Source organism: Erinaceus europaeus, chromosome X, assembly GCF_950295315.1.
Source record: "Erinaceus europaeus chromosome X, mEriEur2.1, whole genome shotgun sequence".
In the NCBI taxonomy this organism is placed as follows: Eukaryota; Metazoa; Chordata; class Mammalia; order Eulipotyphla; family Erinaceidae; genus Erinaceus; species Erinaceus europaeus.
In genome coordinates this window covers 83652470-83796648 of record NC_080185.1, presented here as the reverse complement: position 1 = coordinate 83796648, position 144179 = coordinate 83652470, and the positions used below count along the sequence as shown (strand labels likewise).

General features: G+C 39.2%; 2 protein-coding genes and 1 long non-coding RNA gene across 6 annotated transcripts; 2 read left to right on the top strand and 1 right to left on the bottom strand.

The window, feature by feature from the left end:
* Window positions 1-12193: 12193 nt before the first annotated feature.
* UBQLN2 (ubiquilin 2) lies at window positions 12194-15314 on the top strand. The gene has a single exon (XM_060183354.1). The coding sequence runs from the start codon at window positions 12273-12275 to the stop codon at window positions 14148-14150; it is 1878 nt and encodes a 625-aa protein (XP_060039337.1). The 5' UTR covers window positions 12194-12272; the 3' UTR covers window positions 14151-15314.
* Window positions 15315-40950: 25636 nt separating this feature from the next.
* NBDY (negative regulator of P-body association) lies at window positions 40951-123813 on the top strand. Of its 4 annotated transcripts, none has more exons than XR_009547611.1 (3): window positions 40951-41296; window positions 43078-43210; window positions 123547-123813. XR_009547611.1 is itself a non-coding variant. In XM_060183353.1 (2 exons), exon 1 carries the CDS (start codon window positions 41061-41063, stop codon window positions 41265-41267), a length of 207 nt encoding a protein of 68 aa, XP_060039336.1. In that variant the 5' UTR covers window positions 40951-41060; the 3' UTR covers window positions 41268-41296; window positions 123547-123813. The 4 variants fall into 4 exon arrangements, 1 of the variants encoding a protein (XP_060039336.1); XR_009547613.1 differs by lacking the exon at window positions 123547-123813 and adding an exon at window positions 63979-64103; XR_009547612.1 differs by lacking the exon at window positions 123547-123813 and adding an exon at window positions 44249-44677.
* Window positions 46400-47009, bottom strand: LOC132535778 (uncharacterized). The gene is made up of 2 exons (XR_009547485.1): window positions 46851-47009; window positions 46400-46538 (listed from the first exon to the last, which is right to left on the bottom strand). It is a non-coding gene; the product is annotated as an uncharacterized LOC132535778 (long non-coding RNA).
* Window positions 123814-144179: the final 20366 nt, after the last annotated feature.

Below are 144179 nucleotides of genomic sequence, written 5' to 3'. Positions count from 1 at the left end.
TGGCTTAATTCTATTTGGTACCCTCTGGGCTTCTTGAACTTTTGTCTTTGATGTTGTCTAGACTAGAGAAGTTCTCAGCTATTATGTCCTGAAGAATTCTTTCTTCCCCTCCCTCTCTTTCTTCCTCTGGTAAGCCAATAATATCTACATTATAACTTTTTATATCACCCCATAGGTCTCTGTTGTTTTTTTCAGTATTTCAATCTCTTTTTGAGATCTCTTACTTCTATTTTAGTTGTCTCTAATTGCCCTCAATCTTGCTAATTCTGTCTTCAGCCTCATTGATTCTATTCTCTCTCCCCTCTACTGTTTTCTGGAGTTCATCTATTACCCTGTTCTGATTCTGTTTTAGCTTGTTTAGCTAATGGTGTTCTTAGCTCAGCTATTTCAGCTTTCAGCTCTCTAATAACCTTGAGATAATTAGGGTTTTCTTCTAGAGTCTCATTTGTTGTTTCTGCATTTCTGATGACAATTCTTTCAAACTCTTTACTCACTTCTATTTCATTAACTAGTGTTTGGATGTTGACCTCATTGTTTTGTGCTTTAACCTTTGGGGGGCTTTTAGCTGGACTCTTGTCCTAGTTCATTTCTCCAATATTTCTTCTTGTTTGTTTATCCATTTTATATAGTATGTTATGAGGTCCCTCTCAGTACTTTTCAAATTACTGATCACTCTTTCCTGGATTGACTTATATCTAAATAAGGTACTTAAAGAGTTCTCACTTGTGGAAATTGACAGTTGTTTCTATAGTATTTTAATCCCTGAGTTGTAACCCAGTGACCTAGAAGCCTCTTTTGTTCTTTTTCTTCCATGTAGGCTATGGGAGCCAGAGGTATTTTAAACTATACATAGGCTTCTTAGCTTAATCACTGACTCCTGTTCAAGAGATAAAGCAGTGTGAGACAGAGATAACCCAGTGTTTATGCAAAGAGACTCTCACAGCCACACCACTAAGCCATCGAAGTTTAGATCTCCTGAGTTTCCTGGTTAGTTCTCTGTCCTCTGGTGTCAGCATAGGGCCTCCCCCTCCACTGCTCCAGATTCTGAGAGATGTAGCAATGGAGACTCACAGTTGAATTTGGGGAGTCTCAAAGGAGTCCTCTCCTCCCTTCAGTCGTCTTTTTGAGACTGGAGGTTGTGCCTCAACTGGTAAACTGCCAGACTATAACCAGCCACATAGTATCTCCCTAAGCTCCTCTCTGTCCACAGGCCATACGTGCTTGCACTCACCAGTGATTTGGTGGGTTCCTGAAGTCGTTCTAGTCCTGTCTTGTTGTGGTCCCAGGTGGTCTCCGTTGGTATTCCTGAGGTAATTAAGTCAAGTGAAGCAGGAACTCCAGTAAGTCTGGGGAGAATCTGGGTTCCTCTTGCTCCAGGAAAAATCTCTAGAGAGACTTCTGGAAAGCCGACTCATGCCTCTGTATGGGCAATTGATATTGATAGCCCAAGGTCAGTTCTCGTCCTCCTCCTAATGCAATGTCTTGAATAGCTGCCACCATAGGTTTCTTGTTTCTCTGTATTTCATCTACTATAGTTCCCAGTGCTGTGTCAGAGGTTCTAGAAGTACCAAAACAATGGATATCAGCACCCTCAGAGAATTTTCCCTCTGCTCCACAAATCACAATGGCTTTTACTGAATGGTGTGTTCTAGCTTTGTGATGAGCCTCTTTTATTCCATGGAGTACAGCTAGATTCTCTGGGCTGAACATTACAGTCAGAGCCCAGAAAGGCAGTGCACAAGTAGCCAGTAAAGGAGATCAGGAGAATAGCCCGGCTCTGGGAAACCAGAAGCACATCTGAAGTGATGTCAATACACCAAACTGCTGGTAGGTCAGGAGCTGGGCTGTAGTCTGATAAACAGAATTTTATTGGTGCACCAGAATCAGATGCGATTTGCATCCCAAAGACCCAACCTTTCCACACACACCCCTGATTGATTTGCTATTTATCCATCTATTTATTTACTACAGTTGATTTTTCACAAATGCAGATGAAGCATGCAAGGAGAACTTTTTGTTAAGCACTTGAGCACACACTGAGATTGCTTTAGGGCTGGGTAATGTTTTACAGTCTAATATCATGTACATGACAACCAACAGGAAAGATAGTAAAAACTTTATATAACTTAAGTCTGTGCAAACATCAGGCAGAAATGAGAGATAGAAATAGATATTTGTAAATGTCTTCTGCATCAAATTTACCAACTCGACAATAAAAAGAAAGAAAGAAAGACTCACTGTAGACTATTGTGCACTTTTGCTTTCAGGTATATATTTTGCCCTAATTTATGGATACATATGCCCTATCTCATGGTACCTGGTCTATATCTAGGTTTTGGGACTTTGTTAGGAAATGAAACACCTGAAATTCCCTCACTCATTCCAAAGCTAACCTTTTCAAAGTAAGGATTACTAAAGATGAATAAGGGCAAGAGACTGGCATACTTTAACTATGACCCTTTAGTCACTATGAAATGTTGGTCATCATTTTTTCTTTGGCTAATTCTGCTTCTGTTTCTATTAGTGTCATCATGCCTGGTTCCCCTGCATTGCTTAATGCTGTGGTCTATTTACATAATCATTGTTTTATTTGAGACCCAACCTGCCTGCAGGGAATTTGTTTAATCCCCATTGGTTTAATCTCCACTGGTTTAATCCCCACAGGTGCCGGGAGACAAGGCCTTAGCTAAGACTCTCATATAGCTGGTGAGAGGACATTCCGATCATTGGAACTGAGATTACCATCTAGCTGTTTGGAAAGTTGCTCACCCACCTCCCTCCCCCACTACCTTAGCAGAACTTCCTCTTTGTTTGTGCTTAAATTGTGGCTGCAAAATAAAATTTTCAGAGCTTGATCAGACCTCCTGTCTTGCTCTCGTTCTTCGTGTCTCTTGTCCTCTCCATTCTCTCGCCCCCTACCCTAGGTTTCCGTTGATAACCCTGCAGGCCAGGGCACATGGGTTCTCGCACACAGGTTCTTTTTCCACTCCGCCCCCTTATCCTATATACTTCCTTTTCTACCCTACCACTTCCTTCCTAGAAAGTATAAATGCAGATTCTTTTCTCAATAAACAGTGAATTGCATTCCCACTCACCCATGAGTTCCCAGTTGTCTCTCTCCTGCCTGCGAAGCTACCCAGCATATTGGTGCCAGAACAAGAACCTAACCTGCCCATCACCCAGATACGCTGCTTGGCTACCTGTCCACCATGGACAGGTACCTTCCTGCCTATGAAGAGAGAAAAAAATAGTAGAACCCTCTACTATTTTTTCATGAGACAGTTTCTCTGTCTCTGGAACATTTTGCTCTGGGCCACACCTTTGTTCTTCATGACTGTGATCGTAGAGCTTGGGAGATGCGTGGAGATTTCACCTGGGACTTTCTGGACTCCCTCTCCTGTGTTTCCCACAGAGAACAATGACTCTAACTTTCGGGGCCTTCTTCAGTACCTTGGCAGTCCCCAAGAATGGAGACCTGTGGTTAGTTCTACCTTCCTGACTCAATTCTTTCTTCTATGGGAAGACATTTTTGGGAAAGCAGAAAGACCTAAAAAGACACCATAAAGTACCTAATGAAATAGTTTCTACTTAGACTTAAATATCTTCCTCACCTACCTCCTATTGTATATCCCTCAATCACTCCAAAGCTAAACTTGTCAGACAAAATAAGGACTACAAAAGCTAAGTAAGGGCAAGAGTCTGGCATACTTTAATGAGGACTCTTTGATCACTACTAGGCCACTCCATCACCTGGGGCCCTAGTTAGGGAGTCGTGGGATTCTCATACAGATATGATGGGCCTAGACCTCTAGTGGACCTCTGTCACCACTGTCACTGGTCATATCCATCAGAAACAACATAATGCACCCCTTTGTGGGACCCTATAGGACCTTGCCCTCATGTGGATAAACAAGGGTAGGGAATGTTCCATTCTCTGAAGGGAGACTGGATAACATATTATATCTATCACTGGAGGATGATGGGTCCTGAAATTGGTGCAGCCTGGAATATTCCTAGCCATGACCACAGAATGCCAGATCAGACCTACAGGGATGAAAAGGTTACATAGTCTCCTGTGCTGACTATGGGCCTCACATCAAACCTATAGGATTTACAGTTAAAATATTTATATACTTCTCCTATATTTGGGAGCTACACTCTTCCCTGATCCAGCGTTCTAGTCATTTTCTCCAACTATGGCTCCATCTCCCCAGACAATAACTTAGGTCACCACCTGCATGTTAGATGTCAAGCTCAGACAAAAACTGGTAAAGTCATGGGTCCCTTGGAATATACCTAAAACAGACCTACTAGCTTTTTCCAAAACAGAAATCCCAAATCTTCATCTACAATATTCTTGCCTTTAGGTTCATGATTAGTCAACAATTTGTTCTGCCTTATATCTTAACTCTTTTTCAGCCACCAGGGTCCAGACATTGTCATGATGCCAACTGGACTTCCCTGAGCAGATGACCCTACCAATATGTCCTGGTACCCCACCTCCCCAGACCCCTACACAACTAGGGAAAGAGAGAGACAGGCTGGGAGTATGAATCATCTGCCAACATCCATGTTCAGTGAGGAAACAATTATAGAATCCAGACCTCCCACCTTCAGTACCCCATAAAGATCCTGGGTCCATAATCCCAGAGGGACAAAGAATAGGAAAGCTTTCAAGGAAGGGACTTCTGGTGATGGGAATTATATGGAATTGAAGCCCTTTTATCTTATGGTCTTGTCAATCCTTCCATTTTATAAATAAATTAATTAAAAAATAAAACAAGGGAAGGACTGCAAAGAACTACTCAACTCTATTGAACAAGAGATGGAACTGTGAGGGACATTGACAGACACATTCATAACCAGTGCAAATGTATGCCAATGGCCAGGAATACTTGAGACATGGAATGAATCTGACCATCATAAGACATTCTTTCAATTTATTTGATAGTAATTGGTCTATTCATGTTTTCTAGTTCCCCTTAAGTCAGTCTTGAGTAGTTGTAAGCTCCCAGGAATTCATCCATCTCATCCAATTCATCCATCTCATCTAATTTTATGGTATATAATTGTTCATAATATCCTTGCATGACATTATGTTGCTGGAAAAGTCATGGTACAATGTTGTATAGAAAACAATGTGTCATAGGGCTGGAGTAGGTAGCATAATGGTTATGCAAAGAGACTCTTGTGCTTGAGGCTACAAGATCCCAGGTTCAATCCCCCACACCAACATAAGCCAGAGCTGAGCAGTGCTCTGGTTAAAAAAAAAAAAAAGAAAAAACATGTTATGATTTTTCTGACAACCTAATACTTTGTGTTTCTGCACTGTTTGGTGTGATCTGTCCCCTTTCATTTACTGTCTGGTTTATTAAGCTCTTCCCCATTTTTAATTGATTTTATAATGATCAATAAGACAATAGGATAAGAGGGGTATAATTTCACACAATTCCCACCACCAAAGCCCTGTATCCTATCCCCTTCACTGGAAGCTTTCCTGTTCTATATCCTTCTGGGAGTGTGTACACAGGAACATTATGGAGCACAGAAGGCAGAAGGTCTTGCTTCTCTTCTGGACATGGTCATTAGCAGGTCTATCCGTACTCCCAGATTATTTATATCATTCCCTAGTAGGGCAGAGGTTTAGGGAGGTGAGGTTCCAGGGCACATCTGTGAGGTCATCTATTCAGTGAAGTCAGATTGGCATCATGGTAGCATCTGCAACTTGGTGGCTGAAAAAGCATTAAGTTAAAGCAGAACAAATAATTTAATAACCAGGAATCTAAAGTTAAGACTGCAACTGATGGGATGTGGGGTCTCCATTTTGGGAAAAAGCTGGTAGGTCTATTTTAGGTATATTCCAAGGGGTCTATGACTACTAATTTTTGCCTGAGCCTGACAGCTAACATGCAGGTGGGCCAAAGGCACTGTTGGAAGAGATGTTATCAGAGTTGGAAATAGGACTAGAAAGCTGCATCAGGGAAGAGAGTAGCTCCCAATTATGGGAAAAATATATAAATATTGTTAACTGTAAACCCCATAGATTTGATTTGGGGCCCATATTCAGCACAGGATTCTGTGAAATCTCTAAATCACTGCAGGGCTAAACTCACATTCTGTGGTCATAACTAGGAACATTCTAGGCTGCACTCATTACAGAACCCGTCTTCCTTTTGTGGCAGAGTATGCTGACCCAACCTCCCTTCAGAGAGCAGAGAGTGGGGCAGTCCACACCAATGTTGATCCACATTGAGAGCAAGGTCCTGGAGAGGCCCATAAGAGGGTCCACTATGATGTTCCTGGTGGAGATGACCAGTAACAGTGGGGAGAAGTATCTCTTAGAGATCTAGGCCCATCATGTCGATGGAAATTCCATGGTCCCCCAACTAGGGCCCTGGATGATGGGGTGGCCTGCAGTAGTGGCCAAAAGAACCATCACTAAAGTATGCCAGTCCAGCTTTTTCAGTCCTTACCTTGTCTGACAAGGTTAGCCTTGGAGTGATCGATGGAATTGAAACAGGAAGTAGGTGAGGAGGGCATCTAGGTCTAAGTAGAAACTATTTTATTAAGTAGTTTATGGTACCTTATACAAAAAGTATCTTTTTTATGTATTTCTACTTGCTTGCTGAATTTATTGACTCACTGCAAACTATTGTGCACTTTTACATTAAGGTATATATTTCCCCTTAGCTTATGGATACACGTGCACATGTGTTCTGTCTTATGGGACCTGGTCTATATTTAAATTCTGTGGTTCTGTGGTTCTGTTAGGAAGTGCACTGCCTGATATGGAATTGAAGAGTCCTATGATCTAGGAAAGGTCTCACCAGAGTACTGGAGCTGAAGAGTTGACATCCCATTCCTGGCATCTCTGGACACAATCCAAAGTGAAATCTGTCTAGGTGGTATTGGTTTCATTGATTTGGTTGAGTTCCATTTTCATTTTTATCAATATGTCAAAGGATTTGGATTTTTCTTTATCCTTTGAAAGAACCAGCTCTTAGATTCATTGATGTTTTGACTTGTTTTTCGTTTTTAATGTAATTTTTTTTGCTCTAGTTTTTTTTTTTTTTATTATTTAACTCCTTCTCCTGGCTTTGGGTTTCTTTTGCTCTTCTTTGTCAATCTACTTGAGGCTTTTAATCAGGTTGTTTATTTGATTTGTTTGTTTGTTTACTGATGTATGGCTGATTTTCCTTTTCAGTACTGCCTTTGCTAAGTCCCAAATGTTCTTATTGGTCATATCATAATTTTCACTAATTCATAGGAACATTTTAGTTTCCTTTTTGACCCTAGTTATTAAATGGAAGGATTATTGAGTTTCCATATTTTGGGACTCTCTCAAAGTTTGTTTGGTGTTGGGCATCTCAATAAATCATGGTGTTAATTGTTATTTAAAAAACAGAATGAACATCTAATCTTTGATACTGGGGCCCAAAGTCTTAAATGGAGGAAGGAGGCTCTCTTCAATAAATTGTGCTAGGGAAACTGGGTTGAAACATGCAGAAGAATGAAACTGAACCACCTTATCTCACCAGAAACAAAAACCAACTCCAAATGGATCAAAGACCTCGATGTTAGACCAGAAACTATAAAATACTTAGAGGAAAACATTGGGGGAACACTTTCCCACCTAAACCTCAAGGACATCTCTGATGAACTGAACCCAATTGCAAGGAAGACTAAAGCAGAAACTAACCAATGGGACTACATCAAATTGAAAAACTTCTGCACAGACAAAGAAACTATCACACAAACAAAGAGACCCCTCACAGAATGGGAGATCTTCACATGCCATATATCAGACTAGAGACTAATAACCAAAATATACAAAGAGCTCAGCAAACTTAGAACCAAAAAAACAAATGACCCCATCCAAAAATGGGCAGAGGATATGAACAAAACATTCACTTCAGAGGAGATGCGAAAGGCTAACAAACACATGAAAAATTTCTCCAGGTCGCTGTCAGAGAAATGCAAATAAAGACAGCATTGAGATACCACCTCACTCCTGTGATAATGACATACATCAAAAAGGACAGCAGCAACAAATGCTGGAGAGGCTGTGGGAAGAGAGTGTGTCTGCACTGCTGGTGGGAATGTAAATTGGTTCAGCCTCTCTGGAGAGCAGTCTGGAGAACTCTCACAAGGCTAGACATGGACCTTCCATGTAATTCCTCTCCTGGGGATATACCCCAAGGATTCCATAATGCCCAACCAAAAAGATATGTGTACACCTATGTTCATAACAGCACAATTCATAATAGATAAAACCTGGAAGCAACCCAGGTGCCCAGCAACAGATGAGTGGCTGGGAAAGCTGGTGGTATATATACACAATGGAATACTATGCAGCTATTAAGAACAATGAACCCACCTTCTCTGATCCATCTTGGATGGAGCTAGAAGGAATTATGTTAAGTGAGATAAGTCAGAAAGATAAAGATGAGAATGGGATGATCCCACTCATCAACAGAAGTTGAGAAAGAAGAACAGAAAGGGAAACTAAAGGCAGGATTTGACTAAATCTAGAGTAGGGCACCAAAGTAAAAACCTCACCCTGTGGTGAGGGGGAGGGTGGACATTCAGCTTCCTGGGGGTGGCCGGGAAGGGGGGGCAGAGGTGGTTGGTGGGAGGGGACACAGTCTTTTGGTGGTGGGAATGGTGTCTATGTACACTCCTATTAAACTGTTGTAATATAAATCACTATTTAATTAATATGAGAGGGGAAATTAATTGTATGTCTAAACTTTTTAAAGCACAGACTGAGTCTTTTTAGTACATAGGCTGAGTCTTTGAAATGCTGAGTCTCAAAAGCCTAGACCAAGGAGAACAGAAGCAACCGGTGGCACAGCTATATACAGGATGTTGGGTATTATACAGCAAATCCTAACAAAGGGTCTTTTCAAATTTAACCCAATTACCAAATAATGTGATGATAACAATAACTATATATTGTCTTCTTGAACCCTAAGACAGCAGGAACCTCACATTTCCACTATAGAGCTTATATTTCCCCCAGTCCTGGAACCTTAGGGTGGCACCCACTTTCCTGCATGCTTCTCTAAATTCATATCAAATAATATTGTATCCATCGATCACAACCTAATCAACACAACAAGTGACACCCCAGCATGCTTCACTTCTGACTGTGTCCAGAGACTTCAGGTGTGGAATGACAACCCTTCAGCTTCATTACTCGGGTGAGACCTTTCCTTTCATAGTATTCTCTAATTCCATTCCAGGTGGTTCACTTCCTAACAAAGTCCCCAAACCTAGATATAGACCAGGTTCCCTGAGATAGAGCATATGTTCACATGTATCCATTAACTAGGGAAAATATATGCCTGAAAGCAAAATTACACAATAGTCTGCAGTGAATACCCCCCCCAACACTTCATCTGCACATCTTCCAGCCTTTAGGTCCATAATTGCTCAATAATTTGTTTGGCTTTGTATGTTAACTCTCTTTTCAGCCACCAGGTTCCAGATGCCAGCATGATGCCAACCAGACTTCACCTCCAATGTGTCTTGGAGCTCTGCTTTCCCAGAGACCCACCTTACCAGGGAAAGAGACAGGCAGACTGGGTGCATGGACCGACCAGTCAATGCCCATGTTCAGCGGGGAAGCAATTACAGAAGCCAGACCTTCCACCTTCTGCAACCCACAATAACCTTGGTTCCATACTCCAGAGGGATAAAGAATGGGAAAGCTATGAGGGGAGGGGGTGGGATATAGAGATCTGGTGGTGGGAATTGTGTGGAGTTGTACCCCTCCTATCCTACGGTCTTGTTAATGTCTCCTTTTTAAAATAAATAAATCAATAAATAAATTTTAAAAAGAACCCCTTTAGAAGTACTTGTAGTGAATGTTTGATAGTGATAGTTTCTTTCACCTGTTTTTTTTTTTTTTTTTGTCTAAAAAGACTCTACCCATTCTGATGAGAATCAGGTACATCCAACAAGCAAGTGACATAAAAAAATCTATAAATAATCATTATAACTCCACACAAATCATAATAATCACCGTGCAAAAAAGCCAAAGAACTAAACAGTTTTCTAAAGAGCTACACATTACCCATAGACAATGAAGAAATGCTTCACTTTCATTAGAGAGATACAAATTAAAAGTACACTGAGATTGCATTTTACACCTATGAGAATGGCCTACAACAACACACCAGGAAATGACAGGTGTTGGCTAAGTTTTGGAGAAAAAGGAATTCTGCTACAGTACTGGTGAGAATGCAAACTGATGTAGCCCTTTTGGAAGACAGTGTAGAGAGTCCTTATGTGTTATCCAAAGGACCCTCAAACACTAATTTGAATGGGCATATGACACATTATTCACAATAGAAAAGGAATGGTTACAGCCATGAATTTCCATGGATAGTTGACTGGCTAAAGAAATTATGGGGCATTTACTCTATGGAAAATAAGATGATATTGTGTCATTATCATTCTTAGTGAAAAGGTAAAAAGACTAAAAAAGATAAAACAACTCTGCACTGTGGTTTAACTCATAGGAATGTAGAGAACTGTGATACATGAACTTGCAAATAAATAAATAAATAAATAAACAAACTCCAAAAGCAAATTGTTTCTAAGAATTTTTGAGATCTATGGTGGATATAATTGGGAGGTGGGATAGTGGAGATACAGGATGTTGGTGGTGAGTGCATTGTGGTGCCTGTAATCTTGTAACTCACTATTAATTTTTAAAAATGGCACTTTGAACATTCAGATATTCTGGATACTGTTAAATGCTCACTGAGTACTAGCTGTGGGTATTTTTGTATGGTATATAACAGCTGTAGAAATTTATACATAAACTTGTAATTATCTGTTCTGTAACCCAAGTGTACATGTCAGTCCTACTTAATTTACAACTGTTAGGTAAATACGTCAATGTTTGCCAGCATTTTTATGTACTTGTCAATTTCTACATCTGATTTCACTTCAAATCATCTTTTAAATTTTAAAAAGTAATGCAAATAGTGCTTTAAGAAGTCATGAAAATCTAAACGTGTAATTATTCATTTCAATAGTCAGTGATAACCAATACTAACTGGTGGAGTTTAGTCTTCCTCATTTCCTTTTTACACAAATACACATAAACCTTTACTTTTTCATCAGTCATTTTCATAGATGGGGTATCTAAAATGAGGTGTTTCTTTTTTGAACTTTGTTTATTTTACTGACAATTTGCTGGGGTTCAAAGGTGGAAACATTTAAAAGTAGATCTACATTTTTAAATTGCTTTTTACCAACTTAATGTTTGAAAGGTATGAGAGTCCTTTTTGTTTGCTGTCACCATAAGGCTGATCATTACTTTGTGTGCTTTTCCAATGTGATAAGTCATAAATTCTTATTGTTTGAATTTATTTGTTTACTATTTACTTGATAAACGTTTTATATGACCATTGGCTATATGCACTTCTTTTGAAAAATGCTAGCTGCTAGCCAGCATTTCTCCCTTTCCCCTATGGGAGGTGTGTGTGTGTGTGGGGGGGGGTTGGTTAATCTTCCATTTTTGCTTTGTCACAGTCATTATTATTTTTCGGTTTTTACATAGCGTTGGTTTAATACAGGTTTCCTTTCGCTGCTTTATAGAAAGCAATCCATTACATATATATGTTTTTTTCTTTCTTTCATGATTTTTAGATGTGGTTTTCAAAAACTGGCTTCCTTTTCCTCTCTTCCTCCCTCCTACCCTCTCTTTTTTGTAGTCTTCTGTCTTTGTTTCTTTCCCTCTCAGTCTCTTTCCACTCCCACCCCTCCATCCCCCACTCCCCATACCCAATATAGAAGTTTTAAATTTTGACCTAGTCGAATCTATCATTGTGAGCTAGGCTTCGTCAGTAGAAGGGGGCGGGGATGCGATAACAGAGGTGGGGGAGGGGAAGGGGCGGAGAGGAGCAGGCGGAGCAGCTGCTCGAGTTGCTGGGAGTGCGCGGTGGGATCTCTTGGCGGCGGCGGCAGCGGCGGCGGCAGCGGCGGCGGCAGCGGCAGCGGCAGCGGCAGCGGCAGCGGCAGCGGCAGCGGCAGCGGCCTGGAGACCTGAACGCGGAGACCTCGGCCCGCGGCCTACACGCTTGAAACCTTTTTCTACCAAAGGATCCGAAACTGCAGTCTTCATCTCTGAGGTACTGTTTTCCGCGCTCCCCTCCTGGCCTGGCCCAGCCTGCCGCGGTAGCGCCGATTCCTTACTCCTTCCCTCGCTCTCTTGCCTGCCCGCGCCTTCCCTGTCTGCCTGCGTCACCGCGGCCGCCATGGCTGAGAATGGCGAGAGCAGCGGCCCCCCGCGCCCTTCCCGAGGCCCTGCAGCGGCCCAAGGCACTTCCTCTGCCCCAGCAGAGCCCAAAATCATCAAAGTTACTGTGAAGACCCCCAAAGAGAAAGAGGAATTCGCGGTGCCCGAGAATAGCTCAGTCCAGCAGTTTAAGGAAGCGATTTCAAAACGCTTCAAATCCCAAACCGATCAGCTAGTGCTGATTTTTGCCGGAAAAATCTTAAAAGATCAAGATACCTTGATCCAGCACGGCATCCATGATGGACTGACTGTTCACCTTGTCATCAAAAGCCAAAATCGACCTCAGGGCCAGACCACACAAGCTAGTAATGCCGCGGGAACGAATACTACCACAGCATCAACTCCCAGGAGTACCTCCACTCCTACTACCACCACAAATAGCAACCAATTTGGTGGGGGGAGCCTGGGAGGACTTTCAGGCCTTAGTAGCCTGGGTTTGAGCTCTACCAACTTCTCCGAGCTCCAAAACCAGATGCAGCAGCAGCTTTTGTCCAGCCCTGAGATGATGATACAAATCATGGAAAATCCCTTTGTTCAGAGCATGCTTTCGAATCCTGATTTGATGAGGCAGCTCATTATGGCCAATCCACAGATGCAGCAATTGATTCAGAGAAACCCAGAAATCAGTCATCTGCTCAACAACCCTGATATAATGAGACAGACCCTTGAAATCGCAAGAAATCCAGCCATGATGCAAGAGATGATGAGAAATCAAGATCTAGCTCTCAGTAATCTCGAAAGCATCCCTGGTGGCTACAATGCTTTAAGGCGCATGTATACTGACATTCAAGAGCCTATGCTGAACGCTGCTCAAGAGCAGTTCGGGGGTAATCCATTTGCATCGGTTGGGAGCAGTTCTTCCTCCGGGGAAGGTACCCAACCTTCACGCACAGAAAATCGAGATCCTCTACCCAATCCATGGGCGCCACCACCTACCACCCAGAGTTCAGCAGCCACTAGCACAACCACCAGCACTGGCAGTGGATCTGGTAATAGCTCTAGCAATGCTACCGGCAACACTGTGGCAGCTGCCAATTATGTTGCCAGCATCTTCAGTACCCCAGGAATGCAGAGCTTGCTGCAACAGATAACCGAAAACCCTCAGCTGATCCAGAATATGCTGTCTGCACCCTACATAAGAAGTATGATGCAGTCACTGAGCCAGAATCCAGATTTGGCTGCACAGATGATGTTGAATAGCCCCATGTTTACTGGGAATCCTCAGCTGCAGGAACAGATGCGTCCACAGCTCCCAACTTTCCTGCAGCAGATGCAGAATCCAGATACACTATCAGCTATGTCAAACCCAAGAGCTATGCAGGCTTTAATGCAGATCCAGCAGGGGCTACAGACACTAGCCACTGAAGCACCAGGTCTCATTCCAAGCTTCACTCCAGGTGTGGGGGTGGGGATGTTGGGAACTGCTATAGGCCCTGTAGGCCCTGTTACACCCATAGGTCCCATAGGCCCAATAGTCCCTTTTACCCCGATAGGCCCCATTGGGCCCATAGGACCCACTGGCCCTGCAGGTACCCCTGCCTCTACTGGCTCTAGTGGTTCCACTGGGCCCACAGTTTCTAGCTCTGCACCCAGTGAAACCATTAGTCCAACATCAGAATCTGGACCCAACCAGCAATTCATTCAGCAAATGGTGCAGGCTCTGGCTGGAGCAAGTCCTCCACAGCTGCTGAATCCAGAGGTTAGATTTCAGCAGCAGCTGGAACAGCTCAACGCAATGGGGTTCTTAAACCGTGAAGCAAACTTGCAGGCTCTAATAGCAACAGGAGGTGACATCAATGCAGCCATTGAGAGGCTGTTAGGCTCCCAACCAACCTAATTACATTTCTGTACCTTGGGGGAAAAGTATCTTATTTTTGATAATGGCTCTCAAATCTTTAAACACACATAATTGTGCTTTAGCTTCATTTTGATTCTCTTAAATCTGTCTAGTTATAAATCCCCTGTGATATATTTTAAGGTAGGGTGGAATCCATTCTTCCTCCTCTCCCTTTTTTTTCCCTCTCCCTATCTTACTCCTTTCTTCCCTTTTCTTTATCTTTCCTCCCCTTTATTTCTCTTCTCTCTCTGTTTTGAATGGTGGGAATCAATGCTGATTCACTCAAAGGTATTGCATGTACAATTCTCTTTATTCTGAATTTATTGTGATTTTTGGAAATTGGTATAAACTTCCACAGTTGAGTGAATAAGTTCTGTCTTACAGATGTCCAACTTATTTGCATTTTAAACATTAGCCTATTATAGTAATTTAATGTAGAATGAAAATATTAAAAAAACAGAAGCAAATTTGAAGCTCTAATTTGTGGTACAATATTGCTTATTGTGACTTTGGCATGTATTTTTGCTAGAAAAATGCTGTAAGATTTATACCATTCTTTGATCTTTTTTGCTATATTTGTATGCAGTACAGTAAGCACAACTGGATCTGTATAACTAGAAAATTACAACAGGATCTCTGAGCAGAATTATGTAACCAAAATGAGAAAGAATATAAGAAATATCTTGGGAACTACATGTTTCACAATTTTGTAGAATCTTACAGCATCTTTGATAAACTTATCAGTGAAAATGTTGGCTAGGTAAGTTCAGTTAAAATATAGTAGACTTGTTTATCCTGGTATCTCTAAGTACGCCTTTAATTGTATAAAAATCTTAAAGTGTGACATTGTGTCAACAATTGCAGATTGACTGTATATGACCTTAATCTTTGTGCAACCTGAAGGATCAGTGTAGTAATGCCAGGAAAGTGCTTTTTACCTACAACGTTCTTCTCAGCTTCTCCTGTAAAAAGCCCCTAGTATGTATGCATTTTCATTTGTAATTGGAAATGTAACTTTCACTGAAAGTGTCATGTGATGTTTGCATTACTTTTAACTGCTATGTATAAAGGAAATTGTATCTTTTGACTTCATCAGTTATTTCTCTTGTGCACAGGGAAAATGCATTAAAATCACTAAAAAAAATAAAAAGATTTAAAAAGTCATTTTTTTTCTTTTTTGTCTTCTGGGTCTAGGATTATGTTTAGATGGCTTGCCCTATCCCAGCATTATATTAATCTTAGTCCACATTTCTTTTATTTTAGTGGTTTTGTTTTTAAAAACAAACCTTTTGTCTTAACTGGTTTTATTTTGATGTATGGATTTTGAATTATTTTTCCCTGAAAAGTGGTGCCTAGCTATAAGTCAGGACAGAGCTCATTGTTTCCCATTCTTCAATTTGAAATGTCATACACATACACACACGCACAAACACACACACTCTCACACACACACTTTATTCTGTTGAAATTCTCTTAGTAACACTCAAAATTGCCTTCCAGTATACCAGCTTGTAGTTATCAAGTTATAAATATGACTATATCTTTTAGGACAAGTTGTGATTATCTTAAATTGGTAAAAGGGTGAGGACTACAGAATTACAGTGATTTCCAGAAAACTTTTTATATCCTTCAAGAAATGTAATTTAAGTCCTGTATAATTTGTGATAAATGATATTTTTAGTTAATATTGACATACAGGAAACAACATTGTGATTGGGAGCATCTAATCATAGCATTACTTAAGTGGTCACTTTTTCTATGCAAGCAAAGAATGTATTTTCATACATTGAATTTTAATTGGCCATTTAGGTCTATGGAGATGATATAATAGTTATGCAGAAAGTTTTGATCCTTGAGGCTCTGAGGTCTTAGGTTCAATCCCAAGCCTCACCAGAACTAGTAAAAAGAATATATTTAGTAAATGGGAAATTTAATGAAGTCTGTTAGAGATACTCAGTTGATTTTTCTGGTATTTTCCCGGTCAGCAATCATTTGGTAGTATAACGATATGCATTCCTTTTCACAATTCATTAGTTTCACTGCATGGGTGAAAACTTTCAGGATAGTGGTAAGTAATAGAAAAAGCAGTGGCATTTTCCTTTTGTTTCCCATTTTAACAAGAGTTTGGTGTAGCAGTTCTAAACTACATTTTTGAGAAAACATGTCTAAAGGAATTGGCCAAACACTTGCAAAATACTGTTACACAATTACAGTTTCTCTAAGAGAGTCACTATGTAAAAATGTTGATATGATACATATATATCATTAGATTCAAAGGAGGTCTTGAAACTTTACATCAGGCTCAACGTTACGCTGTTGACTGGCTACGGAAGCAGGACAAACGCTAGAAGAAGATTATGAAACATACATATGCATATGTATAATAGACATGTAAAAACTTTTTGAGGCATTGCCTACACGGAATACAGAACTTGATTTTTGTTTTAAACATACCTAATAACATTTGTCCTGTCAGTACTCTTAAGAACACCATGCACCATGTTAGGAAACATTTATATTTTATATTTTACTTCTGTATGTCTGTGGGTGTTGAGAAAATCACAAAGTCATAATAAATTTTAAGAATTTTTGTTTGTAACTTTTGTTTATTCTTTTATTATTTTAGATTATTTTTTATTTCTCAGCCAGAGCACTGTTCAGCTCTGACTTATGGTGGTGCAAGGGACTGAACCTGGGACTTTGGAACCTCAGACATGAGAGCTCCATAATCATTATGCTATCTATCCCGTCTATTATTTTAGATTCTTCCTCCACCTCTTATGACATAATTTTGCCTGTCATCTTGCAGGTTTACTTTTGGGTTTTATTTAATTACATGAATTCATAGATTTATTCATACTTTACAGTATATCCTGTCCAGCTATCTCCTCCCCCTTAAATAAGTGTGGGGCAATTCTTGTATGCTCCTATGATTTGTTTACTTAGTTGTCACCAATTTCCTAAGTTATAATGGACTACCACTGTGACCCAGCAGAATAAGTTAGTGAAAAGGTTGCCTAGTGCCAGGGCTTAACCCAGCAAAAGATGTTCACCACAGGATGGTTTTCAACATTTGCTTTTATGGTCTTTACTTCAGATATGTGGTGTTATATGTATAAGTTTCACTCAACTTTTTCTTCCTTTTTGGTCATTTCTGTTGATTTATGGAAGGAAAATGAATTAGGAACCTGTTCTAACTACTATCTTCCCAGAAGTTTGTTGGGAAGCTTAGGGAACTAGCTATTAAAAAAAAATAGCAATAGAAAGGAGAAACATGATCTGGCAAGTGAAAGCAACTTAATCAGATGGTATACATACTTTCATTTTGATGACACACACAAACTCTGAAAAGTCTACTCTAAATTTATTTATTTATTTATTATTGCCACCAAGGTAATCACTGGTGCTTCCTGTACAAGGAGTCCACCATTTCTGGCAGCCATTTTTCCTCCTCTGGCCCTCCCTTTCCCTCTTCCCTCATACTTCTCCCCCTCTTCCTTTCCCTTTCCCTTTTCTCCTCCCCTCTTCCTCTCTCTCACTCTCTCCCTATTCATTCTTTTGTTTGATAGGGCAGAACTGAGAGGGGAGAGAGGGTGAGATAACTACAACACCACTTCACTGCTTATGAAGGCACCCCCAGCAGTTGAGGACAGGGTGCTCGGAACTGGGTTCTTGTGCCTGCCAGCATCTCTCAATGAGGTACCTGGCCCTGTTAATCCAGTGTTTTAATCAGTTATTTTTTCTGACTATGGACAGCATTATCATTAAATACACATTAAAATATAGTTACAGTTGTACTGAGGTATCTAAACATGGTTTTTTTTTAACATATCTTTATTGGGGGATTAATGGCTTACAGTCAATATTAAAATGTGTTACTTTGTACATGCATACATGTACATTTCTCAGTTTTTCATGTAACAATTCAACCCCCTTTAGGTACTCCATCACATTCCAGGACTTGAACCCACCACACCCACCCCAGAGTCTTTTACTTTGGTGCAATATACCAACTCCAGTCCAAGTTCTGCTTTGTGTTTTCCCTTTTGTTCTTGTTTTTCAACTTCTATGAGTAAGATCATCCTATACTTATCCTCTTTCTGACTTATCTCACTTAACATGATTTATTCAAGCTCCAACCAAGATGAGGTGAAGAAAGTGAAATTGCCATTTTTAATATCTGAGTAGTATTCCATTGTGTGTATATTACAACTTACTCAGCCACTCATCTGTTGTTGGACACCTGGGTTACCTCCAGGTTTTGGCTATTACAAATTGTGCTGCTATGAACATAGGTGTACACAAATTTTTTGTATGGGTGTGTTTGGTTCCTTAGGGTATATCCACAGGAGAGGAATTGCAGGTCATAGGGTATGTCCATTTCTAGTCTTCTGAGAGTTCTCCAGATTGCTCTCCACAGGGGTTGGGCCAATTGACATTCCCACCAGTAGTGTAAGAGGGTTCCTCTGGCCACACAACCTCTCCAGCTGTTGTCGCTATCTTTTCTGATGTATGACATTCTCACAAGAATGAAGTGGTATCTCATTGTTGTCTTTATTAAGAGAAATGCAAATAAATTTCTTGGAGAATTTTTTAGTATGTTGGCCTTTGGATCTCTTCTTTCGTGAATATTCTGTTAATGTCCTCTCTCCATTTTTGGATGGGGTAATTTTATTTATTTATTATTATTATTATTATTTTAGTTTGGTTACTAGCCTCTCATCTGATGTATGGCACGTAAAGATCTCCCATTCTTTAAAGGGTCTCTTTGTTTGGGTGGTAGTTCCTTTTGCTGTGCAGAAACTTTTTAATTTGATGCAGTCCTATTTGTTTGTTTTTGTTTTAGTCTTCTTTGTATTGGATTCATTTCATTGAAGATGCCTTTAAATTTAGATGAAAAAGGTATTTGCCAATATTTTCCACTAAGTGGTAGTTTCTGGTCTAACATCCAAGCCCTTGATCCATTTGGAATTTACTTTTGTGTTTGGTGAAAAATAGTGGTGCAGTTTCATTCTTCTGCATGTTTCAGCCTAATTTTTCCAACACCATTTGCTGAAGAGACTCTCCTTTCCCCATACAGTAGTCTGGGTACCCTTTTCAAAGACTAGATGTCAATAGATGTGGGAACTTACTTCTGGGCTCTCAATTCTATTCCACTGGTCAGTGTGTCTATTTATGTTCCAGTACCAAGCAGTGTTGATTACAATGGCCCTGTAATACAATTTGAGACCTGGGAGTATGATTCCTCCAGCTCTGTTTTTTTTTTTTCCCTCAATTGACAACTCTAGGTCTTTTCTGTTTCCAGATAAACATTTGTAGCTTTTCTTCTATTCTCCTAAAAAATTGGATGGGACATTGATGGGGATTGCATTAAATTTGTGTATGGCTCTGGGTAATATATTCATTTGATGATGTTAATTCTTCCAGCCAGTGAACATGGAATACCTTTCCACTTTTTCATGACTTTTTCTATTTCATTGATTAGTGACTCATAATTGAGGTCTAATCTCTTAAAACAGCACTTTCAAAATATAAGCTCAACTTCATGACTCAATGTGTAAATTAACAAACATAAGTTGAAATTCAGAGATATTTTATAATTAATTATTAAGATATGGTTGATAAATATGAAATAAAGAAAAATCATCTGACATGCATATGTATTTTACAACATCATCTTTTCAGAATAAATTGATTTTTTTCTTTTTATTTTTAAAAAGGAAAATTTGACAAAGCCATAGGATAAGAGGGGTACAACTCCACACAATTCCCACCAACAGATCTCCATATCCCATCTCCTCCCCTGATAGCTTTCCTATTCTTTAACTCTCTGGGAGTATGGAACCAAGGTCATTATGGGATGCAGAAGGTTGAAGGTCTGGCTTCTGTAATTGCTTCCCCACTAAACATGGGCGTTGACTGGTCTGTCCATACTCCCAGTCTGCCTGCCTCTTTCCCTAGTAGGGTGGGTCTCTGGGAAAGCAGAGCTCCAGGACACGTTGGTGAGGTCATCTGTCCAAGGAAGCCTGGTTGGCATCTGGAACCCGGTGGCTGAAAAGAGAGTTAACATACAAAGCCAAAAAAATTGTTGAACAATCATGAACCTAAAGGCTGGAATAATGCAAATAGATTTTTATATTAGGATAACAGTCATAGCTAATGCCATGTATGAATATATATATATATATTTATATTTATGGTTATACATATATTTGTTTAATTTTGTAATACCCCTATTACCTTCCTCAGTTTACAGATAATCAAAAAGTGGTTCAATTAATTTTTTTAAGTCACACAGTTATTAAATAACAGCTTGAAAATTTGAACACATTTCTGAAATTCTAGAGTTTATACTTAACAAGTAAACTATTCTGTTCCCCCGAGTCAATTAAACTGTACTAGTCTGGCTATGTATCATAGACATTTTGTAGTACATTATGTAATATCTTGCTTTCTGAGTATTGTTCACGATATGTATTAGCTATTGTTAAATGAATACATCTCTGCTGCTATTTACCCTGGAGGTTACATAAAAATGTACATGTGAGAATCAATTCCAAATCAGTAACTGCAGTTTCCAACTTTGCCTGACTTAATATTTATGTCTATAATGACCTAATATGTATGGTATGCCTCCAAGTTGGCAAGCATACAGGTTTCTTGTACTTAAGCTGCTCTGAGTAATGTCTGCCATTTTTTGAGTTCCTTCTCAGAGACCTCAGAAGGTCATTGTGTACCCAGCTATGGCATTTAACATGTTATTCAAAATGAAATAGCATTTCCAACCTTTGGGTCCATGATTGCTCAACAATTTGTTTGGCTTTGTATGTTAACTCTCTTTTCAGACACCATGTTCCAGATGCCATCAGGATGCCAGCCAGGCTTCCCTGGACTGAAGACTCCACCAATGTGCCCTGGAGCTTCGCTTCCTCAGAGACCCACCCTACTAGGGAAAGAGAGAGGCAGACTGGGAGTATGGACCTACCAGTCAACGTCCATGTTCAGCGGGGAAGCAATTACAGAAGCCAGACCTTCCACCTTCTGCAACCCACAATGACCCTGGGTCCATGCTCCCAGAGGGATAAAGAATGGGAAAGCTATCAGGGGAGGGGATGGGATATGGAGATTGGGTGGTGGGAATTGTGTGGAGTTGTACCCCTCCTACCCTATGGTTTTGTTAATTTATCCTTTCCTAAATAAAAAAATAAATTAAAAAAATGGAATAGCATGAACTAGATGATGATGACAGGACAGTAGATGGTAATGCTTGAAATATTTTATGTCTATTTTATGAGAAAGGGAAAATGCCATAGCAGCACTCAGATCTGTCATATGGTGGTGCCAGGGATCAAACCTGGTGCCTCAGGCATGCAAGTGATATGCTCTAACATTGTTCTATCACCCCAGCCCTAAACAATTTAAATTGGCAGAGTCCAAGTATGTGTCAATGTGAACAAGATATTTTCAATCTTAGTTAAACCCCAATTAAGTTTTCTTTTTTCAAAATTGTTTTTCAATGACTAGCATGAAAACAGGATACTTTCCACATACCATTGAAAATGAAGAATTAAAAGGCTGAATAAATGTACTAAATGTCATTAGTGAGCTCTAAAGAGATTTTTCACATATATATATATATATATATATATATATATATATATATATAGCCTACAGGGTTATCACTGAGGCTCCGAATCCCCTGCTCCTGGAGGCTTTTTTTCCCCTTTTTGTTTATCATTGTTATTATTTTTATTGTTGCAACTGATGTTGTTGAATAGGACACAGAAATTGAGGGAGGAAGGAAAGACAGAGAGGGGGAGAGAAAGATAGACCTTGCAGACCTGCTTCACTCACCGCCTGTGAAGTGACCCCCTCTGCAAGTGGGGAGCTGGGGGCTCGAACCGGGATCCTTACACTGGTCCTTGCACTCTAAGGAGATTTTAATAGAGAGGCTGGGTAGTGGCACACATGGTTGAATGCCTGTATCATAATGTGTGAGGACTCAGGATCAAGCCTATGGTTCCCCCTGCAGGGAGGAATCTTCATGAGTGGTGAAGCATTCTCTAAAGGGAGGTTGGCCAACATATTCTACCTACTACCCTAGGAAGATGGGTCCTGAAATTAGTGCAGCCTGGAATGTTGCCGTGACCACAGAATGTGAGCTCAGACCTACAGGGATGAAGAGGTTACATAGGCTCCTGTGCTGAATATGGGCCCCAGATCAAATCGATGGGGTTTACAGTTAACAGTATTTATATACTTTCCCCATATTTGGGAGGTATTTTCTTCCCTGATCTAGCTTTCTAGTCCTTTTTCCAACTATGACACTATCTTTCCAGACAATACCTTGGGTCCACCTGCCTGTTAGCTGTCAGACTCAGGCAAGGACTAGTACAGTCATGGGCCTCTTGGAATATACCTAAAATAGACCTACTAGCTTTTTCCAAAACAGAAATCTCAAATATTCATCTGCAATATTCTTGCCTTTAGGTTCATGATTAGTCAACAATTTGTTCTGCTTTATATCTTAACTCTTTTTCAGTCACTGGATTCCAGATGCTACCATGATGCCAGCCTGTCTTCCCTGGGCAGACAACTCCACCTATATGTCTTGGAAGCCTGCCTACCCAGAGCCTTGTCCCAATAGAGAAAGAGAGAGAAAGACTGGGAGTATGGCTCGACTTTTCAGTGCCCATGTTCAGTGGAGAAGCAATTACAGAAGCCAGACTTTCCACCTTCTGAACCCCATAATGATCCTGGCTCTACACTTCCAGAGGGATAATGAATAGGAAAGTTTTCAGGGGAAGGGGGGTGGGTGGGTGGAATATGGAGTTCTGGTGGTGGGAATTGTGTGGAAAATGGGAGCCGGGTGTTGGCACACTTGGTTAAGTGCACACATTACATTGCGCAAGGACACAGATTTAAGCCCCTGGCCCCCACCTGCAGGGGGAAAGCTTCATGAGTGGTGAAGCAGGGCTTCCGGTGTCTCTATCTCTCACCCTCTCTATCACCCTTCCCTCTTAATTTGTGGCTGTCTCTATCTAATAAATAAATAAATAAATAATACACTTTTTTTAAAAAAAGGAATTGTGTGGAAATGTACACCCCTTATTCTCTGTCGATATTTCCATTTTATAAATAAAAATGGTACGCATATGCCTTTCTCATATTTGGGAGCTACTCTCTGCCCTGATCCAGCTTTCTAGTCCTATTTCCAACTCTGACATCATCTCCCCAGACAATACCTCTGGTCCACCTGCATGTTAGCTATTGTATTCAGGCAAAAATTAGGAAAATCATGGACTTCCTGGAATATACCTAAAATAGACCTATTTGCTTTTTCCAAAATGGAGATCCCAAACCTCATCTGGTATGTCTTTCCCTTTAGGTTTCTCACTATTAAACAATTTGTTCTGCTTTATATCTTAATGCGTTTTCAGTCACCAAGTTGCAGATGCTAACGTGATGTCAATTTTACTTCCCCGAACAGGGGACCTCACCAATGTACCCTAAAGCCCCACCTCTCCCGAGCTCTGCCCACTAGAGAAATATAGGGACAGGCTGGGAGTATGCATCGACCTGCCGATACCCATGTATAATGGAGAAGCAATTACAGAAGGCAGACCTTCCACCTTCTGCACCCCATAATGATCCTGGGTCCATGCTCCCAGCAGGATGAAGAATAGAAAAACTTTCAAGGAATGGGATGGGATGTGGAACTTTGGTGGTGGGAATTGTATATAATTGTACCCCACTTATCCTGTGGTCTTGTTGATATTTTTGTTATACATAAATTAATAAGTATTCTGAATATTGTTAAGGAAATTTATTAATAAGAAGTCACAATATAGAGTAAGAGATGAGTTTTTCAAACCCAGACTTAACTTGATAATAAGCATTTTAGATAAGTATACAAACTTTCATGATTCTAGCAGAACCAAGTTTTAGACTCATATGTTCCTTGATAAATATAAAATACTGTTGGGACCATGTGTAAGCCTGATAGAGCTTAGGGAGAACCACCTCCGTCCTTGGATGGAGGTCTGAGAAGATAACCTCTTGGTAAGTCTCTCTCAACCGAGGTGAGCATAAGGGGGGAAACTCAGACTTGGTTCTTTCTTTTTTGACTCTCAGGCCCACAGAAACCCTAGTACTTCCCTCCACTAACTGCAGGCCACATGGCCACAGATTCACTTATTCAAAGTCACATTCTGATCACAGAAGAACACACTTCATCACACACCTCAGACCCCAGACAAGAGAAATTCCAAACTATATGGCTTTTTGATATCCATCTTCTCTCTGTCTCACCCTATGGTTTAACCCCTATGCTTCTCTCAGATACCTTTGGATAATTAAGTTGCTTGCATCATGGAGAATAACTGTCTTGTATCTCATCAATTCCTGTCATACCAGCCCCCTACCTTAGGGGCATGCCGACCGTTAAGAAACCTGTAATTTCTGACATGTTTCAGTAATATTCCCTTCGTTTGCTTTTCTATTTAACTCATGTCCACTTTGCTAATAAACAGATTATATGGATTCTAGGCATGCTAAGAGTCCCCTGGTGTCTTTTACTTCATGTCACCCCTGTCATGAGCGAGAAAGAACCAGCCTTTCCCCTGGAGATCACCCCAAACCAGAGAGAGAGAGAGATACCGAAAAAATACGAACTTTCTCTGCAGGAAAATAAATAAATAATTCCAGGTCACTGATTGTCAGAGAAATGTAAATAAAGACAACATTAAGATACCACCTCACCCCTGTGAGAATAGCATATATCAAAAAGGACAGTAACAACAAATGCTGGAGAGGCTGTGAGGAGAAAGTAACCTTTCTGCACTGCTGGTGGGAATGTAAATTGGTCCAACCTCTGTGGAGAGCAGTCTGGAACACTCTCACAAGGCTAGACCTTCCACATGGCCCAGGAATTCCTCTCCTAGAGATATACCTCAAGGACTACATAACACCCAAACAAAAAGAGATGTGTACAGCCATGTTCATAGAAGTATGATTCGTAATAGCTAAAACCTGGAAGTAACCCAGGTGCCCAACGACAGATGAATGACTGAGAAAACTGTGGTATATATACACAATGGAATACTACACAGCAGCTATTAAGAACAATGAACCCACCTTCTCTGACCCATCTTGGACGAAGCTAGAAGGAATTATGTTAAGCAAGCTAAGTTAGAAAGATAAAGATGAATATGGGGTGATCCCACTCATAAACATAAGTTGAGAAACAATAACAGAAAGGGAAACTCAAAGCAGGATCTGACTAAATTTGTAGTAGGGCACCAAAGTAAAAATCCTGGGTTGAGGGTGAGGGTGGATGTTCAGCTTCATGGGGGGGGGAAGGGTGAGGGGAGGGGGGATGGGACACAGTCTTCTGGTGGTGGGAATGGTATTTATGTACACTCCTATTAATTTGTAGTTATATAAATCTATTTAAGTAACATGAGAGGGGAAAAACTGATTGAATGTCTCAAACTTTTTAAAACACAGACTGAGTCTTTTTAATACATGGGCTGAGTTGACTCTCTTAAAAGCATATGCCAGGGAGAACAGAAGCAACCGGTGGCATAGCTATACACAAATAATGTCAAAGGACATAAAATATGGTGATGGTGTGTGTGATACAGCAAATCCTAACAAAGGGATTTTTCAAAGTTAACCCAATTGCCAAATAATGTGATTATAGCAATAACTGTCGATTGTCTTCTTAAACCCTAAGACAGCACGATCCACCTGCTTCCTCTATAGAACCTATATTTCCCTAGTCCTGGAACCTCTGGGGTGGGGCTTACTTTCCTGCATGCTTCTCTCAAGTCATACCAAATGATATTACGTCCACTGATCCCAACCAAATCAATGCAACAAGTACCATCTCAGCATGCTTCACGTTAGATCCTGTCCAGAGACGTCAGGCATAGAATGCCAACCCTTCACCCTCATTACTCAGGTGAGACCTTTCCTTTCATGGTATTCTCTAATTCCATTAAAGGTGGTTCACTTCCTAACAAAGTCCCAAAACTTAGATATAGACCAGGTCCTGTAAGATACATCATATGTTCACATGTATCCATAAATTAGGGGAAAACATATACCTGAAAGCAAACATACACAATAGTCTGTAGTGAGTCAGTATCAAGTTCATAATGAAATAGTGTCTACTTAGGCTTAGATACCCTCCTCACCTACTTCCTATTACAGTTATCTCTCTCACTCTATAGCTAACCTTATCAAAGCAAGGACTGCAAAAGTTGAGTAAGGGCAAGAGACTGGCATACTTTAACGATGACTCTTTAGTCATTATCAGGCCACGTCATCAGCTGGGGCCCTATTTAGGGAGTTCTGAGATTCCCAAATAGAATTGATGGGCCTAGAACTCGAATAAATTCCTCTCTCCATTGTTACCGGTCATCTATATGAGGAACAACACAATAGACCCATTTGTGGGCCCTCAACTTGGATCAATAACAGTAGACAATGTTCCATCTTCCAAAGGGGGAATGGACAACATACTCTATGTGACACCTGAGGGAGATGGGTCGATATTGGGGCAGCATGGAATATTCCTACTCATGACCACAGAATGTGAGCTCAGATCTAGAGGGATGCAGAAGTCACACAGGCTCCTAAGCTAATTATGGGCCCCAGATCACATCAAATCAATGGAGTTTGCAGTCAATAATATTTATACCCCTTCCCCATATTAGGGAGCTACTCTCTTCCCTGATCCAGATTGCTTTTTCTTTTCCAGCCATTACATCATCTCCCCAGACAATAACTTGGATCCACTGGCATATCAGATTTCAGGCTCAGGGGCAAAACAAACAAACAAAAAAAAAAACCTAGTGTAGTCACAGGCCCTTTGGATTTTAACTAAAATATGCCTACTAGCTATCTAAAAAATGGAGGATCCCCCCAATACTTCATCTGCACTATTCCAGTCCTTAGGTCCATGATTGTTCAACAATTTGTTTGGCTTTGTATGCTACCTCTCTTTTCAGCCACCAGATTCCAGATGCCAGCATGATGCCAACCAGGCTTCCCTGGACAGACAACCCCACCAATGTGTCCTGGAGCTCTGCTTTCCCAGAGACCCACCCTACTAGGGAAAGAGACAGGCAGACTGGGAGTATGGACCGACCAGTCAACGGGCAAACAATTACAAAATGTAATTTTTGTAATTACAAAAATGTAATTTTTACAATGTTCAGCGGGCAAACAATTACAAAAACCAGACCTTCAACCTTCTGCATCCCATAATGACCTTGGGTCCATACTCCCAGAGGGTTAAAGAATAGGAAAGCTATCAGGGGAGGGGATGGGATATGGAGTTCTGGTGATGGGAATTGTGTGAAGGTGTACCCCTCTTATCCTATGGTTTTGTCAATGTTTCCTTTTTATAAATAAAATATTTTTTAAAAATCAGGAGTAAAAAAAAAAACAAAAAAGAAGAACAATGAACCCACCTTCCCTGACCCATCTTGGACGAAGCTAGAAGGAATTATGTTAAGTGAACTAAGTCAGAAAGATGAAGATGAGTATGGGATGATACCACTCATAAACAGAAGTTGAGAAAGAAGAACAGAAAGGAAAACTCAAAGCAGGATCTGACTGTTTGGAGTAGGACACTAAAGTAAAATTTTATGGGTGGAGGGTGAAAGTTCACTAGGGTTGGGGGAGGATGGGATGGGATACAGTCTTTTGGTGGTGGGAATGGTGTTTATGTACACTCTTATTAACTTGTAGTCATATATATCACTATTTAAGTAATATAAGAGGGGGAAAAAGATTGAATGTGTCAAACTTTTTAATGCACAGACCATAGGTGAGTCTGACTCTCTTTTAAGCTTAGAGCAAGACAGCAGAAGCAACTGGTGGGGTGGTGTTACTTTATAATATATATATATATATATATATATATATATATATATATATATATATATATATAGACACACACACACAAATAGCATCAGGGAGTCAGGCGGTAGTGCAGCAGGTTAAGCACAGGTAGCACAAAGCGCAAGGGCTGGCTTCAGGATTCCAGTTCGAGCCCTGGCTCCCCACCTTAAGGGGAGTTGCTTCACAGGCGGTGAAGCAGGTCTGAAGGTGTCTGTCTTTCTCTCCCCCCTCTATCTTCCCCTCCTTTCTCTATTTCTCTCTGTCCTGTCCAACAACAACGACATTAGTAATAACTACAACAATAAAACAACAAGGGTAACGAAAGGGAATAAATAAATAAATATTTAAAAATAAATAAATAAATAACATCAAAGGAGAAATTTTTTAGGTCGTGGATGATACAGCAAATCGTAACCCGTTTGCCAAATAATTTGATTATAGCAATAACTATCTATTGTCTTCTTAAACCCTAAGACAGCAGGAATCTTCTGCTTCCTCTACAAAGCCCAAATTTCCCTCAGTTCTGGAACCTCTAGGGTGGGGCTCACTTTCCTGCATGCTTCTCTCAGTTCATACCAACCAATACTGCATTTGCTGATCCCAACCTTTTCAAAACAATGACTACCACCTCAGCATGCTTCACTTCGGAATGTATCCAGAGATAGCAGGTGTCAAACCTTCAGCCTCATTACTCAGGTGAGATCTTTCTTTTCTCATAGGACTCCTTAATTCTTTTTTGGGTGGTCCACTTCCTAACAAAGCCTCAAGACCTAGATATAGACCAGGTGCCATGAGATAGGGCAGATGTACATATATATCTGTAAATTAGGGCAAAGGTGCACAATAGCTTGCAGTGAGTCAATAAATGAAGCAATCAAGTAGAAAGACCTAAAAAGACACCTAAAAGTACCTAATGAAATAGTTCCTACTTAGACCTAGATACCCACCTCACCTACTTCCTATTACACTTCCCTCAGTCACTCCAAAGCTAATCTTATCAAAGTAAGGACTACAAAAGTTGAATAAGGACAAGAGACTGGAATAATTTAATGATGACTCTTTAGTCACTATCAGGACACCCCATCAGCTGGGACTCTAGTCAGGAAGTCCTGGGATTCCCACACAAACACGATAAGCACTGACCTTGAACAGATCCCTCTCCCCACTATTACTGGTCATCTCCATCAGGAACAACATATTGGACCCCTTTGGGGGTCCCATTGTGACCTTGCCCTCAATATGGATCAACAATGGTAGAGAACGTTACAACTTTCGAAGAGGGGTTGGATAACATACTCTATCTACCACTTGAAGAAGATGGGTTCTGAAATTGGTGCAACTTAGAATGCTCCTGCTGATGACCACAGAATGCAAGTTCAGACCTATAGGGATGTAGAGGTTACATAGGCTCCTAAGCTGAATATGAGTCCCAGATCAAATCGATGGGTTTACAGTCAACAATATTTATACACTTTTCTCATATATGGGAGCTACTCTCTTCCCTGATGCAGTTTTCTAGCCCCTTTTATATCCATGATATCTTCTCTCCAGACAATAACCAGGGTCCACCTGCATATCAGATGTCAGGCTCAGACAAAACTAATAAAGTCATGGACCCTTTGGATTATACCTGAAATAGACCTAGTAGCTATTTCCAAAACAGAGACCCCAAATATTCATCTGCAATATTCCAGTGGGTTCATGATCAATCAACAATTTGTATAGCTTTATATGTCAATTCTTTTTCAGTACCAGGTTCCAGATGCTACCATGATGCCAACCGGACTTCCCTGGACAGATGATCCCACCAATGTGTCCTGAAGCTAAGATTCCCTAGAACCCCACCTCACTAGGGAAAGAGAGGCAGGCTGGGAGTATGGATTGACCTATCAACACCCATGTTCAGTGGGGAAGCAATTACAGAAGCCATACCTTCCACATCCTGCATCCCACTATGACCTTGGATCCATACTCCCAGAGGGTTAAAGAATAGGAAAGCTATCAAGGGAGGGGATGGGATATGGAGTTCTGGTGGTGGGAATTGTGTGGAGTTGTACCCATCTTATCCTATCGTTTTATCAGTGTTTCCTTTTTATAAAGAAGAAGGAGGAGGAGGAGGAGGAGAAGAAGAAGAAGGAGAAGAAGAGGAAGAAGAAGAAGAAGAAGAAGAAGAAGAAGAAGAAGAAGAAGAAGAAGAAGAAGAAGAAGAAGAAGAAGGAGAAGGAGAAGGAGAAGGAGAAGGAGAAGGAGAAGGAGAAGGAGAAGGAGAAGGAGAAGGAGAAGAAGAAGAAGAAGAATAAAAGAATAGGAAAGCTATCAGGGGAGGGAATGGGATACGGAGCTCTGTTGGTGGGAATTGTGTAGAATTGTACCCATCTTATCCTACGTTTTTTTGTCAATGTTTCCATTTTCTCAATAAATAAATTTAAAAAAAACAAAAAGAAAAAAGAAATTAGAAATTCCCAACACACACACACACACACACACACACAGAAAGAAACATAATAAAGTCTTCAGTAAACAAACTGAAGGATCAAGGGAAAAATGCAGTCAATAATGGAGCATGTTAAGAACACCCTGAACAAAATTCATATTAACTTGGAATGCTTAAGGAGTGTATTTCAGAAGCCTAGGAGGTAGCAAAGGGGATGTAAGTATGGACTCTCAGGTATGAACTCCCAAGTTTGATCCCCAACATTACATTTGAAAGACTGGTGTTCTGATTCTCACTCTCATAAGTAAATAAATAAATAAATCTAGAGGGAATCCCATCTTACTCTGCCACTTGAGGAAGACTGGTTCATAAATGAGTGCAGTCTAGAATGTTCCCAGTTGCTACCATGGACAGGGACTTGGAGTGTACATAGGCTCCTGTGCTAAATATGAATACTATGGTGATGCCCTAGGTCAGATTGTTGTGGTAAACTGATTATTTTATTTATATATTTTCTTCAGTTTTGGGAGGTAGTCTCTGCCCTAATCCAGCATTAGTTCTTTTCTCAAATATGACATCTTCCTAGACAATATTTTTAGTCATCCTTCTTGTTTGTTATCAAGCTCAAGCAAAGTTACTAAAGTCATTGGCCCCTAGGAATATACATGAAATAGACTTCCTAGCTTCTTTTCGACCTAAATCCCTATTCTCATCTGCTCTTTTCCTACTTTTTTGTTCCTGTTTATTAAACATTTTTGTCCTGCTTTATATCTTACTGACTTTCAGCTACCAAGTAGCAGATACTAATATGATTACATCCAGACCTCTCTGGGCAGATGACCTCACCATTGTGTCCTGGAACCTCACCACCCCAGAGCCCTACCCCACTAGGGAAAGATAGAAACAGGCTGAGATATGGGTATACCTGCCAACATCCATGTCCAGGAAGAAGCAATTATAGAAGCCAGAACTTCTGGGAGTAGGACTGTAGTACAGCATGTTAAGCACAGGTGGCGCAAAGCGCAAGGACCAGCATAAGGATCCTGGTTCGAGCCCCCAGCTCCCTACCTGCAGGGGAGTCGCTTCACAGGGAGTGAAGCAGGTCTGCAGGTGTCTATCTTTCTCTCTCCCTCTCTGTCTTCCTCTCCTCTCTCCATTTCACTCTGTCCTATCCAACAATGACAACAACAATAATAACTAAAAACAATAAAACAAGAAGGACAACAAAAGGGAATAAATAAATAAATAAGTATATAAAAGAAGCCAGAACTTCTACCTTCTGCATCACAAAAAAAGTTTGGAACAGACTCTCAGAGTGGGGGAAGTTGACTAGAGGGCTCTAAACCACAATTTCATCAGGACTCCAAGAGAGAAGAGAGAGGTATAGGTATGACTTAGAAAAAAAGATAGGCAGGAACATAGAAAAATGGGCAACTTGGAATGTTTCTGTTCTTGACTACAGAATGCAAGTTTGGACCTATAGGGATGCAGAGGTTACATGGGCTCCTATGCTGAATATGGGACTCAGATCAAACCGATGAGGTTAACAGTCAACAATATTTATACACTTTTCCCATATTTGGGAGCTACTCTCTTCCCTGATCCAGCTTTCTAGCCCACTTTCCAGCTATGATGTCATCTTCCCAGACAATAACTTGGATTCACTTACATATCAGATGTCAAGCTTAGGCAAAAACTAATAAAAGTCACGGGTTCTTTAAAATATACCTAAAATAGACCAACTAGCTATTTCCAAAACGGAGACTCCAAATCTTCATCTGCAATATTCCAGTCTTTAGGTTCATGATTAGTTAACAATTTGTATGGCTTTGTATGTTAGTTAGTTTTTTTTCAGCCAACAGGTTTCAGATGCTACCATGATGCCAACCGGACTTCCCTGGGCAGATGACCCCACCAATGTGTCCTGAAGCCTTGCTTCCCCAGAGCTCTGCCTCACTAGGGAAAGAGAGAGACAGGCTAGGAGTATGATCAGCCTGCCAATGCCCATGTCCAGCAGAGAAGCAATTAAAGAAGCCAGACCTTCCACCTTCTGCACCCTAAAATGACCCTGGGTCCATACTCCCAGAGGATTAAAGAATAGAAAAGCTTTCAAGGAAGGGGATGGGATACAAAGTTCTGGTGGTGGGAATTGTACCCCTCTTATCCTATGGTTTTTGTCAGTGTTTCCATTTTATAAGTAAAAATTAAGAAAAAAAGAAAAATGGGCAAAGAAATAAATATAGTTGTATTTGTAGAAATAATAGTCAACCCATATCTATGACCATAGGCGAACTACTGTAGTTTTTTAGTGGAGGTAATGGGGACACAAAACTCTGGTTGTGGGAACAGAGTGTAATTATACCCCTGTTTTCTTATGGTTTTATAAACCAATATTAAATAACTTAAAAGAAAGAGAGATGGGGGAATCAGGTGGTAGCGCAGCAGGTTAAGCGCAGATGGCGCAAAGCACAAGGACCACCATATGGATCCTGGTTCAAGCCCTCAAATCCCCACCTGCAGAGGAGTCTCTTCACAAGCGGTGAAGCAGGTCTGCAGGTGTCTCTCTTTCTCTCCCCCTCTCTGTCTTCCCCTCCTCTGTCCATTTCTCTCTGTCCTATCCAACAGCAGTGACATCAATAACAACAGCGATAATAACTACAACAATAAAACAACAAGGACAACAAGAGGGAATAAATAAATAAATATTTTTTAAAAAGGAAGGGAAATAGGGAAAGTAATTACAAACCAGAGAATGAATCTTCCTTCAATAAACCTTGTCAAGTTTTTTCATGAGAAGAAAGAAGGAGGAGGAGAAGGTGGAGGAGGAGGAATCAACAACCAGCATTACAACCTAATAGTCTAAATGCATCATGGACTTCCACATCATAGACATTCACATCTGTTGAGTTCCTCGCCATCCTCCACTCCTCTGACAGTCCCTAAGAAGTGCAATATTAGTTCAGACCTCAAAATATATGTGAACAGGAGTAAGTCAGCCATGGGTGTGTGTATGTGGAGGGTTGACACACACCCATGGCTGACTTACTCCTGTTCACACTAAGGGCTACCGTGCCCAGCTATTCACTTATGCATTACCAGTTTGTGTATCACTAGCTTCCACTGTGGTACATTTGTTCAAGGGAAGAATGTGAAACCATAGAAGAACAAATCAACAATCAAAGACCCTGCTACTGTCTGTGGGACATGATATTGATATGTTATTTCACTGAACTCTTCCAGCACACTTACTGACAGATAACACCTTCCAGCTCTCATTGTATGCCTACACTGTTATGTGTCCATGGCAAAACAAAAAAGAGCATGAACTGATATCCAGATAAAGAATTCATAGTGAGTGCTAACACATCTGCTTGCCTTGGAGATTCCTCAGCTCCTTCTCTATATATCTATCTCCAGTTATTATCATTGCACAAGTACTCACAATTGTCAGCTGTCCCTGAAAACCACCATTGCTTACCCTTGTACTTTGTTTTATTTTTTATGAGGAGTATAGTTTATGGCACAGACATAGGCAAAGCCTTTCATCTATGCTTGAAAGGAGTCTAGGACACATAAGAGGACTCCAATATTTCTTTATCTCATCAACTTTTCTCCCTTCTCAGAATATTTTGCCTTGTGCCTTATACCACACCCAATGAAAGTTTCATTTTAAGTTTTCCTTTACTGCACTTAATCCCTAAGTTTCACCTATAAGTGAGATCACTTGGTATTGGTCTTTCTCTTTCTGACTTGTCTCACTCAAAGTGATACATTCAAGTTCTGGCCAAGATTTTGCAAGGGGATGACATCATCATTGTAATAGCTGCATAATACTCCACTGAATATATTAACCATAATTTTCTTTTTTAATATTTTATTTATTAGATAGAGATGGAGAGAAATTGAGAGGAATGACGAAGATAGTGAGGAAGAAACAGAGACACCTGCAGCACTGCTTCACCACTTGCAAAGCTTTCTCTCTTCAGGTGGAGACCAGGGACTTGAACCTTGGTCCTTGTGCATTATAACATGTGTGTGCTCAACTATCTGCACTACCACCCGGCCCCTGTATCACAGCTTTTTTAGCCATTTATCTGTGTCTGGAAATCTGGGTTGATTCTAAGTCTGGGATATTACAAACAGTGCTTCTATAAATATAAGTGTCCATAGGTCTTTTCAGATAGGTGCTTTTGTTTTTACCAAATATATACTAAGAGGGATTGCTGGGTCATCAAGTAGATTTATTTCTAGTGTTCTAATGAATCTCCAGACTGTTTTCCACAGTGTTGGGCTAATTTTCATTCCCACCAGCAGAATACGAGAGTCTTTTTTCCCCACACAGCCTCTCCATTGGTTGGTGATTCTATATTTACTAGTGTACGACATCCTCACAGTAGTAAAGTGGTATCTCACTGTTATTATTATTTGCACTTTCCTAATTATCAATGACTTTGAATATTTTTTCATATGTCTGTTAGCTCTTTGAATTTCTTCTTGGAGAGGAAGAATCTGCCCATGTCTTTCCCCCCATTTTCCCCCTTCCTTCCTTCCTTCCTTCCTTCCCCCCTTCCTTCCCTCCTTTCTTTCTTCCTTCCTTCCTTCCTTCCTCTCTTTCTTTCTTTCTTTCTTTCTTTCTTTCTTTCTTTCTTTCTTTTCTTCTTTCTTTCTTTCTTTCTTTCTGCTATTAGATAGGGAAAAGAGAAACTGTGAAGGGGGGATAGAAAGGGAGAGAGATAGATAGACACCTACAGACTTGCTTCACCTCTCGTGAAATGGATACCTTGCAGGTGGGGAGCAGGGGCTTGAACCTAGATCCTTGAGTTGGTCCTTTGTACTTAGTACTATGTGCGCTTAACTGGGTGCTCCACACTAGCCCCCTCCCCCTCATTTTTCAATGGAGTTGTTTGTCTTTTTAGTTTTGAGTTTGGTGAGTTCTTTGTGTTTTGTATTGTTTGGTTATCAGGCTGCTGTTTGATTTATGTAAAGATTTTATCACACTCTGGGAGGAAGTTTCTCTCTTTTATGAAAGCAGTGATTTATTTTGATATGCAAAAGTATTTCAGTTTGGTGTAGTCCCACCAGTCTATTTTTGCTTTTGTTTTCCTTGCAACTGGATTTGAATCATCAGAAGAAAATTCTGTCTATGTTTTCTTCTAAGTAGTTAATGGTTTCTGGCTTAACATCTAAATTTTCGATCCATTTGAAATTTACTTTTCCATATGTTGAAATGTGGTGGTCTAGTTTCATTCTTATTCATGTTTCAACCCAATTATCCCAACACTATTTATTGAATAAGCTCTCCTTCTTTCATTGGATGTTTTAGGGTGTGTGTGTGTGTGTGTGTGCGCGCGCGCGCGTGTGTGTGTGTGTATGTAACCTGATATCATTTTTAAATTTTTTTATTTATGAAAAGGAAACATTAACAAAACCATAGGATAAAAGGGTTACAACTCCACACAATCCCCACTATCAGAACTTGATATCCCATCCCCTCCCCTGATAACTTTCTTATTTCTTATCCCTTTGGGAGTAGGGACCCAAGGTCATTGTGGGGTGCCACCAGAAGGTGGAAGGTCTGGCTTCTGCAATTGCTTCCCTGCTGAACATGGGCATTGACAGGTCAATCCATACTCCCAGCCTGCCTCTTTCTTTCCCTAGTGAGGCAGGGTTTTGGGGAATCATAGCTTCAGGACACAATGGTGGGATCGTCTGTCCAGGGAAGTCTGGTTGGCATCATGCTAGCATCTGGAACCTGGTGGCTGAAAAGAGAGTTAACATATAAAGCCAAACAAGTTGTTGGCTAATCATGAACCTAAAGGCTGGAATAGTGCAGATGAAGATCTGGGGGGGTCTCTGTCCTGTAGCTAGATAGTAGGCATATTTTAGCTATATTCCAAAGGGCCTGTGGCTATACTAGTTTGTTTTCCCCCTGATCCAGAAATCTGATATGCAGGTGGATCCAAGTTAATGTCTGGGGAGATGATGTCATGGCTGGAAAAAGGACCAGAAAACTGGATCAGGGAAGAGAGTAGATCCTAAATATGGGAAAGGTGTATAAATATTTTTTTACTGTAAACCCCGTCGATTTGATGTGATCTGGGGCCCATATTCAGCTTAGGAGCCTATGTGATCTCTGTATCTATGTAGATTTGAGCTCACATTCTGTGGTCATGAGTAGGAACATTCCAAGCTGCTCCAATTTCAGGAACCTAGAACTATTAGATGTCCCTGAATACCACCATTATTTACACTGGTACTTTTAGAAATGTTTATTATTGATGAGAGAGGGAGAGAGATCCAGATTTCCACCGGTGCAAATACAGGAAGTCAAACTTGATGTCTCGTGCACAAAAGTCCAGTGCTTTGTCCACTGTGCCACCTCTCTAGGCTGCATCCTTGGTTCTTATCTAAGATTCACTAAGGATCCAAATATTGCTTGCTATACTATAAAGCCTCTATAGTGTTTGCCAAGACAATGCAAACACAATAACTATTAGTGACCAAAGCTGAAAATGCATCATACTTCTCTAGATCTAGTGCTTCCACATGACTCTACCATTGGTAACTTTCACATCTATATGTAGTTTTCCCTTGTACATCATTCAGCTTATGTCTGTTCACTGCTTAGCTCTAGTTTATGGTGGTGTGAGGCACTGAACTTGGGACTTTAGAGCATCAAAAACTGAACAGATCATTCTCCAAAGAACAGATACACATGGCCCACAGACATGAAGATATGAAGGAATGCTCTACTTCACTTATTAGAGAAACACAAATATAAACTACACTGAAATTCCACCTCACACCAGTGAGAATGTCCTATATCAACAAAATAGGAAATGACAGGTGTTGGGAAGGTTGTAGAGAGAGAGAAAAAAGGACTCTTACACTGTTGGTGGGGATGTAAATTGGTGAAGCTCCCTTAAACAAGTAAAAAATGGGATAGTTTATGATCCAGCAATGTCTTTCTTAGGCATTTATCTAAAGGACATGCAAACACTCATTCAAAGGGACAAGCACACTCCTATGTTCATAGCTGCATTATTCACAATAGTCAAAGAGTGGAATTAACCTAAATACCCATTGACAAATTACAGACTAAACAAGTTATTGGATATATACTCCATAGAAAACTACTCTGCAGTCATAAAAGATGATATTCTGTCTTTGGAACAAAATGGATGGAACTGGAGGTGATTATGCTTAGCAAAATAAGTAAACAGATGAATGAAAACTACCAGCTGGTTTCACTCATATGTGGAATTTGGAGAACTGAAATATATGAAATTGTGAAAATAAACAAAAAAACAAGTAAACAAACTATCTCTAAGACTTTGTGAGTGCTATGGTAGTTATTATCATCATTGAAAGGGTGGAGACATAACACATTGGTAGAATTATACCCTGTAATCTTACAGTCTTGTAAAGCACTATTAAACACAAATAAAAAATAGCTTGTAAAAATAAAATAAAATTGGTATTATGAAATTCATAGATTCGACACAATCTTTATCAACATCCTGATAGGATGCTTTCAGAAAACAGGATAACCAATTCTAAGACTTTTATGAAGTCTCAAAAGACTAAAATGTATGATAAAGCAAAGCCTAACAATGGGATCTTCAAAGTTAACCCAATTGCCAAATAATATGGTTATAGCAATAACTATCTGTTGCCTTCTTGAATCCTAAAACAGCGGGAACCTTCCCCATTCTCTATAAAACCTCCCAATTCTGGGACCTCTAGGGTGGGGCTTGCTTTCCTGCATGCTTCTTTCTCTCAATTCATAGCACTTGATACTGCATCTGCTTATTCCAGCCTAATCAATGCAACTAGTACCACTTTGGCATGTTTAAATTCAGACTGTATCCAGAGATGTCAGGTGTGGAATGTCAACTTAATATTTCTCAGAAAACTAGAAATGGACTATGACCCAGCAATTTCTCTCCTGGAGATCTACCCAAAGGAAATAAAAGCACCCATTAGAAGAGATTGGTGTATACTTATGTTCATAGCAGCACAATTTGTAATAGCACAAACCTGAAAACAACTCAGATGCCCAAATGAGAGATGAGTGGCTAAGGATATTGTGATATCTACAGAATGGAATACTACTCAGCTGTTAAAAATGATGAGGGTATCTCCTCTGCATCATCTTGGATGTAACTAGAAGATATCATATTAAGCAAGATAAGCCAAAGGGAGAAGGACAAATGCAAAATGACCACACTTATAAGCAGGATTTATTAATAGGAATAGGGAAGGAGAACACAAGTGAAAGATGGTCTGGGCATAGTGTACTGCATCAAAGCAAAGGAATATTGGGAAGAAGGGGGAGGAAAGGGTGAAAGACAAGTGTGGGGTCCTGGTGCATAATGAAATTGTACTCATATGTCAATGACTGCACTAAACTCCCTAAAAAAATAAAATAAAAAACTAAAAAATAAATGTGCCCTTCAGAATAAAATGAAAGGGATTTAGAGGCAATCATACAAGTGAAATATGAATTGAAAAGCAATGAAGGGAAAGTTTCACTAATGTGTGGAATACAGGTAACTAAAATTGATGAGCTTGCAAATAATAATAACCATACAAACTCAAGCATCAAAATGTTTGAGCCAGGAGTCAGGCGGTAGCACAGTAGGTTAAGAGCACATGGTGCAAAGCACAAGGATTGGTGTAAGGATCCTGGTTCAAGCCCCCAGCCACCCACCTGCAGGGGAGGTCTGCAGGTGTCTATCTTTCTCTTCCCCTACTCTCTCTATTTCTCTCTGTCCTATCCAACAACAATGGCATCAATAATAATGACTACAACAATAAAACAAGGGCAACAAAAGGGAATAAATAAATAAATAAATAAAAAATGTTTGAGCCTCAAATTCTCATAAATAATACCTTATCATACTACCAGATGTGGACTAGGTTTCATTCTTAAAGAAGATAATAAAAACAAGCCAAAATGGAGTTGGGCGGTAATGAAGCAGGTTAAGCACATGTGGCACAAAGCGCAAGGACCAGAGTTTGGAGCCTGGTTTGAGCCCCTGGCTTCCCACCTGCAGGCAGTGGAGCAGGTCTGCAGGTGTCTCTTTCTCCTCCCCTCCTCTCTCCATTTCTCTCTGTCCTATCTAACAACAACGACAATAATAACTACAACAACAATCAAAAACAAGGGCAACAAAAGGGAAAGTAAATAAATGTAAAAACAAACAACAACAAAAAAACCCCAAGATAATATTTTAATGTATGTTTTTTAAAAATCACAATTTTGCTTTACATTTTCTGTTATATTTGTGTAATGTCTTTTGGATTAATATAAATTATATTTGACATATTTATTATTTCTGAAAATCAAACTAAGGCCTAGTCAACAGATTAAAGAAGGGGAAGAGAGGATCAGTTTCTATTGGCCTAAGTTGGGATACTGCTAAAGATCCTACAGTAAAGTACACAATACAAGTACCCATATTGTGTTTTGTTTTAAGTCAGGTCCACTTTGACATGATATCTCACGATAATATAACAAGTCTCTGTTTAAAAAGTGAGGACAATGCAGGAAAATGTTCCTTTAGAGCCAAAGGCCAGGCTGTTTGAGAGACTAAGGTCAAAGAAATTCCAGTAGAGTTTTTTTAAGCCACCAGCACCCTCTTCTGATTACTTACCATACGTTATAGAATATAGTGCCCTCAGCAAAAGTAAGACGAATTTTCCATACCTCCAGGGTAAAAAAACATTGCCCATTAAAGTATAACATGCCGCCAGCTGTCAAAAATTTACTAGACGCTGTACTATTATTTAGAAAGGGAAGCCTTTAGTGATGTCTAATCTGTTCAACATGGGGGGAAAAGGGGAGAGATTAGATACTATGACACAAGGGTTATTCCCCCCCCAAATTTTCACTCAGTGCTAGTATACTAGTTTGCACTCAAGTTGATGGACACATTTGTTTACTGCTTTTATTTTTTAAATGGTATTTTTTTATTTATTTAAGAAAGTATTAATTACCAAAACCATAGGGTAGGAGGGGTACAATTCCACACAATTTTTAAATGGTCTTTTAAAAAAATTTATTCCCTTTTGTTGCCCTTGTTGTAAATGGTCGTTTTAAAAAAGGTTTTGTACATTTGAGAGTCGACTGTAGAGCACACAGCTCTTTAAGAATGTCTTTGTTCTTCCTATGCTCCAGTCCTGTGCTTTTCCACAAAATATATAGCCTAAATTTGAGTAAATTCGAATTTCCAATCTTAACACTGTGTACATTGTATAAGACTCTCTGTAGATTTAGTTACTTTTGCGCACGGAGAGGGGCAATGAAACACACATTATATTAAATATCCGTGTTGTGTTTTTTAAAGACACATAGTTGTTGAAACATTTAAATTTGTTGAGGTAGAAAAAAATGGGAAGGAGGTGGAGAGGGGATGTACGTCTCAGGATACAGGAAATACGGTAACAGCGAAACCGGGAGGAGGCTCTGTGCCAGCAGGAGACCCGCCGCCATCTCAGGTCTCTCGGCCTTGCCTGGCCCCACCTGAGAGCACTGAAGCCTGAATATTATAATCCTTATGGGGGACCAACCTTGTACCTCCGGGAGATCCACGCTCTCTCCTGGGAGCTCTAGGGAATCCAAGCCACCCAAAAAACGCTGCCTCCTAGCTCCGCGGTGGGATTATCCAGAAGGAACACCCAACGGAGGTAGTACCCCTCTCCCCTCAGCACCTCCTCCTGCATCTTCAGGCCTGAAGTCGCATCCTCCTCCCCCGGAGAAGTAGTAGGATATTCTTCTTACACTCCGAACCAGGTCAGATTTCCTTCTTTAGCTTCTAGGATATCCAAGCTCTTTGAAAGTTATTTTTGCGTTTCCCAGGTCTCTCTCCTTTTCCTTGTCTCCACACTTTCAAGATTGAGTAAAAGAACTGCTGACTGCTTTCACGAAATACATAGTAGTGGAATTATGGTATTTAGTGACATTAAGTTATTTTAATTTGTTAATGGTGATAATTTGTGGTTATATTTTTAAATAAAAAAGGCCAAAGTCTCTTGATGTGTCTAAAATTCAATAGGGCAGAGATGAGATGAATAGGTATAAAATGTTGATAAATTGATAATTGCTAAACCTTGGTGGTGTGTAAATGGGAATTCGTCGTACTATTCTTTCTAGACTTGAGTACAATTGTACATTTAATATTTAAAAAAATGGTTGGTTCAAGACCAGTAACAACATTGTGCTGAAGGCCTAATTTCTGTCTGCACTGTGATAACAGGTTATTATTGTAAGACAAGGCTTCAACAGTGTGTTTCTCTGTCTATGATGAAATCTTTTATTAAGTTTTTTTTGTTTGTTTTTAATAACTTTACTATATGGTAAGCTAAACCCCAGGACTGCTAATTGATAGTATTCAAGAAGCACCCAGGATGGGGGGAAGGACTTTGGGTGGACCTTAGGGTAAGTAGTGTCTGCAATTTGTAAATGAAAGTAAATGCTTTTAGGGCCTACTATGTTCAAAACCAAACTCTCCTGGCAGCCTTGTTTTGGGAAAAGCTTGGCTCTAACTCCAAATGGATGAAGAATACTGGTGGGGGTGGGGATGGGGGGTGAATATAGTGTTGCAGTTAATTTTTTAAAAATATTTTATTTATTTATTAATGAGAAAGATTGGGGGAGAGAGAAAGAACCAGATATCACTCTGGCACATGTGCTGCTGGGGATCGAACCCAGGACCTCATGCTTGAGTGTCCAAAGCCTTATCACTGCGCCACCTCCCGGACCACTGCAGTTAATTTTTTATGCTAAAGTGTATGAAGTTTAATCCATAAGTGATAATCATTGCCAATTTTCAAGCAAGTTCAGTTTTTACTGTCAGAGGAACAATAATCAATTTCTTTAATAGATGAGTTTGCAGAATGCAAAAATTAAAACCTAGTTTCAGTCAAGCCTCACAGATTTTTTTGTAATCCAAAGAAGACAGGATAGCTTTTCCAGCAATAAAGCTTTATGGAACCATTGCAGTTGACAAGGTCTTGTACTGGGTGCTGTAGAGATTGATGGGCATAGTGCCTTGTACACAGTGGAATGGGTATTTAAGCAGATAAATCACAATTGACAACTAAAGGCGTTCTGGACATGTGACTTAGTGGTTCTGAATAGAAAAAAAAACTATTTCACTTAAAAATCATCTTGTTTTAGTTTTCTATTGCCTTCCTTCCTTCAAATTTATCTATCTAAAAGGGGTAGTGGTGGTGGGGTTAGAAGACAGGGATAGCAGAAACAAACAGAAAACAAAATAGTTTGTATAGGGACAAAGTAGAAGAGTTTACATAATTCCTCTGCTGATTTAAATCATTGCAAATTTTAGTAATAGTCAATGTTTACTCTGTCCCAAACATTGTTTTAAATGACTTTTAGAATATTTTCTCTTAATTGCTATGCTATGGACACCTTCCAATACTACCTATTTAACTATTTTACAAGAATAGGTAATTGAAATGTGGGCTATGGTAGAACAAAGATTTGATAAGGCCAGAGTAAATAGACAGTCAGTAACAGAAGAAATTATCTTACTGTATTTTACTATTTTTCAGTCTTTGAGAGATTGCAGTATGACTCCATTTCCTTGTGCATTCATAAAATAGTTCATCCAGTGAAGACAGTGATTACTGACAGTGCCACCCTGCTTTTTCTGATATTCTGCACCTGGAAGTTGTGATATTTAAGGTAATCTCTTTATGAAATTGAGAGAATCTCAAAAATTGAAATTTCTTTATGAAATTGAGAGAATCTCTTTATGAAATTGAGAGAATCTCTTTATGAAATTGAGAGAAGGTAAAATAAGAGTTTGAGAGAATCTCTTTATGAAATTGAGAGAATCTCTTTATGAAATTGAGAGAATCTCTTTATGAAATTGAGAGAAGGTAAAATAAGAGTTTATTATAATAACTTAAAAATACCTAGCCAAACAGAATAACACCAAATGATAACATAGAAATCATTTTCTACATCATATAAAGCCACATTATAATCATACAATATAATAATAATGCAACATTTAAAATGTTTTGTTAGATTAATTCTAATTATCTTATATAAGGTTTCTGCTGTTAGTGTGAAATCTGTCTTTTAGAATACATTTTTGATTATTGTTGGTAGATGAGAAAGTGGTATTTTTGCATACATATTGATTCAGCAGCCATTCTGAATTCTACTTGTTCTAATTAATTATAGATTCTCTTGGGTTATTTGTTGTAATGTTAATGGTAGTTTCTTCCTTTTCACTATATTTTAGCTCCTCTCCCCATGCTAGAACATTCAGACAAGAAATAGTAACAATAATAGGGGTCTTTTTGTCTTGTCGTTGAACATAAAAGGGAATCATCTAAATGTTTTATCACTTCAGTATATTTTTATTTTTGAGATCCAATTTTTTTCTGTTATTAGTTTTTGGTGATTTATTTTGGGTGAGTATGGAGTTTTTTCTGAAAATTCTTTGCTTTTATTGGTATGATTATACTTTCACCCATTACCATCATAGTGTAACTATGTGATAACTTGCAAGTCAGTTTTCTAATATATATTTATTTACTTTTATTTCACTACGTTTTACCACTGAATATTTTGTTTACTACATCGATTAGCTTTTTGTCTTTCTTTTTATTTTTGGTACCTTTTGTTTGCCTTTTTTCTGATTTATAGATTTGAACTTTTGCTCATTAACTTTTGATTTTCTTTTCTTCTTTTCTTAATGCTTTTTTATAGGACAGACAGAAATTGAGATGGAAAGGAAAGGTAGATGGAGAAGAGAAAGAGAGACACCTGCATTGGTTTACTGCTTGTGAAGTTTCCCCCATGCAGATGGGGAACAAGGACTTAAACCCAGGTCTTAGCTTATAGTGATATCCACCACCACCTTGTACCCCTTCAATTTTCTTTTCTAAATAATTTATAGCCATAATTTATATCTGCTGTATATAAAACTTGCAGATATTTTTGTTATCATTTGATTAATAATTTATCATTTTTCATGATTTTTAAAGATTTATTTCATATAATATATAGAGTAAGAGATTCACATGAAAACAAGAGAAGTCACAATTCAAGTACATGTGGTGTCAGGACTTGAACTGGGAAGCTCAGGCATGCAAGTGCTGTAATCTGTCACTTGAACTAGCTCCTTGGCCACTCTTATGAATTTTTTTTTTACTTACGAATTTTTTATGCAATTAATTACTAGTCTATGTATAATAAACCATATCTTCTTTAAAATATGTATAATAAACCTTATCTTCTTTAAAATGTTTGAGGGCAGAGGGTAGATAGCACAGTAGTAATACAAAGAGATTCTTATGCCTGAGGCCCCAAAGTCCCAGGTTTAGTTCCCTGCACCATCACAAGCCAGAGCTGAGCAATGCTGTTTAAAATTTTATATATGTATTCCTCTTATAGTAAAACACAAAATTAGATAGCATCTCCTCATCCCAATAGACTTTTCCAACATAAAATGTGTTATTTTATTAAATATGTAGGACAAGGAATCATGCTATTTGGTTTTAGAGTAATTGCTATATGCTTTTAAAAACTGCTTATGTAGATTTCTGCACTTTAAAATTCATAAGAAGGATTGTGAGGATAGGATATAAGTAACACATCAGATTTAGATATGCATGATTTAGATGCCAGATTTAATCCCTAGCAACACCATAGCTTATGCCATAGCTTAGTAGGATTCTGGTCTCATTCATGAAAATAAATTTCTTTTTTAATTTTAAGAATATCATTCATATTTTGCTTTATTTTATTTATTATTACTTTTTTTTTGCTTCATCATCTCCCTCCCCAACCCATTCTTTCTTTTATTTTCTTCTCTTTCCTCAATCCCATTGTCCACTTCCCTCTCTTCTTTCTCTTACACCTCTCTCTCTGAACTAGTGGAGAGTAAATTGCAGAAATCATGCTTCAAACTTCAATGTATATTTCCTTAGAAAGATGCCTTTCTCATATATGGCCTAAGTACATCTGTCAAAAATAGAAATTTGACATTTTGGTTCAGCAGATAGCTCATGGGTAAATTGATAGACTCTTGGACACAATGTCCCGAGTTTAGTCCTTGGCATCACATATGCAGGAGTGATGCTTTGGTTCTCTCTCCTCCTCCTCCTCCTCTCTCTCCCATCTCTCATTAATAAATAAGTATGTCTTAGAAAAATATCAGAATAAGAGTTGGTTTAAATGAGACCTGAGCACTGCTTGATTCTGTCATGCCTGGGATTGGACCTGGGAATTCTGGATCTTCGGACATGCAATTATGGTGCTGTACAATGAGCTATTTCCCTAGTCTTAATTTTTAGTAATTTAGGAACTTATTCCATAGTAGCCATATCAGTTTATGCCACCACCAAGAATAGGTGTTCTCTTTTCTCCACATACTTGTTATCTCTTCTTTTTTCTTCTAAGAAGTATGAGACAGTTTTTGATTTTGGCTTTGATGTATATTTTCCTGATGAATAGTGGTATTGAACACTTTTTCCCCCTATAGCTATTGTCCATTTCACTGTGCCCTTTGGAAAAATACCAATTCATGTTATTCACCCATTTTAAAAAACATTCTCAGTTTTTTAAATATTGAGTTGATTTCCTTATATGTTTTGGAAATTTATCCCTTGTCAAACATGTAGTTTGCGAATATTTTCTGCTTTTCTATAAGTAGCCTTTTCATTTTGTGATCATTTGTTTTCCTGTGTAGATACTTTATAGTTTGATTTGGTCTCATCTGTTTTTTTTTTTATTTTGTTGCTTGTGCTTTGGGTAGAATATCTATCAAGCCATTGTAAAGACCCATATCAGGAAGAATTTTTTTCCTGTGATTTTTAGGAGTGCTATGTCATTTCAAAATAATTTTTGAATATAGTGTAAAATAAGACTCTAGTTTCATTCCATTATTTTTACCTACACTATAGTACATTTTGGTTAGTTGTCCCAATAAAGTTTTTAATAGCTGTTTTGTTTTCTTGCTTGAAATTTCATGCCAGAATGTTTTAGCTTGTCATGTCTCTTTAGTTTTCTTTTCTGTTTTTTTTCCTTTTAAAAAATGCAGTGACAGAGATGGAACTTGGGATCTCACACATGTACTATACAGCTGAGTAACTTTCCTCAGTCCAGTTGTTTATTTTTTAACTTTCTTTTTAACTTTTTTCCACTTTATGGGGGGAGGTTAATGACTTACAGTATAGTGTTGACACATAGGTACAACCTCTTATCTCCCTATGATAGATGTCTGCAAGACACTCAATCTTCCTACCTAAGCCCATGCTCCAGGATCCCTATACTCCTTTATCTAAATCCTTTTGCCCCTTTCCTAGACTCATTTACTGTGGTTCAATACACCATACTCAGTCCAAGTATCACCTTATGATTTCCTCTACTGTCCTTATTTCTTAATTTGTACATATGAATAAAATCACCTGGTACTCATCCTTCTTTGTCTGGCTTATTTCACTCAACATATTATCTTCAAAGTCCATTCAAGACATGGCAAACGAGATGAAGCCATTGTTTTTAACAACTGCATAGTATTCCATTGGATATATATATATATATATATATATATATATATATATATATATATATATATATATATCATAGCTTTCTTAACAAATCATCTATTGTTGGGTATCTGGGTTGCTTCTAAGTTTGGGTTATTATAGGTTGTTTTGCTATGAACAGAGGTGTGCATAGATCTCTTTTGAATGGTCATATTTTCTTCCTTTAGATAGATCTCCAGGAGAGGAACTACTATGTCATAGTGTAGATCCATTGACTGTTCTGATGAGTCTCCAGATGGTTCTCTACAGGGGTTGGACCAATGTACAGTCCTACCAGCAATGTAGAGAGTTCCTTTTCTCCCAAAGCCTCCCCATTGGTTGGTGTTCTATCTTTTTTCTTTTTTAATTATCTTTATTTATTTATTGTATAGAGACAGTCAGAAATTGAGGAGGAAGGGAGTGATAGAGAAGGAAACAGACAGAGAGACACCTGCGACACCGTTTTACAACCTGCAAAGTTTTCCCCCTGCAGGTGGGGACCAGGGGCTCGGACCCAGGTCCTTGCACATTGTAGCATATACACTCAACCAAATGTGCCACCACCCAGTCCCGTGTTCTATCTTTTCAAATGTATGACATTCTCACAGGTGTAAAGTGATATCTCAGTGATGTCTTTCTTTGAATTTTTCTGATCATCAGTGACTTTGAGCATTTTTTCATATCTCTTTGAATCTCTCCTTTAGAGAAGATCTTGCCCATGTCCTTCCCCCATTTTCAATGTAATTTTATTTTATTTTATTTATTTTTTTTTCCAGAGAACTGCTTGGCTCTGGCTTATGGTGGCATGGGGGATTGAATCTGGTACCTGGGAGCCTTAGGCATGAGAGTTAGTTTGCATAACCATTATGTTATCTCCCCCACCTGGAATTTTTTTTAATTGTTGATTTTTCTTTTTTTAATTTTTATGAGACCATGAGATAGAGATGGAGATGACACATAATAGCAGGAGAATGCAAAGCACAGCTCTACCATCAGATTTCTACTTGTACCACTCATATGTGGCCAGGATTAAATTGCTGAGTTTCCTCCCCAGACACATTTGAATTTTAATTTGGAACAGTTCAAACTTTCTTTTTATTCCATAACATTGACAGTTTTAAAAATACAGTAAGCATTCCATTCTCCCAGTCTGCCTCTGTCTTTCCCTTAGTAGGGTGGGTCTCTGGGGAAGCAGAGCTCCAAGAGGGATAGAGAATGGGAAAGCTATCAGGGGAGGGGATGGGATACGGAGATTGGGTGGTGGGAATTGTGTGGAGTTGTACCCCTCCTACCCTATGGTTTTGTTAATTTATCCTTTCTTAAATAAAAAAAAATAAAGTTGGGAGTTTCCCATATCTGTTTTGATCATTAAAAAAAAATACAGTAAACTTTCTTTGAGAATGTTTCCCACTTTAAGTTTGTGTGTCATTTCATCATTATATTTAGATTATTAATTTTGGACAAAAAACCAGAGAAATAATGTATCATGCTTAGGGCATTGTGTTAGTGCTGTATGGTACTAATTTCAAAGTTCTGAAGTGATGTTAACCTCAATTTCGTAAATGTTTGGTTAAGATGTAGTTCCTACACTTATCCATTCTTAAATTACAATATTTGACTTTAATAATTTTGCTGAAAATTGTAATAGCATCCGCTGGCCTTAATAATCACTGATAATTCTTTTTAACAAAGTAAGCAATCCAATAGGTCTTTAATAAAAATGAGCAAGGTCTTTCTCTCTTCCTTCCTTTCTTTCTCTGTTTTACATTTTATTGGAGGGGGGTTAATGGCTGACAGTGTATTTGTTGACACATGGGCACAATTCCTCATTTCCCCTTAATAGGCGTCTGTAGAACAAACATTGTCATCCCCAACTTGGGTCTTTTCCCACCATCGTACAGCAGAATTCCAAAGTTCTGTTCATTTCCTTCCTTCCCCAGAGTTCTTTGCTTTGGTGTAATACACTCCACACAGTCCAAATTCTATAAAGTGTTTTTCCTTCTTCTCTTCATTTTTTAAGTTCTGCCTATGAGTAAGATCATCTAGTATTCAACCTTTTTTTTTTTACTTATCTCACTTTTGATTATTACCATGATAGTTGAAAATGATAATTTTAAAATTATTGTTTTTACTACTTTATTTGCATTCTACTTCAAGGGATTTTTTTTCTCTACTTCTGTGGTTGCTTATGTATTTAAGTTTGGAAACACAGATTTTTTTTTACTTTTTTATCATTACCTTATTGCTATTATTATTTATTTTAATGTTCAGATTATCTGAGACTTAGCCAGTGGTATCCAATTCAACTGAACTATTTGTGATGTTCCCATTAACATTTTGATATATATTTTGACTGCATCATTTCCTTACTTCATTTTTTTCAGGCTTGTCTTACTCTTCTTCCTCACTGACTTTTTTTTTCTATAGAGCTCCTATACCTTTTAATAGGCATGGTATTTAGAAACAAAAACATGAATATATATGTATGTAGTTCAATCTTTTGTTATTTCATTTTAATAGCACCTAGTACAGATACTATAGTTTATATGGTTCTGATTTTGTCAAAATTTGCCTTACATCCTAGAAAATGTGGTCAATTTATGTATTTCATGGTTCCTGGAAATATTTTGTGCATATATATATATATATATATATATTTTTTTTTTTTTTTACTTAAATTTTAAAAAAAATTTTTATTTATAAAAAGGAAACATTGACAAAACCATAGAATAAGAGGGTTACAGCTTCACACAATTCCCACCACCAGAGCTCCGTATACCAACCCCTCCCCTGAGAGCTTTCCTACTCTTTAACCCTCTGGGAGTATGGACCCAAGATCATTGTGGGAAGCAGAAGGTTGAAGGTCTAGCTTCTGTAATTGCTTCCCCGCTGAACATGAACGTTGACAAGTTGATATATATTCCATCCTGTCTCTCTCTTTCCCTAGTGGGGAGGGGCTCTGGGGAAGCGGAGCTCCAAGGCACATTGGTGGGGTTGTCTGTCCCGGGAAGTCTGGTCGCATCTTGCTAGCATCTGGAACCTGGTGGCTGAAAAGAGAGTTAATATACAAAGCCAAAGAAAATGTTGGACAATCATGGACATAAAGGATGGAATAGTGCAGGTGAAGTGTTGGGGGATCTTCCATTTTGTAGATAGCTAGTAGGCATATTTTAGTTATATTTCAAAGGGCTTGTAGCTATACTAGGTTTTTTTTTTTTTTTTTGCCTGAGCCTGAAATCTGGTATGCAGGTTAATCCTAATTATTGTCTGGGGAGATGATATCATGGCTGGGAAAAGGACCAGGAAGTTGGGTCAGGGAAGAGAGTAGCTCCCTAGTAAGGGAAAGGGGTATAAATATTACTGTAAACCCCATCAATTTGATGTGATCAGGGGCTCATAATTAGCCTGTGAGACATCTACATCCCTCTAGATCTGAGCTCACATTCTGGGGTCATGAGTAAGAACATTCCATGCTGCCTCAGTATCGACCCATCTTCCTCAGGTGTAGCATAGAGTATGTTGTCCATCCTCCCTTCGGAGGATGGAACATTCTCTACCATCGTTGATCCAGGTTGAGGGCAAGGTCCTATGGGGGCCCACAAAGAGGTCTATTTTGTTGTTCCTGATAGAGATGACCTGTAACAATGGAGAGATGGATTTATTTGAGTTCTAGGCCTATCAAGTCTGTTTGGGAGACTCAGGACTCCCTGATTAGGGCTACAGCTGGTGGAATGGCCTGATAGTGACTAAAGAGTCATTGTTAAAGTAAGCCAGTATCTTGCCCTTATTCAGCTTTTGCAGTCATTGCTTTGCTAAGGTTAGCTTTGGAGTGAGAGAGAGAACTGTAATAGGAAGTAGGTGAGGAGGGTATCTAAGCCTAAGTAGACACTATTTCATTAGGACTTTATACTGACTCACTAAAGACTATTGTGTATTTTTGCTTTCAGGTATATATTTTGCCCTAATTTATAGATACATGTGAGCATATGCTCTCTCTTAAGGGACCTGGCCTATATCAGGTTTTGGGACATTGTTAGGAAGTGAACTTCCTGCAATGGAATTAGAAACTTCCATGAAAGGAAAGCTCTCACCTGAGTGATGAGAGTGAAGGGCTGGCAATCCATGCCTGATGTGTCTGAGGTGAAGCATGCTGAGATGGTACTTGTTGCATTGATTAAGTTGGAATCAGCGGATGCAATATCATTTGGCCTGACTTGAGAGAAGCCTGCAGGGAAGTGAGCCCCACTCCAGAGGTTACAGGATTGGGAGAAACATAAGCTCTATAGATGAAGTGGGAGATTCCTGTTGGCCTAGGGTTTAAAAAGACAATAGTTATTGCAATAATCACATTGTTTGGCAGTTGGGTTAACTTTCAAGAATCCCTTTGTTAGGATTTGCTGTATCATATACACCCTCACCATATTTCATGTCCTTTGACATTGTTTGCATATAGCTATGCCACCAGTTGCTTTTGTTCTCCCTGGACTAAGCTTCTAAGAGAGTCAAAATATCAAAGACTCAGCTTATGTATTAAAAAAACTCAGTCTGTGCTTTTAAAAGTTTGAGATATTCAATTTCCCCTCTCATATTAATTAAATAGTGATTTATATTACTGTAAATTGATGAGAGTGTACATAAAAACCATTCCCATCACTGAAACACTGTGTCCCATCCCATCATGAAGCTGAACATTCACCCTCACCCTTAAGCCAGAATTTTTTCTTTGGTGCCCTACTCCAAATTCAGTCAACTCCTGCTTTGAATTTCCCTTTTTATTCTTCTTTCTCAACTTCTGTTTATGAGTGGGATCATCCCATACTCGTCTTTATCTTTCTGACTTAGCTCACATAAGTTCTTTTAGCTCCATCCACGATGGGTCAGAGAAGGTGGGTTCATTGTTCTTAATAGCTGCATAGTATTCCATTGTGTATATATACCACAGCTTTCTTAGCCACTCATCTGTTGTTGGGCACCTGGGTTGCTTTCAGGTTTTAGCTATTACGAATTGTGCTGCTATGAACATAGGTGTACACATCTTTTTGGTTGGGTGTTATGGAGTCCTTGGGGTATATCCCCAGGAGAGGAATTACTGGGTCATATGGTAGGTCCATGTCTAGCCTTGTGAGAGTTCTCCAGACTGCTCTCCAGAGAGGCTGAACCAATTTACATTCCTACTAGCAGAGCCGAAGGGTTCCTCTGTCCCCAAAGCCTCTCCAGCATTTGTTGTTACTGTCCTTTTTGATATATGCCATTCTCACAGGAGTGAGGTGCTATCTCAGTGTTGTCCTTATTTGCATTTCTCTGACAATCAGCCACCTGGAGCAATTTTTCATATGTTTGTTAGCCTTTTGGATCTCCTCTGAAGAGCATGTTTTGTTCATATCCTCTGCCCATTTTTGAATGGGGTCGTTTGCATTTTTTTTGCTAAGTTTGCTGAGCTCTTTTATATTTTGGCAGTTAGTCTATTGTCTGATGTATGGCATGTGAAGTTCTTCTCCCATTCTGTAAGGGGTCTATTTGTTTGTGTGATAGTTTCTTTGGCTGTGCAGAAGCTTTTCAATTTGATGTAGTCCCACTGGTTTGTTTCTGCTTTAGTCTTCCTTGCAGTTGGGTTTGTTTCATCAAAGATGTCCTTGGGGTTTAGGTGGGAAAGTGTTCCCCCAATGTTTTCCTCTAAGTATTTTATAATTTCTGGTCTAACGTCCAGGTCCTTCATCCATTTGGAGTTGATTTTTGTTTCCAGTGAGATAAGGTGATTCAGTTTCATTCTTCTGCATATTTCAACCCAGTTTTCCCAGCACCATTTATTGAAGAGGGCCTCCTTCCTCCATTTAATACTTTGGGCCCCCTTATCAAAGATTTGATGTCCATAGGTGTGGGGGTTTAGTTCTGGGCTTTCAGTTCTGTTCCACTTGTCTGTGTGCTTATTTTTGTTCCAGTACCAGGCTGTTTTGATGATGATGGCCTTATAACATAGTTAGAGATCTGGGAGTGTCATGCCTCCATTTCTGTTTCTTTCCTCAACATTGTATTGTCAATTCTAGGTGTTTTCTGGTTGTAGATAAATGACTGTAATTTTTGTTCTATTCTCTTAAAGAAGCTTGGTGGAACTTTGATGGGTATCATGTTAAATTTGTATATGGCTCATGGGGGGATATTCATTTTGATGATATTTATTCTTCCAATCCATGAGCATGGGATGTCTTTCCATTTCTTGGTATCATTTTCTATTTCCTTGAATAGTGATTTGTAATTTTATTTATAGAAATCTTTCACTTCTTTGGTCAGGTTTATTCCTAGTCATTTTATTGATTTTGCTGCAACAGTGAATAGGAGTGATTTCTGGATATCCTCTTCTTTGGATTTAGTGTTTGAATAGAGAAATGCCACTAATTTTTGTACACTGATTTTGTAGCCTGACACTTTGCTATATTGACTAATAACTTCCAGTAGTTTTCTGCTGGATTCTCTAGGTTTTTCTATGTATACTATCATATCATCTGCAAATAGTGAGAGCTTGACTTCTTCCTTTCCCATCTCTATTCCTTTGATTTCTTTCTCTTGCCTGATAGCTATGGCAAGAATTTTGAATACTATGTTGAAGAGTAATGGTGATATTGGACATCCCTGTCTAGTCCCCGATCTGAGGGGGAATGCTTTCAGTTTCTGTCCATTGGGTGTTGGCTGTAGGTTTGTTATATACGGACTCCACTATCTTGAGGAATGTCCCATGTATTCCCATCTTTTGTAGTGTTTTGAGCATGAATGGATGTTGGATTTTGTCAAAGGCTTTCTCTGCATCCATTGAGATAATCATTTGGTTTTTGGTTTTGCTTTTATTGATGTGGTGAATGACATTGATTGACTTACATATGTTGAATCAGCCTGCATTCCTGGGATAAATCCCACTTGGTCGTGATGAACAATCTTTTTGATATACTGCTGTATCTGGTTGGCCAGGATCTTGTTTAATATTTTGGCCTCTATGTTCATCAGAGATATTGGTCTATAGTTTTCCTTTTTTGTTGTGTTCCTATCTGCTATTGGTATCAGGGTTGTGTTGGCTTCGTAGAAGGTGGAAGGTAGTGTTTCTGTTTCTTCAGTCTTGTGGAAGAGCTTTAGAAGTATAGGTATTAACTGTTTCCTGAAAGTTTTCTAGAATTCATTTGTGAAACCATCTGGTCCAGGACTTTTGTTGTTGGGGAGATTCTTAATAACAATTTCAATTTCTTTATCTGTGATTGGTGCCTTTAGGTTTTGTAGTTCTTCTTGGTTCAGTTTTGGAAGGGCATATGTTTCTAGGAATTCTTCCATTTCTTCCAGATTCTCTAGCTTGGTGGTGTATAGTTCATCATAGAAGTTTCACATGATTTGCTGGATTTCTGTGGTGTCACTTGTGATATCTCCTCTATCATTTACAATTCTATTAATTTGAGTCTTCTCCTTTTTTTATTGAGTCTGACTAGGGGTTTGTCAATCTTGTTTAGTTTTTCAAAGAACCAACATTTGGTTTCATTGATCTTTGTATGGTTCTCTTATTTTCAGTGTTGTTTATTTCTGCTCTAATTTTAGTGATTTCTGTCATTCTGGTTGCTTTAGGGTTCCTTTGTTCCTCTTCCTCTAAGTCCTTAAGGTGTGCAGTAAGGTTATTTATTTTGACTTTTTCTTGTTTTTTAATTTATGACTATGGCTATGAGTTTCCCTCTCAGTACTGCTTTAGCTGTGTCCCAAATATTTTGATAGCTTGTGTCTTCATTTTCGTTTTATTCCAGGCACATTTGAATTTCTTACTTGAGTGTCTCTCTGACCCAGAGGCTCTTAAGCAGTATGTTGCTTAGTTTCTAAATTCTGTGTCTTTTAGTATTTTTCTGTTTGATGTTAAAAGTTAGCTTTACTCCACTGTGGTCTGAGAAGGTACTTGGGATGATTTCAATGCTGTTGAATTTGTTGATGCTCTTTGTGGCCTAATGTGGTCTATTCTTGAGTATGTGTTGTGTGGATTTGAAAAGAAAGGGTATTTGAGTTTTTTGGGGTGAAGAATTCTGAAAATGTCCAGGAGGTCTAGTCTGTCTATCTCTTCATTTTTCTTGTTCCTTTGTTGTTTCTCTGCTTTGTTGATCTGTCTATGTGTGAGAGTGTGGTGTTAAAGTCTACCACTATTATTGTGTTACTAGTGATGTATTTTTGTAGTTCTTTCAGTAGGTGTTTGATGTATTTAGATGGTCCCTCATTGGGTGCATAGATGTTAATAATTGCTAAATCTTCTTGGCTGATTGATCCTCTAATCATTATGTAATGGCCTTGATTATCTTTTATTACTTTATTTAATTTAAAGTCTATTGTGTCAGAGATGAGAATCTCTGTTCCTGCCCTTTTTTGTGGTCCATTACCCTGTATGATAGTTTTCCATCCTTTCACTTTAAGTCTGTGTTTGTCTTGTTGGGTCAGGTGGGATTCTTGCAAGCAGCATATGGTTGGGTTTTGTTTTTTGATCCATCCTCCCACTCTTTGCCTTTTAATGGGTGAATTTAAGCCATTGACATTTGTTGATATTATGGATTTAACGTATTGTAGTGCCATTATTCAACAGTTTTTTATTTGCTCTGATATATACTAAGTATTATGATGATGTTCTTGTTTGTAAGAGCTCTTTTAGAACCTCTTTCAAGGCAGGTTTGGTGATGGTTGCCTCCTTTAGTACATCTGAGATGGTTTTGATCCCTCCCTCTAGTTTGAATGAAAGTCTAGCAGGATATATTATCCTTGGTTGAAACCCTTTTTCATTCAGGGTTCGATAGATATCTTGCCATTCTCTTCTGGCTTTTAGAGTTTGAGTGGAGAAGTCTGCTGATAGTATTATGGGTTTACCCCTGTATGTGACTTTTTGTTTTTCTCTTGCAGCCTGTAGGATCCTTTCTTTATCCTTACTTCTTTTCATTGTAACTATGATGTGTCTTGGTGTCTTCAGGTGTGGGTTAATTCTGTTTGGGACTCTCTGTGCCTCTTGAATCTTAATGCCCTTTTTGTTGTTTAGGTCTGGGAAGTATTCTTTTATTATTTTCTCTAGAATGTTTACTTCCGCTTCCTCTCTTTATTCCTCTGGTAGGCCAATTATAAGAATGTTACTTCGTTTGAGATCATCTCATATGTTTCTGTTGTTGTTTTCAGTGTCTCTCAATCTCTTTTTGGACTCTTTTACTCTTTTTGTTGTTGGAGAGATTCTTAATAACAGTTTTGATTTCTTTGTCTGCGATTGGTGCTTTTAGGTTTTGTAGTTCTTCTTGGTTCAGTTTTGAAAGGGCATATATTTCTAGGAATTCTTCCATTTCTTCCAGATTCTCTAGCTTGGTGGCGTATAGTTCTTCATAGAAGTTTCACATGATTTGCTGGATTTTTGTGGTGTCACTTGTGATATCTCCTCTATCATTTACAATTGTATTGATTTGAGTCTTCTCCCTTTTTTTTTAGTGAGTCTGGCTAGGGGTTTATTTTTCTGTTCTGTCGTTCTTCAGCAGTTGTGTTTTAAGTACAAGCCATGCTATATAAACACCCTTATGACAAATGCAGCCACCAACCTCAGAAATTAGAACAATAGTAACTGAAGCAAGGATTGATGCAGTTTAACCAATACCAGTTAGACAAACAACACCTCAGGTCCAAGAAAAATAGCAACCAAGTCTAAATGAATGAGAAAGAGAAAGGAAAAAAAAGGAAAGCAAGAATAGACAATTATGCAAATCTATTGTCCCCTGTAAATTCTAGGGATAGCAAGAGGAGAAAGGGAAGTAGAGAAGAGACATACACACAGAGAGTCCACTCTGAGTCAGATTTCTTCTCCAAAATAATTCACAAGCAAGTATCAGTGAATTCAGAAGAACAAATTGCTTAATAATCAGGAATCTGAAAGGTAAGAATATAGCAGGTGAGATTTGGGGCCTTGATGATGGAATAAGCTAAGAGTCTACTTTAGGTATATTCCAAGGGGCCCATGACTTTACTAATTTTTGTCTGAGCCAGATAGCTAAAATGCAGGTGGGCTGAAAGTATTGTCTGAAAAGATGGTGTTAGAATTGGGATTAGGATTAGAAAGCTGGATCAGTGAAGAATAAAGCAGCTCCCAAATATAAGAAAAGTATATAAACGTCATTAACTGTAAACACCATTGATCTGACCTAAGACCACTGTCTTTTCCTATTTAGCACAGGAGCATGTACAACCTCTGCCTCCCTGTCAGTCTGAACTCACATTCCGTGGTCACAGCACTCCTTTCAGGACTAGTCTTCCTTGAATGGCATGGTATGTTGAAACAACCTCATTTTGAAGAGTGGGGCAGTTGCAACCATTGTTGTACTACATTGCAGACAAGGTCCTGTAGAAACCCACAAGAGGGTTTATGATGTTCTTCCTGATGGAGATGACCAGTGACGGTGGAGAAAGGGATCTGTTAGAGGTTTAGGCCCACCATATCTGTGTGGGAATCCCAAGATTCCCTGACTAGGGCCCCAGATGTTGGGGTGGCCTGGTTGTGACCAAAAGGGCCATCATTAAAGTATGACAATTTTTTGCCCTTATCCAGCTTTTGTAGTCATTACTTTATCTGGGTTAGGCTTAGAGTGATTGAGGAAAGTGAAGTAGAAAGTAGGTGAAGAGGTTATCTAGGTCTAAGTAGAGACTATTTGATTACTTTATGGTGACTTTTTGAAGTCTTTCTACTTGCTTGCTGCATTTATTGAGTCACTGTAGACTATTGCACACTTTTATTTTAAGGTTCCCTTAACTTATGGATATATGTGTACATGTGCCCTCTCATGTGTCTTGGTCTATATGTAGGTTATATAACTTTGTTAGGAGGTGTGCCACCCTAAATGGAACTGAGGAGTCCTATGAGCTAGGAAAGGTTTCACTGAGTATTGGAGCTGGAGGGTTGACATCCCAGACCTGATATCTCTGGACATAGTCTGCAGTGAAACATATTGAGATGGCAATGGTTGCATTGATTTTTTTTGTTTGTTTTTGAGATCAGCAGATGTAGTATTAAATGATGTGGATTAAAAAAAAGCATGAAGGAAAATGAACAAATTATTTGGCAATTGCGTTGACTTTTAAAATCTCATTGTTAGGATTTGTTGTATCATACATGACCTCACCATAATTTGTCCTTTGATGTTGTGTATATATATTATAAAGTAAAGCCACCAGTTGCTTCTGTTCTCCTGGAATAAGCTTTTACAAGAGTCAACATTTCAAAGACTCAGCATATGGTCAGTGCACTTGGGACCCAGATCAGATCAAATCGATGGGGTTTATAGTCAGCAATATTTATACACCTTTCACATATTAGGGAGCTACTCTCTTCCCTGATCCAGCTTTCTGTTCATTTTCTAGCCATGACATCATCTCCCCAGACAATAACTTGGATCCACCTGCATATCAGATGTCAGGCTCAGAAAACAAACAAAAAAACTAGTATAGTCATGGGCCCTTTGAAATATCTACAAAATGAGACCCTTAAATCTTCATCTGCACTATTCCAGTTCATGATTGATCAACAATTTGTTTGGCTTTATATGTTAACTCTTCTTTCAGCCACTGGGTTCCACTTGCTACCATGATGCCAACTTGACATCTCTGGGCAGAAGACCCTACCAATGTGTCCTGGAGCCCCACTTCCCCAGAGCTCTGCCCCACTAGGGAAAGAGACAGGCTGGGATTATGGATCGAATTTTCAACACCCATGTTCAGCAGGGAAGCAATTACAGAAGCCAGATCTTCCACCTTCTGCACCCCATTATGACCCTGGGTCCATAATCCCAGAGGGATAGATAATAGGAAAGCTATCAGGGGAGAGGAATGGGATATGGAGTTCTGGTGGTGGGAATTGTGTGGAGTTGTACCCCTCTTATCCTATGGTTTTTGTCAGTGTTTCTTTTTTATAAATAAAAATTTAAAAAAAGAAACAAAAAGAAATACATTAATAATTTGAATCCAGTGTTGAAACCTTAAATGATTAAATTAAAGGAATATATACTCAGAACTGAAGTCTATGAATTAAAAAGCTCAACATTCAATCTATTTCCCCCTCTTGTATGACTATAAGTTAGTAAGAGTATATGTTAACACCATTTCTGCCACCAAATGTCTGTGTCCCTACCCCATCCCCCTACAGTAGAACTGAAAATCTACCCCCCAAGATTTTTTAATATTTTATTTATTAATGAGAAAGACAGGAGGAGAGAGAAAGAATCAGACATCACTCTGGTATATGTGCGGCTGGGGTTTGAACTCAGAACCTCATGTTTGAGAATCCAATGCTTTATACACTGTGCCACCACCTGGACCACCCAAATTTTTTTTACTTTGGTTCAGTACTCCAAACTCAGTCAAGTTCTGCTATTCATTTCCCTTCCTGTTCTTTTGTCTCGATTTTTGTTTATGAGTGGGATCATCCCATACTCTGCAGGCACTTACGTGGGTTGATTTCCAGCAAGGAAGGTAAACGACCGGTTCTCCCTTGTTAGTTCAAGGGACTCAACGAAATAGGCAAGAGACTCCGGGGAGAATTGGGACACTCTCATTTAATGGCACATAGACATGGGTTTAAATAGAGATTCAGACAAAGAACATTTTTCAAATATGTCAGAAATTACAGGTTTCTTAAAGGTCAGCTTGCCCATATGGTAGGGGGCTGGTATGACAGGAATTGATGAGATACATAAAGGTCAAGACAATTATTCTCTATGATGCAAGCAACTTAATTATCCAAAGGTATTTGAGAGAAACATAGGGGTTAAACCAGCAGGGTGAGATAGAGAGAAGATAAGTAGAGCATGGTAGTTATCAAAACTATAAGGAAATAAAGTTTGGAGTTTCACTGACTGATGTCAGAGAGGTGTTTGATGGAGTATCCTTTCTCTAGTGATCAAAAGTGAGGTGATTGTGTGAACTCTGGGTGACTATGTGAACTTTGAATGAACCTTAAGGCAGGCAGTCATGTGGCCTGCAGTTAATGGGGAGAGGCAGTGAGAACTCTGTGGGCTTGAGTGTCTGAAAAAGGAGAAGTGAGTCTGAGAGACTGTTTTTCCCTTTGCTCATCTCGGTGAGAGAGACTAACAAGGGGGTGTCTTTCCCCGACCTCCATCCAAGGATGGGGGTAGTTATCCCTAAGCTTTATAAAGCTTACACATAACCCCACAATACTCCTGTTTTTCTTTCTGGCATATTTCACTTAACATAATTCCTTCTAGCTCCATGCAACATGAGTTGAAGAAGGTGAATTCATTATTCTTAATGGCTTAGTAGTACTTCATTGTGTATTTATACCACAACTTTCTCAGCCACTCATCTGGGTTGCTTCTAGGTTTTAGCTATTACAAATTGTGCTGCTGTGAACCTAGAATTTTAATATACACAAAGTTTGCCAGGAATGCAGGATATGCGATGCAAACCAATGTAAGATTCTGCTTTGTCTTGGTCAGGATGTTATAAAGAATGTTTGTCATTTTGAAAACTCATATTGCCTACAAAAATTAATATTTAAGATAACAGTAATAGTATACTTGTATCAGTAAACATTTGTAACTGCTGCATTTATGGGTATATTCTGTATATATATATTTTCTGTATGCCTTGTATCATTTGCACATTGATATACATTTTTATTTAAATTATAATCTACTTTTTTGTCCTTGATTTTAATTATGATATTAGAATTTTGAAATTTTATGCATTTTATTTCAGGGTAGTAAAATGGACACTTAAGAAGGGGACAATATAGCACTGAGAAAAACTGGCCCAGGAGAAAGAAGATGAGATTGAGTGGGAATAGCAACAAATTTTATATAGATAGGGATTTGTGAGAATCAGTTTTTGCATTATGTTTTGTGGTAGAGGTAACCATATTTTGTGTCAAATCCAGTGAATTATTGTCAGCCCTTATCTTTGTCCTTCTGTAACATTTAAACTAAGTTTCTCTTTTTCTCTTTGTGTGTTGCTCCTTATTTCTTCTCTCTTTTTCTTTTTTCTTTTTTTTTTAATGACACATGTCTTTCTTAAAATTTTTTATTTGTTATTGGATGGAGACAGGGAGAAATTGAGAGAGGAGGGGGAGATATAGAGGAAAAGAGACAAAGAGACACCTGCAGACCTGCTTCATCGCCTGTGATGTGACTCCCCTGCAGGTGGGGAGCCGGGACTCTAACCGGGATCCTAACTGGTCCTTGTGCTTTGTGCCACTTGTGCTTAACCCGCTGTGCTACCACCCAACTCCCTTTTTCATTTTTTTCTATAGAGGCCTTCTCTTCTATTTTCCTCTTACATGTGTAGTCATTGTATCTCACTCTCCTCATCTGAATAATCCCCATCTTTTTGGATCCCTAGGTGGTTAGTAAATCTTCCTCCTTCAATTCTCACTTCTACTTGGAAATCTCACCTGCTTTGCTGAGTTAAATTAAGCATATATGTAGATAACTGCTGAATCTGTCTACTACATGAGCTTTTATGCCATGCTTTAGACTCATGAAATGAGCTGTTTACTGGAGTTTTCTTTTTTCTGTCTCTTTTTTGCCATTTTTTCCTTTTGTTGCCCTTGTTGTTTATCATTATTGTTATTGCTGTCATTGTTGTTGGATAGGACAGAGAGAAATCGAGAGAGGAGAGGAAGACAGAGAGGGAAAGAGACAGATAGACACCTGCAGACCTGCTTCACCGCTTGTGAAGTGATGCCCCCTGCAGGTGGGTAAACAGGTTTTCTGCTTTGCGTCATGTGCACTTAACCCACTGTGCTACTGCCCGGCCCCTTTACTGGAGTTTTCTATGTGAAAGCCTTTCAACACCTTAAATTGAATATAACCAAAACTAAACTCTTCATTATTTCACCAAAGGGACCACAAACCTCTTCTTTATTCCTGCTGGTACTAATGCAACCATGGTAAAAATAAGGTGATCATGTATTTCTCTTCTCATTTTCACTATTGGATCTGTCACAAAATCTTAAATATTGTCCCTGGAAGATATCAGCTGGTGGTGGGAGTAGTGTGCAAACACTTATGAGGAGAAAAATGCTTGTGACAACACTGTCTTGTAAATCATTATCTCTTCCCCAGTAAAGTGATTGTTTTAAACAATGTTTTAAAAATCTCACAAATATATTTTCTTTCCTTCCCAGAATTCTATTCCCATGCATTATTTTGGACTTTACCATTTTCACCTACCTGATAATTTTCTAAGTTATCTCACTTTTTCCTGCTTCCTGCTAACACTTGGCACCACCTCAGGATTAAACATCCAAACTCATTGTTCCCCCATTTAAATTCCTTTAATGACTTTCTGTTTTCTATATTGAAGTTTTAGTGTAGCCTAAAAAAATTCAGTGATAAGCTTCTTATGTAAACCTGTCTGTTGTCACTAATCCATACACTCTTATCCCAGTTTTACATAGCCCATCTTCTCTTCTTCTTCTTCTTCTAGCGTTTGCCCTTCTTCTGTAGCCAGTTAACAGCGTCAGGTTGAGCCTGATGTAAAGTTTCAAGACCTCCTTTGAATCTGGAGAGGTGGCAGTCGTTGACTATGTGGGTCATAGTCTGTCTGTAGCCGCAGGGGCAGTTCGGGTTGTCTCTGGCTCCCCAGCGGTGGAACATAGTGGCGCACCGGCCATGGCCTGTTCCATAGCGATTGAGGAGGGCCCAATCATAACGTGCTAGGTCAAAGCTGGGTTGACGCTTGCAGGGGTCTCTTATTCTGTGCTTCACTAAGATTTCCTTGATTCTACTGTGTTTGTTTTCATTTCCTGTACATCTCTCTCCTTTAGTGGTTTTATATCTTTGTCAAACTCATGAATTTCCTTCTTTGAGTTCTGCTCAGTTGTCTTACCTCAGATTTTTTTCTCATTCCTTATACTCTGCCTAGAAGTGATTAATCGCTTCTCTGTCTGGTACTTACTTATCATTTCATGTATTATATACAATCCAATTGATTTGGATCAAATTTTCAACATGGTCTCCAGCTGAGTGACTAGGAATATAAGAGAGAAATAAAATACACAACAGAAATCATAGGTTTGTTTCCTTAGTTTTGCTTATTAACTGAGGCATAATTCATAATAAAATACATAGATATTGCTTATAAAATCCATGCATGTATTTATGAATTAGTGTAATGTTACATATATGGAGAGGGGGGACTCATTTGTTTCTTATGGGAAAAATCAGTACCTTAGATAAATAGCTATTGTTTTTACTTCTGTCACCATCAGTTAGTTTTCTTGAACTTAATGTAAATGGGATCACAGAGTGTGTGCTCTTTTGACAGAAAGGTTTTATATGAACCTGTATAAAACCTCAGAAATCTAATGATATGAGTAAGCTGATACTGATACAGCCCCTTTGTGAATTTACCAAGAGGAAGGAAAGACTTCAGTGTCTCTTTAATTACAAAATCACAACATATAAGTATTTGTATGGTTATCTCTATAGTGAAATAAAATTATGTAACATTTGATTTCATAGTTTCATATATATATATATATATATGTAAATAAACTGATGTAACAAAGAAAAATGAAATGTCACAAATTTGGGTGAAGTTATATAGAAGATATCCTTAACTTCTCAAAACTAACTCACATTCAATCATCATCTACTTACAATTTACTGTGTGTCAGGCAAAATATAATAAAATCACGCTCCTGATTTTGAAGCCATACAGCCTATTTCTGGAAAAAAATCATCATATAAGATAGAAGATTAAAGTAGAAAGGACATAGAAAGGATAATGAGCTCAGAAATAGAAGACTTCTTGGAAGAGATACTGCTTGAATAATAATAATAATAACAATAGTGCTATTGTAATGTGTGTGTTTTACCAAGTACACTACTGCCAGCCCCATAAAACTTTTTATTTATTTACCACCAGGGTTATATCGCTGGGGCTCAGTGCTGGCACTTCGGATCCACCACTTCCAGCCACCATCTTTTCCTTTTTTTTTTTTTTTTCTATTTTGTTTGATAGGACAGAGAAAACCGAGAGAAGGAGAGATAAAGACACCTGAAGATCTGCTTCACCACTCATTAAGCACCCCTCCCTGCAGGTGGGGAGCGGGGTGCATACCCTTTGCATCTGGTAATATGTGTGCTCTACCAAGTGCACCACCCTCCCTCCGTTATAATTATGTTGTAAACTGGCACTACACAGGGGAAAAACAAGGCATTTCACTTTCAGTCATGAAGTCGAAGTGAAATGGTCAATGTACATGTTCAGTAGAATGTCAGGAATATAGGTAATTACTATAGACTTAAATATTATCAGCATATAGATGAAGTTGTTAGCATATTGTGGGAGTTAAGCCTTGGGGAAAGTTAAGCCATTTTGTAACTATAAATATAGAACAAGAATGGAATTCTAAAGGTCACCAACATGAAAATACTAAAATAATGATCCTGCAAAAGAAACCATGTAGCCAGAGAAGTAGGGAAATCAGAAAATCAAGTATCCTGGAATCAATAAAAAAAGATATAGCAGCAGGGAGATAACACAGACTGTTAGAGCACTGGGTTGCATGTTTGAGGCCCCATAGGCAATGGGTTCAATCCCATGCACCATTTTATACCAGAGCCAAAGAGTGCTCTAGTTCTGTTACTCATTCCCTCTCTTCTTCTCCTTCTCCTCCTCCTCATCTTCCTCCTCCTCCTCATCCTCCTCCTTCTCCTCCTCCTCCTCCTCCTCCTCATCCTCTTTCTTCTGTTTCTCTCTCTCAATATATATGTGCTGACAAATAGTTCACCAGGTCACTTGGGTATGACTGAGGCTTAAGCCTGACTCCCATCACAGTGCTGTGGCACCTTGCACTTGCTTGTGTTCTGTCTCCATCTCCCTCCCTCTTTTCTCTCCCTCTTTTCTCCCCCTCTCCCTCCATCTCTCCCTCCTTCCATCTCTCTCTCTCTCTCTCTCTCTCAGATTTATTTATTAACGGGAAAGATAAGAGGAGGGAGTAAGGATCAGACATTACTCTGGTACATTACTGTTGTGGACTGAACTCCAGATCTCATGCTTGAAATGCCAATGCCATATTCACTGTGCCATCTCCTGGGCCACTCTCATGTTCTGTCTCTCTGTGTGTGTGTGTGTGTGTGTGTGTGTGTGTGTATGTGTGTGTCTTTATCTTTTTGTCTACCTGAAAGAGTTGTCCTAGAACAATGAAGCACCAGCAATAATAATAATAATAATACATATTTTAAAATAAAAAGAAAGATGATATAATAAATACTATGAACTATTTTTATAAGAAAATGACTTAAATGTTCATTGGTTTAAAGAAAGTTGATCCTTTATTGGTTACTTTATTAAGTGCAGATTCATTGGTATGGAGAAGAAAGAAAATATTGTTAGTTGAAGAGTGCATGGAAGGAGACTGAGGAATTGTACAGTTCTTTCAAGATACAGAATTATGATGAATAAGAAGATATATAAAGTCATATTTAGAGGAACAAATAAGGTGAAGGGAATCTTTTTAAAAGATGTCTCTTAAAACGTGTTTTTAAAGTATGTCTCAAAGTTTATGGGAAAGATCAATTGGAGTAGTGACTGAAGAGGCAGAAGAAAGAGGATGTAAGTCATACTTTCAGGGAATGGAGATATCATAGGAGGTGGAGGAGCAGAGAATTTTTAGAAGAGGAAAAAACTGAATGAGGCAAACAGACAATAATAGATTTGAAGACAAATACTCTACCCTCATTGCTGGGTAGGACAAGAAGAATGAAGATCAATAAACAGAAGAAGACATGAACAAAACCTTAAACAATCAAGATCTATTAGATACATATAGAGCACTTCACCCAACAGTGGTGTACACATTCCTCTCCAAAGCCATGAAATCCTAGCATATGTGATATGTTAAGCCATAGATTAAAATCATGCAGTATGCCTTCTCTAACCACAATGAAATGAGCCTATAAATCAATGACAGGGAACCCAAAACATTTACAGTATGTGGAAGTAAATGGCACATACTTAGGACCAGCAAGCATGGAAACCCTAGGAGGATGCTTCCTTTACCATGTGAGGGACCCAGGTTCAAATATGACTCCTACCCCATTGGGGGGAGCTTTGGTGTTCTAGTCTCTCTCTCTCTCTCTCTCTCTCTCTCTGTTGGTCTGGATTAGTGAAGCCCTGCTGGTGAAAAAAAATCTTCACTCCTTACCCACCCCTCCTACTTCTGCTGCCCATGGTTCATCACCAACTTTCAGATAGTGATGTTCCATATATATATATATATTTTTTTTTTATTTAAGAAAGGATTAATTAACAAAACCATAGGGTAGGAGGGGTACAATTCCATACAATTCCCACCACCCAATCTCCATTTCCCACCCCCTCCCCTGATAGCTTTCCCATTCTCTATCCCTCTGGGAGCATGGACCCAGGGTCATTGTGGGTTGCATAAGGTAGAAGGTCTGGCTTCTGTAATTGCTTCCCCGCTGAACATGGGCGTTGACTGGTTGGTCCATATTCCCAGTCTGCCTCTCTCTTTCCCTAGTAGGGTGGGTCTCTGGGGAAGCGGAGCTCCAGGACACATTGGTGGGGTCTTCAGTCTAGGGAAGCCTGGCCGGCATCCTGATGACATCTGGAGATGTTCCTTTTTTTACTAGAAATCTCAGCTGTTACCTGATGAAATTTTTTTGGGTTTATTTCCTTGTAATTTTTTTTCTTGGAGATAGCCAACTTTCTGTGACTAGGTTGCCATAGCTTCCCTGCAGAAGTCCAGTCTGCTCTGCATTTTTTAAAAGTAAGAGAAGAGGTAAATTCAAGGGGTTTCAACTTTCCATTTTTCTCTTTGTCCAAAGACATTTACTGCAACAGATTATATTTATTACCAAATGATGTGCAATTTTCTGAAAGATAAGCACTGGATGGTTCCACTCATATGTGCAATATAAATAATTGAAACACTTGGGATTTGTAAAAATGAAGAAAGAGAAGGAGAGAAGCAAGAGAGAAGGAGGAGGAGGAGAGGAAGAATGATGAAGGAAGAAAAGGGGTAGCAAAACTGTTGCTAAGATTTTATGAAAACTATAGTGGTTACCTTTGGAGTTGGGCTAGAGCAGGGGGGTAAGAAGATGGAGTAAAGAGACAGAACTGTGCATAGTGGGTATGGTTTGGAACTATACCCCTGTAATCTTATTATCTTGTAAACTGTTATTAAATTATTCATAAAATAAATTCAAAAATTCAGTTAATAATGAACCTAATTAAAGACCTAAAGCTATAAAACTCTTAGAAGAAAACATAGAAACAATTCTTTACTTATATTAGACAATGAATATTTGAGGAGGACACCAAAAATCTAAGCAACAAAAGAAGGAAATAGATGAAGTGGACTTGATTAAAATTCAGATTTTTGGGAGTCAGGAGGTAGTGCAGCGGGTTAAGCGCACATGCTGCAAAGCATAAGGACCTGCATAAAGATCCCGGTTTGAGCCCCGGGCTCCCCACCTGCAGGGGAGTCGCTTCACAGGCGGTAAAGCAGGTCTGCAGGTATCTATCTTTCCCCATCTCTGTCTACCCCTCTTCTCTCCATTTCTTTCTGTCTTATCCAACAACGACGACATCATTAACAACAACAATCATAACTACAATGATGAAAAACAGCAAGGGCAACAAAAGGGAAAATAAATAAATAAAAGATTTAAAAAATCAGATTCTTTTTTTATCAGGGAGGAGGATTAGCAAATAGCTTACATGTCTTATGTGCATGGGATCCTAGGCTCAATCTCCAGTACCATATATTTCTGGAATTGTGTCTCTGTCTCTAACTCATAAAATAATGAGAAGAATTTTGTGCATCAAATTATAAAGAAAATAAGACCTATGAAAAGGGAGGAAAACACTGATTTTTAAATCATATATCTAACCTTGTAAAGGATTCTTACACTCAAAAGTAAAAAAATAAGCAGGCTAAAAAAAAAAAAACCCAAGGAAACCCAAGGAAACTTGAATAGATTTATATCTAAAGAAGATATAAATGAACATCAAGGACTAGAAAATATGCCAAACATTATTAGTCATTAAGGATGTACCAGTTAAATTAAACTGCTGTAAATTCGCTAGGATTTAAGATCTTGAACAAATCACAAATTTGGATGAGGATGTGGAGAAGTTTCTGTACTGATATGCTCTGGAAGGAAAGTTAAATGGTACAGGTTGTATGAAAAAGAGTTTGACACTTCCTGAAAAAAAGGTAACCTAGAATTAATTTATGACTCAGTAAATCTCTTCACATGTTTATTCATAAAAGAATCAAAAACAGGTACTGAAGCAAAAAACACTTTCACAATAATGTTCTTAACAGCACTCTTCACATTAGCAAGAAATATATAAAATAATTTGATTAATAAACTGGTAGATAAATTGTTCTATAACATAAAATCAAACAATATAATATGTAGTCATAAAGGGCTATTGCTTTGCTGCTTTGATTTATGTGCAAGCCAGATCTGAGCCCAGACTCCATTGAAGGATGCTTTAGTGTGGTGTTTTCTTTCACTGTTTGTCTCTCTATTTCTCTGTTATCTAAAACAATTAAATAATACTTAGTCATAAAAAGAGTACTGATAACATACTCTAATATTAATGAACTTTGAGAATATGCTAAGTAAAAGAGGAAAGTAAAACAAGTTACGTATTAGATAGTTCCATTTGCATGAAATATCCAGGAAAGTAAAGTCAAAGGATTGAAAAGGAGGTCTGTGACTGACAAGATCTAGGGGTTAGTGGCTAAGTGCAGAGACTTAATGGACAATGTTTCCATTTTTATCTGCACCAGAGTACTGTGAGCTGTGACTCTTGGCCACGTCTAGGATCAAACCTGGGACTGCTTATAAGCAAGTCCTATGTGCTGCTGTTGCACATTACCCTACCATATAATACTTCTTTGTAAGTGAGAAAAATATTTTGAAATGAAATAGATAAAAAGTACAATACTGTGAATGGAGTTAGTGTCATTTTCCTCTTTCAAATGGTTCTATTTATGTTTGTAATAAAATGATACTGAATTGCCATTTGCTATATGATACCATTCTATCTTAAGGAGTAAAACTTCCCATCTCAATATGTACATGTACTTCACAATACCCACAACCAAAATTCTAGTTCCATTCATTTTTTTTTTCCTTCAAATTGGAGACCTCTAACAATTCCTCTCATACTTGCTTCTCTTTTTCTCTGGCAAATACCATGTGTTTTTCCCTCTGAGTCTATTATTATATTTTATTGTAGTCTGCTTCACCACTCCAAAAGGACTTTCAAAAAAAAAAAAAAAGAGTGACAGAGACACGGTGGGAAAGATATCACAGCTCTGTAACTTCTTTCAATGCTGTGGGGGGCAGGCTCAAACCTGGGTCTATCTTATGGCAAAGTGGTACCTTAACCAAATGACCTATTTCACCAGCCATAAAAATTACCAATATAGTGAAATCATCTATTAACTATTTTTATATTTCTGATATATTTTGTTATACATAGTCATCTTCAGATCATCTATCCTCATAGTACATTTTATAATAAATAAAACCAGTCCTATAAACGTATACTTAGGCCATTTTCATATGGAAATGACTAATTTTATGATATGCTAATTTCAACAGAATTAGGTTAAAAGGAAATAAAAGATGACTTCATTTGGAAACTACATGAATCTGATAAGAAATCGAGGGGGAGGAAAACATAAACATATTTGGCAACTTAAAACAATAAATTAGACCAAAAGATACCATGAACAAAGGTCTTGTATATATAAAAGAAAAATTAATGAGAAGAATTTAGTATAGCAGAATAACCATCTTTTGAAAGATAAACCAAGATACACTAGGATAGTACCTGGAAGAAAACAGATTAGTGGGAGAAAAGTATGTATATAAGATTTTGAAAAATATATTTTATAAGGTCTGTATATATCCTAGTGTAAAAATTCTATGTAGTAAAAATGATTAAATAGAAAAATACTTATTGACTTGTATGACAATTTCCATTGCAGCAATCAATGATAAAACTAAAAAAATTACTTATTTTTAAAATTGATTGATGCCTTTATTAAAAATACCCAGAGCATCAGGTTACCTACAATATGCAATGTTGGGGATCTATTGAGGAAATAATGTTTGTGAATATTATGTACTACCAGAACCCAAATACACAATATTTTATTTTGTTGGAAATAATACATTTATCAAACATGGAGAATCTGAGAATACAAAATGAAGAAATAATGTACTTAAAATTTTGAAATTACTAGTGATTGCCCATGATGAGAAATGTATTATGTTCAATGATACATTTATATTTTGTGCAATATTTTATTTTTTGAATATGTTGCACTGGGTAGATATATGCATAATTTCACATGTAAAATTATAATAGCTTTTAATACTTGTATTGAAAATAATAAGTGCAGCAAAGAAAATTAACATTTAATATTTTTACATGAAAGCATATTTTCTTTCAGGTTTGGGACTCTGCCTTTTCAACTGTCTCCTGGCTGTCACTTTGTTCTGAATAATGTCCAATTAAAATTAATTGTCAATGCAAAATATAACAACTTGAGGCAAGGCATTTATTCTTTTTTATTATTTATAAAACAGAAACATAGACAAGACCATAGGATAAGGGGGGTACATTTACACATATTGCCCACCCCCAGAGCTCCATATCCAGTCCCCTCTCTTGATAGCTTCCCTATTCTTTATCCCTCTGGGAGTACGAACCCAGGATCATTGTGGGGTGCAGAAGGTGGGAAGTCTGGCTTCTCTAATTGCTTTCCCGTTGAACATGGGCATTGGCAGGTCCGGCCATACTCCCAGCCTGTCTCTCTTTCCCTGGTGAGGCAGGGATCTGTGGAGCCGGGGCTCCAAGACACATGGTGGGGTTATCTGCCAAGGGAAGTCAGGTTCGCAAAATTCTTTTGCAATAGGGCATGCAGACAACAGTGGCAATCAAGCAGTAGAACGCCCCCTTCTTTTTATACCTCATGCAGAAGTGTCTTCTCCACTCTTGGGTTGCCTTCAGAGCTCATAATCTCCATATTGTCTAAATAAGGGAAGGGAGAACTTGAGTCTTTATTGGAAGACTGACAAGCACTGCAGGTAAATAAAAAGTACAGTAAATAAAGAATACAGAACTAGTGAGCAAAAGTGGTTATAGATACAAATTTATACTTTTTTTTTGTTCATTCATGCCCCTTTGAAGATAGGACCTAACTTTCACACTTACTCCCTTTTTATTTACTCACTCATCTCTTCAAACTGAATTAACATTTGTTAACTCTTATGATCCAAATCTTTTCTGAGCAATGAAGTATGATTGTCTAGGGGCATTCTCTTAGTGAGGGTCATTTCAATAAGTTTTTGGACTAATGCTTGCATACAAGGAATAATGTAATTGCTACCAGCATCCCACTAACTGTAACTAGAGAGGTTAAGACTGAGGTTACCATTACATTCGATTTTTTTATTTAAGTCTATGTTTACAAATCTTTTTAAATTTTTATTTATGAAATAAAATATATATCTGAATTTTATAAAGGAACACCCCCGGTTGCTTCTGCTCTCTTGGTCTATACTTTTAGGAGAGCCAACATTTCAAAGACTTAGCCTATGGTCTGTGTATTGAAAAGTTTGAGACATTCAATCAATTTTTCCCCTCTCATATTAATTAAATAGTGATTTATATGACTACCAGTTAATAGGACTGTACATAAACACCATTCCCATCATGAAAGACTGTGTCCCATCCCATCTTCTCCCCCTGGCCCAGTGAATCTGACCATGTACCCTCACCAGCCAACCAGAGATTTTTACTTTGGTGCACTACTCCAAACTCAGCCATTTCCTGCTTTGAGTTTCCCTTTCTATTCTTTTTTTCTCAACTTCTGTTTATGAGTGGGATCATCCCATACTCATCTTTGTCTTTCTGATTTAGCTCACTTAACATAATTCCTTCTAACTCCATCCAAGATGGGTCAGAGAAGGTGGGTTCATTGTTCTTAATAGCTGCAAAATATTCCATTGTGTATATATACCATAACTTTCTCAGCCACTCATCTGTTGTTGGGCACCTGGGTTGCTTCCAGGTTTTAACTATTATGAATTGTGCTGATATGAAAATAGGTGCACACATTTCTTCTTGGGTGGGTGGTATGGAGTCCTTGGGATATATCCCTAGGAGAGGAATTCCTGAGTCATATGGAAGGTCCATGTCTAGCATTGTGAGAGTTCTCCAGACTGCTCTGCACAGAGGTTGGATTAATTTACATTCCCACCAGCAGTACAGAAGGGTTCTTCTGTCCCCACAACCTCTCCAGCATTTGTTGCTGCTGTCCTTTTTGATGTATGCCATTCTCACAGGGGTGTGGCGGTATCTTAGTGTTGTCTTTATTTGCATTTCTCTGACAATCAGTGATCTGGAGCAATTTTTCATGTGTTTGTTAGCCTTTTGGATCTGTTCTGTAATGAATGTTCTGCTGCCCATTTTTGGATGGGGTCATTTGCTTTTTTCCTAATTTTGGTGAATTTTATATGTATTTTGATTATTAGTCTCTTGTCTGATGTGTGGCATGTAACGATCTTTTCCCATACTGTAAAGGGTCTCTTTGTTTGGATGATGGTTTCTTTTGCTGTGCAGAAACTTTTCAATTTGATGTAGTCCCACTGATTTATTTTTGTTTTAGTCTTCCTTGCAATTTGTTTTGTATAATCAAAAATGTTCTTGAGGTTTAGGTGGAAAAGTAATCTACCAATGTTTTCCTCTAAGTATTTGATAGTTTCTGGTCTAATATCCAGGTCCTTGTTCCATTTTGAGACAATTTTTGTTTCTGGTGAGATAAAGTTGTTCAATTTCATTCTTATGCATGTTTCAACCCAGTTTCCCAGCACCAATTATTTAAGAGAGCCTCCTTCCATTTAATATTTTGGGCCCCTTTATGAAAAATTATTTGTCCATAGGTGTTGGGGTTTAGTTCTGGGCTTTCAATTCTGTTCCACTGCTTTATGTACCTATTTTTGTTTCAGTACCAGGTTGTTTTGTTAATGATGGCTTTATATAGTTTGAGATCTGGGATGTGATGCTTCCATTTCAGTTTTTTTTTTTCCTCGAGATTGTTTTGGCGATTCTAGGTTTTTTCTGGTTCCAGAAAAAATTGTAAATTTTGTTCTGTTCTTTTAAAGAAACTTGGTGGAACTTTGATGGGTATCACATTACATTTGTATATGGCTCTAGAGAGAATATTCATTTTGATGATATTATTTCTTCCAATCCATGAGTATGGGATGTCTTTCCATTTCTTGGTATTATTTTCTATTTATTTGAATAGTGACTCATATTTTTCAGTATACAAGTCTTTCACTTATTTTGTAAGATTTATTTCTAGATATTTTACTGATTTTGTTGTGACTGTGAAAGGGAGTGGTTTCTGGGTGTCCTCTTCTTTGGACCTAGTGTTTGCATAAATGCCGCAGATTTTTGTACATTGATTTTGTTGTCTGTTACCTGGCTGTATTGCCTAATAAGTTTCAGTAGCTTTCTCCTGGATTCTTTAGGTCTTTCTATGTATAATATCATATCATCTGCAAATAGTGAGAGTTTGACTTCTTCCCTTACAATCTGTATTCCTTTGATTTCTTTCTCTTATCTGATTGCTATGGCAAGAACTTCCAATACTGTGCTGAAAATTAATGGTGATAATGATTAGCCATTTCTGTTCTCTGATCTGAGGGAAAAAGCTTTCAACTTTTGTCCATTGACTATGATGTTGGCTGTAGGTTTGCCTATATGGAATCCACTATCTTAAGGAATTTTCCATCCATTCCCATTTTTTGTAGTGTTTTGAGCATGAATGTGTGTTGTATTTTGTCAAAGGCTTTCTCTGAATCTGTTGAGATAATCATGTGGTTTTTGGTTTTGCTTATATTGATGTGGTCGATGACATTGACTAACTTACGCATATTGAATCAGCCTTGTACTCCTGGGATGAATCTCACTTGGTCGTGATGAACAATCTTTTTGATATACTGCTAAATCCGGTTGGCTATTATCTTGTTCAATATTTTGGCATTTATGTTCATCAGAAATATTTGTCTGTAGTTTTACCTTTTTTTGTGTCCATATCTGCTTTTGTTATCAGGGTGACGTTGGCCTCATAGAAGGTGCAAGTAAGCATTCCTGTTTCCTCTATCCTTTGAAGGAGCCTTAAAAGTATAGGTATTAACTATTTCTTGACGGTTTTCTAGACTTCATTTGTAAAGCCATCTGGTTCTGGACTTTTGTTGTTGGGAAGATTATTAATAACTGTTTCAATTTCTTTGTCTTTGTTTGGTGCATTTATGTTCTATAGTTCTTCCTGGTTCAGTTTTAGAAGGGTATATGTTTCTAGGAATTCTTCCATTTCTTCCAGATTCTCCAGCTTGGTGGCATATAGTTGTTCCTAGAAGTTTCATATGATTTTTGGGATTTCTGTGGTGTCAGTTGTTATGTCCCATCTATCATTTACAATTCAGTTGATTTGCCTCCTGATTTTTTTTTTTTTTTCGTGAGTCTTGCTAAGGGTTTGTCAATTTTGTTTAATTTTTCAAAGAGCCAACCTTTGGCTTCATTGATCTTTTCTATGGTTCTTATTTTTTATGTTGTTTATTTCTGCTCTAATTTTGGTGATTTCAGTCCTTCTTGATGGTTTAGGATTCTTTGTTCCTTGCCTTCTAAGTCTTTAAGGCATGCAGTAAGGTTGTGTATTTGAGCTTTTTCTTGTTTTCTAATGTGTGCTTTTATGAATATGAGTTTCGCTCTATGTACTGCTTTAGCTGTGTCTCATATATTTTGATAGTTTGTGTCTTCATTTTCTTTTCTTTAGAAAAATATTTGAATTTCTTGCTTGAGTGCCTCTTTGACCCAGCAGTTATTAAGCAGCATGTTGTTGAGTTTCCAAGTTTTGTGACTTTCAATAACTTTCTCTTTGTTGTTGAGTGTTATCTTTACTCCACTGTAGTCTGAGAAGATTCTTGGGATGATTTCAATGCTCTTTAATTTGTTGATTCTGTCTTTGTGGCCTATGATGTGGTCTATCCTTGAGGATGTGTTATGTGGATTTGAAAAGAATGTGTATTCCTGTTTTGGGGGGGTGAAGAACTCTGAAAATATCCTGGAGGTCTAGTCTGTCCATCTCTTCAATTAATTCTCTTGTTTCTTTGTTGATTCTCTGCTTAGTTGATCTTGTGAGAGTGGGGTGTTGAAGTCTCCTATTATTACTGTATTACTATTGATGTATTTCTGTAGGTCTTTCAGTAAGTGTCTGATGTATTTAGATGATCCCTCATAGGATGCATAAATGTTACTAATTGTTAAGCCTTTTTGACTGATTGATCTTTTGATCATTATGTAATGGCCTGGCCTATCTTTTATTACTTTATTTAATTGAGAGTCTATTGTGTCAGAGATGAGAATGGCTGTGCCTGTCTTTTTTTTTTGGTGGTAAATTAGCTTGTATTATGTTTTTTCATCCTTTCACTTTATGTCTGTGTTTGCCTTGTTGTGTCAGGTGGGTTTATTGCAAGCAGCATATGGTTGAGTTGTGTTTCCTGATCTATCTTCCTACTCTGTGCCTTTTAATGGGTGAATTTAAGCCATTGACATTTACTGATATTATAGATTTAAGGCATTGCAGTGCCATATTCAACAGTTTCTTTATCTCCGATATATGGTAAGTATTTGGGTGATGTTCTTGTTTGTAGGAGTTCTTTTAGAACCTCTTTCAGGACTGCCTTGATGATAGTTGCCTTCTTTAACTGTTGCTTGTCTGAGAAGGTTTTGTTCTTTCCATTGAACCTGAATGAAAGTCTAGGTCAATTTAGTATCCTTGGTTGAAATGCTTCTTCATTGAAGGCTCGATAAATATCTTGCCATTCTCTTCTGGCTTTTAAAGTTTGAGTGGAGAAGTCTACTGGTAGTCTTATAGGTTTCCTCCTGTATGTGCCTTTATTTTTCTCCTGCAGCATTTAGGATATTTTCTTTATCTTTACTTCCTTTCATTGTAACTATGATGTGTCTTGGTGGCTTCAGGTCTGGGTTGATTCTGTTTGGGACTCTCTATGCATCTTGAACCTTAATGTCTTTCCTGTTGTTTAGGGCTGGGAAGCTTTCTTCTATCATTTCCTCTATAATGTTTACTTCCCCTTTCTTTCTTTCTTCCTGAATTAGGCCAATTATGTGGATGTTAATTCTTTTGAGATCATCCCTTATGTCTCTTTTGTTGTTTTCAGTGTCTCTCAATCTCTTTTTTTGGCTCTGTTACCTCCTTCTTAGTTTTCTCTAGCTCATCCTCTGTCTTGCTAATTCTGTTTTCTGCTTCTGTTAACCCTCTTTCCCTTCCCTTAGCTTCCATCTTCAGTTCAGTTACAATATTAGCTTGTTCTTCTAGTTGTCCTTTTAGCTCAGCTATTTCAGCTTTCAGTTCTTTAATTACCTTGAGGTAGCTGGTATTTTCCTTGTGGATCTAATCTGTTATTTCCCTATTTCTGATAGCCCTTCAGTCAATAGTTGCCCTCATTTCTGTAACTAATATTTCTATTACTGTTTGGATAGTTCTCTTATCTATAATTGCTTCTGACTTATTTGGAGTTTCTTCTGGGGTCATGTCCTCTTTCACTGTGCTAGCAGTTTTATTTGCTCTCGATTAGTTATGTAGTTTGAATTTTTCTGTCCTGTTTCTCTTCAGTTGTGTTATGTAAGTATAAGCCACACTAGAGTCTCTCTAAGATGAAGTCACAAACCTTAGAAAGTACACTAACAGCTGAAGCAAATTGGATTAATGCAGTTCAACCAAAACCAGATAGTTAAGCAATACCTCCACTCTAAAAAACATAAACCAGCAATACAAAGGAAAAGAAAACAAAAGAAATAAGGAAAAGTAAGAATAGACAAGTATGAAAGTAAGCTGTGAACTATAAATTCTAGAGATAGTGGATAGTGAGAAGAGAGAGAGAAGGAAAGGGGAGAGACTCAGTGGGAGAGAGAGGGAAAAAAGAGAATCACTCTCAGTCAGGCTTCTTCTACAAGGTAATTCATGAAGCAGTGCCAGTGAGTGAAAAAAAGAGAAAAGTAAAAGCAGTGAAAGGAAAGAGATTTTTCCTATCAGCTTTAAGAAAATAAAAAGATAAGTAGAGAAAAGAGAGGGGCGGGGGCAAGTCCTTTCCAGAATGTGTAGCACACCCAGTCACCTCTATCAAAGGAAGAAGCAGCAATGGCTACTTGGTTGGGGGCAGGGAAGAGACAATCAAAAGTAATAATGATAATAGAATACAATTGAATATAATTTCCTAAGGCTGCAGATTGAACCAGTACAGATTAGCTCCACAGAGCTTGTCTCTTTCTTAGACCAAGCTAAAAATAAGCAATTATAAGAGGTAACTATTGGACAAACTCAAATGTTAGCAGAAGAACACAGGTACCTTACCCCAGGCAAGACCGAGGCCCTGATTAGACAGGTAGTCTGTCACTCAGATAGAGTTCCTTCTACCTTCAATGTCTTTTATTTATTTTTTTAATTTTATTTATTCCCTTTTGTTGCCCTTGTTGTTTTATTGTTGTAGTTATTATTGTTGTTGTCGTTGTTGGATAGGACAGAGAGAAATGGAGAGAGGGAGGGGAAGACAGAGAGGAGGAGAGAAAGATAGACACCTGCAGACCTGCTTCTCTGCCTGTGAAGCGACTCCCCTGCAGGTGGGGAACCGGGGTTTGAACCGGGATCATTATGCCGGTCCTTGTGCTTTGCGCCACCTGCGCTTAGCCCGCTGCACTACAGCCCGACTCCCTCAATGTCTTTTTAAAGACACCCCCTGAATGTCATATTAGGTAAGACCAAGTACTTGATTGGTCAGGTATTCTGCCACTCAGATAGAACACCAGCTCACTTCAATGTCTTTTGAATGATACACATTTGAAAGATGCCCCTGCTGATACAGGAATCTTGCTAAAGAAATTGTGTCCACAGGAGTCCCACCAGGAGTATCTGGCATGGGGGTTGGGAACTAGCAAAACAGAAAAATCCCAGCCAATCTCCCTGTTTCCTTTGTCCCTTTTTGGCCTGTTTGCCAGCCCAAATATATATTATAGGACTCTTCTTTAGTTCTTGTCTGCCCACCCAGTGCTCCCAGATCCCACTACTGACCCAGAATTCCTAGCCTCACCCGAAATTCCCAGTTTTGAAGCAGCTTCCTTGGAAAGGTCAAACCAAGTGTTGTCTCTGAGTCGCCATCTTGGCTCCGCCCCCAACAGTTTTTTTTTTACTTGACATTTTTATCACTGTATCTCTAGTATAATTTATAAATGTTTATAAATGTTACTGTAATTAAACTAGTCTACATTTTTCTTTTTGGTGGACTACCAGAATAACAAAGATTTGAGTCTAGCAAGTACCTGATTCTTAACCTTAGGCTCACTAACAACCCCTCTAGGCACTCCTCAACTGTGAAATTAGATAAATATGTCAAGGGATTCATGTGGAGTACTCTCTCTTTTTTGACGGCTATGGCTATCTGTGGTGGAGACTGAAATGCCAGGGTTAATGGTGTAGTCAATTGGACCAAAGCACAGGTACCTGTCCATTTGGGAGGGAGCAGTACCTGAACATCCCTCCCTCTAGTACTACCAGGCATCAGCTTGAGGCATATGAAAGTTAGAGATGCTGCTTACAGTATTTCTAGAGATGTCAAGAAGATATTCAGTTTTCCACCTGTTCAGTAAACTCATTGCCCTGCCTAGAGGCAGGAAGAGTTGTTAATAGTCCCCACAATGAAGGAAGGCTCTAATCCTTGTGTAGAGGTAGGCATTGCCAGGGAGATGAGTGATAACATCTTGCAGGTCATATTTCCCATGGTACCAATCCTGGAACAGTGCCATCATGTAGTGTAGTCTGAGGGAATGGAACCATATGAGGGGGTCAGATGGTACACCACGTTAAGCACACACAATAATAAGTACAAGGATCCATGCAACAATCCTGGATTGGGCACATGGCTCCCAACCTGTGGGAGGTGGGGGTCACTTCACAAGTGGTAAAGCAGGTCTTCAGGTGTCTGTCTTAATCTCTCCCTCTCTATCATCCCCTCCCCTCTCAGTTTCTTTCTGTTTTATCAAAATAATAATATAATGGCCGCAGGATCAGTGGATTCATAGTGCAGGCACTGAGGACCAGTAGTAATCCTGAAGGCAAAAAAATCTGATTCTGGTGCCTTCCAGTAGCACAAACACAACATTTACTCTTACATATAGCTTGCACTGAAAATTTGATCCATTATACCCAGACATTTGTGTCTCTATATTCTGTTTCTAGTTTTTTTTTTAAATTTTTTATTTAAGAAAGGATTAATGAACAAAAACATAAGGTAGGAGGGGTACAACTCCACACAATTCCCACCACCCAATCCCTGTAACCCACCCCCTCCCATGATAGCTTTCCCATTCTCTAGCCCTCTGGGAGCATGGACCCAGGGTCATTGAGGGTTGCAGAAGGTAGAGGGTCTGGCTTCTGTAATTGCTTCCCAGCTGAACATGGGCGTTGACTGGTCGGCCCATACTCCCAATCTGCCTCTCTCTTTCCCTAGTAAAGTGTGTCTCTGGGGAAGCTGAGCTCCAGGACACATTGGTGGGGTCTTCAATCCAGGGAAGCCTGGCCAGCATCCTGGTGGCATCTGGAACCTGGTGATTGAAAAGAGAGTTAACATATGAAGCCAAACAATTTGTTGAGCAATCATGGATCCCAAGCTTGGAATAGTGGAGAGGAAGTGTTAGGGAGGTACTCACTGCAAACTCTAGTGTACTTCTGCTTTCAGGTATATATTTTGCAGTAGTTTATGGATACGTGTGAACATAAGCTCTCTCTCACAGAAACTGGTGTATATCTAGGTTATGGGACTTTTGTTAGAAAGTGAACTACCTGAGATGAAATTAGAGTGTACTATAAAAGGAAAGGTCTCACCCGAGTAATGAAGCTGAAGGGTTGTCATTCCACACATGAAGTCTCTGGACACAGTCTGAGGTGAAGCATGTTGAGGTGGCAATCGTTGCGTTGGTTAGGTTGTGATCGGCGGATGCAATATTATTTGGTTTGGATTGGGAGATGCATACGGGAAAGTGGGCCCTATCCAAGGGTACCAGGACTGGGGGAAGTAGGGGCTCTATAGTGGAGATGTGAGGTTCCTGCTGTCTTAGGGTTCAAAAAGACAATTGATAGTTAATATTATCATCACATTATTTGTTAATTGGGTTAACTTTGAAAAGTCCCTTTGTTATGGTTTGCTGTACAGTATCCAGTATCTTGTATATAGCTGTACTATTGGATGCTTCTAATCTACTTGGCCTAGGCTTTTGAGAGAGTCCGCATATCAAATACATAGCCTATATATTAAAAAGATTCAGTTTGTCTTTTGAAAAACTTTGAGACATACAATTGATTTCCCCCCTCTCATATTAATTAACTACTGATTTATATGTCTACATTTTGCTAGGAGTGTACATAAACACCATTCCCACCACCAAAGGACTGTGACCTATCCCTCCCGCCTACTCCCACCCCCCACTGGCCCAGGAAGCTGCATGTCTACCCCTCACCACTGGGTTTTTACTTTGGTGCCCTACTTACAATTTGATCAGGTCCTGCTTTTAGTTTCCCTTTCAGATCTTCTTAGTCAGCTTCTGTTGATGAGTGGGATCATCCCATACTCATCTTTATCTTTCTGACTTAGTTCACTTAACATAATTCCTTCTAGCTCTGTCCAAGATGGGTCAGAGAAGGTGGGTTCATTGTTTTTGGTAGCTGCATAGTATTCCATTGTGTATATATACCACAGCTTTCTCAGCCACTCATCTGTTGTTGGGCACCTGGGTTGCTTCCAGGTTTTAGCTATTATGAATTGTGCTGCTATGAACATAGGAGAACACACCTCTTTTTGGTTGGTTGTTATGGAGTCCTTGGGGTATAACCCCAGGAGAGGAATTCCTGGATCATATGGAAGGTCCATGTCTAGCCTTCTGAGAGTTTTCCAGACTGCTCTCCACAGAGGCTGTACCAATTTACATTCCCACCAGCAATGTAAAAGGGTTCCTCTGTCCCCACATCCTCTCCAGCATTTGTTGCTGCTGTCCTTTTTGATGTATGCCATTCTTACAGGAGTGAGGTGGTATCTTAGTGTTGTCTTAATTTGCATTTCTCTGACAATCAGTGACCTAGAGCAGTTTTTCATATGTTTGGTAGCCTTTTGGATCTCCTCTGAGGTGAATGTTTTGTTCATTTCCTCTGCCCATTTTTGGATGGGGTCATTTGCTTTTTTGGTGCTAAGTTTGCTGAGCTCTTTATATATTTTGGTGATTAGCTTCTTGTCTGATGTCTGGCATGTGAAAATCTTCTCCCATTCTGTGAGGGGTCTCTCTGTTTGTTTAATAGTTTCTTTGGATGTGCAGAAGCTTTTCAATTTGATGTAGTCCCATTGGTTTGTTTCTGCTTTAGTCTTCCTTGCAATTGGGTTTGATTCATCAAAGATGTCCTTGAGGTGTATGTGGGAAAGTGTGTTAACAATGTTTTCCTCTAAGTATTTGATTGTTTCTGGTCTGACATCTAGGTCTTTGATCCATTTGGAGTTGATTTTTGTTTCTGGTGAGATAAAGTGGTTCAATTTCATTCTTCTGCATGTTTCAACCCAGTTTTCCCAGCACCATTTATTGAAGAGAGCCTCCTTTTTCCATTTAATCCTTTGGGCCCCCTTATCAAAGATTAGATGCCCATAGGTGTTGGGATTTACTTCTTGGCTTTCGATTCTGTTCCACTGGTCTGTGTGCCTATTTTTGTTCCAGTACCATGCTGTTTTGATGATGATGGCTTTATAATATAGTTTAAGGTCTGGGAGTGTGATGCCTCTATTTCTGTTTCTTTTCCTTAAGATGGTTTTGGCAATTCTAGGTGTTTTCAGGTTCCAGATAAATGATTGTAGTGTTTGTTCTATTCTCTTAAAGAAGCTTGGTGGAACTTTGATGGGTATTGCATTAAATTTGTATATGGCTCTGGGGAGAATATTCATTTTGATGATATTTATTCTTCCAATCCATGAGCATGGGATATCTTTCCATTTCTTGGTATCAGTTTCTATCTCCTTGAGTAGCGACTCATAGTTTTCAGTACACAAGTCTTTCACTTCTTTGGTCAACTTTATTCCTAGGTATTTGATTGATTTTGCTGAAACAGTAAATGGGAGTGATTTCTGGATGTCTTCTTCAGATTTAGTGTTTGCATAAAGAAATGCCACTGATTTTTGTACATTGATTTTGTAGCCTGATACCTTGCTATATTGCCTAATAACTTCCAGTAATTTTCTACTGGATTCTTTAGGTCTTTCTATGTATACTATCATATCATCTGCAAATAGTGAGAGCTTGACTTCTTCCCTTCTAATCTGTATCCCTTTGATTTCTTTCTCTTGCCTGACTGCTATGGCAAGAACTTCCAATACTATGTTGAAGAGTAACGATGACAGTGGACAGCCCTGTCTAGTCCCCGATCTGAGGGAGAATGCTTTCAGCTTCTGTCCATTGAGTATGATGTTGGCTGTAGGTTTGCTATGTATAGACTCCACTATCTTGAGGAATTTCCCATCTATTCCCATTTTTTGTAGAGTTTTGAGCATGAACGGGTGTTGGATTTTGTCAAAGGCTTTCTCTGCATCTATTGAGATAATCATGTGGTTTTTGGCTTTGCTTTTATTGATGTGGCGAATGACATTGATTGACTTACATATGTTGAATCAGCCTGCATTCCTGGGATGAATCCCACTTGGTCATGATGAACAATCTTTTTGATGTGTTGCTGTATCCGGTTGGCCAAGATCTTGTTTAATATTTTGGCATCTATGTTCATCAGAGATATTGGTCTGTAGTTTTCCTTTTTTGTTCTTTCATATCAGCTTTTGGTATCAGGGTGATGTTGGCTTCATAAAAGGTGGAAGGGAGTATTCCTGTTTCTTCAATCTTATGGAATAGCTTAAGAACTATGGGTATTAACTGTTTCCTGAAAGTTTTGTAGAATTCGTTTGTGAAGCCATCTGGTCCAGGACTTTTGCTGTTGGGGAGATTCTTAATAACGGTTTCAATTTCTTTGTCTGTGATTGGTGCATTTAGATTTTGTAGTTCTTCTTGGTTCAGTTTTGGAAGTGCATTGGTTTCTAGGAATTGTTCCATTTCTTCCAGATTCTCTAGCTTGGTGGCATATAGTTCTTTATAGAAGTTTCGCAGGATTCTCTGGATTTCTGTGGTGTCAGTTGTGATATATCCTGCATCGTTAACAATTCTATTAATTTGAGTCTTCTCTCTTTTTTGTTTGGTGAGTCTGGCTAGGGATTTGTCAATTTTGTTTAATCTTTCAAAGAACCAACATTTGGCTTCATTGATCTTTTGTATGGTTCTTTTATTTTCGATTTTATTTATTTCTGCTCTAAGTTTAGTGATTTCTGTCCTTCTGGTTGCTTTAGGGTTCCTTTGTTCCTCTTCCTCTAAGTCCTTGAGGTGTGCAGTAAGGTCGTTCATTTGGGCTTCTTCTTGGTGTTTAATATGTGATTGTATGGCTATAAGTTTCCCTCTCAGTACTGCTTTAGCTGTGTCCCAAATATTTTGATAGGTTGTGTCTTCATTTTCATTAGTTTCCAGAAACATTTGAATTTCCTGTTTAAGTGAGTCTCTGACCCAGTGGTTCTTAAGGAGCATGTTGTTTAGTTTCCAAATTCTATGTCTTTTAATAATTTTCCATTTGTTGTTAAATGTTAGTTTTACTCCACTGTGGTCTGAGAAGATACTTGGGATGATTTCAATTCTCTTGAATTTATTGATGCTGTCTTTGTGGCCTAACATGTGGTCTATCCTTGAGTATGTGTTATGTGGATTTGAAAAGAAGGTGTATTCCAGTTTTTTGGGGTGGAGGAGTCTGAAAATGTCCAAGAGTTCTAGTCTGTCAATCTCTTCATTCAATTCTCTTGTGTCTTTATTGGTTCTCTGCTTTGTTGATCTGTCTAAGTGTGAGAGTGGGGTATTGAAGTCTCCCACTATTATTGTATTGCTATCGATGTATTTTTGAAATTCTTTCAGTAGATGCTTAATGGATTTAGATGGTCCTTCGTTGGGTGCATAGATGTTAATAATTGTTAAGTCTTCTTGGCTGATTGATCCTCTAATCATTATGTAATGTCCTTGCCTATCTTTTATTACTTTATTTAATTTAAAATCTATTGTGTCTGAGATGAGAATGGCTGTTCCTGCCTTTTTTGTGGTCCGTTAGCCTGTATGATAGTTTTCCATCCTTTCACTTTAAGTCTGTGTTTATCTTGTTGTGACAGATGGGATTCTTGCAAGCAGCATATGGTTGGGTTATGTTTTCTGATCCATCCCCCCACCCTGTGCCTTTTGATGGGTGAGTTTAAGCCATTGACATTTATTGATATTATGGTTTTAATGTATTGTAGTGCCATTGCTCTAAAAAAAATTGTTTACTCTGATATATTGCAAGTATTATAGTAATGTTCTTGTTTATAAGAGGTCTTTTAGTACCTCTTTCAGGGCCGGCTTGGTGATGGTTGCCTACTTTAACTGTTGTTTGTCTAAGAAGGTTTCGATCCCTCCATCTAGCTTGAATGAAAGTCTAGCACGATATATTATCCTTGGTTGAAACCGTTTTTCATTCAGGGCTCGATAGATATCTTGACACTCCCTTCTGGCTTTTAGAGTGTGAGTGGAGAAGTCTCCAGATAATCTTATGGGTTTTCCCTTGTATGTGACTTTTTGTTTCTCTCTTGCAGCCTTTAGGATCCTTTCTTTATCCTTACTTCTTCTCATTGTGACTATGATGTGTCTTGGTGTCTTCAGGTCTGGGTTGATTCTGTTTGGTACTCTCTGGGCCTCTTGAACCTTGATATCCTTTCTGTTACTCAGGACTGGGATGTTTTCTTGTATTATTTCCTGTAGAATGTTTGCTTCCCCTTCCTCTCTTTCTTCCTCTGGCAGGCCAATTATATGAATGTTACTTCTTTTGATATCATCCCATATGTCTCTGTTGTTGTTTTCAGTGTCTCTCAATCTCTTTTTAAGCTCTTTCACCTCTTTCTTAGTTTTCTCTAACTCATCCTCTGTCTGACTAATTCTGTTTTCTGCTTCTGTTAGTCTGCTTTCCCTTGCCTCAGCTTCTTTCTTCATTACAGCTATTTCAGCTTTCAGTTCTCTAATTGCCTCAAGATAATCAGTATTTTCCTTGGGGGTCTCATCTGTTGTTTCCCTAATACTGCCATTCCTTTCCTCCAATGTTGTTTTCATTTCTGTGATTAATAGGTTTTTTATTGCTTGCATACTTTTCTTATCTATGGTTACTTCTGGCTGATTTGTAGTTTCTTCTGGGCTCTTGTCTTCATTCATTGGAGTAGCAGTTTTATTTGTTTTTAATCTACCCATTTTTTTATTTATGTGTTTCTCTTTTTTTATGCTCTGTTGTTCCTCAGTTGTCGTGTCTTGAGTACAAGTAACACTGTACTAAATACCTTTATGACAATTGCACTCACCAACCTCTGGAATTACAGTAGCAACTGAAGTAAGTATTGAAGTAGTTTAATCATTACCAGTTAACCAAACAATTTCTCCAGTCCATGAAAAAATAGTAACCAAATCCCAGTGAAGAAAGAGAAAAGAAAGAGAGGATAGCAAGAATAGACATTTATGCAAATCTACTATCCACTGTATATTCTAGGGGTAACAAGAGGGGAAAGGGAACTAGAGCAGAGATACACACATAGAGAGTCCACTCTGAGTCAGATTTCTTCCCCAAGGTAATTCACAAATTCAGAAAGGCAAAGAAGAAAGAAGTGTATGACAAGATTAAAAAAAAAGAGAGAAACAAGAGAGAGAAAAGGGAGAAGATAAGAAAAAGAGTTGTAATTAAAGAGCAGTGCAAGGAACTTCCCAAATGTGTATCAGTGAATTAAAAAAAAAACACACCCTGTTTGGTGGTATGGGGTATCCTGTTAGGAGCTGGTCCCCAGGGACTGCTTATGGGGGGGTCGGGAAGGATGTATGCTTGAAAATTAAAAGGAAGAAAAAATAATTTTTTTCCCTACTCTAATTCTTAACCCAAATTAAGTTATAGTCATCTCTTTGTCACCGCTATGACACCTTATTGGCTGGCCTGCTACAGGCAGAATATCCTATTGTTTCCAGGGAATGTGTTTGGAGCTCAGTGGCTAGCAGCTTCTCTGTCTGCCATCTTCCGGGAAACCCCCCCCCCTCCAGACTTTTAAAGGATTTCTCGAAAATGAAAACTAGCTCCAAGTCCTTTGATCCAATGAGAGCTATACTCAAGAAGTCTTTGGATTCACCCTCAGGGTCGCAGTGGTCCCTGGAGACTCCCAAGAGAAAGTCCCCGAGCTAAAGTGCTCTCTCCGGGTCTTCTGCCCGCCGCCCAGCAGCGCTCTGCAACTGGCGGAGGAGCCGCCTTCCTGGGCGGAGGACAATGCCCGGTGCACTCGCCTTGCCCGGTGCTGCCTGGGAAGTCTGGAGCCCCGCTAGTCCGTGTCACCTTTACTCTAATTCTTAACCCAAATTAAATTATAATCACCTCTTTGGTGTCACCCCTTATTGACAGGCCTGCTAAAGGCAGAAAATCCTACCGTTTCCAGAAGATGTGATCAGAGAACACGCTGTTAGCAGCTTCTCAGTCTGCCATCTTCCCCTGTTTCTAGTTTTTTTAATGATTTTTATTTATAAAAAGGAAACACTGACAAAATCCATAGGCTAAGAGGGGTACAACTCCACACAGTTCCCACCACCAGAACTCCGTATCCATCCCCTCGCCTGATAGCTTTCCTATTCTTTATCCTTCTGGGGGCATGGACATTATGGGGTGCAGAAGGTGGAAGGTCTGGCTTCTGTAATTGCTTCCCCACTGAACATGGGCATTGACATGTCAATTCATACTCCCAGCCTGTCTCTCTCTTTCTCTGATGAGTTGGGGCTCTGGAGAAACAGGGCTCCAGGACACACTGGTGGCTTCATCTGCCCAGGGAAGTCCGGTTGGCATCACAGTAACACTTGGAACCTGGTGGCTGAAAGAAAAGTTAACATATAAAGCCAAACAAATTGCTGCCTAATCATGAACCTAAAGGTTGGAATATTGCAGGTGAAGATTTGAGGGTCTCTGTTTTGTAGATAACTAGTAGGCCTATTTTAGTTATATTCCAAAAGGCCCATGACTATACTAGTGTTTTGTTTTTTTTTTCCCTGACACAAGTTGTTGTCTGAGGAGATGATGTCATAGCTGGAAAAAGAGCTAGAAAGCTGGATCAGGGAAGAGAGTAGTTCCCAAATAAGGGAAAGGTGTATAAATATTGTTGACTATAAACCCCATCAATTTGATCTGATCTGGGTCCCATATTCAGTTTAGGAGCCTATGTGACCTCTGCATCCCTGTAGATCTGAGTTCACATTCTGTTTCAAGTTCTACAGTCTGTTATCAAATTTTCACGTCTACTATTTTGACCTTTTTTACATCATTAACGACATCAGTAACACTGGCAGGGAAAGAAGAAGAGGGGGTGGTTGCAATGGTCTCTGGTGAGTCAGTAACTTGTTATAGGATCTGTATCATGGGTATCTGCTCCAAGGCCATAAAACCTAGACATGACATTGGGCTTAGTATCTAAACTAGAGTGATCCTGTATAATAATTCATAAAGGGTTCCATTGAAAAAGCTGATCATGGGAGGGACTATAACTTTTATAGAACTGTTAAGGCTAAAAAAGAGTTAACTAGAGAGTCAGGCAGTGGCGCAGTTGGTTAAGCGCACGTGGCACAAAGCGCAGGGACCGGTGTAAGGATCCCGGTTGCAGCCCCTGGCTCCCCACCTGCAGGGGAGTCGCTTCACGGGCGGTGAAGCAGGTCTGCAGGTGTCTATCTTTCTCTCCCCTCTCTCTCTGTCTTCCCCTCCTCTCTCCATTTCTCTCTGTCCTATCCAACAACAAAAAAAAAGCAATGTCAACAATGGCAATAATAACCGCAACGAGGCTGCAACAACTAGGGCAACAAAAAGGGGGAAAAATGGCCTCCAGGAGCAGTGGATTCATGGTGCAGACACCGAGCCCAGCAATAACCCTGGAGGGAAAAAAAAAGAGTTAACTAGCCAAATTCCTGTAGGAATACCAAATGCACAGAAGAGAAGCCCCACACTCTTCTGGCCTGATAACACAAGATCTTGAGGAAGCTCTCCCTCACCCACCTGGTATATCTTATCCTGACAATTCATAAAATATCATTTTTAAATTTTTATTTTATTAGTATTATTTTTAATTCATTTTAAAAAGGAGATATTAACAAAACCATAGGATAAGAGGGGTAAAACTCCACACAATTCCCACCACCAGAACTCCGTATCCAATTTCCTCTCCTGATAGCTTTCCTATTCTTTAACCCTCTGGGAGTATGGACCCAAGGTCATTGTGGGATGCAGAAGGTGGAAGGTCTGGCTTCTGTAATTGCTTCCCCACTGAACATTGGTGTTGACTGGTCGATCCATACTCCCAGCCTGCCTCTCTCTTTCCCTAGTAGGGTGGGGCTCTGGGGAAGTGGAGCTCCAGGACACATCAGTGGGGTCATCTGTCCAGGGAAGTCATGCTAGCATCTGGAACCTGGTGGCTGAAAAGAGAGTCAACATACAAAACCAAACAAATTGTTGAACAATCATGGACCTAAAGGCTGGAATAGTGCAGATGAAGCGTTGGAGGGTCCTCCATTTTGTCAATAGCTAGTAGGCATATTTTAGTTATTTTATTTTATTTTAGTTATATTTCAAAGGGCTATACTAGCTTTTTTTCCTCTGAGCCTGAAATCTGATATATAAGTGGATCCAAGTTATTGTCTGGGGAGGTGATGTCATGGCTGGAAAAACGGACCAGAAAGCTGGATCAGGGAAGAGAGTAGCTCCCTAATATGGAGAAGAGGTAAAAATATTGTTGACTATAAACCACATGAGTTTGATTTAGTCTGGGGCCTATATTCAGCTTAGGAGCCTATGTGATCTCTGCATCCCTATACATCTGAGCTCACATACTGTGGTCATGAGTAGGAACATTCCAAGCTGCCCCAATATCAGGACCCATCTTCCTCAGGTGGAGCATAGAGTATGTTGTCCATCCTCCGAACGTTCTCTATAGTTGTTGATCCAAGTTGAGGGCAAGGTCCTATGTGGGGCCCATAAAGGGGGTCTATTTTGTTGTTCCTGATAGAGATGACCTGTTACAATGGAGAGATGGATTTATTCTAGGTCTAGACCCATCACGTCTTTTTGGGAATCTCAGGACTCCCTGACTAGGGCCCCAGCTGATGGGGTGGCCTGATAGTGACTAAAGAGTTATCATTAAAGTATGCCAGTCTCTTGCCCTTATTCAGCTTTTGTAGTCCTTGCTTTCTTAAGGTTAGCTTTGGAGTGAGTGAGAGAACTATACTAGGAAATAGGTGAGGAGTGTATCTAGGTCTAATTAGATACTATTTCATTAGGAACTTTATACTGACTCACTGCAGACTATTGCATACTTTTGCTTTCAGGTATATATTTTGCCCTAGTTTATGGATATGTTTGAACATATGCTCTATCTCACAGGACCTGGTCTATATCTAGGTTTTGGGACTTTGTTAGGAAGTGAACTGCCTGGAATGGAGTTAGAGAGTACTATGAAAGGAAAGGTCTCACCCGAGTAATGAAGCTGAAGGGTTGTCATTCCACACCTGAAGTCTCTGGACACAGTCTGATGTGAAGCATGAAAATCCTGAAATCTAAAATACACAATAGTCTGTAGTGAGTCATTTTCAAGTTCATAATGAAATAGTGTCTACTTAGACTTAATACCCTCCTCACCTACTTCCTATTACAATTCTCTCACTCACTCCAAAGCTAACCGTAGCAAATCAAGGACAGCAAAAGCTGATTAAGGGCAAGAGACTACCATACTTTAACAATGACTCTTTAGTCAATGTCAGGCCATTCCATCAACTGGGGCCCTAATTGGGGAGTCCTGAGATTCCCAAACAGACCTGATGGGCCTAGACCTCAAAACTACTGGTCACAAGTGGTCATAGATAACAATTTATACCCAATCCAAACCAAATAATATTGCATCCGCCGATCACAACCTAACCAACGCAACGATTGCCAACTCAACATGCTTCACCTCAGACTGTGTCCAGAGACTTCACGTGTGGAATGACAACCCTTCAGCTTCATTACTCGGGTGAGACTTTTCCTTTTATAGTACATTCTAATTTCATCTCAGGTAGTTCACTTTCTAACAAAGTCCCATAACCTAGATATACACCAGTTTCTGTGAGAGAGAGCTTATGTTCACATGTATCTATAAACTACTGCAAAATATATACCTGAAAGCAGAATTACACTAGAGTTTGCAGTGAGTACCTCCCTAACACTTCCTCTCCACTATTCCAAGCTTGGGATCCATGATTGCTCAACAAATTGTTTGGCTTCGTATGTTAACTCTCTTTTCAATCACCAGGTTCCAGATGCCACCAGGATGCTGGCCAGGCTTCCCTGGATTGAAGACCCCACCAATGTGTCCTGGAGCTCAGCTTCCCCAGAGACACACCTTACTAGGGAAAGACAGAGGCAGATTGGGAGTATGGACCGACCAGTCAACGCCCATATTCAGCAGGGAAGCAATTACAGAAGCCAGACCTTCTACCTTCTGCAACCCTCAATGACCCTGGGTCCATGCTCCCAGAGGGCTAGAGAATGGGAAAGCTATCATGGGAAGGGGTGGGGTTTGGAGATTGGGTGGTGGGAATTATGTGGAGTTGTACCCCTCCTACCTTATGTTTTTGTTCATTAATCCTTTTTTAAACAAAAAATTAAAAAAAAAACAATTTATAAAAAGAATTTTTGTACTACACACTTGTTCTATTCATGTTCTTTTGAAGAGAAGACAACCATCTCTCACAGTCCCTCCTTTCTTTTTTTAATTTACTCTTCTCTTCAAACTGAATTAGCATTTGTTATCTAAGAACATCGTCTTTGAAGGGTCTTAGTAATAGTGTCATTAGATGTGGTATTGTTAAGAATAAAAGTACAGTACTGGCTTTCAAACATTACAGCACTTTTTTTTAATACTACCTTTTTTCTCTATGTTATGTAGTGAGTAGTGTTTGATTTGACACTTTTGTCACTATCTCTAGTATAATTTATAATTTTATTATAATAAATGTAGTTTATTTAATCTATATTTTCTCTTTGGTGGACCACTAGAATAACAGGAACTCTGTCTATCAAGTATCTGATTTTTGGCCTTAAACTCACTAGGGACCTCTCTAGGTGTTTTACACTGTCAGGGTAGATATAAAGGCCAGGGGAATCATGTGGAGTGTTTTCTCTTGCCTGACAACTATGACTATCTGTGGTAGCAACTGAAATTCCAGGGTAAATGGTGTGGCCAATTGGACCAAAGCACAGGTACCTGTCTATTTGGGAGGCAACAGTACCAGGAAAGCCTCTCTGTAGTAACATCAGACATCAGCTTGGGGTACATGGAAGTTAGAGATGCTGCTTGTAATGTCAAGGATGTTTTCCAACTGGGTCAGTAAACTCATTGCCTTGCCTAGAGAGGCAGGAGTGGTTAATAGTCTCTATGATGAAAGAAGGGCGGAGTCAGGTGGTAGCGCAGAGGGTTAAGCGCATGTAGTGCAAAGCGCAAGAACTGCTGTAAGGATCCTGGTTCCAGCTCCCACCTCCCCACTTGCAGGGGAGTTGCTTCACAGGCAGTGAAGCAGGTCTGGAGGTTTCTATCTTTCTCTCCTTTTTGTCTTCCCCTACTCTCTCCATTTCTCTCTGTCCTATCCAACAACAGCGACATCAACAACAACTATAGTAACTGCAACAATAAAGAACAACAAGGGCAACAAAAAAGGGGAATACATAAATAAATATTTAAAAAATACATATTAAAAAAAAAAGAAAGAAAGAAGGCTGCAAACCTTGTATCACCAGGAAGATCAGTGACAACATATTGCAGGTTGTGTCTCTCCATGCATCCCAATCCTCGAACAGTGCCATCATGCAGTGTAGTCTGATGGGAGTAGTTACTTAAGTTGGAATGGGACTCTCTGATCTTGGTGCCTTCCAGTAGCACAAACCTAACAATTATGTAATATATATATATATATATATATATATATATATATATATATATATGGTTTGTACTGATGATTTGATCCATTATACCCAGGCATTTTTGTTCCTATATTCAATTTTTAAAAAAATATTTATTTCCGGGAGTCGGGCTGTAGTGCAGCGGGTTAAGCGCAGGTGGTGCAAAGCACAAGGACCGGCATAAGGATCCCGGTTCGAACCCCGGCTCCCCACCTGCAGGGGAGTCGCTTCACAGGCGGTGAAGCAGGTCTGCAGGTGTCTATCTTTCTCTCCTCCTCTCTGTCTTCCCCTCCTCTCTCCATTTCTCTCTGTCCTATCCAACAACAACAACAATAAAACAAGAAGGGCAACAAAAGGGAATAAATAAATAAAATAAATATTAAAAAAATTTATTTCCTTTTTGTTGCCCTTGTTTTTATTGTTGTAGTTATTATTGCTGTTGATGTCATTGTTGTTAAGTAGGACAAGGAGAAATGGAGAGAGGAGTGGAAGACAGAGAGGGGCAGAGAAAGACACCTGCAGACCTGCTTCACCGCCTGTGAAGTGACTCCCCTGCAGGTGGGGGGGGGGGGGAGCCAGAGGCTCGAACCGGGATCCTTATGCCAGTCCTTGTGCTTTGCACTACATGCGCTTAACCTGCTGTGCTACCACCTGACTCCCCTATATTCAGTTTTTAATTTTAAAATCTTTTTGAACACGTTTAATACTATTATTTTGATCTTTTTTACATCATTAACTATATTACTAATGTTGGCAGAGAAAGAACAACAAAAAAGGTAGTTTTAATGGTCTCTGGTGAGTCAGTAACTTGTATAGCTGGCTCCACAAATCTAATAATTAGTTTTCTTAAAGTATCTATATCATGAATATCTGTTCTAAAGCCATACAACCTAGACATGACACTGAGCTTAGTATCTAAACTAGAAGAATCTTGTATAATTACTTGAAAGGGGCTACACTGAAAAAGCTGACGATAAACAGGGGCCTGTAACTCTTATAGAATTTTTTAAGACAAGGAAAGAGTTGACTAACTGAACTCTTGTAGGAAGGTTAAATGTATGGAAAAGCCCCAGACCTCTCTGTCTAGATAACACAATGTTGTGAGAAAGGTCCCTCCAACTCTGTGGTAGATCTTAACTTGACAGGTCATAATACTTCTAATCTTACCCCTCCCACTTGCCTTAGCAAATAATAATATGATGAGAAAAGAAAAGGAACAAAAAGTTCATGATTTCTTGAGTTACTTTTTAAAAAATTTTTTTAATTAAAAAATTTTTTTAATATTTATTTTATTTATTTATTCATTCCCTTTTGTTGCCCTTGTTGTTTTATTGTTGTAGTTATTATTGTTGTCATTGTTGGATAGGACAGAGAGAAATGGAGAGAGGAGGGGAAGACAGAGAGGAGGAGAGAAAGATAGACACCTGCAGACCTGCTTCACAGCCTGTGAAGCGACTCCCCTGCAGGTGGGGAGCCGGGGTTCGAACCGGGATCCTTATGCCGGTCCTTGTGCTTTGCGCCACCTGCGCTTACCCCGCTGTGCTACAGCCCGACTCCCTTTAATTTTTTTTAATTATCTTTATTTATTTATTGGATAAAGACAGGTAGAAATCGAGAGAGAATGGGGTGATAGAGAGGGAGAGAGACAGAGACACCTGCAGCCCTGCTTTACCACTTGTGAAGCTTTCCCCCTGCAGGTGGGGACCAGGGGATCGAACCTGGGTCCTTGTGCATTGTAACATGTGCGCTCAACCAGGTGCGCCACTACCTGGCCCCGAAAGTTACTTTTAGGGGGGGTTGAAGTGTCACTGGAAATTTCCTAACTTGCAACATTGTTCTTAGCTGAAATGTTGTAGTCTCTTGGGTCCACTGGCCCCTTACCTCCAGTGTAATAGATCCATCTCTTTCTTGTCATTTCAGCTGTATTCTCTTTGGTCAGTAGTACCAGAAAGTGTCCATCCCAACTAGGCTGCAGCTTGTAGCTTATAGTCTTTATCAGAATGTAGTTTTCAGGGCCAGATGAGTAGACTGTGAGTTCTAGTGGAGATAGCTGGGCTAGAAACCCCTCTTTCCTAAGGGAAATTAAAGAATAAGAAATTGCCAGTACACAATATTGAAGAAAGTGGTCCTTGGTCACCATAATCTCTTTAATTGTCTCTTTAATTGCTTTAGGCTTTAGGACCTAATTTAGTGAATAGAACTTACAAGTTTTATGGACTACTGACTAGTAATCTTATCTTACTAAAGTCTGTGTTGTTTCACCTATTAGTGTAAAACTAATTGTTCAGGAGGAACCATTGATATATAACCCTTTTTTACCATATAGAAGTGTTTCACCCAGATCTGATTTCACTTTAGTTTAGTATTTAACCAAATTTAAACAACCATGTTCTAACTCTTGAGATTTACTTTGTTTTCTTTTCTATAAGAGTCCCATAGTATAATCTCATAAAGAACTTAAATGACCATAATAAACAAGTTATTATTACCATGTCATCATATAAGTGCATATATATGTATATATATATTTGTTAACTCAATAGAGTTAACCATAACATGTATTTATTTTTTGTTTTTTATTATTTAATTAAAAATATTTATAAAAAGGAAACACTGACAAAAACTATAGTCTAAGAGAGGTACAACTCCACACAATTCCTACCACCAGAACTCCGTATTCCATCCCCTCCCCTGATCGCTTTCCTATTCTTTTTTTTAATTAATTAATTAATTAATTAATTTAAAAAAGGAGACATTAACAAGACCGTAGGATAGGAGAGGTACAACTCCACACAATTCCCACCACCAGATCTCTATATCCCCTCCTCTCCCTTGGTAGTTTTCCCATTCTTTATACCTCTGGGAGTATGGACCCAAGGCCATTCTGGGTTGCAACATGTCTTTATTAAAAGATTTACATGTGATATCTTTATTTAGATCACTAATAGGATCAGATTTTTTAGGACTGAGATTATAAATAACTTAAGTATTAAATTCTTAGAACTGATCTGTTTACTCCCAATATTCAGAACCAATTAATTCAAGAACGTCATTATGATTTATTATTAGAGGCAAAACTTTTATAACAATTGAATAACATCTTCACTATTGTCTCCTTTAAATATCTTATATAAGAAACAGTGCGAAAACACACTCTGTCTAAGCCTTACACAAGGACTGAGACACTGAGAGACAAGGCAAATATTTTACATATATATGTGCCAGCAAGCATGCCAAGGGCCATCTTCAGGGCCTTTTTATGCATTACTAGGACTTGGAAACAACCTGTCCTTTTCCCATTTGAGGAGAGGGAATTGGCTCACAATGTAACCATGTTCAGGAAAAAGGGGATGGGAATGGATGCGAGGAGGGGGCCGGGGAGTCTAAGCTTACAATGTATGACTATGATGGGAAATGAAGAGTGAGGGGAGGGTCGAGGTTCGGAAAGTCTAAGCTAACTTTGAAGAAAAACAAGGTATGGTTGTAGTCACATAGACGTGTGAGGGTTAGGGGTCTGCAGTCAGACTGGATTGATAAACATCTACAAATAGATAAGCTTAATAAACATCCAAAGGCTACAACCAAATGGGCCATCTCACATCTTACAAGTTTAATATAGATTTATTTTATTCTATATTCTGTCTGTGTCTTATGTTTATAAAACATACTATAATTCTCTTATTATTGATAGTTTGGGAGGGCTAGGCTAACTTTGAAGAAAAACAAGACAAGGCTGCAGTCACATAGACATGAATCAGGGGCCTGTAACCAAATGGCCCCTGATAAGAACTAGGGGCTTCAGACAAATGGGCCATTTTTCACAGTCCCACTTCCTTTCTCTGGCAGCTGGTCTGTTTGGCCTTTAGGATTAGCTATTCAGGTTTAAAATGTCTAAGTCCCCACCTTTTATCTTGCCTTCTTTCCCCATTCAGCTTTTTCTGACAAGAATGTAGCTTCAAAGTTACTTACACTTTTAACTCTTTTGACATTAGGAAGCCAGTATTTTTTAAAATATATTTTTATATTTATTTATTTACTTATTCCCTTTTGTTGCCCTTGTTTTATTGTTGTAGTTATTATTGTTGTTATTGATGTCATTGTGGTTGGATAGTACAGAGAGAAATGGAGAGAGGAGGGGAAGACAGAGAGGGGGAGAGAAAGATAGACACCTGCAGATCTGCTTCACCACTTGTGAAGTGACTCCCCTGCGGGTGGGGAGTCAGGGGCTCAAACCGGGATCTTTACGGCAGTCTTTGCACTTCGCGCCACCTGTGCTTAACCCGCTGTGCTATCGCCCGACTCCCTTAGCCAGTCTTTTTTTAACCTTAATTTTTCTCATGTCATAAAACCAAACTCAAATATTAAATAAAGCAAACATACAAACATATACATAATTGTCAGTTTGCAATTGTATTAATTCTTATTTAATTAATAATTGCCATATTCAATCTTTGTAGAGCTGAATATCATCTAGAAAACTGATGGTTAGGGCATCAGTTATTGTGGCCTCAGCAGACAATACTGATTTTTTTTACTTTTAGCTCAGTATCTTACCATCAATCTGAATAGACAACTTATTGGAAATCTGTTCTAAGTTGGACTCTTTTTTCTTTTAGGGAATTCCATTTTTAGTCATTTTGTCCATATATATATATATATATATATATATATATATATATATATATAGAGAGAGAGAGAGAGAGAGAGAGATAGAGAGACAGAGAGAGAAATAGAGACAGAGAGAGATTCTCCTAAACTGTGCAAGATGTATACTGCCCTAGCCCACTCAACCTCCACCCAGAGGCTTCTTGCATGCTAACCGCATAGAATGCTTAACCTACCCCAAACTGGAGGTTTCTTGCATTTCCCCAGTGGGCTCAACCTCCACTCCGAGGTTTCTTGTCCACTGACACCCTGCTCAACCGGTAAATATTGTGAGCTGTGTCCCAGACCACTCAACCTCTACCCACGTGTTTCTTGAGTGAATGCTCAACCCCCCAAACTGGAAGTTCCTTGTATTTCTGGCTAGGGCAGCTAGCCCGTCACATCTTTCTCTTTGTCTTTCTGAGATCAAAGAGTATACTCGGTTTCCAGTCTACACTCACACACAAGAGAAGATCTTCACTACTAAGCATATAATCTTACCATAATCTGTGCAGCCACCTGGTTTTTGTAGTATCTTTTGTTCCAGTTCAGCTGGCCTTTCCTCCCTTGCATTGCTGACCAACTCCTCTTGTCTTGGGTCCCTTGAAGGGGCGAGGCACACCTCCTGCAGCCAGGACTTACACAACTCATTCCTGACCTCAAGGTCATCCCAGATGAGCACGCAAATTGTTGCAAATGATGTCCAATTAAAATTACTTATCAATGCAAAAAATAAGGAGTTGAAGGAAAGCATTTTTTCTTTTGCAAAAGGGCATGCTGCAGCAGCACGTCCCCTTCACCCTTCTACCATCCTTTATACTTGATGCAGAACTGTCTCTTTCACCCCTGGGCTGGGCTCAAACAAGGAACCTTACACCGGTCTTTGTGCTTTGTGCCATATGCACTTAACCCGCTGTGCTACCACCTGAGTCACTATAGATAACAAGTTATAAAAAGAATTTTTGTACTAAACAGTTGTTCTATTCATGTTCTTTGGAAGAGAAGACCTAATCATCTTTCACACTACCAAGTCATTAAGAGCTTACTTATATTTAGTAAATTGCCAAAACAATCTTGAGAAGAAAGAACAGAACTGGAGGCATCACACTCCCAGGTCTCAAATTGTATTATAGGGCCATTGTCATCAAAACTGCTTGGTACTGGAACATGAATAGATGCACTGACCAGTGGAATAGAATTAAGAGGCTAGAAGTAAGCCCCCACGCCTATGGACATCTAATCTTTGACAAAGGTGCCCAGACTATTAAATGGGGAAAGTAAAGTTTCTTCAACAAATGGTGTTGGAATAAATGGGTTGAAACATACAGAATAATGAAACTGAACCACTATATTTCACCGAATACAAAAGTAAATTCCAAGTGGATCAAAGACTTGGATGTCAGACAAGAAACTATCAGATACTTAGAAGAAAATATTGGCAGAACTCTTTTCCACCTAAATTTTAAACACATCTTCAATGAAACAAATCCAATTACAAAGAAGACTAAGGCAAGTATAAACTTATGGGACTACATCAAATTAAAAATCTTCTGCACAGCAAAAGAAACCACTACTCAAACTAAGGGACCCCTCACAGAATGGGAGAAGATCTTTACATGCCGTACATCAGACAAGAGGCTAATAACCAAAATATATTAAGAGCTTGCCATACTCAACCACAAGAATACAAATAACCCCATCCAAAAATGGGGGGAGAACATGGGCAGAATATTCAAAACAGAAGAGATCCAAAAGGCTGAGAAACACATAAAAAATGCTCCAAGTCTTTGATTGTTAGATAAATTCAAATAAAGGCAACAATGAGATACCACTTCACTCCTGTGAGAATGTCATTAATCAGACAATGTAGCAGCAGCAAATGCTGGAGAGGTTTTGGGGTCAATGGAACCCTCCTGCATTGCCGGTGGGAATTCAAATTGGTCCAACCTCTGTATAGAACAGTCTGGAGAACTCTCAGAAGGCTAGAAATGGACCTATGCTATGATTCTGCAATTCCTCTCTGGGGGTTATTTCCTAAGGTACCCAACACACCCATCCAAAAAAATATGTGTACACATATGTTCTTAGCAGCATAATTTGTACTAGGGAAAACCTGGAATCAACTTAGGTTCCAACAACAGATGAGTGGATGAGCAAGTTATGGTCTATATACACAATGTAATACTACTCAGCTATTAAGAATGGTGACTTTATCATTTTCAGCCGATCTTGGATGGAGCTTGAAAAAGTCATGTTAACTGAAATAAGTCAGAAACAGAAGGGTGAATATGGGATGATTTCACTCTCAGTCACAAGTTTAAAAACAAGATCAGAAGAGAAAACACAATAGAACTGAAATTGGCGTATTGTACCAAAGTAAAAGACTCTGGGGTGGGTAGGTGGGTGGAGAATACTGGTAGGAAAGGATGACAGAGGACTTAGTGAAGGTTATATTGTTATATGGAAAATTGGGAAATGTTATATATGTACAAACTACTGTATTTACTGTAGAATGTAAAACATCAATTCCCCAATAAAGAAAAAAAACACACAAAAAATGTCAGTGTCGTGAATTCACCTATTAAAAGGCACAGAGTATGAAGATGGATCAGAAAACAACTCAAGCATATGTTGTCTCCAGGATTCTCATCTAACACAACAGGAGAAACACAGATTCAAAGTGAAAGGATAGAAAACTATCATACAAGCCAATGGACCACAAAAAGAGCAGGAATAGCTATTCTCATATCTGACACAATAGACCTTAAATATATAAAATTAAAAAAGATAGGAATGGCCATTACTTAATGTTCAGAGGACCAGTCAATCAAGAGGATTTAACAATTATTAACAACTATGCACTTAATGAGAGGCTATCTAAATACATAAAAAAAAACTACTGAAAGAGCTACAGCAATATATTAACAGCAACACAGTAAAAGTAGGGGATTTCAACACCCCACTCAATTTGACACATCATCTAGACAGAAAATTAATAATGAGGGAATTAAATGAAGAGATAGACAAACTAGAATCATTGGACATTTTCAGAGTCATTCATTCACCCCAAAAAATTGGAATACACATTCTATAAAATTCCATATGGTTCATTCTCAAGGATAGACCATATGTGAGGCCACAGTGGAAATAAACTAATATTTAATAGCAAACCAAAAAATTAGTAAAAGTCCCCAAATGGGGGTCGGGCGGTGGCGCAGTGGGTTAAGCGCATGTGGCGCAAAGCGCAGGGACCAGTGTAAGGATCCCGGTTCGAGCCCCCGGCTCCCCACCTGCAGGGGAGTCGCTTCACAGGCGGTGAAGCAGGTCTGCAGGTGTCTATCTTTCTCTTCCCTTCTCTGTCTTCCCCTCCTCTCTCCATTTCTCTCTGTCCTATCCAACAACGAATTGCGTCAACAAGGGCAATAATAATAACCAAAAAAAATGAAGCTACAACAAGGGCAACAAAAGGGGGAAAAAAAAATGGCCTCCAGGAGCGGTGGATTCATAGTGCAGGCACCGAGCCCAGCAATAACCCTGGAGGAGGAAAAAAAAAAAAAGTCCCCAAATATGGAAACTCAACAGTACACTTCTTTTTTTTATTATTTTTTTTATTTAAGAAAGGATTAATTAACAAAACCATAGGGTAGGAGGGGTACAATTCCACACAATTCCCACCACCCAATCTCCATTTCCCACCCCCTCCCCTGATAGCTTTCCCATTCTCTATCCCTCTGGGAGCATGGACCCAGGGTCATTGTACACTTCTTAACAACTACTGGGTCAAAGAAGAAACTAAAGGAGGAATTAATGTTTTGAGAATTCAATGAAAATGAAGACAAAAGCTATCAAAATATTTGGGACACAGCTAAGGTAGTACCGAGAGGGAAGTTCTTAGCCATACAAGCATACATTGGGAAACAAGAAAAAGCTCAAACAACTTGACTACACACAGAAAGACTTAGAAGAAGAACAAAGGAACCTTAAAGCAGCCAAAAAGACTGAATTAACTAAAATTAGGGCAGAATTAAGTAACACTGAAAATAATAGAGCCATACAAAAGATCAACAAAGCTAAATATTGGGTCTTTGAAAGAGTAAACAAGGGCAGGGGAGATAGTATAATGGTTATGCAAAGAGACTCTCATGCCTGAGGCTCCAAAGCCCCAGGTTCTATCCCCTGCTCCACCATAAGCCAGAGCTGAGCAGTGCTCTGCTGTTTCTGTCTCTCTCTCTCTGCATGTCTTTCAAAAATAAAATAAAATATAAAAAAAAAATTTTTAAAAGAAGTGAACAAAATTGACAAACCCTTAGCCAGACTCACAAAACAAAAGAGGAAGACCCAAATAAATTGTACTGTAAATGAGAAATGAAATATCACAATAGACATCACAGAAATCCAATATATATATATATATATATATATATATATATATATCCAAGACTTCTGTGAACAGTTATAGTCCACTATCTAGAAAACCTGATAGAAATGTGAGAGTTCCTAGAAACTTCCAAAATTAAACAAAGAACTAGAAAATATAAGCAACCAAAGAACCAAAGAACAACCAAAGAAATTGAAAGTTATCAAAAACCTTCCCAAGAATAAAAGGGGTAGACCAGGTGGTTTTACAAATGAATTCTACAAAACCTCAAGGAAAAGTTAATACCTTCCAGCATCTAAGAAGCCAACATCACCTTCATACCAAAAGCAGATAGAGATAGAACTAGAAAAGGAAACTATAGAGCAATATATCTGATGAACTTAGATGCTAAAATATTGAACACAATTCTAGCCAACTGGACACAGCAGTATATTAAAAAGATTGCTCATGATGACCAAGTAGGGTTTATCCCAGGGATGCATGGCTGGTTTAATATATATAAATCAATCAACATGATCTACCACATCAATAAAGACCAAAAACCACATGATTATTTCAGTAGATGCAGAGAAAACCTTTGTCAAAATCCAACATCCTTTTATGATCAAAACACTACAAAAAATGGGAATATATGGAAGATTCCTCAAGATAATGTAGTCCATATATAGCAAACCTATAGCCAGCATCATACTCAATGGTGAAAAACTGGAAGCATTCCCCCTCAGATCAGGAACTATACAGGGCTGCCCACTATCACTATTCCTATTCAACATAGTGTTGGAAGATCTTGTCATAGCAATCAGGCAGGAGCAAGGAATTAAAGGGATACAGACTGGAAGAGAAGAAGTCAATGCTCTCTTTTTGCAGATAATATGATAATATACATAAAAAAGCTAAAGAATCCAGCAGGAAGCTTTGAGAAATTATCAGGCAATACAGTATAGTATCAGGCTATAAAATTAACATACAAATGTCAGTGGCTTTCCTCTATGCAAACACTAGAGTAGCAGAAGAAGGAATCCAGAAATCAATCTCTTTTACGATAGCAAAAAAAAAAAAAATCTAGAAATAAGCTTAACAGTGCTGACCTCCTGTAGTGGTTTTGCACATGGGCTCTGAGGCAGACAGAACTTCAGGTTCAAACCCCATTCTCACCAGAAGCCAGTGGTTCACCCCTCTGGGGGAAAAAAAAAAAACAATAAACCTAACAAAGGAAGTGAAAGACTTGTATACTGAAACTTATGAGTCACTATTCCTCGTTGTCTAAATAAGGAAAGGAAGAAAATCTGAGGATCTTTATTATCTGAATCTAAAATATACTAAATAGTACTAAACGAGTGTCCTATTCATATTCCTTTTAAGAGAAGACATAATCTTCTTTTACATCTTCATCTGTGGTGATCTGAGACTGAAGCCTGACAAAATAATGGGGGAAACCATTGAGAAAGTTCCCCTGGCTGTCTTGTAATGACTGCCACCAGTAGTTGCCTGGGATTTCTAGTACAAATGACCCTGCCCCTAGAGCCTCTAAAAAGAGACTCAGCTCCCAGTGAGAGTGGTCTCTGCACCCCAGCTTGGTCAGAGGCAGGGCACCCCAGAAGGTCCCTCAAAGGACAGTGAAGGAAATGCCCCTCGTCTCTGCTGTCAGAAGTGAGCTTTTCCCCCCTGCCCACCCCAAAATGGTTGACTTGCAGCTCCGCCCCTCCACTCCACATCTTTGAGCTCTAAGGGCTGTAGGTTGTATGCTTAGGTCCCCTGAGGCCCACTAGCAGTCCGACTTTCCTTGAACCTTGTAACCCCCAATCAGAGGAGAAATATTGGGTGGAGCAGACAATCCACCCCTGATTGCCCAACAGCCACTGCCACTGGAGCCCCGCCCCGCCTACCTACCCCATTACACCCTAGCTGAAGGCAGTTTCCTGTTTCCTGAATACTTGGGGTTTTCCGATACTGTTTCTACTAGATGGCACTGTGGCTCCAGACATGAACTGCACCCCCCCCCCCTTTTCTTCTCTGCCCATCATCCTTGGTTTCCTTCTCCTTTCTGCTAACTACATGCAGGTAGAGAAACAGAGGCAAAGGCACACAGGCACAGGGAGCAAAAGAAACAAAAGGCTGAGAGCAAGAGACAGACACCAAGAAGGGAAAGACCATTCAAAGACAGACACACTGCAGAAGTAAACAAAAAAAAGTCCAAAGCTACATTGCATCCACCTAAATATTTAGCTTGACTTTTGAGCCATTGGTTTGGTCAACTTGAGGCAATCCTGTGAGAGCAGCAAGGCTTTGATTGAACTGTTACTGCTTTGCTTCACTGTGAACACAGGGTCCCAATCCTGAAGAAGAGGTCCCTCTGCTTGTCATGCAGAGACTTCCTGGGGTCTTTGGTTTGTATCACACATCCTACTTGTCCACACTGAACTTGGCTCTAGGCAACAAAGACCCTGATGCTGAAGCTTTAGTGGGTCGGCCAGAAACAAACAAGACCCAGGGGTTCTAGGTAGTCTGGACCTCCTCCTGTAGAAGAAGATCATGCCTGATGTAATAAAGATTGTGGAGGCCAGCTGCTCCCTCTTGCATGAATCCTAGGTAGGTTAGAGGGAGGAGGATGTGCCAGGGTACTCCTTTGAGTCCAGAGCTGGGCCTTTTCCTTGTCACTTGGGGTGGGTGGAGGCCATGGGTGGGTCTCTGGGAAGCTTCCTGGCATCTCATTTGGGTTTGTGCTCTGTCCTGACTGGAAATGCACATGTGTTCACAGGTTCTGCATGGAAGCCTTCTTGCACAAGGGGCCTAGCTAGTAGGCAGGCTCACAGAGTTTCCATTCTTGCCCAAGCAATTCCTCATTCCTTGTGTCAGGCTGAGCTTTTCCAGATGTCTGTCCCTTTAGGCAGGGTAGCAAGGTGAGACTGGAAACATTTTTTTTTTTTGTGGTGGTGGTACTGGTGATTTAGGCCAGAGATCAGATTATGAATGAGGGGTAGGGAGACTGGAGGTGTGGGATGGGATGGGAGTGCCTCTCAATTTGGTTGGGCCAGTTGCAGTAGGGGAACTGTAGGGTATTGTCTGGATTTGTAGATAGCTCCACTTAACTTGTAATGTTAATTATGTTAACTCATAAGTCACCCTGTATCAGGGAAATTAAGAGGGAACAGGACAAATGAAATAGTGGTTCCTTCTAAGATCCACTGGTAATGTTCTAGACTGACATCTACATAGAAGAATCACAAGAAAAACAGCCATGTTTCAGGGATATGAGAATTTATAGAGACAAAGCAGGGATAGAAAAGAGAGAAAAATAAACACTTTAGAGGCCTGCAGACCCCTAAAAGAGTAGTGAGAGCCCTGAGTTTCCTGGTCTTCTAACTTATAGTGGCTTCAGGGAATGCCTGGGACCTTGAGGGGATTTGCTTAGGCCTTTGTTTTTAGGTGCTCATATCTGCATTCATTTGCATTTTATGACCTTAGCAGTCAGGTAGAAAGGGAGATGCAGGATACACACTTTGATGCTTCTGTCCCCTCTTACTGGATACCTGCAGGGTGCAGAGGGAGGATTTGCTAATGTCCTCCAAGACACTTTATCTAAACAGACCCCTAACAACCTTGAGGAACACATTGCTCTCCCAGTCCTAAAGCAGTGAGAGGATAATTGGGATCTATCCTTACTCAACCCCATAACACACACATACACATACACAGACACATGACCACATTTTTATTTTAAATTTTATTTTTTTTATTTATAAAAAGAAACACTGACAAAACCATAGGATAAGAGGGGTACAACTCCACACATTCCCACCACCAGAACTCCATATCCCATCCCCTCCCATGACAGCTTTCCTATTTTTTAACCCTTTGGGAGTATGGACCCAAGGTCATTGTGGGATGCAGAAGGTGGCAGGTCTGGCTTCTGTAATTGCTTCCCCGCTGAACATGGGCATTGATAGGTTGATCCACACTCACAGCCTGACTCTATTTTCCTAGTGAGGCGGGGTTCTGGGGAATCAGAGCTCCAGGACATATTGGTGGGGTTGTCTGTCCAAGGAGGTCTGGTTGGCATCATACTAGCATCTGGAACCAGGTAGCTGAAAAGAGAGTTAAGATGCAAAGCCAAACAAATTGCTGATTAATCATGAACCTAAAGGCTGGGATAACGCAGATGAAGTGTTGGGGGGGTTCTCCATTTTGTAGCTAGCCAGTAGGCATATTTTAGTTATATTCCAAAGGGCCTGTGGCTTTATTAGTTTATATTTTGCCTGAGCCTGAAATCTGATAAGCAGGTTGGTCCAAGTTATTGTCTGGGGAGATGATATCATGACTGGAAAAAGGACCAGAAAGCTGGATCAGGGAAGAAAGTAGCTCCGAAATATGGCAAAGCTTTATTAATATTGTTGACTGTAAACCCAATAAATTTGATGTGATCTGGGGTCCATATTCAGCTTTGGAGCTTATGTGACCTCTGCATCCCTGTAGATCTGAGCTCACATTCTGTGGTCATGAGCAGGAACATTCCAAGCTGCCCCAATCTTCCTCAGCTCTAACATAGAGTAATGTTGTCCATCCTCCCTTCAAAGGATGGAACATTCTCTACGATTGTTGATCCAAGTTGAGAGCAAGGTCCTATGGGGGCCCACATAGGGTTCTATTTTGTTGTTCCTGATATAGATAGATGACCAGCAACAATGGAGAGAGGGATTTATTCTAGGTCCAGTCCCATCATGTCTGTTTGGGAATCTCAGGACTCCCTGAATAGGGCCCCAGCTGATGGGGTGGCCTGATAGTGACTAAAGAGTCATTGTTAAAGTATGCCAGTCTCTTGCCCTTATTCAGCTTTTGTAGTCCTTGCTTTGCTAAGGTTAGCTTTGTAGTGAGTGAGAGAACTGTAATAGGAAGTAGGTGAAGAGGGTATCTAAGTCTAAGTAGACACTATTTCATTAGGAACTTTATACTGATTCACTGCAGACTATTGTGTACTTTTGCTTTCAGGTATATATTTTGCTCTAATTTATGGATACTTGTGAACATATCTCATGAGAAGTATCTCATGAGAACTGGTCTATATCTAGGTTTTGGGACTTTGTTAGGAAGTGAACCACCTGATTGGAAATAGAGAATCCTATGAAAGGAAAGGTCTCACATGAGTAATGAGGCTCAAGGGTTGACATTCCACTCCTGACGACTCTGGACACAGTCTGAAGTGAAGCATGCTGAGGTGGTACTTGTTGCATTGATTAGGTTAGGACTGGCAGATGTGATATCATTTGGTACTGAGAGAAGCATGCAGGAAAATGAGCCCCAACCTAGAGGTTCCAGGACTGGGGGAAATATAGGCTCTATAGAGGAAGTGGGAGGTCCTGCTGTCTTAAGGGTTAAGAAGACAATAGATTGTTATTGCTATAATCACATTATTAGCAATTGGGTTAACTTTGAAATATCCTTCTGTTAGGATTTGCTGTCTCATACACAACATCACCATAATTTATGTTCTTTGACATTATTTGTATATAACTGTGCCACCGGTTGCTTCTGTTCTCCCTGGTCTAAGCTTTTAAGAGAGTCAACATATCAAAGACTCATCCTATGATCTGTGCATTAAAAAGCTGGAGTAGGGCACCAAAGTAAAAAGCCCTAGGTTAAGGGTGAGGGTGGATGTTCTGTTTCATGGGGTGGGACGGGGCGGGGGGGTCAAATTCTGCTTTGAGCTTCCCATTCTGTTCTTTCTCAGCTTCTGTTCATGAGTGGGATCATCCCATACTCGTTTTAATCCTTCTGACTTAGCTCAGTTAACATAATTCCTTCTAGCACCATCCAAGATGTGTCAAAGAAGGTAGGTTCATTGTTCTTAATAGCTGCATAGTATTCCATTGTGTATATATACCACAATTTTTTCAGCCACTCATCTGTTGTTGGGCACCTGGGTTGCTTCCAGGTTTTAGCTATTACTAATTGTGCTGCTATGAATACTGGGTTGAGTGGTATGGGTCCTTGGGGTATATTACTAGGAGAGGAATTCCTAGGTCATATGGTAGGTCCATGTCTAGCATTGTGAGAGTTCTACAGACTGCTCTCCACAGAGGTTGGACCAATGTACATTCCCACCAGCAGTACAGAAGGCTTCCTCTCTCCCCACAGTCTCTCCAGCATTTGTTGCTGCTGTCCTTTTTGGTGTCTGCCATTCTCACAGGGGTGAGGTGTTGTCTTTATTTGCATTTCTCTGACCATCAGTGACCTGGAACAATTTTTCATGTGCTTGTTAGCCTTTTGGATCTCTTCTGTAGTGAATGTTCTGTTCATATCCTCTGCCCATTTCTAAATGGGGTCATTTGTTTTTTGTTCCTTAGTTTGCTGAGTTCTTTGTATATTCTGGCTATTAGTCTCTTGTCTGATGTATGGCATGTGAAGTTCTTCTCCCATTCTCTGAGGTGTCATTTTGTTTAGTGATAGTTTCTTTGGATGTGTTTAAGCTTTTAAATTTGATGTGGTCCCATTGATTTATTTCTGCTTTAGTCTTCCCTGTAATTGAGTTTGTATCATCAAGGATGTTCTCGAGGTTTAAGTAAGAAAGTGTTCCACCAATGTTTTCCTCTAAGTATTTGACAGTTTTTGGTCTAAAATCCATGTCCTTGATCCATTTGGAGATAATTTTTTTTCTGGTGAGATAAGGTGGCTCAGTTTCATTCTTCTTCATGTTTAAATCCAGTTTTCCCAGCACTATTTATTGAAGATAGCTTCCTTTCTCCATTTAATACTTTGGACCCCTTATCAAAGATTTGATGTCCATAGGTGTTTAGTTCTGGGCTTTCAATTCTGTTCCAATGTTCTATATGCCTATTTTTGTTCCAATACAAGGCTGTTTTGATGATGATGGCATTACAATATAAGTTGATATCTGTGAGTGTGATGCCTCCATTTCTGTTTCTTTTCCTCAAGATGGTTTTGGAGATTCTAGGTGTTTTCTTATTCCAGACAAATGATTGTAGTTTTTGTTCTATTCTCTTAAAGGACCTTGGTGGAACTTTGATGGGTATCATGTTAAATCTGTATATGGCTCAGGGGAGAATATTCATTTTATGATATTAAGTCTTCCAATCCATGAGCATGGGATGTTTTTCCATTTCTTGATATCATTTTCTCTTTCACTTCTTTGGTCAGCTTTATTCCTAGATATTTTATTGATTTTGCTGGAACCATGAATGGGAGTCATTTCTGGATATCCTCTTCTTCGGATTTAGTGTTTGCATAAAGAAATTCCACTGATTTTTGTACATTGATTTTGTAGCCTGACACCTTGCTATTATTGCCTAATAACTTCCAGTAGTTTTCTGCTGGATGCTTTAGGTTTTTCTATTATATACTGTCATATCATCTGCAAAAAGTGAGAGATTGACTTCTTCCCTTCCATTCTGTATTCCTGTTATTTCTTTCTCTTGTCTGATTGCCATGGCAATAACTTCCAATACTATGTTGAAGAGATGATAATGGACAGCCCTATCTAGTCCCCAGTCTGAGGGATAATGCTTTCAGCTTCTGTCTATTGAGTATGATGTTGGCTGTAGGTTTGCTATATATGGACTCCACTATCTTGAGGAATTTCCCTTCTATTCTCATTTTGTAGAGTTTTGAGCATGAATGGGTGTTGGATTTTGTCAAAGGCTTTCTCTGCATCTGTTGAGATAGTCATGTGGTTTTTGGTTTTGCTTTTATTGATGTAAATGACATTGATTGACTTACATATGTTGAGCCAGCCTTGCATTCCTGGGATAAATCCCACTTGGTTGTGATGAACAATCTTTTTGATATACTGCTGTATCTGGTTGGCCAGGCTCTTGTTTAATATTTTGGCATCTATGTTCATCAGAGATATTCGTCTATAGTTTTCCTTTTTTGTTGTGTCCCTATCTGCTTTTGGTGTCAGGGTGATGTTGGCTTCATAGAAGGCGGAAGGTAGTGTTCCTGTTTCTTCAGTCTTGTGGAAGAGTTTTAGAATGATAGGTATTAGCTGTTTCCTGAAAGTTTAGTAGAATTTGTTTGTGAAGCCATCTGGTCAGGACTTTTGTTATTGGGAAGATTCTTAATAACAGTTTTCATTTCATTGCTACGTTTAGTTTTTGTAGTTTTTCTTGGTTCAGTTTTGTAAGGGCATATGTTTCCAGGAATTCTTACATTTCTCACAGATTCTCTAGCTTGGTGGCGTATAGTTCTTCGTAGAAGTCTTGCATGATTTTCTGTATTTTTCTGTGGTGTCAGTTGTGATATCTCCTTTAACATTTAGAATTAAATTTTTTGAGTCTTCTTTTGTTTTGTGAGTATGGGTAGGGGTTTGCCAATCTTGTTTAATTTTTCAGAGAACCAACATTTGTATTCATTGATCTTTTGTGTGGTTCTATTATTTTCTATGTTGTTTATGCTCTAATTTTAGTTATTTTTGTACTTCTGGTTGATTTATGGTCCGGTCCCTTTGTTCTCTAAGTCCTTAAAGCATGCAGTAAAGTCTTTTATTTGAGCTTTTTCTGATCTCTAATATGTGATTGTATGGCTATGAGCTTCCCTCTCTATACTGCTTTAGCTGTGTCCCAAATATTTTGATAACATGTGTCTTTGTTTTCACTTGTTTCCAGGATGATTTGAAATTCTTGCTTTAGTGCCTCTCTGACCCAGTGGTTCTTTAGCAGTATGTTGTTGAGTTTCCAAATTCTGTGACTCTTAGTAATTTTCTGTTTGTTGTTGAATGTTAGCTTTACTCCACTGTGGTCTGAGAAGATACCTGGGATGATTTCAGTGCTCTTTAATTTGTTGATACTGTCTTTGTGACCTAACATGTGGTCTATCCTTCAGGATGTGCTGTGTGGATTTGAAAAGAATGTCTATTACAATTTTTTGGTGTGCAGGACTCTGAAATGTCCAGGAGGTCTAGTCTGTCAATTTGTTCATTAATTTCTCTTGTTTATTTGTTGATTCTCCACTTCATTGATCTAAGTGTGAGAGTGGGGTGTTGAAATCTCCCACTATTGTTGTATTACTATTGATATATTTTTGTAGTTCTTTCAGTAGGTGTCTGATGTATTTAGATGGTCCCTCATTGGGTGCATAGATGTTAATAATTATTAAGTATTCTTGTTTGATTGATACTCTAATCATTATGTAATGGCCTTGACTATCTTTTATTTAATTGAAAGTCTTTGGTGTCAGATATGAGAATAGCTGTTCCCGCCTTTTTTTGTGGTCCATTACCCTGTATGATAGTTTTCCATCCTTTCACTTTAAGTCTATGTTTGTCTTGTTGGGTCAGGTGGGATACTTGCAAGCAGCATATGGTTGGGTTGTGTTTTCTGATCCATCTTCCCACTCTGTGCCTTTTAATGGGTGAATTTAAGCCATTGACATTTGTTGATATTACGTATTTAACGTATTGTAGTGCCATTATTTAACAATTCTTTATTTGCTCCAATATATGGCAAGTATTATAGTGATGTTCTTGCTTATAAGAGGTCTTTTAGTACTTCTAAAAGGCCTCCTTTGTCTGTCTGAGAAGGTTTCGATGCCTCCATCTAGTTTGAATGAAAGTCTAGCAGGATATATTATCCTTCGTTGAAACCCTTTTTCATTCAGGGCTCGATAGATATCTTGCTATTCTCTTCTGGCTTTTAGTGTTTGAGTAGAGAAGTCTGCTGACAGTCTTATGGGTTTTCCCCTGTATGTGACCTTTTTCTCTTGCAGCCTTTAGGATCCTTTCTTTATCCTTGCTTCTTTTCATTGTAACTATGATGTGTCTTGGTGTCTTCAGGTGTGGGTTGATTCTGTTTGAGACTCTCTGTCCCTCTTGAATCTTAATGTCCTTTCTGCTGTTTAGTTCTGGGATATTTTCTTCCATTGTTTCCTCTAGAATATTTACTTCCCCTTCCACTCTTTATTCCTCTGGTAGGGCAATTATACAAATGTTACTTCTTTTAAGATCATCCCATATGTCTCTGTTGTTGTTTTCAGTGTCTCTAAATCTCTTTTTGAGCTCTTTTTCCTCTTTCTTTGTTTTCGCTAGCTCATCCTCTGTCTGGCTAATTCTGTGTTTGTTTTTTTTTTGCTTCTGTTAATCTGTTTTCCCATCCCTCACCTTCATTCTTCAGTTCAGTTATAGTATTAGAAGAGGTATAGAGAAACAAGTTCCTCTTACAATAGGTAGGACTCCCAGTCACCTAGCTTTTGAAAAAACAACAACGGTTAATTTTGGTCAACTTGAATAATGTGGATAGAAATGGGATATGTGTATATAAAAATAGTAATAATAAAATAAAATAAAATAGAGTAGAAAACCCCTAACAGTCAGTCTGCAGTTTGACTGCTCGATTGGCTGCAGGCAGCCTGAGCAAACTGTGAGAAGTATCAAAAAAAAAAAAGAAAGAAAAAATAAAGAAACCTTCCAGGTAGTCTTTTCCAGGCAGGCATGAGGCTCTGATTGGTCAAGTATTTTGTCACTCAGACATAGCTCTAGCCACTTAAAAAAAAAGGAGAAGTTAAACGAAGAGTGTTGAAATGACATCCCTACTGAGCCAAGAATCTTGGTAAAGAATAAGCTCAGCAAGGAGCCTGCTAGGAGAGGTTGTGCTGCCCCTGCAGGCTGGTACTAGGGTGGGGGGTTGAGCTCAGAAATAATCGAAGGATTTTCCTTTGTCCCCCTGACCTCTGTTTCTCTGCCCTTGAGAGAGTTATGGGACTGTATTTGGTGTCACTATGAACAGCTCATGTTCACCCTTATACAGACAGCCCAGTATCCTACCCTTGCAGCAGATTCCTGGTTGCAAGCCACTGCCTCTTGGAGCTCATGGCAGCTTTGACTTTAAAGTTGCCATCTTGGTTCCACCCTCTTAACCATTTTTTTTATTGATGTGGTTTTTATTTTTCTGTTCTAACATTCTTTAGTTGTTGTGTTTTTAGTACAAGCTACGTTATACTAAAGACCTTTCACAAATGAATTCATCAATGCCGGGCTAGTGTCACAGGCAGGAGACCAGGCACTCGTGGAGGTGTGGTAATACAATTATTTATTGATGTGGGAGCCCCAGAGTCAGGTGTGAGCATAGCAGGTTAAGCTACGTGGTGCCAAACTGCAGTGGCCGCCTCCTGCTCTTCACGCCAGCCCTTCTCCAGGTCAGGATGCGGAAGAGAAAAGAGAGCAAAACCAAGAACAGAAGTGGGTTTTATGGGATAAAACCGGAAGTGGCAAGTTGGGAACAGAGATGGCTAGGAAAGGATGTGGAGAATGAAAAAGGCACACTGGGAACTTCCTTAGCTACCATTGCTATAGTTTTATTTAGTGGGAATTAGCAATACCCTGCGGGGGCTTTAGGAAGGAGAACTTTAGTCATATGTAAGACAAAGCAGAAGATTGGTATGTAGATAATAATATTAGCATGGACTAGGGTGGTTTGTGGGCCCTGCCAAGCTCGACCACATCTGCACAATTTCCCAACATCTCCCCCTTTCTTTTTATCTAGTGGCCATAGTATCAGGAGTGTGGGGCACTTTGTGAGGCAGGGAGTCTGACAGGACAAGACACACCTTTGGGGTTACTTCTGTCCCTCCTTGCTCAACCTCTCAGTAGAGAGAGAGACTAACAGGATAGATGCACTCCTCAGGTTCAAGCCCTGCCAAGCTCAACCACATCCTCACAATTTGCTGACATCTCCCTCTTTCTTAATAGCCATATATAAATGGGTCAATGTCTGTAAAAGACTCCATTTCTGTTATAGGAATAGCAGTGTAGGGGTGAACAGAAACCTATATCGTGCAGGCATTTTTAAAAGAACTGGAATAAGACAGGGAGTGATAAGTAAGAGTAGCAAGGGACAGCATAAGACTGAAAAAAGGCCTGGTAGGCGGAGAGGGGCTGCCTGATGGGCAGAGAGGGTGGGGCCTAATGGCAAAGCGGCATCACCTGCCGACAAGGGGCAGGGCCTGCAGGCAAGGAGGCATTTCCTGCCTCTGATGGGTAGGGCCTACAGGTGAGGTATGTGTGGCTTGCCAAGCGAAGGGGCCTGTGGCCTGCCAGGTAAAGGGGCTATTCGGCATTGTAGAGTCCCAAGACAGCTGGCAGCAAAGTCCATGGACTGCTGCAGTCAGTCTTTGAGAAGTCCAGCAGCGTAAAGGAAGTGTCCAAGAGGTGTACCAGCAAGTCTGATAGAAGTGACAGTCCAATGCCAATGACAAGGGGAAGAAATACTGCACATCTATCTCTATGGGGGAGGACAGCCATCGGAATTTTACTTTTCTGTAGAGAGTGAGCTGATACCACCAAAAGGTGACAAGTGTAGCAGAAGCAGGAAGGGCAGACAGCAACGGGCAAGAGAAAGGCAGTAAGAAAGTTCTGTCCTTGGAGTCTGTGAATCAGGTTCTTCAGATCATGTCAGGTCACATCATGGGTTTTGGGGGGGCGCTGTAGTTGTGCCATTTATGAGTGGTGTCAGAGGACAGGGGTCCAAATGGATTTCCGGGGATTCCTGTGAAAGAAACACATACAAATCTGCTTCCCATGGTTAGCAGGGTGTCTGGTTCGAATTTTTATAGTTATTAAAGGAGGTTTAATGTAGTTAGTGCATTAACCAACTGAATATTGGGGGGATATATCCCCCTTTTTTCTTTACTTAAATGGGCGAGCCTTCTCAACAACTGTTTGTCTTTGGGGGTTGTAAGGGATGTCTGTGGCATGGGTGATGTTATAAAGGAAAAAAGTCTTTAAACTGTTGGCTGCCAAAGGCAAGCCTATAGTGGCAAAACAAGATACACCAGTTGAGTGTAGAAAAATATGTGAATGTTGTTGTTAATTTACATAAGTTGCATATGGGGGAACTTCTTACATAGTTTAATATCTTACCATATGAACAGATGCTTTTTCATGTGAATACTTGACAGCTGTAATTCACTTGTGAAAAAAATAAAACTTGTAACAAGTTAGAAGTTGACTGTAATTGATAATTCAATGATTATAATTGGTTTAAGTATCTTTATAATTTTGGAAGGCCTTTCTAGTATGTTAAGACTGTTTAAACAAGTTAAGTGCAACAAAATGTGGTCAGTTAAAGAGAACCATTGTTAGAAGCCTAGACATGAGAATAATTAGCATAACTATTGTGTGATCTATCACTCACCTGGGCTGGTTCAATCTATCACTCACCCAGGCTGGTTCTACCATCTCTAATTGAGAATGTATATGAGAGCTTTGCATATCAATAAAGTCTTTTCTACCTTTCGTTACTCCCATTTAAGATGGAAACACACCCTAGGTGTGCACAGGATCTTCAGACCAGATTTAGTTAAAATATATTGATTTCTAACTAATTTTTACCTAGACTTTAAACAAACTCAGGTTACTTAGAGAGTTAACACATGTTAGTGACAATTTTTTTTTAGAACATTTACGATGTCAGATTGATGCCAGATTTGTTGTGGATTAATTTCCACAAGATAGTTCACAGGGCACTTTTAAGGGGCCCTTCAAAAGTGTCCTGTATAGAGAATTTGTATTTTAATTTTGGAGATGATGAATTATCATTTTATTTAGACTTTTACCTTAAATACTCAGTTACTTTATCAAATTAATTTTACCTTTATAAGAATCGTGTTGAAAACTCCTTCATTTAACTCTGCCTGTTAAGAATGTAGCTTCAAAGTTACACTTTTAACCGTAAAGGTAATTACCAAACTTGAAACACACACATAAACATGTAGTCTATAACACACAGGAGGAGAAAAAGTTTTGTTATGAAGACCTATCATTTCAAACACGAATTTAGATCTGCACTTAGTTGAATCATCTTTACTCACACAGTTTAAGACTAAATGTTTCACATTTATACCAAGACTAAAAATAAATCAGAAGAGAAAAGAAGAGAAAAAAAAATTTAGGATTGTTTCTGGACGTCTCCAGAAATCATGGCTGCATCCAGCATTTTTATATAAAGTCAATTAAATTTCAGAGTACTCTGAGCAAAATGGGCCATAGAAAATATTCAGTCATTCAACTCACTCACCCACAAAACACAACTGAACACAGAGGGGGTAGGCAGCCAGCTTAAGATATTCAGAGAGTGTGAGGGGGGAGAGAGAAGTGGTAGGAAGATTTTGTTTTTGGGCTCTGTAAACCAGATTTTTTAGATCCCGCTATTTCACATTATGAGTCCTGGAGGGCCACTTACTTCCGACAAAATTGTTGGGAGGGCCAGGACAGGCTCAGGAGGTTTTACTTTCTCTAGAAAGTATTTAAGGTGCTAGGCAAGCAGAATAATCTCCCTTAAATCTTGGATCACAGCCTCAAGGTCCTTATACTGGGTCTGTTTCCCAAATTAGAGTTGCCCTTCTCCACGGGAGGTAAGGGAGGGGGCCCTGCACATCTCCCAAGCACTACAATCACGGTCAAGAGGAACCAAGGTGTGGCCCAGAGCAAAATGTCCCAGAGATAGAAAACCTGTCTCATGAAAAAAAGAGTAGTGGGTTTGGGAAATCTCTTCATAAGGAGGAAGGTCGCCCATGTTGGAGGTGGTCTCAGAAAAATGAGAAGAGGGAGAAAAAAAACCTGCCATGCTTTTGTAAAACACGAAAGACCAGGGACTCGTGGAGGTGTGGTAATGCAAATCTTTATTGATGTGAGAGCCCCAGAGTCAGGTGTGAGCACAGTGGGTTAAGCTACATGGCACCAAACTGCAATGGCCGCCTCCAGCTCTTCATGCCAGCCCTTCTCCAGGTCGGGACATGGAAGAGAAAAGAGCGAAACCAGGAAAAGAAGTGGGTTTTATGGGATAAAACTGGAAGTGGCAAAAAAAAAAAACAACTGGAAGTGGCAAGTTGGGAATAGAGATGGCTAGGAAAGGGGGTGGATAAAAGAAAAAGGCACACTGGGAACTTCCTTAGCTACCATTGCTATGGTTTTATTTAGCAGGACTTAGCAATACCCTGTGGGGACTTAAGGAAGGAGACCTTTAGTCATATGTAAGACAAAGCAGAAGATTGGTATGTAGACAATAATACTAGCATGGAATGGGGTGGTTTGTGGGCCCTGCCAAGCTCGACCGCATCTGCACAATTTCTGAACACATCAACATCAGAAATTACAACAATAGCAACTGAAGCAAGGATTGATGCAGTTCAACTAATACCAGTTAGCCAAACAACACCTCCAGTGCAAGAAAATATAGCAAACAATATCAAGAGAAAAAAAGAAAGGAAAAAAAGGAAAGCAAGAATAGACAATTATGCAAATCTACTGTCCACTATAAATTCTAGGGTTAGCAAGAGGAGAAAGGGGAGTAGAAATGAGTTACACACACACACACACACACACACACACACACACACACACACATACACAGTCCACTCAGAGTCATATTTCTTCCACAAAATAATTAACAAATGAGAATCAGTGAATTCAGAAAGCAAAAGAAGGAAGAAAAGAAAGAAAAAAAAGAGCAGTGAAAGGAAAGAATTTTTTTTTAATTATCTAGGAGGAAAGAAAAAGGAGGGTGGAAGGAAGAGGGAGAGAGAAACAAGTTCCTCTCACAATAGATAGGACACTCAGTCACCTATCAATAGAAAAAACAACAGTAGTTAACTTTGGTCAACCTTCAGAAGGAGGAGGGAATATAATAATAGTCATAATAGTAAAATAAAATAGAGTATAAAACCCTAACCGTCAGTCTGCTGCTTGAACCACTCCAGATTGTATGTAGGCAGCCTGAGCAAAGACAGCCAATTGTAAGAAGTATTTAAAAACAAACAACAAAACAAAACAGAAAAAACACCTACAGTTAGCCTTTCCTAGGCTGAGCTAAGGCTCTGATTGGTCAGGTATTTTGTTGCTCAAATAGAGTTCCAGCCACCCAATAATAAGAGAAAGAAAACAAAAAGAAAAAGGCTTGAACTGGCACCCCTGATGAGCCAGGAATCTTGGTAAAGGGAATAGTACAGTTGGAAGCCTGCTAGGAGATACTGGCCAGCCCCTGGGTGCTAGTTCTGGGGTGGAGGGGAGGGGTAAGTCCAGAAATAATCAAGCCAATGATTTTCCTTTCTTTGTCCGTTTGTCCCCTATTTGCCAGCCCAAGAGTGAGTTATAGGACTCTTTTTTGGTATCACCCTGACCACCTCTTGTTCACTATCCTACTGACAGCTCAGAATCCTACCCTGTCCAGAGAATCCCTGGTTGTAAGCTGCTGATTTTGGAGCTCAGGCCAGGTGTTGTTTCCAAGTCACCATCTTGGCTCCGCCTCCCCCTTCTTAATTTTTTTGACTCATCCTCTGTCTCACTAATTCTGTTTTTTGCGTCCCTCACTTTCTTTCTTCAGCTCAGTTATTTTTGTAGCTTTTTCTGCTATTTGCCCTTTTAGCTCAGCTTTCCTAGCTTTCAATTCTTTAATTACTTCGAAGTGGCTATTATTTTCCTTGAGGGTTTCATCAGTTGCTTCCCTAATTCTGATAGCCTTTTCCTCAATGGTTGTCCTCATTTATGTGATTAATACTTTGATTATTGTTTGGACATCTTCTGTACTTGTAGGTGTTTCTGGCTTACTTGGAGTTTTTTCTGGGCTGCTGTCCTGATTCATTGATGTAGATGATTTATTTAGATTGCTTTTGATTTGACCATATTTTTTTATTGGTTTGTTTTTTATTTTTATGCCTTGGCTATTTATGCTTAGTTGTTGTGTTTAGTGAGGAAAATACCCAGTAAACCAAGGGTCTCTTACAACTGAGGTCACCAACCTCAGCAAATACAACAACAGTTACAACAGTGATGAGTGATGCAGTTCACCAAAGCATGCTACAGAAACTCTCCCCACCAAAAACAGAGCAAACCAACAGCAAAACAAAACAGCAATAATAGCATAAAAAAGTATAACGTGAGAACAGACAACTGCAAAAACCTACTGTCGAGTATAAATTTAAGAGATTGTGGGAAGGGAGAGAAAATAGAGGGATAGATAGTTAAAGAAAGAAGAACCTTTTATTTATTTAAAAATTTTTATCTTTATTTACTGTGTAGAGACAGCCAGAAATTTAGAGGGAAGGGGAGATACTGTGGGAAAGAGAGAGAGAGACACCTGCAGCACTGCTTCACCACTCGTGAAACTTTCCCCCCCGCACATGGGGACCAGGGGCTTGAACCTGGGTCCTTGAGCACTGTAAGGTATGCGCTCAACCTGGTGTGCCACCACCCGGCACCCAGAAGTACCTTTTATGTCAGATTTCTTACACAATATAGTTTAAAAATAAGCACAAGTGTATACAGCAGATACAGGAGTAAAAGCTAAGATTTTTCAAAACAGAAGTAAAGAAAGAGAGAGGGAAGGAGAAAAAGACAAAAAAACAAACAACAGAAAAAGAAAAGATACAAAAAAATCAAGCAATAATACCCACTACTACCACAAAAGAGAGGACAACCAATCACCAGTAACTTCAGTGCTCTACCAACAAAGGCTGATCTGGTCAAAGTATTAAGTATTAAGAAGGAGAAACAAACCAACAGCAATGCCAAAGCAAACAAACTTGCAGAAACATTAAAATTAAAATAAAAGAAGGTAGAAAAAACAAAAACAAAAGAAGGAAAAAAGTATTGAAAGACCAATCTGCATTTTATGCTATTCTAGCCCCTTTCCTCTTCCTAAACAATAACAAAAAACAACAAAGACTGGAAAGCTAGAATGAGGGGAAACAGGAAAGCTAGAGTGGTAGCCTCCCACTGCTCCCTGGGAAATGGTTGGTCAGGGAAGTTGACCAATAAGAGAGAGTTCCAGCCCTCCTGAGGAGAGAAATAGAAAAGAAAAAAAAAAAAAAAAGGAAACACCTTCTGTTGATTCCCTACTGAACTGGGAATCTTGAAAATTTGTTTCTCTTTGCAGGAGGTCCCTTTTGTCTGCAACTTGTTCCCTTACCCTCTGGGAAGAGGAGGAGGGGTGCAAAACAACGGGAAAATTGGAACTCACAGGGCTGCTTCTTTGTTCGCTCAGAATCTGGTATATATTTGTCCCCCAATGTAGCTAGCTCCAGCCTCCATGAAATTTGCTGTTCTCCTCCTGATTTGCATAGTATCCTCTAACAAACACTGACCTGCAAATCCTGCCCTCACTACACTCCCAGTGCTAAAGACAGCTGCTGCTTTGAATATAGAAAGCCAGGAGTTGTAGTCACTCTGCCATCTTGGCTCCACCCCTATTTGTTTCTTTTTGTAGTTGATACCTAACCTCACTGTTGCCTATCAGAAAATATACTTTTTATGATTTAAGTATTCATATACTTATAAAAGCTACCTCTGTGTCCCAAAGAGAATGTTTCATGTGCACTAGAAAATAATGTAAATTCTATTTTGGGGTTATGAAAAGTTCAAACTATATCTGTTAGATTCATCTCATTTGTGACTTCATTAATGGCCTTTATTTCTTTGTTGTTTTTGTCTCTTTCTATGAGTAGTGTTTTGAGGTCTCCTACTAATACTTGGTTGCTGTTGGTGTCTCTCTTGAGGTATCTCTTAAGTTATATATATATATATGTATATTTATACATATACAATTTTTATGTCTTCCTGTTGGATTGATCCTCCAATCACTATTGTAGTGTCTGTGACTGTTCCTTTTCACTTTCTTTTCCTGAAAGTTTTTTTGTTAGTATAACTGTTCTTGCCCTTCTGTTAGACTTATTTTTTACTTTTTAAAATATTTAGTTATTCCCTTTTGTTGCCCTTGTTGTTTTCTTGTTGTAGTTATTATTGTTATTGATGTCATCGTTGTTGGATAGGACAGAGAGAAATGGAGAGAGGAGGGGAAGAAAGAGAGGGGGAGAGAAAGATAGACACCTGAAGACCTGCTTCATTACTTGTGAAGTGACTCCCCTGCAGATGGGGAGCCAGGGGCTCTAACCGGGATCCTCATGCTAATTCTTGCGCTTTGTGCCACGTGCACCTAACCTGCTGCGCTAGCGCCGACTCTCTCTGTTAGATTTATTTACTTGGAATGCCTTGTTGCAGCGTTCCCCCCTGTCTTTCTTTTGGATGCGTGTTTTCTAGAGACATAGAATAGACGGATCTTGGCTTCTAGTCCATTCTGTCACTCTGAATTACAGGTGAATTTAAGCCATTCACATTAAGGTGATTATTGATAATTATGGTTTGCTTAGAGCCATTCTGTTTTGTTGTTTGAGGTTGTTTTATGCTCCTGCTGATTATTTTCCATTTTGTTTCTGTTTTTTACTTTGTAGGGATGGCTTTCAAGAATGTTCTTGCCTACTGTATATATGTGTCCTATTTCTCTGTGTGCTATATTTTATGTGGTTATGTTGAATATTGTTTCCAACTTACAATAGCTACAACCATCTGTTTTAAGTTGGCCCTGGTTCACTAACGTCTATTTTGCTTTCCCTTTTCCCAACTTTTTCTTCTGTTGTATTATATTCCTGGTTCTATTCCACTGGTGATCATCTTTTTAAAAAGCTGGTATTCTTTCATTTCTTCTTTTCATGTGGGACTCCTCTCAGTAATTTTTGCAAGGCAAGATTGGTAGTGGTGAGTTCCTTCAATTTCTGAGTGGTGAGTTCCTTCAGTTTCTGAATGGTTAAAAAATTCTTCATTGTTTCCTCATACTTGAAAATTTAGCAAGATACACGGTTTGTGGCTGGCAATTCTTATCCTTTAATACTTTGAATATGCCATTCCACTTCCTTGCCTGTAAGGTTTGTGAGGAGAAGTCTGTTGAAAGCATGATGTGTCTGTGTTTGTATGTGCCTTTCTTCCATTCCCTAGAAGCCTGCAATATTTTTTCCTTGTCCTTGGTTTTGGATAGTTTTACTAGGATGTGTCTTGGTGTGTGCTATTTTGGACTCAGGAATTTAGGTATACATTTATCTTCCTATATTTCTATGTTTTTAATGCTGCTCAAGTGTAGAAAATTTTCTGCTATAATTTCTTTTTTAAATTTATTATCTTTGCTTATTTATTTATTAGCTAGTGACAGAAATTGAGAGAGAATGGAGTGGTAGGGAGAGACAGAGAGACACCTGAAGTTCTGCTTCACCACTCATGAAGATTTCCCCTTGTAGGTGGGGAACAGCATCTTGAACCAGGGTCCTTGCACACTGATGTCAGTGCTTAACCATGTGTGCCACCACCCAGCCCCTCTGCTATAATTTCTTTGAATACTTTCTTTGCTCCTCTCTTCTTCCACAGAGTCCCCAATCACTTTCACGTCTGTCTTTCTGGTGGAGTTTGATATTTCATGGAGAAGCGCTTAATTTTCCTAAATCTTTTCTGTCCAACAATTATAAATTCACAGTGTGATGGTTGCATCTTCTAGCAACGATATCCTTTTCTCCTCCTGATTTAGCCTACTTCCTAAGTAAGCCCGTATGTCAGCCTGAAGTGCACTCAAAATGTCCTTCACACTCTGCAGCTCTGTTTGGAACACTTCTTAATATTTTGTAATTATTTTGTAAAATATTCTTGAATTTATGCTTGTATGTTAAGTTTAGCTTCTTGAATTGATCTCATGATGTATTTTCTGAACTGAAACTCTGTCACTTTTTCCAGATCTGTGTCTTCCTGGTCATTTGGAGTTTCTGTTATTGCTATATGTGTATTTCTCAATTTCCACATTTAAAGTTTTGTTGTTGTTATTGTTGTTGTGCCAGCAGGAGGCACTGTGAGTCAGGTGTTCAATTTCCTTGTGTATATATCTTGATGGCAGAGGGAAAATTTTATTCTGATTCATAATGCTGGCTTATTGTCTGTGATGTCAATACTGGGTCCCTCTGCTGTAATTCTGGGAGGTGGTGGGGGTGGGTAACGCCATGTGAAAATCTCTATTTACTGGTCAAATAAGACAGTGGCATTTATTTCCCTAGCTGCATGCCAGTACCTGTACAGCATGGACAGGTTTAGTTCTCAGTCAGGTATTTGCCATAAATCTTGGTGATCTTTGTGGGTAGTTTAATATCTTGATGCCTCTGAGTTCACAGTTTAGGACCCCCCCCCACCCAGATTCTCTGTCTTCTTTCATGTGATCATGTGCTCTGTTTTGTAAGTACCAAAATAGCACCCCTTGCCAATGACCAGGGCTTCTAAAGTCTTGACAGCTTCTCCCTCACTCCTGACTACATTTGCCTGTACTCGTGGCTAACTGGATTACTTGTCAATTGGCAAGTTTTTAGGTTATTTATTTTATAGTTCTAACTACTTTAACTCAGTCCTCAGACATGCCTCAGCTACTAATACCTTGCCATGCCATCAGATGTTGGTTGGGATTTATTTTTCTAGCTAGCTGTGGGAACCTGCACAGATCCATTCTCTCTTTTTCAAAATTTATTTTAAAATTAATTTTTATCAGAGAAAGAGAAAGATTCTGCAGGAGATTCAACCTACTCCTTTACATTCTCTCCCCCCTCCCTTTCTTTTCATACAAGCTTGTGCTCATTCACCTCTAGTGATGATGCTCTTTGGCTACTAAACCATTATTCCATCCTGGAAGCTCCCTTTCTATTTCTTTCTTTTTTGGTAGAAACAGAGAGATTATAGATTAGGAGGGAGAGAAAAGAGAAGTACAGAGAAAGGAAGATGTCTGAAGCACTGCTGCTCGATTTGTGAAGATTCCCCCCAAAGGTGGGGACCATGGGCTTGACCTAGGTTCTCATGCATGATAACATGCAGTACAATACACCCTCAACAGTGTCTGCTGTGCTTTCTTAAAGAAAGTTCCAGATGTGTGTATATTTAAATGCATAGGACATAATGTAGGAAAGAACTAATACTTAATATTATTTTTGAGACAGGAAAACACAGACTTGGTAAAACACAAGCTTTTTCTTTATTATATGGATTATGTACAGTTTAATTATGTTAATGTATTATTCATATAAGTGGATAAACATTTTTCTAAATGATGTAATTAATTTTAAGGCTGGCAGGGGCCATACTGGGGCCCAAGGTAGATATTCTGGAAAAAGATGGCTTAAGGTGTTATGACCTGCAGTGTAATACATCAGATATGAAGCAAGGTGCTGATTATTAGCATTCTATTATTCTGATGTATTATTATGAAGAATCATTCTAATAATTTTACTTTCCTTGTAATTTACTAGAAGGGGTGATATTATTACCCTCACAGCAGACATATCTGATCTGTATAATTATTTAATTTCTCTGAAAAAACACTAATAGGGCATCCTCTTTTATGTCTTTCAGTCTTATGATGTAATCAGTATTTTACCTTCTGGATTTGGATGAATACTTGGACATGACTATCAGCAGACTGTGGACCTCCAAGATTGAAGACCATGGCCTGGATCATGGTGAACTCACCAAAGCAAAATAAGCAAAAAAATTAATTAGTTAACTAATTAAGCCTGGGATATGGTCATGAAGCAGCTAATTAGTGCTCTCTTTTGATTGCATCCACTTCTTGCTGTATAAATTTGAATTCAGTAATATCTCAATAAATTTTCTCTCTCATTACTGTGTTAGATCTGTTATGACTAATCCAGTAAATTGTGTAATTGTGTTTAATAATAACTAAGAAGAAAATACTGTTAAGTTTTTTGTCAAATTATTACCTTATTTCTACAAACATCCATCCACTTATTTTTGTATTGTGAAAATTTCAAGAAAATGTGGGTAAAATTTGAAAAAGAATTAAACCCCTGCACATTCACTGCACTTTACTGTCAGTTTTTCTATCCTATTTTATTTATATTTATTGTATATCTATCATCCATCTATCTTATATCTATATCCTGACTATTACCAATCTTCTAATTATTCTACATCTTAACTGTTTTTCTTTTCAATATAGTTTGTGTATATTAGTTGTAATTTTCTACTCAAAATAATAATTATTCAGTAAACAGGGTCTGTTAATTTAAGATATTTATAGTGGGCCAGTGAACAAGATCACTGGGTAGGGATATTGCCTAACCATGCATTTTGGCCTAAGTTTGAGTTTCAGCATACCACATGGAGTATGGTATATGGCACTGGAGGAAGTTCCAGTGTTGTGTTTGTGTCTCTAGTTCTTGCTCATCTGTCTGACTTTCTCCCTCTCACTTTCTCTCTCTGAACAAATAAACAAACATCAGTCAGGAGCAGTGAAGTTGTACATGCATGAGATCCTGGTGTCACCAAATTTTTTTATAGTGGAAAAGGTAAATCTAAGAAGAATCAGAAAGCTTCAGTTAGCAAATTTCAGTATTTTAGACAGTTCATTAATTGCTCAGAACTCTAATAATGCCAATTTTGGGAGATTTTCTGAGTATATAATAATGTGCTAAATATGCTAATTAAAACTGGATCAGAAATTTGTACATATGAAACCCCCAAGTGGACAGACTTTTATAAGAATTTAAAAGTAGTATTTCTCATTTGTGCAGAAGGCTTGAATCATTCATTAAATTTTGTTAAGAACATCTATCTAACTACATGGGTAAATAAGTTAGATCTCCCTTATTCATAATTTAATTTTACATTAAAATTATAAATATACTAGAGATAAACATTGGTGAGTATTTGCATTATTGTGATATAAGAATGATTTTCATTAAACACTTATGGTAAGTGGTATATGAAGTGATAAGAATATAATGGCTAGTAAGATAGCTTACAGTTTCATAGGGAGTACAGATAGTTGAAAAAGTTATAAGGCATGATGGAATTCATATCCTAAAACATCCTTCCCTTATTTTCTTTTCAATCATTCCATCTCTTCATATTGAGAGAGATATTGCCTGAGGCATCTTTAAGTTATAGTACATTAATCTGGCACATTAAGAAGGAAGGTGTTCTCATTTCCAATTTCCCACATCAATAGCTCAAAAGGTATTCAGTTTTTGTCTCTGCTTCAATTATATATCATTTTTCATGAATGAATCACTACCCACAAAATAAATACTGTACTTGACCAATAACATTACATGTTTATCACCACAGAGAGGAAGGTGAGGCTTCTTGATTGACAGCCTCACTGCTGAATCAGGAAAGGACAATTCCTAGAATGAAGGGACAATGGACAGATTTAATGACACATTCCGAACACAAAGAAGAAAGATGAATAGTAATTAGTCAACAGAGAAGGGAAATAAAAGTGATAATCAGAGGTAACAACAATATGAAATCCCAAAGACTAGAAAGCATTACCTATTTAACAATTTAAAAGACAATTTATCTAAAATAGAAAATGGAATGGTGAAAGATCAAGCAGGAGAGATAGTTTGAAGAGACATAAACATTATATTAGGTAATTTAGACTTCATGCCAGAGTTTCTTATTGCAGTTCAATATAAACCATACAAAATTTACTATTTTTACCATTTAAAATATTAAGTTGTATCCAGCACATTTACCATCACCACCACAGCTACCACCATCCACCCCTGGAAATTTCTCATTTCTGAAACTCTTATGCCCATTAAATAATAACTTAGTATTCCTCACATCTCTCATCTCCTGTCATTTTTATGCTGCTATGAATTGCTCTAGCCTAAATACATATCAATGAAATCAATGCTTGTCTTTTTCTGTATTGCTTATTTAACTTACTATAGTCTTCAAGTTTCATATATATATATATATATATATATATGTATAATTTCTATGTATCAAAAATCCTTTTTGACTGTAGTAAAATGTCTAAAATATAAAATACACTATGTTAACCATTTTAACTGTACAGTTGAGTAGTGGCAAACATATCCACACTATATGAACTAATCTTTATGACTCTTCATCTACCAAACCCAAAATTATATATGTTTATATTAAACAACTCTTCATTTTCTCTTCCCACCATCATTGACAGATATGATTCCCCCTTTTTATTTCTGTGAACTTTTCTAAATACTTCGAAAACAGAAATATACACTACTTGCCTTTTTTGTTATTTGCTTATTTCAGCTAGCACAATGTTCTCTAGTTTTATTCTTGTTGAAATAATATTTTAGGAGAAAATTTTAGAACAGTTTAAGTACAAATGTGAATGTAAATTATGCTTTCCATATATCCCCATGATACCACAACTGCATAGCTTCCCCTATTATTCCCTATTATCAGTATTATCCACCAGAATGGCACATTTGTTAAAATTACTGAAACTACATTGACCTATTATAATCATTGTGTTCCATAGTTCAGGATTAATCTTGATGCTTTACATTCTCTCTGTTTGAAGAAATGTATAATGACATGTGCTGATCATTGTACAGATACTTTTCCTGCTGTACTGAGTCCCCTGTGCTGCCTTATTTATCTCATTCCAGCTTCTAACAATTACAAGGATCTTTACTATTGACTTACTTTACCTGGAAATATAAATTTATTTCATTCTTGTCATGAAGTTATATCTCATTTTCTTTTATTGATGAATAATATTCCATTACATTGATAAATTGACACTTTATAAATCCATTAAACAATTTAGGGACATCTTGGTTGGAATTATGAATAAAGCTGATATAAAGATTTGTGTGGATATATTTATTTGGATAGGAATTTTCAAAGCCTTTTGGTAATTACAAGGCGTGAAATTTCTGGACTGTAACACAAGAGTTGGTTTATCCAGTGGACACTCAAACACTAATTAGAAGAGACACATGCATGGGGCTCTGGGTAAGCAGAGCTGCAGGACATATTGGTGGGGTTGTCTGTCCAGGGAGTTCTGGTTGGCTTCATGCTAGCATCTGGAACCTGGTGGCTAAAAATACAGTTAACATATAAAGCCAAACAAATTGTTGACAAGTCATGAACTTAAAGGCTGGAATAGTGCAGATGAAGAGTTGGAGGACTCTCCATTTTATAGATAGCTAGTAGGCATATTTTAGCTATATTCCAAAGGGCCTGTGGCTATATTAGTTTATTTTTTCCCCTGAGACTGAAGTCTGAAGTGCAGGTGGATCCAAGTTATTGTCTGGGGAAATTATGTCATAGCTGCATAAAGGACCAGAAAACTGAATCAGGGAAGAGAGTGGCTCCCAAATACAGTAAAAGTGTATAGATATTGTTGACTGTAAACCCCATCAATTTGATGTGATCTGGGGCCCATATTTAGCTTAGGAGCCTATGTGACCTCTGCATCCCTGTAGATCTGAGCTCACATTCTATGGTCATGAGTAGGAATGTTCCATGCTGCCTCAATTTCAGGACCCGTCTTTCTCAGGTGTAGCATAGAGTATGTTGTCCATCCTCCCTTGGAGGATGAAACATTCTTGACCATTGCTGATCCAAGTTGAGGGCAAGGTCCTAAGGGAGGTCCACAAAGGGGTCTATTTTATTGTTCCTGATAGAGATGGCCAGTAACAATGGAGAGAGGGATTTATGCAAGGTTTGGGCACATCATGTCTGTTTGGGAACCTCAGGAATCCCCAATTAGGGTCCCAGCTGATAGGGTGGCCTGAAAGTGACTAAAGAGTCATCATTAAAGTATGCTAGTCTCTTGTCCTTATTCAGCTTTTGCAGTCCTTGCTTTGATAAGGTTAGCTTTGGAGTGACTGAGGGACGTGTAATAGGAAGTAGGTGAAGAGGGTATATAAGTCTAAGTAGACACTATTTCACTAGGAACTTTATACTGACTCACTGCAGACTATTGTGTACTTTTGCTTCCAGGTATATATTTTGCCCTAATTTATGAATATATGTGAACTTATGCTCTATCTCACGGGACCTGGACTACATCTAGGTTTTGAGACTTTGTTAAGAAGTGAATCACCTGAAATGGAATTAGAGAATCCTATGAAAGGAAAGTTCTCACCTGAGTCATGAGGCTGAAGGGTTGACATTCCATGCCTGACGTCTGGACACAGTCTGAAGTGAAGCATGCTGAGCTGTTACTTGTGTTGATTAGATTGGGAATGGTGGATGCAATATCATTTGGTATGAATTGAGAGAAGCATGCAGGAAAGTGAGCCCCACCCTAGGAACCTCAATATTTGTAGGCTCTGCTGTGAGGTTCCAGGTGTTATTTATTATTTGTTTTGTCTGTTTATTAGTTTTATATATTTCATATATACACTTTCTCCTGGTTTAGTCTTGGAGGTTGTATGCTTCTAGTAGCTGAGCAATCTTGTTCTAGTTTCTTTGGCTTGGTGGCATATAGTTGCTTTTAGAAACCTTGCATGGTACTTGGATTTCTATGATGTCTATTGTGATAGCTCTCCTTTTAGTTGCTGGATTGTCAGAAAATTCATGACAAATTTTTGTATAGGAATGCATCAAAAAATTACAATATGACTTTTCTAACAACCCAATATAACCCTATTTAAATCTTATTATGGACTTCTCCCCCCCTTTTTTAGTGAGTCTAACCATGACCTTGTCAATTTCATTTTTCCTTTCAAATAATCAGCTCTTAGCTTCATTTATTGTTGTATGATTTTTTGTCTTATATTTTTGCTTTAACTTTCACTATTTCACTCCTTCCTTAGGTTTTCTTTTTAAATGTCTTACTAAATTATTTTTAAAATATATTTATTTATTTGTTATCAGATAGAGACAGAAAGAAAGTGAGAGAGGCTCTATAGTGGAAATGTAAGGTTACTGCTGTCTTAGGGTTCAAGAAGACAATGGATAGTTATCGTTATTGTCATATTATTTGGTAATTGGGTTAACTTTTGAAAGTCCCTTTGTTAGGATTTGCTGTATAATACCCAGCATCTTGTATATAGTGGTGCCATCGGTTGCTTCTGTTCTCCCTGGTCTAGGCTTTTGAGAGAGTCACCATATCAAAGACTCAGCCTATGTATTAAAAAGACTCAGTCTGTGTTTTAAGAAGTTCTAGACATATGATCAATTTTTCCCCTCTCATATTAATTGAATAGTGGTTTATATGACTACATTTTAATAGGAGTGAACATAAACACCATTCCCACCACCAAAAGACTGAGTCCCATCCCACCCACCCACCCCGACCTCCCCCACCTCCCGGGAAGATGAATGTCCACACTCCCCCTCACCACAGGGTTTTTACTTTGTTGCCCTACTCTCGATTTAATCAGATCCTATTTTAGTTTACCTTTCTGTACTTCTTTCTCAACTTCTGTTGATGAGTGGGATCATCCCATACTCATCTTTGTCTTTCTGACTTAGCTGACTTAACATAATTTCTTCTATGTCCGTTCAAGATGGGTCACATTTCCACTATAGAGCCTATATTTCTCCCAGTCCTGGAACCTTAGGGTGGGGCCCACTTTCTTGCATGCTTCTCTCAATTAATATCAAATAATATTGCATCCATAGATCGCAACCTAATCAACGCAATGAGTGCCACCCCAGCATGCTTCACTTCAGACTGTGTCCAGAGACTTCACGTGTGGAATGACAACCTTTCAGCTTCATCACTCAGGTGAGACCTTTCCTTTCATAGTATTCTCTAATTCCATTCCAGGTGTTCCACTCTTCTGGGCTAGCTTCGTGGGAGGGAGACAGATGACCAGGGACTCATGGCTGGGTGGTACGCATTTCTGTCTTTATTCATGTGGAACATAGTGCAATCTAAGCTAAGCTATCTCTAATCACTATCCTGTCCTTATATATATTCGCCAAGTAGGATGGAAACAGGATGTGACATAGAGAGGGGGGAGCAAAAAGAAATGGAAATCAGGGTGTGACAAGGAGAGGGGGCAGAGCAAAAAGAGAGTATGTACCAGCGGGATTAAACCAATGCCCTAGAGGCAGGGAGGTGCTTAGTTAACAGTGGTTTATGTAAATAAAATACAGTGTTAAACAGGGGGGGATTAAACCAATGAAACAAAAGGGGTTTTAGAAGCATACCAACACCACTCCCCAATATAATCCACAAACCTAGATATAGACCAGGTCCCCTGAGATAGAGCATATGTTCACACGTGTCCATAAACCAGGGAAAAATATATACCTGAAAGCAGAAGTACACAAAAGTCTGCAGAGTACACCCCCAACACTTCATCTGCACTATTCCAGCCTTTAGGTCCATAATTGGTCAACAATTTGTTTGGCTTTGTATGTTAACTCTCTTTTCAGACATCAGTTTCTGGATGCCAGCATGATGCCGACCAGATTTCCCTGGACAGACAAGCCCACCAATGTGTCCTGGAGCTTCGCTTCCCCAGAGACCCACCCTACTAGGGAAAGAGAAAGGCAGACTGGGAGTATGGATCGACAAGTCAATGCCCATGTTCAGCTGGGAAGCAATTACAGAAGCCAGACCTTCCACCTTTTGCAACCCACAATGACCCTGGGTCCATACTCCCAGAGGGATAGAGAATGGTAAAGCTATCAGGGGAGGGGATGGGATATGGAGACTGGGTGGTGAGAATTGTGTGGAGTTGTACCCCTCCTATCCTATGGTTTTATTAATGTCTCCTTTCTTAAATTAAAAAAAAAATTCATTAGGAGCTTAAAAAATAAATAGAGCATTCAAAAAAAAAAGAAAGTGGGAGAGGAGGGGGGTTAGATGAGGAGAGAGGCAGAGAGACACCTGCAGCCCTACTTCACCACTTGTGAAGCTTTTCCCCTACAGGTGGGGACCAGGAGCTTGAATCCAGGTCCTTGAATATTGTGAGTAGGTATACCACCAACTGGCCTCCTAAATTCTTAAAATATAGTCAGGTTTCTTATTTGAAATTTTTTTCTTGTCTCCTGATGTGTTTGTATGGGTATTAATTTCCCCGTTATTCTTGCCTTAACTGTAATAAGTAGTATACTGATGAATTTCTATATTTTGGTACTTTTTAAAAATTCTCTGTTATTGAGTGTCAACTTAACTCCACTGTGGTCTGAGACGATACTTGAAAGGATTTCAATAACCTTGAAGTTTCTTAGGTTGCCTTTGTGGAATTGAGGAGAAAATGCATTATACTGTCTTCGAATGAAGAACTCTGAAGATGTTCAGTAGGTCTAATCTATAAATCTGTTTATTTAATTCTGTTGTTTCTTATTGGTATATTTGAAAGGGGGTGTTAGAGCCTCCTACTACTATTTTATTGCCATTGATATATTTCCTCAGCTCTCTCAGCATGAATGCTAAACATGTTTTATGGCCTCCTCATTGGGTGCATAAATGTGAATTTTTTTGTTGAGTTCCCTTGTCTGACTGAAATCCTGAACATTACTTTATTTATTTTTATGATTATTGTGTCATACTTGCACTTTTTCTGGTTTTTCCATCCTTTTCCTTTGAGCTTAGTTTTGTCCTACGAAGTCATGTTATGGTTGGGTTGTGTTTTCTAATTCATCTTACTATTCTTTTTTTTTTTTTTTGATATAAGCGCTTTATTTATTTTTTCAAGAACTTTAAACTTTTATTTGGGAAAGATTGAGAACTTTCACATGTTAGGGCATGGGAGAGAGAGAGAGAGAGTGAGAGAGACTTACATGGTGATCACATGGTGATCCTGGCAGAGAGCAAAAGAAAGAGTGAAAAGACACCTGGTGGTGGTGGGCAAAGTGCTCAAGCTCTCCCATACTCTAGTTGCTTTTTTTAAAAATGGAAAGTATCAACAAAACCATAGAATAAGAGGAGTGAAATTCCATACATTTCCCACCACCAGAGTTCCATATCCCACTCTCTCCATTGGAAGCTTTTCTTTATCTCTCTGGGAGCATGGATCTAGGGTCATTATGGGGTGGAGAAGGTGGGAGGTCTAGTTTCTGTAATTGCTTCTCCAATGGACATGGGCATTGACAGGTTGATCCATACTCCCAGCCTGTCCCTATCTTTCCCTACTGGGGCAGGGCTCTGGTGAGGTGGGGTTCCCGGGTACATTGATGAAGTTATCTGTCTAGGTGCATCAGGTTAACATCATGGTAGCATCTGCAACTTGGTGGTTGGAACATGTATTCCTTTGCTTCCTCCTTTCGTGGGATTCAATTCAGTAGTTCTTGTAAGGTGGGGTTGATTGTGGCAAATTCCTTTAGTTCTTGGATATTTGAGAAAACCTTTATTTCTCCCTCATAGCTGAAGGATAATTTTGTAGGATACAATATTTGTGGCTGGAATTTCCTCCCCTTTAGAACTTTGAATATGTCATTTCACTCTCTCCTTGCCTCTAGAGTTTGTAAAGAGAAATCTGATGAAAGTCTTATAGCTCTGATATACAAACTTCTTTCCTTTCCCTAGCAGCCAGCATTTTTTTTCCTTGTCGTTGACTTGATAGTTTTTACAATAATATGCCTTGGTGTTGGTCTTTTTGTATTTATAAATCTGGGTTATCCTTCTGTCTCTTGAATGAGAATGCTCTGATGGTTTCTTAAGTGAGGGAAATTCTCAGCTAAATTTGCTCTGAAAATGTACTCTGGGCCTTTAACCTTGTCCTCCTCTAGGTTTTTCTAGGTTGCATGATTTGTGGTGTGTAGAATGGGTTAAGGGGGTGGTTGCTTTGGGCTGTCTTGAGGTCACAAAATGCCCTGTCTTATGTTGTGTCTTTGCCTTAAATCCAGAAGGCTAAATCCCCTCCCTCGCCCCAAGTCAAAGACCGAGAGGTTTTAAGGTTTTTAATTCCTATTTTCTTCTGGCACTAGGAACAATGTTACTTGCTTGTTGTGCTTAAAGTGAAATCACCAAGATGGTGCAGCTCAGCACCCGTGCAGCCTGGAGCTCTGATTTGACTTTGCTATTCTTCAACCCATGCCTCCACCCCTTTTAGCTCCAACCGCACATGACCACCCACCTGAGGCTGCATAACTTTCAGCTGTAGATAATGACTTCAGTTGAGTCTCTTGTATTTATTTGTTGTTTTGGGAGGAGAGGTGATTTGGTCCCAGTTATTCCATGGTCACGCCTCCTGGAAGTTTTCTTTGCTTTTTAATGAGTGAGTTCAACCCATTGACATTTATTGATATTGTGAATTTAAGATATTCAGATGCCATTATTTTAAATTCTTCTTACATTTTCTCACATGTGGAACTTTTTCCTGTTATTTCTTCTAGAAACTGACCTGCTACAAATTTTCACACACACATTTTATTATGAAGTTAATGATTTATAGCACAATTGTCTACACATGGGCTCCATTCCTCAGCTCTGCATTATAGATGTCTTAAAAATACTCTCACCACAACCTAGGACCCCACCCTATAAGACCTCCTCTTCCATTACTCCCCCCAGAGTTCTTTGCTTTGGTACAGTACCCCACTCCCAGTCCAAGTTTCACCCTGTGTTCTCCTTTTCAAACTCTGGTTCCTGAATTTGTCAACTGACACTCCTCCCTCTCAGATTTATCCACCAAACACTTTTTCTTCAGGTTTAAACCCAGGTGAGTCAAAGATCGGGATTACAGTTTCTTGTCTAGTATTTTGCCTTTTGATATTTGACTTAGGTTTGCCAACGTTGTTCATATCACTCTGTCCATTTTGTCTTCCCTTTTCTGAGACATTTACTTCTTTTGTTGCTGTTTTTGTGTTCTGTATTCTATTCTACCTCTGATGAACTCATTTGCGATAGAGTTTGGTTATTTATTTTCATGTAGGACTAGATTTAGTAATTTTTGCATGGCAGAATACATTTGTGGTGGTGAATTATTTTAGTTTCTGTATATTTGTGAGTGTTTTAATTTCTCCTCCATACTTGAAGGATAATTTAGTAGTGTTGGATATTTGTTGATAGTAATACTCAGCTTTTAGTACCTGTGAGTATGCCATTCCATTCTTTTCCTTCTTCTTGTGTTTGCGGTGAGAAATCTTAGAATAGCATGATGGTTCTGTCTTTGTATGTCAAATCATTTCCATTAGTAGCCTTCATTTGTCTTTGATTTTGGATATTTTTATAGTGATGTGCTGTAGTAAGGTCTGTCTTGAATCAAAAGTCCTGGGTGTACTTTTAGCTTCCTCTATGCTTATATTTTCAACATTTTTTAGATATGGACAATTTTCTGCTGTGACTTCTTTGAGTATAATCTCTGCACTGCTCTCCTTCTCTTCATCTTCAGGTATTCCAATAAACTCTTCATCTGATGGAGCCTGTTAATTTCACCAAAAATTACTTAATTTTTCTTAAGTTTTCCCTCTCCATCATCCTTGAACTCAAGTGCATGGTGGTTTTATCTTCTAGCCCTAATATTCTTCCCTCTAGCTGAATCATTCTTATTCACTAGGCTTCTTATGCAAGCCCTAACTCCCTCCAGAGAATTTTATTGCCATTCAAAGCTTTATTGTGTGTGTGTGTGTGTGTGTGTGTGTGTTCGAATTTTGTAACATTTTGCTGAAACTGTCTCTGATTTCAGGAATCTGTGTTAGTATGTTATGGCTTGAGTATTCAGTTGCCTTCATAATATGTTTTCTGAATTCAAAATCTGGTGTTTTCTCCAAAATCCTTTTGTACTTCCATGCTTTGCTTAACCATAGTATTTGCTATATAGCCAGCAGGTGGTATCAAACCCCCCCATGTGTGTATTTGTGTCATGGATTAGACAGGCTTTTTTTTTTTTTTTGCTTTTCTTCAGACTTCATTCTAGTTTTTGGCAGCCCATACCTAGTTTGAGTGGAAGACACAGTTTTTGCTTCAGACCAGTGCCCTGCTCTTCTCTGCCTTCTGAGGCTAAGCCTGTGTTTGCCCTGTGACTCAAAATGGTGACAACTTCCAAATGTTGTCTCCAGGCTCAAATTATCTTTGTATAGTTTATCCATGTCCCCATTCCACAAAGTACACCCATCTGTCACTCCATGGTTTTCTTCAAACCTTGAAGTTGCAATATTCTGGTTGCTTTATCTGGTTGTTTCTGAGCATAATTTTTCAGTTACTGTTACTCCATAGCAACACTCCCATCAGTTAAGCATCTTTAGTCCTTCAGGATGTTCCATGGGGTCTGTACAATAGACCCTGCTACGATCTATCTAGTTACATTACTTTTCTAATTTTCTGGCTATAATAATGATTTTCCAAGATAATAATAAAATATAACTGGAGTGTAGTTCCAAAGCACACTAATTTCCAAGTTCTGTATCCCCATAGTTCTCATGGAGAACAACCATAGTATTCATAAAGTATTAGAGACAGGTTGGCTACCTCAAAGGTCATGTGATTAAGGTTTCTATATTGTAAATATAAGTGAAACCATCCAGTCTTTTGATTCTTTACCTCCATAATAACCTCCAGTTCATTCAATTTTGTCCTGAAGAACATTATATATATATTTCTGAGTAATGCTCTGTTTAGTATTATTCCCCTTATCTCCTTTATCCAGTCATCTGCAGATGGATATTTAGGTTGTCTCTATATTGGCATTTTGTGTATAATACAACTGTGAACATGAAGCTACCTATGTCTCTTTAAGTGTCTGGATCTGTATTGTACATCAGTTTATGTGAAAAACATCATGAAGCTGTCAGGGACTATGCTGGATATTGAGGACACTGGAGCCAATGTTGGTAAAGATGAAAGGAGCTTTATTACACACGGACCAAGAATCCAGATCACTCTAGGAAATCTCAGTTATTAACGAGTCTTGGTTCTCAAAATTTATACCCTCAGGTAGGGGTTTGAAGCAAGCTCAGGGTACAGACCAGATGTGTGTGTGTGTGTGTGTGTGTGTGTGTGTGTGTGTGTGTGTGTGTGTGTATGTGTTTGTGTGCAATTAGCAATTAAAACCTTTCCTAGAACTGGCTCTATTCTATCCAAATGTAGCACCTTGATCTTCTAGTGAAAAAATTTCATTTCAGACTACATTTACCACCCCAAGGGTGTTAATCTAGTAAGCCTGGTGCCTCTCTCAGTAACCTGAGTAATGGGGTCAACTTCTTATCTATAGAGCTCACACTTCACAGCATATTTCGTCTTAAAACTATGTGCTTGGGGGTCAGGTGGTAGTGCAGTGGGTTACATGCATGTTGTGGGAATCTCAAAGACTGGAGTAAGGATTCCTTTTCAGACCTTGGCTCCCCACCTGCAGGGGGGGTCACTTTAGAAGTAGTGAAGCAGGTCTGCTGATGTCTGTCTGTCTGTCTGTCTGTCTGTCTCTCTGTCTTCCCCTCTTCTCTTAGTTTATCTCTGTCCTATTCAACAACAACAGCAAGGGCAAGAAAATGGGAGGAATGGCTTCCAGGAACAGTGGATTCAAAGTTCTGGCATCGAGCCCCAGCAATAATCCTGGAGGCGATAAAAAAAAACTACATTCCTAACAAACATGTTTATTTTAGAGCCTCTAGAACACTCACACACCAAACCTGCCCTAAGTATAAATACTCTAACTCTAAAACATTCTTTATGGAGATGCTCAAACTAAACATAGTTTTAGACAACCACTTGAAACATAGACAATCTTTATAAGTACTCTGATTTAAATTTAAGTAAGTTAAAATATTCTATATGTCCTTACACACATCTTTAACTTTATAAAACTATACTTTAAAAAAAAAGTTGACTCTTAGAAGCTTATTTTCTGAAGATTTCCCTCAAAGCGTTTAATGGGGATTGTGTTTAAATTTTCTCAATAATGTTCTGTTGATTTTTCCCCCTTATCTCCTTTATCCAGTCATCTATAGATGGATATTTAGGTTGTTTTCATATTATAATTATGTGTATAATGCAACTGTGAAGGTGGAGCTACCTATATATCTTTAAACATCTGGATATGTATTGTATATCAATTTCCTTGAAGCAAGATCTGGGGACAGACCAGATGTGCAAATGTGATTAGTAATTTGAAACCCTTCCCAGAATTGGCTCTATTCTATCCAGATATCTAATCTATAGATTGCTTTTGGTTGAAGGATCGTTTTAATTATATTTAATCTTGCAATCCTTGAACAAGGGATGCCCTTCCATTGCTTCATATCATTCTGTATTTATTTGAACAATGTCCTACACTTTTCATTGGAAAGGTTCTTTACCTAGTTTGTTATATTTACTCTCAGGCATTTTATCTTTATGGTTTAAATTATAAATAGGCTTAATTCATTACCCTTTCCTCTGATTCATCATTTAAGTACAGATAAGCTGCAGCTACATTTTTACTAATATTTAAAAAATATGTATTTATTTTGGATGGAGACAGAGAGTTAAATTGAGAGGTGAGAGGAAAAAGAGAGGGATCAAGAAAAAAAGACACTGGCTGTATTTTTTCACCACTCTTGAAACTTCCCCTTAGCAGGTAAGTATCAAGGGCTTAAACCCAGGTCATTGCACAATAGAACATGTGAGCTCTACCACCTGGCCCTATGCGTATTGATATTAGTAGTGGAGAATTCCTCCAGTTTTTGAATTTTTGAAAATATGTTTACTTCTACCTTATACTTGAATAATTTAGCAGGATACAGTATTCAACACTGACAATTACTATGTTTTACTATTTTGAATATGACATTCAACTCCCTCCTGTCTCCAGGTTTTGTGAGGAGAAATCTGTTAAAAGCCTGATAGTTTTTGCTTCTGTATGTGACTTTCTTCCATTCCCTAGCTGTTGTTGTGGTGGTCTGGTGTCGGGCTGCACCGCGGAGAAGAGAGTGGACGTCCAGAGCAAAGGGGTACACAAATCTTTATTATAGGATGGGGGGGTTTGGTTCAGACCACGTGGAGCAAGCCGGCAATGGCCGTCCCCACTACCTGACCACGGGGGGAGAGCAGGGAGCGAGACCTCAGAGAGGGAGAGCTGAGAGCCCAGGGAGAGAGGGGGGGTGAGGGGGCTTTTTATTGGGCGACAACCAGGGGTGACGTGTAGGGCCAGGATTGGTTGAAGGGGGCACTCTAGGATTTTGCGGGGCATAGAAAAACCTGGGGGTGGAGACTGCATAAGAAAAACTCCTCAGCAACATCTCCTCCTATCCCTTTATATCTAAATGGACACAGTAAAGAAAAATGGAATGGAGGAGGCTTAAATGTTTTAGAGGAATGCCATGCTCAGGTGGGAAGATGTAGGACTTTCTGTGGAGGAGGGAAGGCTTAAATGGCTGTGAACCTTGTGAGATTTATGCGTCCTCCTGTACTCAACCCCTCTTTAGAGAGAGAGACTTACCTGGAGAGACTCATCTCATAGGTTTAAGCGCAGCCTGCTCAACCCTCTCTTCACAATATCTCTACATCTTTTCTATCTTTCTATCTAGTAATTGCATAAGATGTACAAAGTCTGTAAAAGACTATCATGGGGCAGAAACCTTTTGGGCATAAGCCTAAATGATATAACAAAATAGGAAGGGACAAGTAGGGGAGTAGTAAAAGCCAGTGTGGTGTGAAGGGAAGGATTGGTGTGTAAAGGAACATTCCCTGCTTGGGTGGGGAAAGGGGCAAGGGTACATAATGAGGGGGAGGCGGGAGGCATGACCCACCAAACAGAGGGGCTATTTGGCATTGTATAGTCCTCAAGGCAACAGTCTGCAAAGTCTATGAATTACTCAGGATCAGTCTATGAAAAACCAGCAGCATGAAGGGAAATAAGCTGCTTCAAAATTGTGTAAAATGTATATAGGGTATGTCAGAAAGTCCGATACAAGTCTCAGTCTGAAGTAGATGGCTAGGGGAAGAATTGGCAGGGGACGCAATGCTGCATGAGGGAGGTCAGCCGCTGGAATGTTGCTTTTCTGTAGATAGCCAGCTGGAACTGCCAACACGTGACAAGCAGGTCAGAAGCAGGAACGGTAACCAGGCATGAAGAAAGTTCTGTCCTTGGAGTCTGTGTATCAGGTTCTTCAGATCGCGTTGAGTGACATCTAGGGTTTCGGGGGGTGTGCCAGGGTAGTCGTGCCATCTAGTGGGTGACCTCAGGGTGTGCAGGGGTTCAGATGGTTTTTCCGGGATTCCTGTGAAAGAAACATAAACAATCTGCTTCTCGTGGTTAATTTGAACTTGTAACAAGTTATAGGTTTGTTATAGTTGATACCTCAATGATTATAATTGGTTTAGAACCTCTCTATGATTTTATTTAAAGGTCATCTAATGTGACCTCCTGTAGCAGCCTCTACCGCAGGATCTTGAGACCAATTTTAGCTAAAATATGTATTTTAAACAGACTCAAATTGCTTAGAGAGTTAACGCATATTCGTGACAATGATTTTAACGTTTACAGTGCCAGATTGATGCCAGATCTGTTGTTGATTAATTTCCACAAGATAGTTTACAGGGCACCTTTGGGGGCCCTTCAAAGGTGTCCTGTATATAAAATTTATATAGTTTAGTTTTGGGAATGAATAGTCATGTTGAACATTTAGACTTTTACCTAAATAGTAAGTTACCTTAACAAATTAATTTTTACCTTGTCTGGTAAAAGTGTAGCTGTAGGGTTACACTTTTGACCGTTAAGTTAGTGTTACCAAACTTGAGACATACCCATAAACATTTAGTTATAACAAACTGGAGGAAAAAGAACTTTTGTTATAAAAACACATTATTTAAAAACAAATTTAAATCTGTCATTAGTCACACAGTTTAAGACTAAACACTTACATATATACCAAAACCATATATAAAAATCAAAAGAGGGAGAAAGAAAAAAATTTTGGAATGTTTCTGGACGTCTCCAGAAACTTTGGCTGCGTCCAGCATTTTTATATAAGGCCAATTACCTTTTAGAGTACTCCAAGCAGATGGGTCATGCAAAAAAAAATTTTTTTTTTGTCATTCAACACACTCACTCACAAAAACAACTGGCCAGTTATAACATAAGACATACAGGGAAAGGGTAGGAGAGAGGTCTCTGTGAGCCAGATTTTGTAGGTTCTGCCATGTCGTATTACGGGTCCTGGGATGTATCCTGCATCTGGTCCTCTTGTAGTATTTCTTGTTCTTCAGGAATAACAGCGCCATCCTGCGGGTATTGTCGGACATGGCGGGCAGGAACCCAGACAGGTTTAGAGAAATTTTGAGGGAAAATGCATGCGAAACCCCTTCCCATGGTCAAAAATGGGTCAGGCCCTTTCCAAATTTTATCGAGTGGGTCTCTCCATTTGACCTTAATAGATGGGAGGGTAGATGGTGTTTGCCAGTGAACAATAATAGGGGGTAAGGCCGAGTTATTGTAAATATTAAAGAGATTTAACGTAGTTAAGGCTTTTGCTAGCTGGATATTGGGGGGATATGTTCCTCCTTTATCTTTATTTAGTTGAGCCTTCAGAGTTTGATGGGCCCTCTCGACAATGCCTTGTCCCTGTGGATTGTAGGGAATGCCCGTGGTATGAGTAATATTCCAGAGGGAACAAAAATCTTTAAATTGTTTGCTTGTAAACATAGGTGCATTGTCTGTTTTCAAAAATAATGGGACCCCCATAACGGCAAAACAAGAGAGCATATGGCTTACAAGCGTTTTAGCACTTTCTCCTGTCTGAGCTGTAGCCCACATAAATTTAGAAAAGGTATCAATTGAGACAAACACATATTTTTGTTTGCCAAAGTTTGGTATGTGGGTGACATCAATTTGCCAAATAGCATTAGCTTTTAAAACTCAGGGGTTAACCCCAAGGGTCTGGATAGCAGGTGTCTTTATGAGACTTGCACAAGAAGTGCATGTAGCGAGGATATGTTTTAACTGTGGTACAGGAACATCAGGGAATTGAGCTCGAAGGCCTTTAAGATTAACATGGGTTAGAGAATGAAAATTAGCAAGATCAGAGACAGAGACTGGGAAAGTTCCTGTGGAGGCAAGGCGGTCAACTGCGGCATTCTCTTCAGACAGGGAACCAGGAAGAGGGCTGTGGGAATGAAGATGTTGAATATACAGTGGTTGGGTTCGAGAACAGAGCATAGAGGCGATTTGAATCAAGAGAGGGGAAAGTGGGTTGTCATCAATTTTCACATAAGAACGAGCAAGCCATGGAAGTAAGTTAACAGTATACACACTGTCAGAAAAAAGGTTGAAGGATTCTGGTACAGCTTTTAGTGCAAGGAAAACAGCATAAAGTTCTTTGTACTGAGGGGAATTCTCAGGAAGCTCAGCAAAGAGAGGTTTAGGAGATTGTTTGTCTGGGTAATATATAAGGGCAGCAGCTCCCCTTTTTCCGCCATCAGTAAAGATTGTAGGAACAGAGGGAATGGGATCCTGAGAGAAAAGTTTAGGTGATAGTAGAGGCAGAAGAGGTAAAGAAGCTATCAATTTATTAGAAGGAAAATGGTTATCTATTTGTCCTGGGAACCCCACGAAGTTTATGGCAAAGCAGGAATGATGGTGTATAAGCCACTCTGTATCTGTGAGAGAAAAGGGAAGAATGATTAAATCAGGATCTTTCCCTAAAACCTGCACAGACCTATTTCTCCCTTGGCGAACCATGAATGCTAATGCGTCTATCTCAGTGAGGAGTCTTGGAGCTCCTCCTTCTGGCGTGTGAAGCCATTCGAGAACCCCATGGTCTTGCCACAGTGCCCCTACTACTGTGGGGGTGGAGTTGAAGATTAGAAGGTTTACCGGAGAGGAGGGGGAGAATCGAACAAGGTGCATGTCCTGGAGGGCCTGGTTAACCCTTTCCAGTGCCAAGGAGGCCTCAGGAGTTAACTTACGTTTTGAAGAGGGCTGTTTGTTTCCTTTCAACAGGTCAAACAGTGGTTGGAGGCAGCTTCTGGGCAGATAGAGATACTGCCTAAGCCAATTTAAATTTCCTAGAAAACTTTGTAAAGAAGCAAGAGTAAGGTTAGAAGGGAAGGTAACATTAGGTTTTAAGGGACAAATTTGCGTTAGAGAAATCTCTGAACCTAGGAAGGATATTGGAGGGATTAGCTATATCTTCTCAGGGGCTACATTAAGGCCGCTTTTCTTTAATGCAGGAATGAGAAAATCACGTAAGGCATAGAGATCTGTATCTGATTTTCCCCATATTAAAATATCATCTGTATAATGAAAAATATTAAGGCCCTTATGAATATATGGGACAAGGGCAGATTTAACAGCCTCCTCACAAATTGTAGGACTATTGGCCATACCCTGGGGCAGCACCACCCATTCAAATCTATCAGCAGGGCTGGCGTTATTAATAGATGGAACAGAGAAGGCAAAACGTTTACAATCTTGTGGATGCAAGGGTATAGAGAAAAAAAAAATCTTGTATATCAATAGCTATGATTGGAATTCCCGTGGGAATTGCAGAAGCAAGAGGCAAACCCCTTTGGGGGGAGCCCCAGACCTGCATGGTTTTATTTACTGCACGGAGATCTTGAAGGAGGCGCTATTTTCCCGAGCGCTTTTTAATCACAAAGACAAGAATATTCCATGGGCTTCGAGAATGACGAATGTGTCCTGTCGTATGCTTTACATTGGTTTGTTCTAACCCTCCCCCACCAAGAGAATTGGATTAGTCCAGTTAATTTGGCGGGCCTGCTTGGCCCCGCCCCAAGGAACCCGGGGAGAGGGTTCCTGAGTTCGAGAGTGACAGAGTTCCTGAGTTCCTGAGTTAGACTGAGTTCCTGAGTTCCTGAGTTAGACTGAGTTCTTGAGTTAGACAGAGTTCCTGAGTTCCTGAGTTCGAGAGTTTCAGAGTTACAGAGTAAGAGAGAGTTCCACAGTGGAAGAGTTTCAGGGGGTTCCCCAGTACGAGAGTTCCAGAGTTCCAGAGTTGGAAAGTTCCTGAGTTCCAGAGTAAGAGAGAGTGCTTGCACCGCCGCAAAGAGACAGCAGAGTTCTGTTTGGTGATTAGTTTGTCTTAGTTTATGAATCGTTGTTCCTGAATAAAGAAATACAGATTCCCTGCCCAGCCGTTGTCTCTGCGTCTCTGTTACCCGCTGTGAAGCAAGCCAGCCCGGCCAGAGCTTACAAATTTTAACAACAGTGTCCCAAGGACAACTGCTCTCGGATGAGCTCTTTTAAAATTTTTAGCTTATCCCTAGGTAAAGGCCACTGTTCCACCCAGACAGGCTCATTAGAAAGCCAGCTTAAGCGGGGTGTTTGGCTACGAACAGTGGCATTTAGTATTGGGGGTGCTGAATAGACCTGGTATCGCGGTAATGAGTTTTACGCTCTGCAGAGGCATCTGTGGATATCCTAACATCAAGACATTCCAGAAGATCCCTGCCCAGTAAGTTGGTGCTAATATTAGCTACCAAAGGGCGGAAGTGTCCGGTAGAACCTTCTGGGTCTTCCCACATGAGCGAGTCTTGTGTGCAAAATGCTCTGGTCATCCCTCCTATTCCATGTAAATTGGGTCCAGGGATAAGTTCCCAATCTTGGGGAACCTCTTCTTGCCTTAAAATCGTCTTTTCTGCCCCCGTGTCAATCAAAAATTTAAAAGGAATATTGCCAATCTTTACTGTCATAGAAGGGTGGCCCCGTTCTAAAACAGGAGTGGTCCACAAAATCTCAGGCCCCAAATTTGTACCATTCGGGGGTGAACCATCATTATGAAATTGGGACCAACAATCTCTCTTCCAATGAAACCCCTTACGACATTTTGGACAAACAGTACGTGGTCTCTGGCTCCCTGACTGAAAGCGGGGTTGCTCTGGCTGGAGGTGTGGTTTCCCTGACTGGAGGCGTGGTCGCAACTTATCAGGACATTGGTTACGCCAATGTCCATGGTGACCGCACTGAAAGCAGGCCCCATTTTGCTTACATGGGGCAACTGCATAGACCTGCGTCGTAGCGGGTGCCCCATAATTGCCTGATGTAAGTTCCTGTGTCGCTAGAATCCAATTATCTGGGTGTAGGTGTTTAAGATTAAGGCATACCTGACGGAATTGTGGTGTCATGCCTTCCCAGACAATAGAGCGCAGGAGTAGTGTGTGGACGTCAGGATTATAAACCTTTCTCTCTAAGCTTCTCTTCACCCTTGAGATGAAGCTCGCCAATGATTCATCAGAGCCTTGGTGAAAAGAGTTAATTTGAGCTGACAGATCTACATTGGATGCGGTCACCCTTTCCCATGCTTGTGTTGCACAGATGCGTACCTGTTCAACATAACCGGTTGGAAACCTGGCTTCTGCCTGCTGAGCTCCAGATTCATAAGCTCCTGCTCCA

What these genes read in the sequence shown, in the direction of transcription:
- UBQLN2 (XM_060183354.1), top strand. Translation starts at nt 12,273, where the DNA reads ATGGCTGAGAATGGCGAGAGCAGCGGCCCCCCGCGCCCTTCCCGAGGC.
- NBDY (XM_060183353.1), top strand. Translation starts at nt 41,061, where the DNA reads ATGGGGGACCAACCTTGTACCTCCGGGAGATCCACGCTCTCTCCTGGG.